Here is a 130,591-nt window from a genome sequence, read left to right on the forward strand (position 1 = left end):
TGCTCCGCACCGCGTCCCCCCCCCCAACGCCTTGGGGGTGCGAGAGCCCCTCCCGAGGGGGGCCAGTGGCCGCATGCGGGACCATCGCGGCGCTCCCCGTGGTCGCCCCTTCGTCCCCCGGCTGCTGCCGGTGTCCCCGGGGCTCTGGGGCCGGGCTTGGGGATTTTTTTCCTTTTCCTTCTTTGCATTAATAAGAAAAACCCACCCAAAACCCCGACCCGAGGTTGGCCCTGACCCCAGGGGTCCAGGTCCCCAAGGAGGGGGTCCCCCCGCAGCCCCGGGGCCTGACCCCCTCCTCGCCTTAAATCTGGGGCTGTCCCACCCAGGGGGGGGTCCTGTGCCCACCCCGCAGAGCCCCCCTACACCCCGGGGGGTCGGTGGTCCCCGGGGGTGACGGCGAAGCCCCTCCTGCGGGCGCCTTTTCCGAGCGCGGCCCAGCCCCCCCCGCGGCGGGGGGGCCCCCCCCTGTACATACAGCGCTGTACTGTGAGCGGTTTTTTTTTTTTTAATGTATTGTTGAGAATGAATTTTATGGAAGGGTTTATTTTATTTTTATTTTATTTTTATTTTTTAGACTAGGAAGCTGAAATCTCGCAATAAGCTCATCTCGACCATCCGAAAAATACGCAAAAAAAAAAAAAAAAAAATCCAAACAATAAAAAAAATCACATTCCCTGCCGTCCCGTCCCCGTGTGTCCAGACCAGGTCGTGGTTCTCGAAGGCGAACGAAAGCACCGTGTTTGTCCGGGGGATGAGGGAGGGCACCCACCCACCGGGGGCACTGAGCACCCACCAGGGGCACTGAGCACCCGCCGGGCTCCGGCGAGAAGCCGGCAGCACCCGCCTGCCGTCGCGGTGCCGGCTCGTGTAGGAGCAGCGACGACAAAACCTGGCCTTCGGTGTTTTATATATATATAGATTATATATATAAATATCTATATTGTGTACAGCGACTGTGGGAGAGTGGAAAGGCGAGGGCGGCAGCGAGGCTGGGGGGGGCCGGCAGCCGGGGCGGGGGGTGCTGGGGCTGGGGGTGCTTCGCTGGGGCCGGGCTCTCCCTCGGGAGCCGCCCGTCGCGGCGCTGGTTCTGCGCGTCGGTCCCGGTGCCGCCTGGCTTCGTCCCTGGACGCGTCGCTTTCGTCCTGGCGTCGTGCGGATGGTAACCGGATCGCCGCCCCCTTTGGAGTCTGTATTTTTTTATAATAAAATACAAATAAATGTCGTGTGAGGCCCTTGCTTTCCAGAAATGACTTTCCCTCCCGCCGCCGCGGCGCTTCGGGCTGAGCCGCGCTGTGTCCCCGGGGGGGGCGTCTGGCCCCCCATGGGCACCGGGAGCCGCCGGCCGGGGCGAGCTGGGGGGGCCAATGCCAGCACCGGGGCGGCCACACTCGGCTCCGTCCCCGCTCCCCGTGCGGCCCTCTCCCCCGGCGCGACGGGGCTGAGACGCCAGACCGCTCTGCTGCGTGGTGTGTTAATTACGGGAAGGATTTAATTACTGCGTTAATGAATAATAATGGATATTAAATTAATTAATATGCAATTGTTGATAGTACTTAATTATTGGAGGCGATGCAGCCTGGCGGGTGGGCGCTCGGGGCTGGGACGCTCCGGTGTCTCCCCGGGCGCTGCCGCAGCCCCGGCTGCTCGCCCACCTCTGCCTCAGTTTCCCCAGTGCTGGGGCGGCATCGGGCCACCAAGAGGTGACGTCCCGGGAGGCCACCAAAGCCGGGACAGGCATCACAAGCCCCCTTCGCTAACGCTATCGCAACTATCGCTAACTAAGCCCCTATCGCAACTCCCACCCCTTGGCACAGCGGGGCGGGGGGGAGGGCACCCCCTCGCCCGCTCTTTTTTCCCTGAAGTACTAAATAACTTTTTTGTGCGGCCCGTGCTCATTCCCGGCGTTTAATGCGTCTTTCAGCATAATTAGCAGAATAGGAACAATCCGCTGTTAATTAATTCGGGCTCGTACAGCTGATCCGAGGCTCTGAAGTTTGCCACGAGAGGGTGAAAGACTAATTTTGTTTTTTAACAAGGGCCATCTGTGTGCCAGGAGCAGGGGAAATACCAGCACCGACGGCCGGGGAGGCGGGTGCCGCGGCGAGCCCTGCGGCCGCTGCCGGCTCTGCCAGCGTTGGGCTCGGCAGAGAAAAGGGCCGGGGAAAGAGCCCGGCAGCGACTTGCCAAAAAAAAAGGCAATTTTTCAGACCCACTCAGTAGGTTTTTTTGAGGCCTGACTCATGATTTTTTTAGAAATACGGAGTTAAAAATAGCAGGCGCAAGGCTGAGACGGATCATCGTTAGTAATTAATTACAGAGCCAGGGATTTTTAAGGCCTGAAAGGGATCGTTCAGATCAGCCCGTCTCTCTCGCAGAGGTTTGATTTAAGGACTCGTGGTGATGCAGAGCTGCTCCAGCTCCGGGTGCTCTTCCCGCTGCATCCCGCCGGGGCCGGCCCCGCTCCGGGCACCACCAGCTACCGCCCGGCGGACATCGCCCGTCGGCGCCGTTCGGTCCTTCGGCGTGTTTAAGCCGGGGCTGGGTGGGGGCACGGGGGTCCCTGCGGCTCCCACATGCACGGGGGTCCCTGCGCCTCGGGGGTCTCGGCAGCCTCGTGCAAAGGGGACGCGGGGACCCGCTGCAGCGCCCGCGTGCTGCCAACGCCGGCGCACGGGTGATTGGAACCGGGTCGTTAACGCGGCTGATAATTGGGGCTGAAGCAGGCACCGTGGAGTCGAGCCCCTCGAGGTCCCGGTGCCGCGTCCCCCTGCAGCGAGCGGGGCCGGGGTCATTCCCTTCCCGAGCATCGTGATCCCATCGGCAGCATCCGCGTCACCGTGCGGGGGATCTGCGGCTCCCGGCCCGGCTGGAGGCTGCGGTGTTGGCGGGGGGGTAACCCGCCGCAGCAGACGGGTCGTCGGGGGACGGGGACGGGTTTCCCATCTCCTTCCGTACCTGAAGGGTCTGGCACTGCTGGAAAACAAAGAATTCCTCTGCACGCTGGCCCGGAGAAATGAAACACGTCTTAAATCTCGTCCTTAAACATGGCGGCGTGTGCGAAGGAAGGAGAAGGAAGGAGCCCCCAGCCCCGGGGGGGTTCCCCGACCCCCGATGGGAGCTTCCCCCCAGCCCCCCGAATACCCTTAGTCCCAGCTGCAGTCGGGGTTTCATTGGCAGCCGGGGGGGGCGAGGGGGGGGACGGGGGGCACAGGGACGAGTGGGGGTCCGGCACCCCCAGGGCAGCGGCTGGAGCAGGGGAGCCAGGGCTGAGGGCTGGGCTGGGGCATCCCCGGGACCCCCTCGCCGTGGGGGGCCGTTGGGCCGGGGGGGGCCGCAACCACGGGCAGAGCAGCTGCCGGGGCGATGCCCCTGAGCGCAGCCGGCACCGCGGGCAGCGGGGGGGGCGTCACGTACGGCTGGCGCGGTCTGAAATGGGTTTTTCCAGGCCGGAGTCTCCGCTAGCACCCATTTAAGTCGTCGCTGCCGGGGCTTTCCAGCCGCGTGGGCACCGGCAGCCCCCGAGGTCGACAGCCCCGTTACGGCGGCGGTCAGGGATTCGGGGCCGACGGAGACGCGGCTTCGCCTCCCTGCGCTGCGCTAAGGGCTGCTTTACTGCGGGCTGTGGCTGCACCGATTCATCGGGACACGAGTCTGCACCTTCCTCCTCCTCTTCCTCCCAGCCCGGGACATGCTCGGCTCCATCTCTCTCCGACCAATTCCGGACCCGCGTCTGGCCGCAGAGGCGGTGGCGGGAGCTGCTCCCTGCGATCCCGGGGGGACAAAGCTCGTGTCTACGCGGGGCGGCTGTGGGGGTGCTGGCCTTGGGTCACCCCGGCTGTGCCTCAAGGGCACCTTTGGGTGGTGACAGCCCCGTGGCTGCGACCCTGCGGCACCCTGCGTTGGTGCTCCCGATCCGCTCCAGTGCAAAGGCACCGGGGCCGGCCCCGGGCCAGCTCGGGGGTCCCGAGCCCCCATGGCGGCAGCTGCCTGCCTCCTCTCCGAGGGGGGCAGCTCCTGCGCGTCCCCGCCGGGCGCCGCTCCTTGCGCCATTTCAGCATTGCGGCGTTAACAGCTTTTTCTTCGAATCCCGCGAAGGCTGCGGGCGCACCGTGCTCCACTGGCCCGGGGAATATCCGCCCCGCTGCGAAGTTACAGCCGCAGGAGCCCGATCCGCAGTTTGCTCAGGAGGGTGTAGCCTCCCCAGCCCCGGTGATATCATCCAGGTTTACACCGCGGTGAGGCTCAGGATCTGGCCAGCAGCTCACCGGTTCCCCTGGCACCTCTCCGGCTTCTCTCCTCTTGTTCTTGCTCCAGATTCCGAAGCCTGCAGGCGAAACGCAGCCAGAGCAGGGATGCTCAGCTGGGCGGGTCTGATCCCTGCCGTGCTTTGCAGCGGGGTTTTCCCAATTTGTGCCGCGGAAGGGCCAGCCTGGTGCCTGCTCGCGCAGGGATGCAGCCGCGTACCGAGGGAAACGTTCACCGTGAGGACGGGCTGAGCCGAGCTCTCCCCGGGGCTCGAGGCTGGGAGCACCCCGTGCTAAAAACGATCCTTTCTGCTGCTGGATTCCCCAACCTTCCCAGTGCTCTGACCCCCGCTCCGGCCAGCCCACCCACCAAAACGCTGCCCCCCCCCCCCGGGCTCCCTCCCTGCGAGCTGCCCCGCGTCCCCTCCCCAGCACCTGCCTTCAATTTGCTCCATTTAAAAGAATTCCCAGCGGCCGGGCTGCCCCTCGCCTCCCTGCGTCCCCCGTGGCCTTGGGCCTTTGCACGTGGCTTGCGGATGCTGCAGAGAGGAGCCTCCCGGATGCGCCAGCTTGCACAGTGGCCACCGAGGTCACACGGTGGCCACTGAGGTCACACGGTGGCCATCCGGCTCCCTCTGCCGCCGCGATCCCCCAGCAGCCGTGCAGAGCAGAGACCCGGCTGCGGCAGGGCTGGGGGGGCTCGTCCCTGCGTCCCCCGCTCCCACGCAGGGGACCACAGCACCCTGCAGCACCCTGTGCTCACCGCGGCCTCGCTGGCACCTCCCAGGCTCCGTCGCTTCTCTCCGGCAGCTCCCGGCGCAGGGCTCCTGCCCCGTTTCGGCACGGCTCTGGTAAGAGCGTGCATCCCGCATGGCGAGAGGCGGCTGGGCTGGCGGGGGGGGGACAGGGCTGATAAAGCGGCGCGGGGGGCACCCGCCGTCCCCGCTGCTTGTTTTCTGCTCCCTGGCTGTCACGTCAGCCTTCCCTCTCCCCAGCCTTATCTCCTGATAGCTACAAGCGATACAACCCGCAACGTTCATGTAAGAAGCTGCCGGCTGCTGAGCACCCAGGAAAATACCCGTTCGGGGGGATGATTTATGAAAATCGGGCGAGAGAGGAGAGCGGGGAGCGCGCTGAGGCGCGGCAGAGACGCGTCGCACGCGGTGAGGGATGCCGGCTCCCATCGCCGCTCCCCGAGCGTCACCAGCGCCGGCTGATCCGGATGCGGGGCCGTGCCTGGTGCCGGCGGCGGCTGGAACGGGCGGTGGGGGGGGGTCGGGTGCGCGGACCCCCCCGCGCTGTCCCTTTGCGGCCATCGATTTCCATGCAAGGAGCCAGCCGGGTGTGTAATTGCGCACAGCGCTGGCAGCCTCCGTTACGTGCCGTTCGGCGGGGCCCTGCTCGCAGGAAATGAAACTTTTCAGGGCCACTAAACATTTCGTTTTCTTCGGCTGTTAATTCCCCTGCCCCGGGGAGAGGAGGGGGCGAGGGCGGCCTCGCGGGGAGGGTGATGGAGGGGTGGCCTGGGGGCTGCTGCCGCCCCCGGGGGTGGGAGCATCCGTCGGAAGCGATGGGTGAGAGCATCTCGGGAGGTCAGCGCATCTCGCCTGCGCCCAGGGCACCCTCCCTGCCCCTTTGCCCCCCGGCCTGAGCCCGGCTCGGCTGGCGGCAGAGGCGAAGCAGGCGCCGAGCATCCCCATCCCTGCCCCCCGCCAGCCCCCCGAGCTTCGCCGGGGAGCGATTTCTCCCCCAGGCACGGAGCGAGCATCCATTCCCCTCGGCGAGCTCCTCTCTCGCAAGGTAACCGGCATTATGTTCGGACCAATTGCTCCAGCATGATCCTCCCGAATGTTGCACAGCATGAACACGGCGTCTTATGTAAAACACGTGCCCCTGGGTGAGCCTTTTAATAGCAACGGCTCCTGCCCGGGGGGCGGGGGGCCGCTCTCTGCCACGGCGGTGCCAAGAAATGATTGAAAAGTTGGGGCTCGCCGTAGGAAACACCCTGCTGGGGGGAACAACGTGTTTTCATTCCCCTGCCAGGTAACAAATGAAAAGAATTGCAATGAATGCTAATGGGGAGGGGAGCGGGATGCGGCGGAGGCGGCGGGGCTGGAGCCGGGGCTGGGCAGGTGCCGGGGTGAGCGGGGATGGGGGGGTCCGGCCCTGGGAGCTGCCGGGGGACCCCAGTTTTGCAGGCTGGAGGACAGCACGCCCTGGCACGGGGCTGGTGGGCGCTACGGGGGGGGGGTGCTGTACCAAAATCGTTTCTTTTTGTAGCAAAGCAGAGCTGGGGGAAGGCGCCAGCCCCCAAAATTCCCCTTGGCGGGAGCTCCCGTCCCCAGGGAGCCCGTCCCGGCTGTCGCCCTCCCTGTGCCACGGCCGAGCTGCCGCGGAACCGGCTCCTGGCAGGCGGCGAAGGGCTGCGCCGGGCCGAGCTGTTTGGAAAGCGGGAGGGTAAACACGGATGAATAGCCTTCATCCACTCCGGTAAATATTTTATATCACGCACCAAGAAAAGACACTCCTATTTAAATGATTTATAAAGGAAGATCATGTAGAGGTTTCTATAAAATATGTAGGGCTCCTAATCCCGACATCATCAAGCAAGGAGGACTGGAATCATATATTACCTTTTCAACAGCCGCGCCGGCTGCAGGGATACAACTGACAAATAAAAGTGTGTTTACAGCTTTTGGGCTCCTCCGGGGAGAGGTAAATCACGGCGGGGGTGGGAAGGGGAAAGGAAGCCGGAAATTAAGTGGCAATTTCTGTCCGTCAGGGCAGCGCGGGGCGGGGGGATGCCGGCCTCGGGGGCCCCGGTGTCCCCGTCCCGGGCAGCCGTGCTCGGGGTGCAGCAATGCGCTGGGTGCAGCCATGCTCGGGGTGCAGCGATGCGCTGGGTGCAGCCGTGCTCTGGGTGCAGCCGTGCTCGGGGTGCAGCCATGCGCTGGGTGCAGCCATGCTCGGGGTGCAGCGATGCTCTGGGTACAGCCATGCGCTGGGTGCAGCCGTGCTCTGGGTGCAGCCATGCTCGTGGTGCAACCATGCTCTGGGTGCAGCAATGCTCTGGGTGCAGCCATGCGCTGGGTGCAGCCATGCTCTGGATGCAGCCATGTGCTGGGTGCAGCCATGCTCTGGGTGCAGCGATGCTCTGGATGCAGCCATGTGCTGGGTGCAGCCATGCTCTGGGTGCAGCCATGCGCTGGGTGCAGCGATGCTCTGGGTGCAGCGATGCTCTGGGTGCAGCCATGCGCTGGGTGCAGCGATGCTCTGGGTGCAGCCGTGCTCTGGGTGCAGCAATGCTCGGGGTGCAGCCATGCGCTGGGTGCAGCGATGCGCTGGGTGCAGCCATGCGCTGGGTGCAGCCATGCCCTGGGTGCAGCCATGCGCTGGGTGCAGCCATGCTCTGGGTGCAGCCGTGCTCGTCCCCCAGAAGGACCCTGGGGGGTGGGCACAGGGCATAAACCCCTCTGGGATGCCCAGAGCCCCACTGGTGAGCAATGGGTTGATGCACATTGAGGCCGTGCCCTGCCCTGCTCCGCAGCGGGGCCAGACCGAGAGCAGCCATCAGGGATGGGGTTTCCATGGGCACCAGCAGAGTCAGGATCAGGCCCGCAGGGGTACGGCCCTTTTAACCTTGGGGCCGGCAGCCGCCCCCTCCACGCTGCCCCGTGACACCCCCATGGCCCCATCTTCTCGCCGCATCCTTTTGGGTCCGTTCATTGCGGTTTTTGCCCCCCGCAGACCCACGGGGGCCGGGGGGACCCACGGCCCCGGCAGACGGCACGCACCGCGCGCCCACGCCGGCGAGGGGCACGGCCGGCCTCTGGCAGCGCCGGCGGTGATTTGGCATGCGGCGGCGGGAGCCACCAGCCGATGGGGCCTGGCCGCCGCGTTATTAAGGGATTAGCAAGTTGTCTTGGCGCTCAATTGCAGAGAAGTGCCGCATTTTGTATTATCTCTTCACGCTGCATCGGGAAGGATGACAAAGAGACAACATGGGTGTCATGGCCTTCAGCATATCATTAAGGGTAATTTGTCTTGCGGGGAGGGGGAGGGCGAAGGGAGAGAGGGAAGGAGAGGAGGCGAGGGAGGAGAGGGAAAAGCAGCCCGGGAGGAGAGAGGGGATTAAAAACGAAGGAGAGGAGATTAGGAGTGAAACGCGAACTGTATTCAGAGTCAGCCAGGCAGGGAGAGGCAAACAGCCGAGGAGGGGTCGGCCGTGCCGCGGGGGCTCAGCCCGGCAGCCGGGGCCAAGCCGGCAGGAGAAAACCCCAGGGCTGGGATGGGGGAGGCAGGACGGTGGGCTTCAGAGACCCCCCCCTCTTCTTTTCCTGCACGGAAGAGCCCCGAATCCATCCCCAGCCTCGATCGTATGCATTAATCTATAATAATCAGCAGCCATCCAGGCCGGTGTCACAGGCAATAAGACGCACACCAGAGGACTCGAGTGAATCCGTTTCCCCCTTTCATGACTGACTACCATTGCCATCGGCCCGGGGGGCTCCGGGGGGCTCCCGGGGGGCAGGGGGCACGGCGCGGGGAGCCGTGCCACGGCGGCACCTCCTCGGTGCAACCTGTTGCCGGTGCAACCCGCACCTCGGTGCAACCTTCTCCCGGTGCAATCTGCTCCCCCGTGCAACCCCATTTCTCACGGGCTTTGCAGCCCCCCCAGCCCCGCTCGGCCCCATCCTCACGCAGAACCTGGCAGCCCACCCCGTTAGGAGCCGGCAGCACGGGGCAGGGTCTGCTCCCCCCTCGCCGGGCAACAAAGGGTAAAAGAAAGAGTAATAGCAAGAGGAAAATGTAGCAGAAATCCAGCAAAGCCCCCCAGGCCTGGGAAAGCAGGGGCTGAGCTGGCGGTGGTTTGTTCTATCAATCAATCAATCAGGGCTAAAGGCGCGGGTATTGATCGGGGAGGATGGCTTTTCAGGGTAGTGGAAATATGCATCTGGAGACAGTCAAATGGAACCGCTAATGCCGCGGTCACTGCCACGAGGAGACGCCGACCTGATCTGCAGGAGGAGAAATCCTGCGACGACAGCTCACCCTCACCCAAACGCCGCTTCGGCCCCTTCCCGCGGAGCCCGGGGTGGCTGAATCCCCGTGGGGCGTCAGGGGGGGATGCAGCCATCTCGGGGTGAGGGGCATCCCGGTACCACTGTGGTCCCCCAGCCCCTTCCTCCGCCGCGAGGACCGGGGCTGCTGGGGCCGGGGCCGGGGCATCCTCCCGCACCCCCTCCCTCCCCTCCCCTTCTGATAATCCTATTTTTGAACCAGGGGATTAGGATCAATACTTCCCTCCTAATGCTGCGGTAATACAGTGTTACACCGCCAGCGCCAGTTCCCTGCTGAAACACTTAAGGTAGTTTAAACCCATTTGTGCCAGGGAGTGCCGTGAATCCACAACGAGCTCGTTGCACGGCTGAGGCAGAGCCGCGGCGGGGCGGCCGACCTGGCGGTTGCCCGCACGGCTGCTGGCCAAATCCAGCCCTGGGTGGCCGCAGCCAGCGAGGCGAGGGTGGCCCTTTGAGCCCAGTGGGCTTCTGGACTCTGAAAGGGCCGTGCCGGGCAGGGGCTTGCGTGCAGCAGGGCCACCGCTGTGTCCCCTGCAGCCGGCCGGGCGGGAGCCACGAGGGACGTGCGGGCAGCTGAGCCCTTGTACAAGCACCCCCTTGTGCAAGCACCCCTCGTGCAAGCACCCCTCGTGCAAGTAGCCCTCGTGCAAGTAGCCCTTGTGCAATCGAGCCCTCGTGCAAACAGTTGCGGCCCCCAGCTCTGCCCCACGCGCGGGCGCCCCAGCAGCCCCTCGCTGGCCAGCGGGACGGCCCCAGCGCTGGCCGGGGGAAACCCGGCCATCTTTCCTTCCAAATTGGCTGAGGGGTTTGGAGGCAAACTCCCAGGGAAGAGAAACACAAATATTTCCATCCAGTGCTATAATTATGAATTAGAGCAAAGCTCTGTCTTTATTAGGTGCTAATAGAGATAAAGGGGGGTTTGAAATGCAAGGCACAGCTACGTAAATGCTAATTCACCCGGACACCTCCCTCTCTCCCCAGACCGCAGAGAACCGGGTTTCAAGGCAACTTCGCTCCAAAAAAAACCCGGCCGAGCAAACTCCAAGAAACCATCTCAGCGACTTCATTAAGTTTGGGTAGTGATGCAGCCGCTCCCCTGCGCCGGCGATGCCCCAGCAAACCCCATCTACGGGGTCCAGGGCAGGGGCTGCCCGCGGGGGCCGGGGGGGCAGCGAGGGGCTGGCAGGGCACCCACGGCGTGTGAACACCGAGGCGTGGAGAGGGCTGTGTCCCCTGCGCACAGGTGTTGCAGTATGCACTGGTGCACGTGCACGCACATTGCAGCATGCACAGACACATGTTGCAGCACGCACACGTGCACACTGACATTGCGGCACACACGGACACATGTTGCAGCACACACACTGACATTGCAGCACGCCCAGACACATGTTGCAGCACGCACACGTGCACACTGACATTGCAGCACGCCCAGACACATGTTGCAGCACGCACGCGTGCACACTGACATTGCAGCACACACGGACACATGTTGCAGCACGCACACATGCACACTGACATTGCGGCACACACGGACACATGTTGCAGCACGCACACGTGCACACAGACATTGCAGCACACACGGACACATGTTGCAGCACACACACTGACATTGCAGCACGCCCAGACACATGTTGCAGCACGCCCACATGTGCACGCACGGTGGCGTTGCGGTGGCCCCCCCGCACATGCGCTGCCCTTACCCGAGGCACCGCAGCGGGAGGAAGGCGAGCGGCCGCCCTGCGCTGCCCGCAGGAGAGGCCGGGCAGGCTCTGCCGACGGCGGCCCAGCCACGGCCCCCGGTTACGGCAGCGCTGGGATCCATAACCGCCTCGGTTCCCCCCCCCGGGGACACCGGCCCCGCGGGGCCAGGCGGGGACCGGGGAAAGCAGCAGAGCCGGCTCCTGCCTTCAGCAGGGCTGGAAGCGCTCAAAGGCTTCCAAGGCGGCTTGTTAAGGGGATGAGCGGCACGGATCCTAATGAAGGGAAGGCGGCTCGCTGGCACCCATCCTGCGCTCCACAACCAGCCGGTCAGTCCCGGCCCCCTCGGCTCCCCTTTCCCAGGGAAAGGAACGATTTATCCACCCGCCGGGCGTGCGAAGCCCGTTACGACGGCGCCGGCTGTACCTGGTGCCCCCCGTCCCTCTCCCTGTCACCCCAAATGTGTATTTTTCAATTTTCTCCCGTATCGATTTTCAATCTGGTGCAGAGAAACAAGACAATCCCGGCTGAGCCAGCCTGGCTCGGCCGAAAAGTCATCCCTGCAATTAATGGCTGTCCTGAGGGGGTGCGGGAGGAGGGGGTGCCCTTGCAGGGGGGTGCTCCCCTCCGCCTGTGGGCAGCCTCGGCCTCTCCTTTCCCCCCACGGGGCTGGGCGGTGCGAGGGGCACGGTGGGTGCCAGGCTGCAAAACCCCCCCCGGGCGGGTGGGGGGACGCTGGGGGTCCCTGGCCAGGCTGGTCCTGCCGCGGTCCCTCACGTCCCCGGTCTTCGGGGATGCCGAGCTCCCCGGCCGGGCCGGAGGATGCTCCTGACAGCAGCCGTCAGGGGCCGGGGTGGGATCCGGCAGGGCGGGCCAGATCCTGCACCGGCGTAAAGTGGTCTCATCGCTCCAAGTGGGTTACACCGGCGAGGATCCGGCCCTCTGTGCTTGGAGTAGTTTTCAATTAAAACAAAAATATCCTGTAATAACCCACAGAGGGGGTTTTATTTCCTTCCCTTTTTTTTTCTTTTTTTTTTTTTTTTTTAAATAAATCTATTATGAGGAGCTTAGAGATGTATGTAAAACCGGCAAGGGACGATTTGAGGATTAGGGATCGGCGCTGTCCTGGTGTGACGAGCAAAGAAAAGAAAATCCTGCCGGGGCCGGGAAGGGGACGCAGGAGGGGTCACCGCGGCGGCGATGAAGCAGCAGAGAGACCCCGGTACCAGCGAAGGGGGGGGTCCCGGAGCGGACCCCCGCGGCCGCCCGTGCTCCTGCCGCGCTCCCGCCCCGCTCCCTGCCTGCCCGCATCCAGTTTAACATAAAAGTCATTTTGGTTCGGGCCCCCCGTCTGCTGCTCCCCCATTTCCAGGCAGCCGATAACTGTCCCGAGCACCAGGGAAACCCAGGGGCGGGGGGCGGAGAGCTGCGCGGGGTGGGGAGCGTTTAACCCCCTCCGCCAAGGATAATTGCCTTGTTTACCATTTTCCTGACCCCCAAAAGACAGTGAAATTGTGGAGGAAACCAATCGGTTTTAGCCACATGCCTGCGGAGAGGCAGGCGATGTACAGAAAATACAGATGGGGGTCGTGCGGCGGGGCTGGGTAATGGATTCAGAGCGGGAGCGGGGACGTGCCGGGGGGTCGGGACGGGACGACCCCCAGCCCCGCTTGCACCTCGCGGCGATGCTGGGGGGGGGCTTTTTGGGGATCAATTCTGGCTTTCCTGACCCCCGCTCCCCGTGGGGCTGGCCAGCCCGGGCTGCGGCGCCGGGCTGATTTGCAGAGCTGCTTTGGGTGAAAAACCCCACGGTCTGAGCAAAACCCGCCGCTGAGGGGGAGCGGCCGTGGCTCCGCAGCAGCCAGCGCCCCGGGGCAGGCTCAGGGTGCGGACATGGGGGTACCCAGAGCACCCCCGGGGCGGCTCGTCCCGCACCCCTGCGGCAGGCGCCGAGCTGGCACCCTCGGAGCCCCTGCTCATCCTCTTGCTTTAACGCACCACCTCTACTTATTCTGCTCCTGTAACTGTAAAATTGATTTTCTTGCAACAAGACGCTTGTCTTTCACTACTGAACGCACCCAAATGCTCCAACATAAGACACTGGCAATTTTTAATTAGTTTCCTTTATCCCTCTTGCCTCCCCGAGCAGGCATGTGGAACCGGAACAGGGGAGCCCGAAAAGGAGCGGGATCCAGAGGTGACAAAAGCACTTTTTATTCTTGATATGATTATTAATAATACACGCCGTTTACCTAACGAGGCAGGAGCGTGGGAGGGCAGGGGTAAGCGGCACCAGGCGCAGGGAGGTGATTAGCGCATCTTTTAGCTGCAGGGCCGGAGGAGCATCTTTAACCACCGTAATCTTTAAATATTATCTCAGAGCAGCTCCTCGCCGCCTGGCCCCCTCCCCACAAACGCCCACCCGTGCCCCAACCAGCCCTGCTCTGCCTATTGCTTCCCCGGCACGGCGTGGCGGTGAGCTGCCGGTCCCTGTCCTGGTCCCCCGGCCCAGGCGGTGACCCCCGGGTGGGGGGGGAAGGTGTGGGGACCCCCTCGAAAGCAAACTGGGAACACATGTGGGTGATCACAGCAAAGGACTGATTGGAAGAGCCAGGCTGCACATCACACCCCCCCCCCGGATAACGAGCCCGGGGTTATTAAAGCCTTAATGGCTGGTTTGCAGCCCTGCTGCCCCTGTCAGCCCCCCGCCCGCACCCCCACGGCCTCGCAGGGGATGCTGTGAGCCCCCCGCTCTGGGGGGGGGTCCTGCAGCTGCCCCCTGCCCCCCGAGGGGCTGTGCTAAAGCCGCAGAAAACCTCAGCCGATGCTCCAGGTGCAGGTGAGGTGTCCTCCTTCGCCATAGCCCTGCATGGAGGTCACTGCCGTGGCTCCCGCGGGCTCCTGGCTGGTGCGTGAGCTGGGCACCCCCGGCGTGGGCACCCTTGGGACCCCCCACCCCACCTGCGCTCGCTGCTCTTCCCCCTGCGCCTTCCCCCCAAAATGCAGAGTCAGCTCGGGCTTGGCAGGACGGGAGAGCTGGCTGGAGCCCCGAGCACCCCCCGGGCTGGGGTACCCCAGCAGTAAGGTCAGAGGGGTCTTTTTGGGTGCAAGGAGAGCGCAAAGCCCCTTGGCCCGCTCCGGGAGCACACATGTGCGAGCACTCGAGCGTGCGGACGCGTGCGCGCCCAAACGAGCTGCGCCCAAAAAAAGCTACCGGGGGTGGAGTGGGGGGATAGGGAGGGAGGGGGAAAAGAAAAAAAAAAAGGCAAAAAAAGCAAAGGAAAGTCCTGCAGTCTTTTGCCTTGTCAGTTCTCCGTCTGCTGTCACTCAGCCGCCGAATTCTCCTTCAAGTTGTCATAGCGAGGCTGGCGGGGATTATGCCGAGGCTCTGTCCAGAATTGATTCATGTGGAACGCGTGCTTGACGAGCGGAACCGCTGGTGTGAGCGGGAGCCGCTGAGACCCCCTATTTTCCCACCTTCCTCAGACAATCTGGTATTGTTTGGCCACAGCCTTAGTGATCCCTGCGCCGGGGCTGTGACTGACACAGCTTTGAGGCTCTAAGGCGTATTTTGAATTTCTAAAACCTCTCAGGAAGTCCCCGGGGTGCCTTCTGCCATTGTCTTGTTTATCCTTTCGCCTTTTTCCCTTTCCACCCCGAACCCCTCCTGCCTCCCCCGCCTCCTCCCCTTTTTTTTTCCCCTTTCCTCCCCCTAATTCCAGGCCCTGCAGTCCCTAACACAACCCAGTTTTTTCTCCCCCCCATATTTACGCTCTGACTCTCTCTGGAGCTGCTCAGCCAGTTTGCAAACATGGTCTCAAAACAACGACAAAAAAAAGATAAAAACTAAATAAAGCTCTAAAAGTTCCCAAATCCTTGATCCGCTGTGGAGAAGAAGGGCTTTACTTGTTTGCTTTTAATCAGCTGACACAAACCCCAGGATGTGTTGAAAAATAATAATAGAGAGAAATCTTTCACCTAACCTATCGCAGGCTTGTGTCCGTCCCGCTGCCCGCTCCGCTCCGGCCGTCCATCCCACGTCCATCCCGCATCCATCCCCCATCCATGGCCCGTCCGTCCCCACCGGGGCCGTGTGGAGGGACCGTCCCGCCGGATCTGGCCAAGGCGTTTCCGTCTCGGTGAAGCGTTCCCACCAGGAGCCCCCAAAGGGGTGCAGACCCCCCCGTCCCCCGGCGAAGGACCGGGCTGTCCCCGGCTCAGGGTCTGGGCTCCGCTACCCCCGCCTTGGGCTTTCGTCTGCCGGGGCCACCGAGCCGGCGCTGCCCCGGCCCCCCGCGGCCCCCGGCCTCTCCGGGGCTCGGCACTATATAACCATTTCCCATTTCCAGTCTTAATCTTATAAGAATGAATTGAGAATGACCAGCGTAAATACACAGGTGCCACTGGGAGCAGAAACCACTCTTTAATCTCAGATATGAAAACAATTCCCTGCTCCGCTCGCTAGCAATCAGCAAGTGCTATCAGTGCCGCGCTCTCCCCGGGAACAGGAGAGCTTATAAATATGAATTAGCGCAGAGAAAATCTACTCTCTTACCTAAAGCTAAATGTTATCTGGGTCCCTTTCCAGCAGTGGCTGACATTTCCAGAGTGCTTTTAGTCACATCTGCGGAAGACAACTCATTTCTTGTTGTTTTTTTTTTTTTTTTTTAAAAAAAAAAAAGAAAAAGGAAGAGAGGGAGAAAGGAGAGAAAGAGGAAGAGGAGGAGGAGCGGGAGGACGAGGCGGCGCAGGGAGACGCTGCCTTTGTTTAAAGAGGGAAACGCTGGATGCCTGAGCCACCTCCGGGAGATGCCGGGCGGGAGGCTCTGCCCTGGCACCCGGCGCTCGCCGGAGCAGCTGAAGCCCCGAGGCCGCGGCACAACGTGCTCCTGCCTGAGCGAGGCCTCGAAACGTGGGTGCTCCTGGCTGGGGCGTTGAGCAGCCCTGGGGTGGCTCCGAGTGCTGCCACCCGCCTGCCCCGGGGTCCCGCTGGGGGGGACGTGGGCAGCGGGGACCTCACCCCGGCACCTCGGCGTGCAGCACCCAGCCAGCCCGGGGCGGTGATGGCAGCAGGGCGGGAGGGACGTGGGGATGGGTGCCCGCAGCCCCGGCATGGAGCCTGCCCAGGCGAAGCCTCGTGGAGGAGCCCGGGAAGGGCCGGGTCCTGCAGGGATCTGCGGGACGGCGGGTGCCCGCACGGCCGGGTCACCTGCCGTCGGTGGGGCACGGCTGGAGCGGCACCTGCGGAGCACCGAAAGCAGCAGGGTCTGGCCCGAGAGCAGGAGTCGGTGCCCGAGACATCCCCAGGGATGCTCCGAAAATGGGGAGGCTCAGCACCCGTGGCCCTGTGCAAAGGTGGGCTGTGCTGCCCTGCCAGAGCTGGGGAAACTGAGGCACAGCGTGGGTGCTCCCGCAACCCCGGCCGAGGGGATCTCTTTGGAGAGAGGGGAGAGCGCGAGGAAGGCGATGGGGCAGGGGGGTCCTGGGCACCACCAGCAGCAGGAGCTCAGCCCCGGCAGCACGTCCCAGGCACGGGGCTTGCTCTGCTCTGGCGGCATCCCAGCTGGCCTCATCTCTCCCTGCCTCTCCTACCCTCCTGCTCTGGGTGCACGAGGGACCCCCACGTGTTGCCGCTGCACCCCAAAGGACCCCGCACCTCCACGGGCCGGCGTTGCTGGTGATGGGGAAGGATGCGGCCCCGCAGCAGGCGTGCAAACCCCGTCCCTCCTCCCTCCCACCGCCCAGCCCTGATCCTCGCTCCCCGGCGCACGCCGGCCTCTCACCACAAACATATCTGCGAGGGAAGGAACCACAGACCGCGAGGGTCTCTAATGGGATGCTTAAGCCGTCTTTTAGGTTTTTAATGAGCGGTTCCTGGCAGGAATGCTAAACATCACTAGGTAGACAGACCTGTCTCGCTGTCAGGCGGCGCGATGTGTTTCTGTGTCCTTGTCTGGCTTAAGTGAGCTCTGACCTCATTTGCTTCGTGCCATTCAATTAAGAAGGCGAGCGGCGCTGGGGAAGGGGGGGGGATGCCAAGGGGGGAGTTTAACCGTATGTATTAATTTCCATTTTATGTTCCAAACAATTGAGCATCGCTCGGCGGCGGGAGGCGGCGGCCGGCCCCTCTCCTGGGTACCGTTCCCAGCCGCCGCTCTGCCCGGGCTGTGCTCTGCCGGCGACCCCCAGCCCAGCGCTGGTGGCTTGTGGGGTTCGGGGGCACCTCGGGGGTCCCTGCCTCGGCCTCGCCTTCCCACCCTCTGCCCGGGATGGCTCCGCGCCCCGCGCAGCCCCTTTGCTGTACTTGGGTTAATGCCCCTCCATCTTGTGCTTCATCCGGAACGTCGATGGCTGCACAATGAGACAGAAATAATATGGAAAAGGGCGAGAGCGGGAGAGAAATGTTTCCCAGGGTGTTAAAAAAAGCAACTTCAGGCACCTAAATTTATGCTGCTCCAAAATGGATTTTATTCCAGTGTAATGAGAGAACAAAATAATTAATTCCTCTCCCGCAGACAAAAGGCTAGAGGCTTTCCTCCAGCCCCATCTTCCCACCCAGCCGTGGGGAGGACGGGCCGGTTCCCGGGAGAGCTCGCCCGGTGCCAGGGCCGGACCCTGGAGGTGCAGCCCAGCCCCTTCCCGCAGGTTTGGGGCCAGGTCTGCGCCCCGGGAAGGTGTCCCGGCTGGGGTCAGGGTGCTGCACCCCCTCCTCCCGGGGCTGATGTGCTTGTGGGGTGTGCAGGGGACCGGGGCTGCCCGGCTGCTGTCGCAGCCCCATCTCGTCTCCCACTTCCCAGGCTGGATCCAGCCCCACGCTCCATCCAGCACCCACCCACGGGTGGCAGAGTGGGTGTCTGCAGGCACGGCGGGTGGGATTGCAGCCCCCTCGCCAAGAGGCCTATTACCGGGTTTCTGAAGGGAAGGGGCTGCCTCCGCTCTTCAAATGCAACCCCCCACTCCTTTTGGGGCTGGGGATGAACAAGGGGATTGTGCTTGTTCTAGATGAAGCGATAAATATTAATTACTCAAACCAGCCTCTTCCAGCCCACCCTCGTCTCCACAACATAGCAGGATGGGGAGTAACGGAGGCAGAGTCAATGTATGCGCTTAGCAGGTCACTCCCTTTAAGAACATCCCTTTCAAAAGAGAGTCGCAACCAGACCAGATCAAGCAAGGCTGAGTTTGCCTCCCTCAGATATGATAAAATATTCTAATAAATACTTGGGAAGCCCATTACAAGGAGGACGTTTCGTGCCGGCGAGACCTTCGTGGCGGGTCCTTTCATGCGGGTCTCCCATCCGAGCCGCGGCGGTGGGGGGCCGTGCAGCGTCCCTGGAGCCCCGCCAGCATCGGCACCCGTCGGTCCCACGTGGAAGGTCGCTGCCCCGCAGGACGCTCGCCCTCTTTCCAAGTTTTAATAGCAAAACATAAAAATCTGCTCCTGTGGAGGAGGGTTTGGCAGGGAGCCCCTCTCGCCCGGGTGGCTCCCGGCCACTGCTGACAAGGAGGGGGAGCGGAGCGTGTTGCTGAACCCCCCCGCACGCCTCCTGCATGTTGGGTACCATCAGAGCTGACACCCTCAGCGTGGTGCGACCCGCGGCCGTGGGCTCGGCCGGGATTCGTTTCCTCCCCGTGTACGTTCAGGAGAAACCTCCTGCTCGGTCCCTTTGCTGCGGGAAACACAAAACCCCACGGGGCTCCCCGACAATGTAGACGGTCCCAGCCATGGGGCCACCTGCACCCCAGCCCTGTCCCCATTCCCAGCCCGTCCCTGGTGCTATCCCAGCCCCATCCCCAGTCCCCCCTGAATCCTATCCCCAATCCCAACCCCATTCCCAATCCCACCCCAATCTTATCCCCATTCCCAACCCATCCCAATCCCATCCCCAGTCCCACCCCAATCCTATCCCCATTCGCATCCCAACCCCATCCCCAATCCCACCCCAGCCCTATCCTCATCCCCAACCTGTCCCTGGCCCCATCCCAGCCCCATCCCCAGTCCCCCCCCAGTCCTATCTCCATTCCCATCCTGCTCCTGGCCCCAGCCCACTTTATCCCCAATCCCAGTCCCGTCCCCATTCCCACCCCAGCCCCACCCCTGGCCCCATCCCACATCCCACCCAACCCTACCCCAATCCCCCCCTTCCCATCCCCACCCTCTCAACCCAATCCCGCCCCAATCCCAATCTCAGCCCCGCCCTGCCCCACCCCCTCCCGCCCCTATTTCACCCACCCCGCCCCAACCCCCCCGCTCCCATCCGGCGGGCGACGGCGTCACCCTGCGGCCGCGCCCGGCAGCGCCCGCGTCCTCCCCGGGGCAGGATCGGGCCCCCGGAACCGGGGGATGCCGGGCTCTGGGTGCTCCCCGGGGCAGGGCAGGATTGGGCCCCCGAGGCGGGTGCAGGGCTATGGGCGCTCCCCGGGATGCGGGGCGGGATCCGTCCCTCGGCACCCGAGGGGGTGCGGGGCATTGGGTGCTCCCCGGGGAGCGGGGCCCAATCCGGCGCGGTACCCCCCCAGCCTGGGGCCGGATCCCGGCGCTGGGCTTCGAGTGATGGGCAGCGGCTGCAGCGCGGAGCGGGGGCCCGGGGCCACCCTGCGCCCCCCGCCCGCCGAGCACAGCCCGGAGCCCCGGGGGCTGGCGGGGTGCGGTGCAGTGGCGGCGTCGGGCCGTGGGGTGGCACGGCCGAGCCAGCCGGGAAGCGGCGCCAGCCGGTGATGCTGCCTGGGAGGGTCCCCGGGCACCGCAGCCCCGTTCCCGCATCCTCTCCTTCCTCTCTCCCCGCATCCTTGCGTTCCCGCTTCCCTGCATCCCCGCATCCCCACGTCCCTGCATCCCTGCTGCATCCCTCCATCCCTGCATCCCTGCTGCATCCCTCCATCCCTGCATCCCTGCTGCATCCCTCCACCCCTGCATCCCTCCATCCCTGTGCCCCAGCGCCGCTCAGCACCCTGCACAGCACCACCAAGGAGCTGAGCCCTAACACCCCCCCGGTGGGGAGCAGCGCGGGGGGCCCGGCCCGCCGGTTGGCAGCACGGGCCCGGGGGGCTGCAGCTGGGCACGGCGCCGGCACCGAGGTGTGCGGGGGCTGAGCGGCCCCCGCACCCAGCGCCCACCCTCCGCACAGCCGCCCCGCGCCGGGGATGAGGCAACGCCGAGGGGGACACGGCTCCGCCGTGCAGCGACGCCGCAGCTAACGGTACGTGCCGGGTCCCCAAATCCGACCCGAATATTAACGGGGTTGCAAAGAGCAAGGGGCGGGAGGCCCCGGCCGGCAGGCGTGCTTGATGTCGGGGTGGTTTTGGGGGTGACTGCGGGAATCGGGGTGCAAATACCCCAATGTGCCAGCCTGTGGGGCACAGCCTGGGCTCTGGGTGCAGGGTCCGGCCTGCCGGGCTCTGAAAAGCCGAGGCAGCCCTGGAAGGATGGGGTGGGAAACGGGGAGGGGTGGGGGGGGGCCTGGTGTGAAAAGCAGGGAGGGACCCGATATAGGCAGGGGGTATTATCTCAAAAAAGGCAGCGTACGTGCCTGCTGGGAAGGAGATTTGTGGCTGCGACTTCATCGCGCTCGATAATCCCGAGCGTTGCTTTTTGCTGGGCCATCTGGGCGCTCGCCCGCGTGGGGGCAGCGAGGCGGGGGGGCCGCGGCGATGGCTGAGTCTCTTCTTCCCAGCAGCTGGCGGGAGCTCGCCGCCCCCGGCCCACCATGCCCTCCTCCAAGACCGGCAGCGAGTACTGGATCGACGGGTCCCACCGCGAGACGGCCCTGGAAGATTTTTACGTCATGGGCCCCGAGCTGGGACGGTACCGGCTGCCGGGGGGGGGTCGGCAGGGGCTGGCGGGGGGTCCTTGCACGGGAGCGTGTCCCCATGGGGGCAGGGACTGGCCTGGGGGAGAGAGGGAGGGATGGAGGGATGCGGGGGGGGATGGAGGGATGCGGGGGGGGATGGAGGGATGCGGGGGGGGATGGAGGGATGCGGGGGGGGTGGATGAAGGGGGATGGAGGGGTGGATAAGGGGGGGGCGGATGGCGGGAGACCCTGTCCTGACACGTAAGCTGGGGCTTGGGATCTGTCGTGACGCCGCAGCAGTGGTTTCGGGAGCGCTCACTGAGGGTTTGCAGGATGGGGCCCGGGCTCCCCCTGCGCGTGGAGCCGTATGTTTCTCACCCCCGTGGTGAGACCCGTCTCCCCTCTGAGCAGCCCGAGGTTTTGGGGAGGTGGGCGATGAGCCCGGCACGGCGTGGGGCCGCGGTGGGTCCCTCCCGCAGCAGCCCCCTGCAAAGGACGGGCGGCACGAGCCCCAGCGAAGGGACGCGGCCCCACGGGGGGATTTATTCCCCGATCTGGATTTGTCCCCCTGGGTTGGAAGGTCCCACCGAGGGCACCGGCTCTGTCCCCGTGGCCGTGGGGCGTGCGGTGGCACTGACGGGAGCTGCCGTGGCAGACACCGGCTGCTTGGTGGAAGGTTTCGTGCCATATTTATTTGAGGTCCTACTGTAAATCCTCATGGGCAGGGAACGTCAGGGCTGGCTTGCCAGGTCCCGCGGGTGCTGTGTGCCATTTCCCGGGGCTGCCAGGGGACACGTGTCTTAAACCTGCCCGAAGGCAGTGCCCGTCTCTGCCTCCCCGGCAGGTTTGCCCTCACCGCTGGCACACACCGCCCTGGCGCTGCCGTCCTCCGCGGCAGCTCGGCCCTTTCCCAGCCCTCAGGATGCGGCGTCCGGGGGAGCCCAGGGCCGGTGCCGAGCGCCCGCGGGCCCGGGAGGCTGCCGGTGCCCCAGGGGCCACGACGCATCCCGGAGATGCCCGGGCGCAGCTCCCATGTCCTGCGGAGGAGAGCGGCAGCGCTGGCACCGAGGAGCTCCCGTGCTGGGAACGCTCCCAGCCAGAGGGGAGGTGACGAGGGGCAGCCGGTGTCCCAGTGCCCCCAGGGCAGGGGGGTCAAGGGGGTGCTGGGAACCTGTGTGCGGAAAGTCTGACAGCCCCGTTTGAGGGGGGCTGTACTGGGCACTGGTGAGGCCGCACCTCGAATCCTGTGTTCAGTTCTGGGCCCCTCACCACAAGGACATGGAGGTGCTGGAGCGTGTCCAGAGGAGGGCAACGAAGCTGGTGAAGGGCCTGGAGCCCAAGTCTGATGGGGAGCGGCTGAGGGAACTGGGGGTGTTCAGCCTGGAGAAGAGGAGGCTGAGGGGAGACCTCATCGCTCTACAACTACCTGAAAGGAGGTTGTAGAGAGGTGGGGGTCGGTCTCTTCTCCCAAGTAACAGCGATAGGACGAGAGGAAATGGCCTCAAGTTGCGCCAGGGGAGGTTTAGATTGGACATGAGGAGAAATTTCTTTACTGAAAGAGTGGTCAGGCCTTGGAACAGGCTGCCCAGGGACGTGGTGGAGTCCCCATCCCTGGAGGTATCCAAAAACCGTGTAGATGAGGCGCTTAGGGACATGGTGCAGTGGGCATGGTGGTGTTGGGTTGACGGTTGGACTCGATGATCTTAGAGGTCTTTTCCAACCTTAATGATTCCATGATTCTATAAACCTGGGCTCAGAAATGGATGTTTTTGGTGGTGGTGGTTCAGGCTGGGCCAGCCCCAGCCGTCCACAGGGTTTCCATCGGGAGAGGAGCTTTGAGCCTGAAAAACAGCAGCTTTGGTAACAGCAGGTATTTAAGGCTTCTTAGCGAGGCGTGGCCGGTGTCAGCCCAGGGCTCGGCAGCATCCTGCACCGATGGATGTAGGACAGAGAGACAGGCGCTGAGCCCCCGGATTCCTTCCAACCATCCAGGTTTAAATCAAACTGGTCTCGGTCTCGGGGCCATCTGCTCGCGGCTGCACGCCCGGCGCGGTGGGCACACGGAGTGATCCGGGGCGGTGGTAGCCCACTTGCCATGCATGGCTTTTGCTTAGTGCACCGAAGCCGCCCGAGCCGCCGTGCCGGACTGCGGGGTCGGATCCTGCTCTTAGCAGCCCCAGGGAGCAGGGGCTGGACGGAGGGAGCGCGGGGTGGCCGTCCCACCGGCCGTGCTGCCATGCCAGCGGGGAGGACCCAGCCTGGCGTGCCCCGGGGGTGACTCGGAGCAGTCTGGGGGCTGCTCTCGGCCGTCGCAGCGTGGCTGTGGGCAGCAGCGTCCAGCCGGGGTGCCGGCTCGGCCGCGGGTTCACCCCATCGTCCCCACGGGCCGGCCCCGGCGCTTGGCAGGCTGCACGTGCCCCCGCCGCCGGTCCAGGCTCTCTCGGCAAATCCCATTGTTCGACATTTTCCAGTTCATCTGTAAAGCAAATGCAATTATCTCCTGTCGCAGTCAAGGTTGATTGCGGATATTTATTTGAAGCCTTAAGCAGCAGCGAGCGGCGGCTGCTGGGGCCGGCGGGGCGAGGGGCCGGGGTGTAGCGAATGCCGGCGCGAATCCAGCCGCTGCCGTAATTGGGAACGCGCGAGGGGCAGCCGGTGCCGCGCCGCGGGCACAGCAGGCTGCGCTGCATCCGAGGAGCAACCCCAGCACCTCCTAAACGCCGAGCCGAGGGCTTCTAAACGATCCTGTTAGCAGCAGGAATCAGGCTGCAAATTGTCCAGGCGGAAAAAATCTTGCCGGAAGGCGGGAGGGCGAGAGGCGCCGGGTCCGGGCTGGGATTCAGCCGCAGCGAGGGGGTGGAAGGAGGAGGCTGGGAAATGGGGGTAATAACCGGGCGTCTGCCGCACACGGAAAGGCAGCGGCAGGGCAGAGTTTACTGCAAACCACCCGGCGCGTTTGGGAACCGTGCCTGCCGTGAGCTGAGCCCCGGCTGCGGGAGGGCTGCTGGAGCCAGGGGAGATGCTCCCGGGTGTTTCTCCCACTGGAACCACGTTATTGTTGCGGTCGCAGCAGCGGTGATGCCATTTTAGGTTCAAATTGAAGCTGTCTGCCCATTTTCCTGAGCTGGAGAAGAGGAGGGTGACGGCCACCTCTCCCCGCCGAGCTTGAGCAATGTGTTTCCAAATTGCTTTTTATTTGCAAAACAAAATTCCATAGAAAATGTTGAGCAAAAGGAAGAAAATGTTTTGAAAATGGCCAAGGTCTAGAATTGCTGGGTTTTGCTCACCCCGCAGCATCCCCAGGCCCCGCAGCATCCCCAGGCTCCGTGGTACCCGACTCTGCCGTTGCCATGGGAACACGATTCCCAAGTTCAGCCGGATGAGTTGCAAAATCCGCTCTCGTTTTTAAAGCAAATCTCTCTCTTTCACGAGAGCACCCCGGGGAGCGCCGGCGGCGCCGGGGCTTTCGGCATGTGGTGCCGCAGCAAAAGGTCGCTGTGGGGATGGTCTTGGTCCCAGGGGAGATTTTGGTGCAAAAAAAGGCCCCTGGGCGCTCGGGGCCGGGCTTTCGGGGATGCCGAAGCCCTCGTGCTTGCCTGGGCCGAGGGCACGGGCAGGCGGGGATGCCGTGCGCCTGGAGGCAGAGCCTGAACTCGGTCCCAGAAGACGGCGAAGCCAAAAAGCAATAAAACGTGGTCGATTACTTGGGGGTGAGAATTAATCCGCTCCGAGGAACCAGGCAGCAAAGATGAAATTGCAAACGAGCTCCGTAATGGCCTGGAGCAATGGGTTGATTTCACTGTCCAGTGGTTAGAAAACGTTATTAACTAGATCTAAAAAATCACTGGCAGCTGAGGGGCACTGCTGGGGGTTTAACGGGAACGAACCCTCTTGTAACTTGGAGGGGTTTATCCTGGCGGGGAGGTTTTGTGGGGGTGCGGGATCGCCCCGTCTGCCGTGGCCTCGCCGGCACCGCGGGGATGCGGCCGGGTTGGGGACCCTCACAACATCCCTGCGGTCCCCGCTGAGGTTGTCCTCGCGGCCGCGGGCGGAGAGAGGGGGGCTCCGTCCTGTCGTGAAAGCCGCTTAAGGATTTAAACCCCCTGTAGGACTCGGTTTTAATTAAAATGGTTTTACCCAGGAAAGCTGGAAATGATGCGGGGATGCACAGGGGGAAGGTGCACGCTGAGCTCCCAGGGTCTGGTGCTGGCAAAGGTCATGGTGGGGGGCGTGGGGTGAGCGGGGACCCCCCTCCGTCCCGGCCGCATCCAGGCCACCTCACGCACCTCCGCCCTCCCGCAGGGGAGCCACCTCGGTGGTGTACAGCTGCGAGGAGAAGGGCACGGGCACCCCGTACGCCGCCAAGATACTGAAGAAGACGGTGAGTGTGGGTGGGCGGGGGGCTGCAGGGTGTGGGGGGGTCTCTGCTCCCCTCCCAAAGCACCTTGGCACCGGTGGGGCACCGGGATGGGCACGGGGCTGTCAGCCGGGCATCGCTGCCGAGGTTTGGGGGGTCCTGGAGGGAGAAAAGTGCCGGGGTTTGGGCTGGGGGTGCAGCAGGCTGGGGGGGGGTACTGGGTGCATGAGAGGGGTCTCTGCATGGTGGGGGGCTGGACCCAGACCCGGCAGCAGAGGTAACACCACCACCTCCATGCGGGTTCTGCTTTCCAGATTGACAAAAAGATCGTGAGGACGGAGATCGGGGTCCTGCTGCGGCTCTCACACCCCAATATCGTGAGTACGACCCCACGGGAAACCCTGCCTGCACCCCATGTCCCCTCCCTGCCTTGCCCGGTCCTCGCCGTGGCACGGTGACTCCCCGCTCGCATGAAACTCCCGGTCTTGTGGCACCTTTGAGCTTCCCAGCTCCAATATCGAGAGCCAGGCCCCCCCCCGTCTTCCCCCTGTCCCCTGGCCTGAGATTTCCATTCGGTAAGCAATTTCCATCGAGGAGATCAAATGAATACCACGGAAAATTGCCCGTCTGTAATGAATCCTGCAAGGGGAGATAAAAGGGGAGGACGGGGCCGCGGGTGCTGGGCGCTGCGTCCCGGCGCGGCCGGCCACCGTTTCTCTTGCTCAGCGCTCGGGGGATAACAGCAGCTCGGCTGGAACGATTTGCAACGCCCAGGAGCGGATCTAATCACCGCTGGTGTCAGCAGAGCCGGGGCCGCCGCGTCGGCCCCTCCGCAACGGCAGGGGCCTCGGGGGGGGTTCCGTGCCCCCCGTCCCTCCACCTGGTAAAAAGGTTTATTCCCGGCTGCTTAGTTCCACCGGCAAATTGCAAAAGCATCTCGGAGATGACCTGAGTTAAAGAAATAACACAAAAAACCACCTGGCTGCTGCTGCCGCCGTGGTGCTGGGGACTGGCTCTGCGGGGGTGCGACAGACCCCGCTCCAACGGATTTCGTGGCCGGGACATCGCCGGGACATCGCCGGGACATCGCCTCGCCGCTGGCTGCTGCTGCCAGTATGAGCCATTTTTTTGCAGTATGGCTCAAAAGCCCGGGCACGGCTGCTTCCAGCCCAGCCCACGTCAACCGTCCTTGGAGCAATACGGCTTTGCTCTCTGGAGGAGCCCCGGCGGGGATGTCCTGCCCGCCCGCTGTCGTCCCAAACCTTGATGCAAGAGATGAAGCCAAAGGAATTCCAAAAAATGAGGGTGATGGGGACGAACGGGCTGGAGCCGGGGCATCCCTAAGCCCCTGGGCCAGCTTGACGTGGGCCTACCTTGGGCATTGGGGAGTTTCAGGGCAATCAGGCGCTTCAGCCTTTTCCATGGAGATGCCTCCCCCTTCCCAGGACATTTGGGCAGACGCAGGGATGGGCCGGGATAGGGATCGCCCGCACGGAGCAGCCCGGGAGGATGCTTGGCTGATATCAGCCATGGGTGGGGAGAGGCTCCTCTCTGATGTGTTACCAGAAACGCAACAGAAAACTCAATTTCTGCCCTCCCTCCTCCTTTACTCTCCAGGCAGCGACACCACGGAGGCGTGGAGGAGGAACCAGCCCGACCGTTTTAATATTTAAATCGCTGAGTTTTTCGTAGGGTTCTGCTCACTCCCAAGTTCAAGTGATTTTTCGAAGAAGAGATGCTCCGTTTCATTATTTACGCTGGTGCTATCCATGCGCTCGCTATCGTTCAGCACCAACCTCAACAGCGGATGATAATAGGATTGTAAACTTTTGAAGTTAATAGGAAAATTATAGTGCTTCCGTGTATTATTATAATGCAATAAGCTGCCACACAGTGTCTCTCACCCTGCGGGGTACCACGGCTTGTCACCCAGCCTATGAAGGTAATGATTAAAGCCCCATGAAATTCGCAGTGTCACAAAAGTCCTAAGAAGCATGAAATTCTCTGTTTTCCATTAAAAAAATAAAAAAAATTGCATTTTTACGTAGTTTTAAGAGAGACCTGTTAATTCCAGGTTTGCTGCAGTGGCACAAAGGTCTCGTGCAGACAAAGCTCACCTCGCGTGGGAACTAACAAACAAAAATCAGGAGAAAAACCTTGTTTCTTTAGTGCCTTTTCTGCTGCAAAATGGTCCAAGGGACATTTCCAAAAGCGCCCGTGGGGTCCCAGGGCCCCGGTCCCAGAGGTGGCTTTGGCCCCTCGGGGCTCCGTGCATCTCCTGCATCCCCGCAAGTGCAGATGTGCAGGATCCGTGCCGGGAGGGACGAGGGCAGGGTTTGCCGGGGGTCGCTCCCACGCCGCGGGGCTGGACGGAGGTGCCCGAGGTGCCAGCGTGACCGACGAAGCTGCGAAATTAAAAAGCTTTGGGTGAGCTCCTCTTCCAGCTAACGAGCCTGGAGACATGAAGAGGATAAAGGCGCCGCGTGCCCGTCTCTTCCCATTCCCAGCATCACCTTTAACGCACGATTAAGTGAGCAGGGCTTGTTCCAAACAATTCAAAAAATTCCCGTTCAAACAAATAAAAAGGCGAGGAGGGAAATGCGCCGGCTGCCCTGGTAAATCCCTTAGGCGGTCGCGTGCTTCTCCTGGCACAGCCAGCCTCCGCATCCCGCATCCGCATCCCGCATCCGCATCCCGCATCCCTCCTGTCGCCCCTTTCAGATCAAGCTGAAGGAGATCTTCGAGACGCCCTCCGAGATCGCGCTCGTGCTGGAGCTGGTGACGGGAGGAGAGCTCTTCGACAGGTACGCCCAGCCCCGCGATCCCCATCTCGGCTCCTAACGAGGGGGGACAAATCTCACCTCGATGGTGGGGGGAGGATGAGGATGGAGAGGGCTGATGCACACCGTGGTTGGGGGGACGGGGAGCGAGGGGGGTCTGTGTGGGGCAGGGCGCTGCCGCGCTGACCCTGTGTGCTCGCAGGATCGTGGAGAGGGGTTTCTACAGCGAGCGGGACGCGGCCCACGTCGTCAAGCAGATCCTGGAAGCCGTTTCGGTAACGTGCCCCCGGCGTGTCCCCCCCCAGACCCTGGGGATGGCCCGGCGAGGAGGTCCCTGCGTGGTTCAGGGGTGTCGCTGCGGGGGCTGCACCCTCCCAGATACCCCTGGGGAGGGGCACCCAGAGCCGCACCATCCCAAATATCCCTGGGGAGAGGCACCCAGAGCCGCCCCATCCCAAATATCCCCAGGGAGAGGCACCCAGAGCCGCCCCATCCCAAATATCCCTGGGGAGAGGCACCCAGAGCCGCCCCATCCCAAATATCCCCAGGGAGAGGCACCCAGAGCCGCCCCATCCCAAATATCCCTGGGGAGAGGCACCCAGAGCCGCCCCATCCCAAATATCCTCGGGGAGAGGCACCCAGAGCCGCCCCATCCCAAATATCCCTGGGGAGGGGCACCCAGAGCCGCCCCATCCCAAATATCCCCGGGGAGAGGCACCCAGAGCCGCCCCATCCCAAATATCCCCAGGGAGAGGCACCCAGAGCCGCCCCATTCCAAATATCCCTGGGGAGAGGCGTTTGCCCGCTCGCCCTTGCCCTCCGAAGGCATTGCTGGCGGAGACGCCTCTTCTGATCCGCATTTGGGGGGATGAAGGAGAGGAGGGAGGAAGGTCAGCGCTGCTCTGCATCACGGGTCGGCTGGAGATGGGGTTTCTATGGCAACGGGAGGGTTTAAAAATGGAAATGTCCTTCCCGTGCCCCTCAGCCCCGGCGCTCCAGGCGTTGGGTGTTTCCAAAGAAATAGTCGGGCGAGTTGGTTCTGTGTTTGTGCCGGGTCCCGGATCGCTGCCGCCTCCTCCCAAATTCTGTCCGAGGCAGACGGGGCTTCCCCTGCCCCTTCCCTTCCTTCCCCAGCCCTGCTTTCTCCCTCTCCGTAGTATTTGCACGAAAATGGAGTCGTCCACCGCGACCTGAAGCCGGAGAACCTGCTCTACGCAGACCTGTCCCCCGACGCTCCCCTTAAAATCGGTGGGTTTGCCGGGGGGGTCGGGGGGGAGGTTGGTGGCACGAGGGGGGTTTCGTGGCACGAGCGCCGCTCCCCTCTGTGTCCCTCCAAGGTGACTTCGGGCTCTCCAAGATCGTGGATGAACAGGACACCATGAAAACCGTCTGCGGGACGCCGGGGTACTGCGGTGAGCGGGAGGGAAGAGCTGGGGGGCGGGAGGGAGACCCGGGGAGGCTGCTCGCTGCCTGAGGCCGTGCACAGCTCAGTGCAGGAATGGCAGACGGCTGTGCTGGGCTCGGGAGACGGTGCCGGTACCCAGGAGGTGTTTCCTCCGCCGTGAGGTTCCCACTGTGGCCGCGCTGCCGGGAGCCCCCCACACCCATGCATTTGAACCCCAAACTCTGCTTCCAGCCCCCGAAATCCTCCACGGGTGCCCGTACGGCCCTGAAGTGGATATGTGGTCCGTGGGCGTCATCACCTACATCCTGTGAGTAACACTGCCGGGGTCCCGCGGGCGCAGAAACCGCGGCGGCGAGACGGTTTGCTCCACCTCAGCCCACCGCGAGCAGCCGGCAAATGCCGGCACGGCTGCGCCGGGAGGCCCGGGCGGCGGCATGTAGCTCCTCTCTCCCGTGCTCGCAGGCTCTGCGGCTTCGAGCCTTTCTTCGACCCGCGAGGGGACCAGTACATGTACAGCCGCATCCTCACCTGCGACTACGAGTTCGTGTCCCCGTGGTGGGATGAGGTTTCCCTCAACGCCAAGGACCTGGTGAGTGAGCCAGCGCCAGGGCTTGGAGCTGCTGAGTATGAAGCCTTCAGATCAATGCTTGTAAAGATAACAAAACTAGAGGCATTTAACAAGTGAAGCCTTTTTGTGTGTCTAAAATTGGTTACAGGTCAGAAAATTGATTGTCCTGGACCCCCAGAAGAGACTGACCGTCTACCAGGCTCTGGAGCATCCCTGGGTCACCGGGAAAGCCGCTAAATTTGCTCACATGGACAGCACGCAGAAGAAACTGCAGGAATTTAATGCCAGGCGGAAACTGAAGGTGAGGTGAAAAAGCCCCGTTAAGCCCCGGGGGTGGCTCGTGTTCACGTCCCCTCATGCAAACGGCTGGGGCCACCGAGAGCTGCTGTCCCTGGGTTTTAAGGCTCCCCTGCCCCGAGCTGATAAATGTTCAGTGACGCGTGGCAGCTGGGGGGGTGGCTCGGGGAGGGGGGTGAAGGACGATGGAGCGGCTCCTTGCGCAGCTGCGTCCCCGGGGAGCGGCAGCGGGGCTGCCCGCTGAGGCAGCTGCTGCCGGGAAAAGCCGTGCCCGAGGCGAAGGGCTGCGCTTCCCGGCTCAGTGCGGCTGAAGGAGCAGGCACGATCCCCCCTTCCGCACGCTCCGGCGGGCTCGAGCGCCTCGGGAACGGCATCAAAGGGGGAAACGCACGCTAATAACTGCTCACGCCACTGTGCCTTTGCAACAGGCTGCCATGAAAGCCGTGGTGGCTTCCAGCCGCTTGGGCAACCACGGGCACCACGACTGCTCCCGCAGCGGGCGCAGCCAGGGAGGTCCTTCCCGGGGTGCCTGCCTGCCCCAGGGGACGGGGACAACCGGCCCCGAAGCCACCGCCACCAAGGACCTCGATGCTTTCCGGAGCGACTGCCCCGCCGTGTCCAAGGTTCCCGTGAACGGCGCCGGCTGCAAGAGCTAACGCGCTCGGCGCCGCTGCCGGCTCGCCACGGCTTCGACAAGCAATATCCCACTGACCCTCGGACGCTGGCACGGGGAGAGGCGGGGGAAGCCGGGGGGGACAGGAGCGCCCCGAGTGTAGGTGTGCGTCGGGAGCCCGTGGTCTGTCGTGTGGAGCACCCTTATTTAGTGTCCTGTTGCCAGTGCAGTCGTACCTGGTCGCTGTGAGTGTCTGTCTGTACGGACCCGACTGAGGAAACAAGGCTGGTGACTCGATCTTCCGACAAATTAACAGTTTTGGCCACTGTGGCTTGAAAAGATCCCAAGTGGCTTAAACCCGAGGAGCAAACAGCAGAAAAAGGATTTCTTTCACCTTCCCTGCAAAGGCAGTAAGTTGGCTTTACGACAGCGTTTTGCCAGTTCCTGTAAATAGTCCTGAAGGGTTTATTTGCTTCGGGGAGAGGGTGCGTCTGGATTATCGCGGACCATCGACGTTACGGCCACAGTCGCTATCACGAGAGCCAGCTGCAGGCTTACTGCGGTATCAGACCAGGTTTGTAGGAGCCTTTGAACCCAGCTGTTTCATCCTATCCGGAGAACCCGTGTTTGCCAGTGGTTCCTTTATTATCTCTAGACGGTAGACGACCTCTGCTTGATTTGTGCTTTTGTTCCACTCCAGTTTCATTTCTTCCCACGTTCAGTCTTGCTGTGGATACGTGATGGTGGTAGGATTGTGGCGAACCGGGAACGCTGGCGCGTCTGGCCTCCGCGTTGGCGTTCCAGGTTACGATTTACACAACGAGTTTTAACGAAGAACAATGCGACTCTTTCTACGGCGCGTTGTAAGACTTTGTAACACGTAATGGTGCTGTTGTTTCCTGAGTGAGGACAATGAGTTTATACACATTTTGTCTGGGTTTTTTAAGATGAATGAAATCAGTTGACAAACTTCTCGACAAGAAATTTTTTAGGCAGTTATTTACCAAGCTACAGGATAAGCATTTGCAGATTTTAATACAGAACAAGTAATCGGACAGGAAAAGCCATATTACGCGTGGGGGGATTACCGAAAGCCGGGCGGCTGCTCCGCAGTCCCAGCTGGTGCGATCCAGCGCGAGGTTTGCTAACCCGAGGCAATGGCCGCGCCCCGCACCCCTCGCCGTTTGGGCCATACACGTATAACAATGTGTGCGGGCAAAAAAAATATCTCAGCTGGAGAAGGGCAAAATCTGTACCTGAAGTTAGTTTTGCCAGGCTGGGGACGTACAACCCAGTAGTTGATAAAGGAAGGGCTGCAAACAAAAATTAGAAATTTTGCTGAGGCTGAAAGCCACCATTACAGGCACCCGGCTCGGCGCAGAGGGTGGGTCAGAGCTGTCATCAGAGCGGCAGGAAGGCAAATGTAACACAGCAGCTTTCATGTTTAGTTACAGCACAAGCAGAAATCATAAAGAACTACGCGTAAGGGCTGATCCATACCGTAAGAGGCTCATTTATGTTTAGGGTGCTTGTAAAGCTGAGTACAGAGGAAAGATCAGACGTTCAAGAGGGTTTTTTAATTGGAAAAATATTAGGTCTTGACCAGAAATGTGCTTTTTTTTGTAACTAACAGTCCACAGGGAAGCAGATGCGCAGCGAGATATCACTTTGGAGAAAGCAAACGCTGCTAACGTGGGAGAATGTTTAGGCAAGGGAAAAATTATTTATTTTGCTTCGCGTTTTTGCAGGCGGGGCAGTTGTTTTCTCTCCTGTTTTTAATATAGAGGGCTGAACCCTGCAGTGTGCTGAACTCCGGTCTTTATCCTACGCTTAGGGTGACACACTCTGTCCTTCAAACTCTGTGACGTGTCCCCATTTACTCCAGCAGGGCCAGAACTCCAACTTTAACCATGTTGTTTACTAACCCAGGTCTTAAAAGACTATTTTATATCCTTTGACATGAAATACATATTTAAACGCCTTGCAGGGCCAGGCCGGAGTGCTCAGCACACCCAGAGCCTGTGAAACAGAGGTCGATGCTGGGAAACACTGAGTAACGTTGCCCTGCCCGCAGACCACTCCTGATCCTGCAGAAGAATGGGAAGTAAGGTACCATTAGAGAACAGCCACTAACAGAGTGTCTTCAGCGATGGAAGGCACCCGAGGGAAAACTGTAAGCAAAAAAAGGAGTTTGCCTCTTATCTCATGTCAACCAAGTATTATTCCACAAATATCAGTATTTAAAAGGTAGAAAAAAATGTACTCCTGGGAGTAAAGCTAATAGATGCCATTTTGGTCTGTATACCATTTTCAGAATGTGTTTTAATAACTTACTACTTCGGTATAGTGGTGACATTTCTGATATTGCAGGTATTTATAAAGAAGTATAGACAGCTAATAAAGTATCAAACATCGTAACATGGGCTGTTTTTACTGTTTGTCTCAGAATACAAGGGCTAAAAATTGACAGAGCCAATAGCAGCTTGCTGAAGGCCATTTTGTTGTGATTTTTTAATCTGTTTTCATACGACGATTTATTTTCAGGCTCCGGACAACTGAACACTCCATCTATTTGCCCATCTCCCCAGGGTTACGGCGATTTGTGTAAGCGCTGTCGGACCGACAGCCATCTTCCGCTCGTTTTGCCTTAGTGCAAATAGGAACCAGCCTTTTTGAGCAGGGCCTGTTACACCAGGCCCGTTGGGTCTTTTGTAGGGTCAACCTACAAAAAAAACCAAAAGACAAATCCCTTGTAACGTTGCGTTAGAAAAGGCACCTTTGATGAGCGTGGGGGCTGCGGGGCCTCTGCCCCCAGGGCCGTGCCCGGTGCACGAAGCGTGCTGAGGGGGAAGCAGGGGGGTGCGGTAAAGAGAACCGCGTCCAGCCTCAGCGGGGCCCAGGGCGGGTCGGGGCCTGCCAGGCCGCGGGGCCTCTCGGGCCTGCCGGGGCCTCTCGGGCCTGCCCGGGCGGTCGGGCCCCGGGGCGGGGCTCAGCTGTCGCACTCTGATGTCACAGTGCAGCCCTCCGACGTGACTACGTCACCACCATGGCCCCGTTGCCGTGGCGCCCGCAGCCCGTGTCGCCATGGTCACGCAAGGGAAACACAGATGCTCCGAGCCCTGACGTCACCGCCCCGGCGCGAGGGGGAACCGACGCCGGTGGCAAGGACGCTCCGCGCCGGGGGCGGGGCGTATCCCGAACCCTCCAATAGAAAGAGAAATAGGGGCGGAGCAATCGGAGGAGCGGGCGCTCTGATTGGCTGGAGCGTGTGTGTTTTGGCAGCGTCCTACGCGCGAGCGGGGTCCGCTGATTGGCTGTCGCGTTGCCGGGGTGAAGGCGACGCACGCGCAGAACTGGGTGGGGCGGGCGATCCGGTAGGGAGGGAGGTGGCGCGGCTCTGCTGTCCGCCTCGCTCCGCGCACGGTGACTCCCCGCCCCGGGCCCTGAGGGGAGGGCGGCCCGGGGCCTCGCACCGGAAGCGGGGAGAGCGTGGCCCGTCCCCTCCCGGGGGGGCTTGGAGCGGCCCGTCCCCTCCCGGGGGGGCTTGGAGCGACCGGTCCCCTCCCGGGGGGGCTTGGAGCGGCCCGTCCCCTCCCGGGGCGGCTTGGAGCGACCGGTCCCCTCCCGGGGGGGCTTGGAGCGGCCCGTCCCCTCCGGGGGGGGCTTGGAGCGGCCCGTCCCCTCCGGGGGGGGCTTGGAGCGGCCCGTCCCCTCCGGGGGGGGCTTGGAGCGACCGGTCCCCTCCGGGGGGGGCTTGGAGCGGCCCGTCCCCTGCGGGGGGGGCTTGGAGGGGGCGAGGAGGGGCGGCCCGTCCCCTCAGCGCGGCGGGAGTCCCCCCGGCGGGGGCCACCGGGCCCCGCTTTCCCCGCGAGCCGGCCTTTACCTCACGGCGGGCGCCGGTGGGGCGGCCCGCGCCGCCCTTAGCTGGCCTCGGCGCTGAGGAAGCGGCGGTGGAAGCCGGGGGGGAGCCGGCGGAGGCGGAGCTGTTGGAGCCTCGTAGTTTCCCGAAACCGCGCAGCAGTACCGGCTTTGTGTCCCTGCCCCGAGCCCCCGGGGTTCGGCGCTTCAGTGCCGTGATAACGTCTGCTTCTTACCGACCTTCGGCGGCAGGACCGCGCTCCGGCGCGCCGAGAAAACTCAACTCTTCGGCTTGGTGAGTACAGGAAGGATTTCGTGTTCCTAACGGGTCTTTCTTAAAGCCTTTCAGGCCTTTAAGAAACACCTGAGAACTCTGTAGCTGGTTCACTCGGACTGTAGTTGTAAACTACGTATAAAAATTGGCACGGCGAGGCGTAATTTGTAGGATGTGGCAAGTGGCCTCCGTTATCAGGACTTGGTAGTAGGGAGCTGCAGAATGTACAATTAATTTTAATTAAATTGTGACAGTATTTTCCATACTTACATGTTCAGTAAGACCTTCTTATGTTGCGCAGCTATAGAAAGATATGCTGTTAGAACTTAATTTTGGAGAATGCGTGCAAAGTAATATTGGTCCAGTGATCTCAAAGGTAAAACGATACATAACTGTAATAATGTGTTCTATTTAAGTCCTATATTTCTGTAAAAAATGGGAGACAAAAATAGACCAAGTGTTGGGTAACTCTTTTTCCCTTTTTCTTCAGACCACACTGGAATTTTCCTTTTCTACATGAAACAGTCATGACAGATCAAGAGTATGTTCTTTGCATGTGGAAGGAGCGTTTATGGCCAGCAAAGGTAAAGCAGATGTACAAATGAGGAAAGGTTTATGCATATAACTTAGAAATGGATGAAACGGAGTAGTAAATAAGTAAGTAAGAGCTCCAAGTAAAGACATATATACTTAAGGAGATCCTAATACTGCAACCAGATGCCATGGAATATCAGTCCGTTCTGTGCTGTTCATATTAAAATGTTTTGATGTCGGATCTGTCCTATAGTCTACCAGACTTTGTCAAGGATTTTAAACGCATGTTTTTCTCTTGAATGTAGGTTTTGTGCAACACTGGAGTGGCTGGGAAAACATCTGTTACTAATGCAAAGAAGACTTCTTTTAAAGTTGAAATACTTGGCTTGGAAGAACAGTTAAGTGTCATTGTTACTGTTGTATGTTTGCACTCTTAGATATTAAAAAAAGAAGTAATTCCTTTATGTGAAGGTGTCTGTGAAATGAGGTCATTGATTTACAGGAGGATTAGATGGCTAACCCAAAACCTGTTGCCTTCTCAGAGCTGGCCATATACATCTATAAACAGCGTACTGTTAGCTCAGGCATTCTTTATGTGGGTTTTTTTTCCTTCAATTCTGCTAACAAGTACGGGTTTTGGGGAAAAAAAATATTGCAGGTTTATTGCCAGATGACAGCAGTGTCGTGCTGTTAGTAATGCTTAATGCTGTGACGTTTTCAGTCAGCTTTGTTGTATTTTCAGGATTTGTGTGAAGCGTGCAGATACCGTACCACTGCAGGAAGAATGTATAGAAAACATTGCCTCTACCTTAGGTGAGGATATGTCAAAATATTTGCTGCCTTGTATATATTCTGAATGTAAAATATACACAAAACCTGAACACAAATATACACAAAAATTGGAAGGAATGGTGAAGAAACTTGTGTGTACTTCCACCAAAATAGGACATTGGAAGCTTGCACTTTTTGTGTCCCTGTATACTTTGCCTTAAGAATCACGGATGATTTAAGTGTTAAGTTGCCTCTTAAACAAAAGATATACTATCAATAAAATTTCTTACAGACAAAGAAAGCTTATTGTATTTATTGCATATTCTTCTTTGTCAGATCAAAGGAATAATTCGAGAGGGGCTGTGGAAGAACTGAAATATCGCCATTCTCTTAAAATTGCCCTGGATATTTTGAAGCAAAGAGTCTCACCCAGACAAGTACCATCTTCAGAAGGACCAAATACTCAGTTATCCCAGGAGAACAATGCGGGATCTCTCCCATCTACCCCCTTACGTAGATGTCCATCGCTCTTTCACGCTAAAGAAAAGTCGGAGCCTTCTTCCAAGAAGAAAAGAGAACAAAAAAATAATCCCAGCCTGAAGACTGACACAAAAAACCAAACCCGGAAAGCTTCCTTCATTGTGGAGGAGAGCGCTAAAGCGTATGAAAGTGGAAGAAACCCTTCCAAATGTAGTGGTGGGGACTTGTATAATACGTCAAACTCGGACAGTCAAAATTGCAAAATACCAGAATCAAAATCACTACCAAGACAAAAAAAAGTCAAGCCCGAATTGCTGACCAAGTCCAAACCAGGAAATGAAGTCTCCCTTAAGCCCAAGGAGGGAAAACGTCGGGAAGGAAGAAAAAGAGCAAGAGGCGCAGGATCGCCTGTCTCGTGTGGGAATGATTTCCCCCAGGATCAAGCACAGCCCCGTGCTGAGGAAGGGTCTCCTCTGTCTGTCCCCTGCAAGTCTGACGCAGTGGTCCCTGTCAGAAGGGCGAACGCCAGAAGCCAACCTAGAGGGACATTACTGGATTCCTCTTGTAAGCGCGCCTCGGATGACTTGGAGAAACGCGTCGGTAGTGAAAGCGAAAGTCTAGCAAAGCAATTAGGTGGAAGAAAAAAACCAGTGAATTCAAGACGGGTTAAGGGAGGACAAGAGATCGATGCGACTGTGTCCTCGTGCAGAAAAAGGAAACGCAGGAATTGCCCTGAATCTTCATCTGGACCTTCTGACCATGGGACGATTTCTGATAGCTTCCCTTCTCAGCGTAAAGAGGAGGAAAATAAGAATACTTCACTCGTGGTTATGAATACAGTAAAGCAGTTTCAGCCGCTTGACTTTGAGGAAGATGAAGGTGGGCATATCGCTTGGGGAAGGGGAAACTGCATCCCGTTTGATTGTCGAGCACTGCTACTCATCTTGGAATGTTGCAGGGCTTTTGTGAATATGGTTCTTGAATTGCTGATTTTAATTCCTTTTGGTTTAAGTTTTGGAGAAGCAAAAAATGCAATCACTTTAATACTGGCTAAAAATTAGTGTGGCGTTTAGGTTGTCTGGAGTTGTTTAGGGTTTTGCATTGAAAAACTGTACTTAGCAGTAATTCTTACCCTTCACTAGAGCACTTGCGGATTTCACGCAGGTTTTTTTCCTTACGGCTATCTAGTCAGTGTTGAGGTGGAATGATGTTTGTAAAGGAACAGGCTGCTACAGAGTCCTGAAACCAGCCTCTTCTTGTTCCTTTCCCTTTTTCATCTTTTATTCAGATTATTAGGCCTTTACCTAGGCAGAGAATTTAGAGCGTGTGTGGCGTGACAGACCCTTGTGTCACGGTGACTCACGCTGCTGTGGGGTCACTTACACAGTTGTGTGTTTCACCGGCTCTGAAGCTGATGCTTTTTTAACCACTATTCCACGTTATGAACACTGGTGCTTGCTGCTGTTGGCAGGACTGGAATCGTTTGACCTGTCTTCAAAGCTAGTTTCCTCGGACAGTTTATCTCGCCTCTCAGCTCTGATAGATGAAGAGGAGGAGGAGGAAGAACTTCCTAGCATTTTATCACATCAAGGTGAGAGATCAGTGTACCTATATGAGACTCTTTCACCCAAGATTGGTGTGCTCGTTTGCTGACAAGCCTTGGTAATCAAAGCTAACCTTTCTAAAAGTGAGTCCAGCTTTGTTCAAGCTTGGAATAAAATGCGTTTCTTGGATGCCTCAGAAAGGCTTTTTGAAGCGGAATGAAATGCAAATCACTGTGAAAATGGGCAAGGGCCTGGGATTGAAATGTCCGAGTTCCTGTACTCAGAACTACCTGTGCTGCGTTTTGGGGGTGGGGGATGCCCTGTCACCTTAGCTGAAACCTGTAAAAGCATTGAAGCGAAACTCCTGAGAGGAGGCTGATAAGAGAGGGCAAGCCTAACTGTCTTGTCTTGTTTTTTTTTAAAGAAAAATTACTTTATTTTTTATCATAGAGCCACAAACAATTGAAGAAGGGATTTTGGTCTGGTGCAAATTGCGAGGGTATCCATATTGGCCAGCAGTGGTAAGAACAGCTCGCTGCCTTCTTAGGGTGATATTGCAAGGGGTCTGATAAGGAGCAGCTTACCAAGTTCTTGAGTGTCTTTTGCCCTTCTTAACGTGTGTAAAGCTGGACATATTAAGGATCTTCCAGCAGAAGCGTTCCAAAGATAATAGAAGTAAATTTACGTATGACAAAAACCACAAAAAAAGAAATGTGGTTGATTGACATAAAAAATAAATGTGGTTTCTATTGGAGCAGAGGATTACTACTGAGGCTTTATATCTTGTATCGTAAATTAGGGTGGTTGTACCCAACTAACAAAAGAAAGAGGATGGGTCTTTGTGCACTAACAAAAATGCTTCATTGGGGTAACTTGCTATTCTTGCCACTTTAAACTTAATTTGTCATATTTGTGTAACTTCCTTGAAGTATGGGGTGTACTATGTAATATCGATAGAAAATGTTCCTGCTTTGTAAGGGTATTAGGATTTTGGGATGCTAATGAGACTTTATCCTTCCAACAGGTAAAAAATGTGAAGCGGAAACGCAGAAAGGCATGTGTGCTGTTAATAGAAAAGAGTACAAATGACAAGAAAAAAGGGTAAATGTGGATTCCGATCACTTTTGAACTTTCGGTTTCTTTTCAGCAGTGTCCTGTACTCTTTTCCTGGCACAGGGCAATTACACTGTCAGTTAAAACTAAGGTTGATCTTGGAGGGAGGGACCAAGTAAGGTGAGAATTTGCGGGTGTGGGCTACGGGCTTTATCCTGCTGCCAGTTGCGACAGGCTGGCATTCATGTGAATAGCTGATGCTTATTTGAGGAATAAACAAAGGGCTGGGGCCCAGCTGGTGTCTTTACATGTCGTGCTCAAACTTTCTGGGAACACAGGCCTGTCTTTTGTTTTGTTTTAAAACCAGGTACTTCTTATTTGTTAAAAGATTTCATAGTTTTAGCTTAATATGAAACCAAAACTAGTAAAACCTGCATTCCTGAATTCCTTATGAAACTTAATTTTCAGGGAGGCGTAGAATTGCAGTAAATAAATAGAGGTGCAACTCAATTGCCTATCTTCCCTAACTGTGTTTCTTTGTTTCATCAAGTTTCTCAGTATCTCTTAAGAAACTGAAGCACTTTGATTGTGAAGAAAAGCAGGACCTCATAGTAAGTACTACCAATAACATGTAACTGCAAGCGTATACATGTGTTGGGGAAAATCGAGTTGTATACACAATGTATAACAGAACCCGCGGGAGGAGTGTGGCGCAGCTGAGCGGTCTGGGTTTGTTCACAGTTCTCTGTTCTCTCTCACTCTATTCAACAAAGTAATTAAACATAATTCGTGCTCCTCAAAATGGAGAATAATATGGGAATGGGATCCCCCGACACCTTTTTCCATCTCAGTGAGGCTGCCGCTAAGAACACACATGTGTGTGGCAGGCAGGCAGTTGCTTAGGACTCTTACAGTGTTTTCACTCGTGGGTTTTCTGCATACAACAAAGCCGCTCTCACGCCGCATGACCAAGCAATAGCAGAAGTTGAATTTCAGGAGAATGCAGAAAACTGCAAGTAAACTTTGATTCATTATCGTTAGCCGTTTCTGTTACCTGGTTAGCGTCCTAGACCTAAAAGCTTCAATAGGCTACTCTCTTTAGGACTGTAAATGGCTCTTGTTTTGTAGGAACGAGCCAAAGAAAATTATCGCCAGGAAATTGAGTGGTGTATTCGATTGATTTTTGACTATCGGATTAGACTAGGTAAGCAGATGAGTTGGGTGATGTCATCCATTCTGATCCATTCATACATCAGAAAAAAGAGAACACCAAAACTGTCAGCTTTGTTGCATAGGCTTAATTGAACTGATAAATAACCCTGTTTTGGGCTTTTCAGGTTGTCATTCTTTTACGGGATCCTTCTTGGAATATTTTGCTGCTGATATCAGTAAGTGAATTCAATAACTTTTGTATTCTTCTCTTAGCAGGTAAGTTTAGCTCTAACGTTTACTGATGTGTGTCGAGTTAGGCGTCAGACCCAGTGAGGGGGTGCCATTAAAATTACTACACCATTATTGCACCTTAAGGTTTTTCAGTCCCCCAACAAAAGTTAAATAAACATGGATTGTTAAAGACAATCAGGTAACTGGTTGCTTCATGTTGTAGGGAGTTCATTTCAGAGCTCCTCTCAGAGTTTCAACTCCCTAATCTTTTAAGGCAAAATTAAGATTTTGTTGGTGGTGGTTTTTTACCCTCTTTGGGTAGGGGAGGAAGAAAAACTTCTCTCTTATCAAGGAAGTCCCTTATTTTATATTTGTAAATATAAGCATGTATGTGAGAAAGCCCCTTGTTTTGTATATTTAAGTAAGAATGTTTGCGGCTCTTCTTTTCAGGCTACCCAGTTAGAAAGGAAGCTTTTAAAAGTTCAGCCCAAAGGACCCTTCCAAATAAGGCAGAGGGAGCTGTTGAAGTGTCTTCATTAGAAATTTCACCTCAGAAGCCCCCCAAGAAACTTCTTCCTGACAGAACAAGAGCCGCTAGAGATAAAGCGAATAAAAAGATAGTGGACTTTATAGTGAAGAATAAGGGGGCCGAAGAGCATCTTTTGGCTATTTTGAAAAGCAGAAAGCAATCCCGGTGGCTGAAGGGATTCCTGAATTCAAGGCGGTACATGACCTGCATTGAAACATATTTAGAGGATGAAGAACAGCTAGACCTTGTAGTAAACTACTTGAAGGAAGTATATTGTGAAACAAACGCTAAAAATCTGCATCAAATAAGTGGAGATGGAATAAAATTTATTTCAGATGTCCTTTTGCCTGAGGTAAGTAAACGCGAAACTGAGAAAAGTAAACGTTAAAGTAAGTAAATGACACCGGTGTTACATGATTCGAGTTTACTGACTTGCGGAGCGTTCCCTGGGAGCCGGGCAGATACGTTCAAGCCTGCCTACCTACCAACTTGGGTCACGGTCCCTTCAGCTCAGAGGGTATAAAACTACTTAGTTTCTATGTATATTTTGAGCAAAGAATATTAAAATCGGGGCAGGAGGCTCTTAAGCCATGTTCATGGGCTGATAATCAGAGGACAAACATATTTACATTACACGTTGGGGAAAATAAAGCCCCAGTATTAATCGCTCCACGCTTCCTGCTGGTGCTGCAGATGTTGGCATTAGTAGGCTGGCAGGGTTATGGGGGAGATGTGGACCAATGTAATTCTAAACGCTGATTTTTTTTTTTTTAAGCCGTTAGCACAGCGTGGAGAAGTTTCAGGTAGTATGATGTTTTTAAAGGCAGAATGATTGCTTTCTGGTGTATTTCGATTACTTCTGAAACTCTTCAAAGCTTTGGGTTTTTTTTTTTAATTTGGCAAGTTATCGCGGGGTTTTCTTGGGTTATTTGTGTGTGTTGGGGGGTGGGTTGTTTGTTTTTAGTGTTATACTTTTAGACACTTGCTGTTCTTCTGAGGAACTTAAGTAGGAGAACATAACTAACTTCTGTAGAAACAAAATTACTATGAAGAGTATCTTAATCTGGTTATAAAAACATTCTCCTGGGAATGTTAAAGGACAAGTTTGTATTATTTATTTAAGAACTTGAGGTAACACAACGAGTAGTTTCCTCCAAGTTTCCAAAGTGATTGATGAGGAACCTTATTCCAAAAATGTGCTCAACTGCTGAGACAGTTTCAAATCTCTGGTTGTAATTTAGTTGTTTTTTTCATGAGTATAAATGAACTATTTTTACAGGCCATCATCTATGCGATTTCTGCTGTCGATGACATAGATTACAAGAAGGCAGAAGAGAAATACATAAAAGGACCATCTCTCAGCAAAAGGTATCTTTTTATTTTTAATATTCTCTGAATTTTTCTTACTAGTTTACTGTTTATACGGAAAACGGTGAGTATAAGGGGAGGAGAGTTCAGCATCCTCCCTTCTGCAAGGCAAGCTTCCTCATTGTCTAATAACAAAATGATTAAACATGGGAAACATTCTTGCTGAGTTACGGTAACACATCGCGAACTGTTTAATATGTTAAGATTATTTTTGCTACAGAACTTCAATGTATTTCTTTTCAGGGAGAGAGAAATATTTGATGAAGAAATCCTAGAAAGAAAAAGGTGGAAACCAAACTAACATCTGCAGGCAGCGTCTGAACAGCGGTACATACTTTCCCAAGTTATCCTGGCACTGAGTGTATATAATCAAGTGGTTATTTGTATAAAACGTGTAATTCTTTTTAAAATCCATGTGTATATCTTCAAAAGATGTAGCCGTTATAATGCTGTAGTACTGTCAGGTACAGTTGTATCTTCAGTCCTTGCTCTCGATGCTGCGCACTGGAGCTGCACGCTGCTTCCCTTGCTCGTGCCGTGTTGAACCGCCTGTAAAAGACGATGCAAACCGCGTAGGAAGGCCGCGGGTGTGCGGCCGCCTCAGTCCTCACCCGCTCTGTGCACTTAACGTGGAACTTGCAAAAACTGCAAGTGTTTTGCAGAGCTTTTTGGTATAACGCTAAGTTTTGTGTGAATGATTTTGGCCAAATATCTGAGAAAGGAAGGGCTATTGTCCTCAGAAAAACATGTGCTGGTGAATGATGTAGCCACATATTGCCTGATGACTTCACTGCCACTGAATGTACGCAGGTTTCCCGTCTGAAAACGTTTCCAGCGGGTTGACTATTCTTGCTTTATGTGTCTCTCAAAGTGTGGGCAATAAAATTGGCACCCAGTGATGTAATCTAAATAACAAAGGCTTTGTTTTTGTTGGTAGGACAACTGTAAAATTCAGTGGAAAAGGAATCCAGTGTTTTCTTACAAACCAAAAAAAGTTCACTTTTTCATTTAAAAGTGAAACCATCTTGAATGCTGTTTTAATGGTTTTTTTGAGGCCGTGATTTTAGGAACACTTTTAATTGTGTTTTTCTATCTGATTTAAATATCAAATTTAATCATGCGTCGTTCCCTCCCCCAGCTTTTGCTGAAGGTGTAGCGTATTGCAAATTGCCTTTGACAGACTTGCAGTGTTACTGATAATTATTTAATGATAAAAGCCCGATCATTAGTATTTTTCTATATTATAATGAAAATGTGATCTACTTGCTTGTCCAGTAGAAACCAAGACGATTTGAAATTAAGGAAGAAGTTTAAATGTAAATTGAGTTACAGATGTGTATTCTGGCTATGGTAATTATCTGAATATATTTTAATTACACTTTTAATTACTCTGTACTCTATGATGAGTTTCAATATGCATTTGGAATCCTTATTCATGTTATCAAAGGGATATTCACAAGTACCTAAATCATAGGAACATAATAGGTATTTAACTGGACTGTTCTTTATTTGTCATTAAAACTCGTGAGAAGGGGTAATGCCGTTTCTGCGACGGTGTAAAAATGCGATGACAAGTTGATGGCGTTGGCTCTGGAGCTGCGAGGGGCGCCTACAAAGGGAGATGTCTTGGGTCGCGCGCAGTCGTTTTGGGACGCAGCGACCCGGGTGCTGCTGCGGGCGCCGTTTGTGGCGATTCAGAGATCAGCGTATCCTCAGGTTCCCCCTCCTTTAAAACGTAATCGTGTGTACGCTTCTCAATTAAAATTCCTGGAGTACTGTTCAGGTCCTCCTTCAAACCATTGCACGGAAGCCCAACTCCCAACTCACCTTGCCTTTATCTCTGTCCTCATTTTGATGCCTTCTGGCTAATACTATCGTAGTGCGATTCACCGTGGACAAGTTCTCACTTTAAAAATCAAACTGTGTTCTGCGGCCTAAGGCTGACTAAGAGTGTACGTTGTGTTGAAGCACTCTGCAATGTTTACATCTTTAAAAACCACTTTCAACTTTTGAACCGGGTCTTAAAGGCTACTTACAGTACTATTCGTACCTCGAGACCAAATTCAGTCTGGCGATGTACAGAATTATGTGGTCTTAAATCAATTAAAGTTGGATGAAGTGAATCATCAAAGGCTTGTCCTTACTTTGCTTTGAATATGCTCATTTATTTCAAACACTGATTTTAAGCTGTGGTGCACACAGGCAGACGCTTCCACCCCAATTTTATATCAGGTGAAGGTTACTTTTGTACATCGGATAAAACCCTAGTATTGTGTTTCAGTCGCACAGTTTCACGTTATTAAACGCAGGAGCGTGTACAAGAAAGCAAACTTACTGTTTTCTGTCCTTGTGCTTTGTTTAAAACAGGTACTGGCACACATCATCCCTGCTGAGAGCAAGCTTGTCCAATTTTAGTCGGTGCACCAACCTCCACCTCGGCTGCCTCCTCCATCGTGCACCTGCCAGTGCTGCTGTTTCTCTATATTAAAAACCTGAAGCCCGATTTGGGGAGGGTGTGATGCATTCACCGTCGCCTGAAAGCTCCGGGGGGTGGTGTTGGGGGTTAACGGAAAGAATCGGGAGGTTTTGTAGCAAAAGGAGCAGCTGCCGAAACCCGGGATCGAACCAGGGACCTTTAGATCTTCAGTCTAACGCTCTCCCAACTGAGCTATTTCGGCTGTGCGGGAGCGCTCCCCCCCGCCCCCTCCCGTGACCCCCCCGGTGCGGCCGGGCCCGGCGGGGGTGGGCGCCGAGCACCGGGCGGGGGGGCGGGGCGCGGGACGCAGCGTGGGGCGGCCGGTGCCGGGGCGGTCCCGCTGCCCACAGCGGCGGGCGCGGCGGCGGCGGCGGCAGCGCGGTCTCTGTGGCGCAATCGGTTAGCGCGTTCGGCTGTTAACCGAAAGGTTGGTGGTTCGAGCCCACCCAGGGACGGCCGCGTCCTTTTCCTCCGGGGTCCCGCGGCACCGGGACGCGCCCGCCGCCTTCCCCCCTCCTTTTGCCGCGGGCCGGGGCGGGGCCCGGCGGGTGCCCGCGGAACCCCCCGGCGCCGCCCCGCGTTCCCCGCCGGCGCGCTGAGGCGGCGCACCGGGTCCGCGCCGGGCCGCTTAGCGGGTGCACCGCGCCCAGAGGTTGCCTGAAGGGCTGCGGGCGAGATGGCGGCGCTGGGCTGTGAGCGGGGCCGGGGGCCGGGTGCAGGCCGCGGCCCTCTGCGGAGGGACTGAGCCGGGAGGGAGGCCTGAGGGGGACCTGGGGCGGGCTGGAGGCTGCGGGGCCCTGAGGGGGGCCTGGGGGCTGCGGGGCTCTGAGAGGGGGACCGGGCCGGATCGGGTTGGGGGCTGCGGGGCTCTGAGGGGGGGACCGGGCCGGGCTGGGGGCTGCGGGGGGCCTGGGGCGGGCTGGGGGCTGCGGGGCCCTGAGGGGGGCCTGGGGCGGGCTGGGGGCTGCGGGGCCCTGAGAGGGGGACCGGGCCGGGCTGGGGGCTGCGGGGCCCTGAGAGGGGGACCGGGCCGGGCTGGGGGCTGCGGGGCTCTGAGGAGGGGACCGGGCCGGGCTGGGGGCTGCGGGGCTCTGAGGGGAGCCTGGGGCGGGCTGGGGGCTGCGGGGCCCTGAGGGGGGCCTGGGGCGGGCTGGGGGCTGCGGGGCTCTGAGGGGGGGACTGGGCCGGGCTGGGGGCTGCGGGGCTCTGAGGGGGGGACCGGGCCGGGCGGGGGGCTGCGGGGCCCTGAGGGGGGCCTGGGGCGGGCTGGGGGCTGCGGGGCTCTGAGGGGGGGACTGGGCCGGGCTGGGGGCTGCGGGGCTCTGAGGGGGGGACCGGGCCGGGCCCGGTTGGGTGCTGCGGAGCCCTGAGGGGGGACCGGGCTGGGCTGGGGGTTGCGGGGCCCTGAGGGGGGCCTGGGGCGGGCTGGAGGCTTCGGGGCCCTGAGGGAGGTCCGGGCCGGGCTGGAGGCTCCGGGGCAAGGCAGAGACCGCAGCTCTCCTCAGGGGTGACTCTCGTCCGTGGGGCTGAGGGCCCCGGGGAGCGGACAGGGGCCGGGGGGTGTCCCTGTCCCCTCCGGGGCAGCCCAGGGCTCGTCTCCGGGGCGGGTGTCCCGCGCTGAGCTCTCTCCCGGGTTCGGGCTGTTCCCTTTCCCCGCGGTGACGGTCTCCAGCCGGAGCTGAGCTCTCCCGTGCTCTCGTTGCAGGTCTTCGCCTCCCTCGGCGCGGCGTGCTGGCCTGGCGGTGAGGGCCGGGGCTGGCGGGCGCTGGGTGGCCGTGTGAGCGTGGGGGGAGCCGGGGCGATGGCACCCCTGAGCCCCGCCGCTGACAGCGGCTTCTCCCGTGGCAGGGAGCCCCGAGTGAGCTGTGTCGGGGGGTTGGGTGTTCAGGGGGGTTCTCTTCTCCGGCTGGGTTTGATCGGAGCGCTTGCTTTCTCTCTTTCCGAGGCCGCTCTGCTCCCCGCGGGGAGAGCAGCGGTGTGCGCTCCCGCGGGGCCGGGGCGGGCAGCGTGGACAGCGGGGGGCTGTGCGACCATGGGGGTGCCATGGCTTTTCTTTTTCCCAGGCCGGGTGCTGTGACATCCGTTCACACCCAGCTGCTCCATCAGACGCCGGCGGCTGACCGCGCTGACAGGTAACGCTGGCGCGTCAGGGCGGGTTCCTCAGCTGTGTCCTTCCTCCCGCGGGTGGGGGATCCCAAGTGGTACAGGGGAAGAAACCTTCTGTTTGCCGTAGCTCTGCCTGCATACCCAGGACGATCTTTTCCTCGTTTCACTTCTTAAAAGCCAGGATTAACTGGCAGGCTGCTGTCAGTCTGTGAGCTCTGGCGATGAGCCCGCCAGGCACCCTCCGGAATTTGGGTGCAGCGAACAGAGGGGCTCTGCCTGAGCAACAAACTCCACAGATCTCCCCACAGAGGAGGGAGAAAACCCTGTTATAAACACAGTCTCCAGCGGTAGCACAGGGTGTGAGATTGTCCATGAGCAATGTACCACGGATTCTTTACGGGATCACAGCTCCTCGAGGCTAATGATTGTATTCTGCAGTTACGCAAAATAATTGGAGACTGATACTACTGCGCCGTTTGTCTTCAGCTCTGTCCAAGTCCAGCAAAAGAGCTCAGCTGTTGTCCAGAAAAAATCCTACGTCCCCACTAGCAAGGGCGAATATATTGTCACCAAACTCGATGACCTGATCAACTGGGCGCGAAGGGTGAGTCGGTGAAGCTGTCGCGCTCACTAGGGAGAAATGGTATCAAATGGTTTGAGGTGCTGGTGGGAAATGGATTTGAGCCATCTCCTCCTCCGGATAAAAATAGGTTCAAAATTCTCCACAGGGAAACAGCCAAATTTCTTGGCCAGAGGTTGACATTTGGGGAACTGTGTCCGAGTGGGAGAGAGACGCTTAACGTGAGGGTGGTGCAAAGCAGCGCAGGCTGCCTGTCTGAACAGAGCTGTCCTTCAGTAACCAGCAAAAGGCGCTTTCCGGTTTTACGTAGTCCTTGTAATGAGCCGCTGCTCTGTGCCCTGGAGAAGGCTGCACAAGTGATGCTGCCCTGAATCCCTGGCTCTGGCTCAGCTGAGTTTTGCCTTCTCCGGTCACCGCTGCCCTCGTGTGGGGCTTCTGAGGTGGCTGCATTAGCAGCGTGAGATGTAAAGAGGAGCACGTACGGCTTTGAGCACGTTCAGCACCTCTGAGGCTGCAAATGCACAAATCTCCACGCATTTATTTCCCTGGAGCCGTGGGTTTTGCTCTCCCGGGTGATGGCAAACCCCGTTTTCGTTTATGATGCTCTGACTAAAAACAGACCTCGAAACTTTTCTTGTTCCGTTTCGTTCTCTGTCTGATCAACTCCTGTTCTTTGAGTCACCCCCCCAGCGCTTGCTTCCAGCGTTCTTGCCCATAACGCGCCTCTCCCCGGCTGCAGAGCTCCTTATGGCCCATGACGTTTGGCCTGGCGTGCTGCGCCGTGGAGATGATGCACATGGCGGCTCCTCGCTACGACATGGACCGCTTCGGGGTGGTGTTTCGAGCTAGTCCCCGGCAAGCCGATGTCATGATTGTGGCCGGCACCCTGACGAACAAAATGGCTCCGGCTCTTCGAAAGGTACGGACTGCGGTGGGTGCCTCGCGCAGGGCTGCGAAGGAAAGCGGTCTGAAACGTCTGTGTTCTGCAGGTCTACGACCAGATGCCGGAGCCTCGCTACGTGGTCTCCATGGGGAGGTAAGTGCCGGGACGTCCTTATCGCCTTCTACTGCATGGGAGACATCTGGTATCTCAGCTTGGGGAGATGAAAGGAGGGGAACCCATTTCTCATTTGTATTTCCAACCCCTTAAATTATATAAAGAGGCCTTGTCACAAGTGAAACGTAAAAACTCTTTGATTAGGGTGAGGAGAATGCTGTCTGTCAAGTCGCTGTCAACTGCAGAGTCTTCTCAGTGAAAGACTCTGGGGTTTTTGCAGCTGTCAGAGTCCGGGGACTTTATACGTCCAAAGTCTCAGAATTTACATTTAGACAAAAGCGTTCAAAACGTTTCTGCTGTGCAGCTTGAAATCTGAGCTCCGTGGAGCTCTGGCGTGGAGGAACTGACACCTTGTTCGTCTCCTGGAGCCGCTGGGGCCAAGGGCGGCCGTTTCACCAGGGCCTGGAGGGGACGGAACAAGTTCTAGAAACGCTCTGTGCAGATGTGGCAAAATGAAAAAGGTTTTGCAGTAGAGAGGAAGGACCCTCTGAATATCTGCTTTGTAAGGGTAACAAAAAGGGTTCGGTTTGGTTTGATTCACCTTGAAATACAACAGCCCGCGAGTGTGGCCTCTGCCTTCCAGCTGGCTCTTGTGAGGAGGCCACACGGCCACGGCGTAAACCTTGGCATCCGCTCCACCCCTTCAAATCTGTCAGGGGGCTCCTTGCCCCACAGCACTCGGGTGCCGGCTTCACCTGCTCCTTTGCCTCCTGCTCATCCTTCCCGGGGGCTGCTGAGCCGCATTTAACAACGCGCTGAAACCCGCCCGTCTCTTGCAGCTGTGCCAACGGCGGGGGTTACTACCACTACTCCTACTCCGTGGTGAGGGGCTGCGACCGCATTGTGCCGGTGGACATCTACGTGCCAGGTAGGAAAGACAACCTCTGCGTGCCACGGCGCTAACTCGGAGCAGGACGGGAGCGAAGTGAATTTTGTAGGTTTGGGCGGCGCTTGGTGTAGTTTTTAAAGATCTTTCGGTTTCGAACTGTGTGGCTAAAGTTGCAGATGCTTCAGTAAGATCTGCCTGGGGTTTCCAGTAAGCGACTGGAGTTCTTCTGGTGCTGTTACTCGCCAGTAACTGTTGTGTGAAGTGTGGGCTGTAGTTTAGTCAATGAATTACTCTCTGTGAGATACCACCTTGCTTAAAAGCAAAGCATTTCTACCTTTTATAAAGACCTTTTCAAAAAACGCTGTCACTTTAGTTTCTTTAAACTAAAGAAGCCCCCTTGCTTTTATGAACTCCGCAGCCTGTGACAGACACAAAGCCAGAGGGAAATCCAGCCTGCTTTGGGGTAAACCCGTGGCGTGTCGCTTCTCCTCCTGGCTACATTTCAGTGCAGCTGGCAGCCCCGGGGGCTTGCTTTTTCTCTCTCTCAGGTTGCCCACCTACTGCTGAAGCTTTGCTGTATGGAATCCTGCAGCTTCAGAAGAAAATCAAACGGGAGAAGAAGATTCAGATCTGGTACAGGAAATAGCCTCGTATTTATGACCTGCCCACTCGGGGCACTTGCTTGCATTCGTACGCACAATAAATCTGTATTCTCACAAGCCTTCCAATAAAACTCTACCCGGTTAAGATGCTCTTCTGTCTTTAATATATCCCTCTTATCTAAAGTGTTTTAACTCATTTAAAAACTGAATTGAAAAGCAGAGTTGAATTTGATAACATTCAGTGTGTCTGGATAGCCTGTGAGGGAAGGAGAATGTTTGAAGTTACCTATCGTGACATAAATGCCTCACCAGAGACCCGGGACTCGCTCTTCGGCTTTGTTAGGAAGTTCTGAGACCAACGCGCATCCAGGTGAACCCCGAGGTCTCCCTGAGCTCGTCTCTTACTCACCACCTGCTTTTTGTTTATAATTCCTACAAAGGATTTAATAAATCCTTTAGACGTGTGTGCACAGCAGTCAGAAGTTAATTATATTTCTGTAATGTAAGTAAAATATTAATGCTTAAAATCAGAATATGACTAATAAAAACGAATGCTGCAGCACTCCGTAGGGATAAAGCTGCCCATGGTGGGCTTCGGCGCTGGATGCGTCCCAGGAGCCGGTGTGGTGTTCTCCCGGCAGCCTGGGACGAGGAACAGTCACTGCGGAATTACACACGCGCTTTTGAAAGACAAATAAATTGCTCTGAAACAGCCGTTGTGTATTTCATTGCGTCATTTATGCGCTATTGAACTGCAAGGAGGTGGTCAGGATCAGAACTTGCTGCAGCGGGCTTTAGCCAAAAGTATCGGGAAACTTCACCGGGGAGTTGCTCCAGGAGCGGCCCAAATGCTCCACCTGCCCCCATCTTCCCCATTTCTCGCCTGGTTTAGATTATTTGGCTCGTGTGTGGAAAGCCACCCCACGATTTCTAAAAATGATCCAGTTTTTAGAGGAAACGTCTCCGTCCTTGAACCCCTTTGGCTAAAGGCTCTGAGCTCTTCAGTTGCAGCTTAACTGAGGTATTTGGAGACAGGGCAAACAGAGGCAGGGTGGGACCTTCCCCCCGGCGCCCAGAAGACCCCTCCAGGGCAGGGGGCTGCCTCGGGCTCGGTGACATCGGCGGTGGGGCAGGGAGTCCCGAGTCCTTTTGTCCAGGAGGCCCCTGGAGACCCAGGACTTCCCCCGCAAGCCTCCAACCATCTCCTGCCTCCAGATAAATCAGCTTCAATCTTCTCATTAGCATCAAAGGAGAGAAGAGCTTTTCTCCTCCTCGCAGTGCACATCATCAGCCTCCCCTCCTTAGCGTTGGCTTCCTGCGGCTCCGGGGGGCCCCGAGGGACGGTGCCAGGCTGCCGGCCCCCTCAGTGCTTAACGATGGCGGGTGTGATCATCTTGTGGAAGGAGTAGTACCTGCAGTCCTTGGGGGGGACCAGGTCCATCACCGTCGTGCTGATGTTCTCCTTCTTGAACCCGGCCTCCACCAGGTGCCCTACCTGGGTCTCCTGCGAGAGAGGAGGCACGGCAAGGAGCAGCGATGGTTTGAGCTGCCCAGATGCCAGCGGAGACGCTGCTGAGCCCCGGCCTGCGGGGACATTGCGAGCAGTCGGGTGCAGGGAGCTGCCGTGGGGAAAAACCCTCTGACCTTCCCTCAAACGTTCCCTGCTGAGCCCCAGCCGTCCCGGATGAGTTAAACGGCCATGGAGCGCTCCGGCTCGTGCTGCTCCACGGCCACGGTGTCAGGAGAGCGCCCAGGGATGCAGGAGGTGCACAGGCTTTGGGGACCTCGGGTTGGGCTGGGGGTGCCAGGCCCTCCCCAGCCCGGGGAACAACGCTCACCTCAAACATCTTCTCGATGTCGGTGTACTTGGTCTTCAGCAGCTCCCCCCAGGAGGTCAGGTTGCAGTAGGTGAGGACCCCGCCGGGCTGCAGCAAGCGGAAGGCATGGTCCTGCAACGGGAATCGAGGGGGGGCTGGCTCAGCACCCAGCACCCAGCATGCTGCCCTCGCCTCGTGCAGCACCCCTTGCTCAGCACCCGGCCCCTGCCTCCCCCCCCTCCAAGCTCTCACGCTTCCCCGCAGAGCCGGACATTGCCCCAGCCCCCTCCGGCCAGCTGCGACCACATGGACCGAAAGTGCTGCGATGCCACCGTCGTGCTGGGGACATCACGGGGACATCGGGCTTTTCCAGAGGGCACTAAGTCCCCGGTGGCAGGGAGGGTGCGGGGACGGCGGGGGCTGCAGACCAACACCCAGCTCTGGCTTTGACTCCTGAGCTCCAAAATTCTCCTCTCTGCCCTGTGTGCCCCCCATCTCCCCCAAACCCACCCGAGCCGGGGGCCCCGGCCCCTCACAAAGGGCAGCGGGAGCTGTGGGTGCTGCACCCTGCCACGTTACCTTGATGAAGGTGAACTGATGCGTGTGCCAGGTCTCCTCCGACAGCGGGTAGGTGTCGTACAGGATCCCTGCCCGGGAACACCGGAGATCAGCCGTTAGCCGCGAGAGACCCCGAGGCACCGGTGGGGCTCATGTGCCGGGGGGAAGATCCCCCTTCACGGCCCATTACTATTTTTTCCTATTTAAATTTGCACCCCATGTCTCTGACGCGCCGCTCCCCAGGACAAGGCGCCGCTCCCCAGGGACGCCGGCTGCAGCCCGTCCCCATCCCCGCCACCGTGGGAGGGAGCCAGGCTGGGTGCTCACCCGCACCCCGAGCTCTGCCATGGGGACCCCCACCCCGCCGCCCCCTCCCCGGTGCCTCACCCCTGAAGTGCCCGTCCGGCAGCGTCGGCACCACGTCCTCCCACAGCCCCTTCAGGGGCACGACCTGCGGGCGGGATGGCGGAGCGGTGAGCCCCGGTGGCAGGCGCCCACCGGCACCGCGCGCCGGCACAGCCCACCCCGGACCTTGTGCGGCTGCGTCCTGGCCCACTCCTCCAGCCGTCGGAAAACCCCCTCGTTGCACTCGACGATCCAGTGCTCCTCGATGTCGAACTCCTCCACCTTGGTGGCGGCGATGGCCATGCCGAAGCCCACCTCCAGCACGCGGCCGCCTGGCGATGAGAGGGCAACTGGGGGGGGGGCTGTGCCTCCCCGGGGACGCCGGGCAGCCGTGCAAGCCCAGCGACCGCAGAGCCCTGGTTTTCCTCTGCCTCAGAGCCCCCCCAGCCCCACATGCTGCCCCGCTCTTCCCCTGAACGGGGCTTTTTTTTGGTGCGGGTTGAGAAAGCGCGGTGCTGCCGGCGCCGGGGTGAGAAGCGGGGAACAGCCCCGTGCCCCCGTCACCCGCTGCCTCCCCGGCTGCACCCTGCAGCGGCCCTTTGCCCCCATCGAACCCCCCCCCGGGCGGTTGCAGTGGGAACAAGCGACCGCTTGCAGCGGTGCTGCCGAAACCCTCCCTCCGCTGCGGGGAACGCAAAAAGCGGCAGCTCCCGGCCGGGCTGTGCTCTGTCCCCCCCGGGGGGCTGCACCCCCCCTGCCCGCGGCCCCAGCCCCTCTTGGGAATGTGTCACCCTGACACGAGAGCACAAGTGCCACCACGGTCCCGCGCCCACCCTCGCTGCGTGGGGAGCACCGGCGGCAAGCGGGGCGCATGCAGTGGGGTCCCCCCCCACTATTGTTTGCTCACGAGAAAGCTGCCCACTCCCCACGCCCGAGCTGCACCCCACGGCACGGTCCCGAGCCCGCGGGGCCCCCGTTACCCCTCGACGCCGCCACGGCCGCCAGCGAGTGCATGTAGGGGGTCTCCCAGCGCTCCATCACCGGCTTCCCCAGGATCTCCAGGTGGGCGTCCGGCGCATCGTAGCCAGCCGCCGCCTCCCGCCAGGCCGCCCGGCAATCCTCGCCCTCCGCAAAGATCGGCCCCGCCGCCGCCCGGGCGCTCATGGCTGTTCTGCCGCTGCGGGGAGGAAAGTCCACCGGCTGGGCTCAGCGGTGCTGGGGGAGGGAAGGGGTCACCCGGCTCCCGGCCAGCTTTAAATAGCCGGGGCTGGAAAAGTGCTGAGCGTGCACGGCGGGCTGGGGGCCTTCGGGGGGAAAGGGAGCCCTTAGCAGGAGCTGGGGGCGGGGGGCATGGCGGGGCAGGCAGGGGCTGCCAGGCCTGAGCGGCCATGCACGGCTGCCTGCACGGGAGCGAGCGGTGCCCCACGTCGAGCGGGGCTGCACTGGGGTGGCTGGGGGGTGCAGGGTGGTCGGCGGCACCGTGCACCGCGCTGTGCATGGCTGGAGCGGGAGTGAGCAGCACCCCTGTGCACTGGAGCTGGGCTGGATGAGTGCAGCTGGGGGGACCATGGAAAAAGGGCTTTTCTCTCGGGGGCTGTGCATGGTGCTGTGCCCCACGCTGTGCCATGCACCGGGGCTGTGCATGGTGCTGTGCCCCACGCTGTGCCATGCACCGGGGCTGTGCATGGTGCTGTGCCCCACGCTGTGCCATGCACCGGGGCTGTGCATGGTGCTGTGCCCCACGCTGTGCCATGCACCGGGGCTGTGCCGTGCTGTGGGGCCATGCACAGGGCTCTGCCCCATGCTGCGCCATGCACCGGGGCTGTGCACGGTGCTGTGCCGCACTCCGGGCTCTGCACGGTGCCACGCTCCACGCTGTGCCACGCACCAGGGCCCTGCATAATGCCCTGCCCCACGCTCCTCCCCGCGTGGCAGGGGTGACCCGCACCCCCCCGCCCGGCAGACCCGGGCTGCGCTGGGTGGGGAGGAAGGGCTGGTCCCGGGGGGGGGCGGGCAGGCGGCCCGGAGCCAGGCACCGGGCCGTGCGGGGCGGGGGGGGCCGCCGGACCCACTCACCCCCCCCCCGCGCAGCGCCGAGCACCGCGGCCGCACGTGGGGCGGGAGGACTGCCCTTCCCGTCGGCCCCCGCGCGCCGCCCCGCCCCGCCCCGCCCCTCCCTGGGCGCGGCCCCGGAGACCCCGTAGCGAGGGCAGGTGCGCGCGCAGCGGCGGTTGGCGGCGCTGAGGGAGCGCGAGCGCGCGGCGGGGGGGGGCCGGGCCGGGCCGGGGGCGGCCGTTGCGCAGCTCGGGAGCGCGGGGGGGGGGGGGAACGGGGGACGGCCGGACGGCGAGGAGCGCCCGCCCGCAGCCCGCGACCTGCCGCTGGTGCCGCCGCCGCCGGAGGGAAGAGCCGGGCGCGGCCCCGGATACCGCCGAGGAGCCGCCGCCATGAACAGCGTGGGAGGCGCCGACGAGATCGGGTGAGGGGGGGGGGGCGGCCGCCTGAGGAGGCGCCGGGGCGGGGGTCCGGCCCCCTTTTCCTGTACCCTGAGGCGAGGGCCGCGCCGGGGCTTCCGCCGCTGAGAGCGGGGGGGGTGCCCCCGGTCCTCCGTCCGCCGCCGGGCCCCCGTCCGCCGCCGGGCCCGTCCGCCATGCTGGGCCCCTGCGGACCGGGAGGGTGCCCCCCCCCCTCACGTGACCGGCCCGCGCCGGGCTGCGGCGGCGGCGGCAGGTGCGCGCGGCCAAGGTCACCCGCGGCGGTTCCCGCGCCCTCCCGGGAACCCCGGCCCCGCCATGGGGGGGCGGGAGGGGGGGCGGTTTGTTTTCCCTCTTTCCGTTGCTAACGAGGGGAGGGGGTGTAAAACCCACCGGTGACTTTGTTCCGGTGACTCATCAGGGCTTCCCCGCGTGTGCCCGGAGGGGCCGAGGGCCGGCCGGGCCGTGGGGCAGAGACCTTCGCTCTTCACCGGAGGAACGGCAGGACAAAGGCGGCGGCCGGGAGCCTCCCCTCGCTCCCCTCCTCTGCTGCAGAGGAGTCCTTGCGCTGCGGGTAGCTGCCCTTCCAAACTTCCCCTCCGCTGACAGATGCCTCCTGCTCGCTGTCCTTATGCGCGAGCTGAATTTCGGTCAGAAAAACGCTGGTTTTACTTCAAAGGCCTCCCAGAGGTTTTGTGGCTTCTTCAAACTGATAGCCTGACATAGGTCTAGTTCTTCCGAGATGTATTTAGTGTTAGTCTACTTCAGTGCTGTATTCTAAAGCCTACTGACATTTAAATTACGAGGCTGTAGACTTGGCACGTTTGAACTGAAGATAACAAAAAGAAAATAAAAAAAAAAAAAGTACAATTGGCTGCTTAGCTTCCGCAAGTTTTGGCACAGAATATGCACATCATAACTGGTCACCTTTTTTGACTAGAGCGGACACGAACCAGTTCTCGTGCTGTCTCCAGTGCATAGTAAGCTGCTTATTTACTGTGCATGTTCTTGATTTGTACAGTCCTAAAAATACGAGAGGCAGGACAACTGTTTAGAATATAACATGTTGCTACGAACCACACGTATTGCATGAGGCATGTTGAAATGTGTAGGTTTTGCTCTGAAATTATTTTTATTTGGTCCTGGGCCTTAATCACTGTCCAGTGCCTTATGAGAGACCGGAGAAGCAGAGTTCTCTGTGCCGCTATTCTAGAACTGTAGGTGAGTGCAGGCTGCAAGTTACTCAGTGAAATATTGTGAGCTTTCATCCTGAACAGGCCCCGTTGTCAGAGAGCTTGTTCCCCGTTGCAGACTGCTTAGATTTTGATCCTTCTGAGTTGTAATCAGCTTTGAAAGGATTGGATTTTAATCGGAGACGTTAATTTTCTTTTTTCTCCTCCCCCAAAAGTGCTCGAAGGGAAAGGTGAAAGCGTAGAATAAACTGCAGTTTTAGTCAGCTGCCTATAGTTGTGTGAAGGAAGTTCTATTTTGAAAGCTGTTGTGAGATGCAAGTCTTAATAGGAAGTTACGAATTCAACCGCTTGTCTAGACAGAGATTTTAAGTTAAGAAAAAATACTTGCGAAGGCTGTAGGCCTTGCAGTCGTGTTGGTAGAGTAGGTAGGGCCTTGTGAGCGTTATTCGTTGTAATTAGTACTCGGGACTATTTTGGATGAAAGAAAAGTGCTGATCTTGAGATCCTGCCTGTCCTACAGGATGTAGCTGATTGGGACTGTGCTAAGAGAAGTGATAGATGTTAATCAAACTGCCAGATTATTTTATGTAGGCAGAGAGTGTGTGCTTTTGCTGAGTTTCAGCACTTTTAAAATACTTGTGCGTGCTTTCTTACTAATTCTGGGATTATCTGCTTCAGTGACAGATACATTTAAGGCAGAAAAGAATAAATTAGCAAGTAAGATTTTGTCAGGAAATAGTTGAAACGGAACACGTGGGTTCGTGAAACATGGTTAAAACTTATTATGAGTACTATAACTTCTGAAGCATCATCATTCCGCTTACTGCTCCCAAACTGAGCGCGCTGCGAGGAATGCTGCGGCTTCAGGTGCGCCGTGTCTGCCGGTGTCTTTCACTTACAGTGTGCGGTGCGCACCCTTGTCCCGTGCACGGCGGAAAGACAGACCTGCCCAAAGACACAGGCTAGTGTTTTCTGTTCTTGTCAGGCTCGTGCTGGGTAATTGCTTTACATTCCGTTGGGGATGGACTATAGCAGCCTTCTAATGCCACAGTCTATAAATATGCAGCTTTATGGAGGTGTACATTTTTGAGGGTGGTATAACTAGGTACAAGGAGAGAGATGTCAGCAGGCTCAAACCGATAGCATAATTTTAATAACTACCAGCCCATAAACTGTTTGAACAAGAAGTTTCGTAGGAGGCCAGGAGGCAGCATGCGTAACACCTCATGAACAGGCTGGTGATGCAAGCTGAGCGCAGGGAAACGAACGCTCACCTAGCGTTATTTCATACAACTGTCTTGCTTCTGACAGCTGTCTTGTACAATATTGCATCTAGATTTTTGTGCTAGGTAGGGATTAGTTAACTCTTGCGTTTGCTCAGTGTGTTCCAACCAGTCCAGGAGGAATCAAAGGCCGGGGTAGTTCTGGCTTTTGGCATTCTATAGCGTGCACATAAATAGAAGCCATGAATTTACATACAGCTGCTGTAGTTGACCTTAGGCAACCCTGCTTTTTTGTTTGTTTAAATGTATGTAGGGTGACTACAAATAATTAATAATGGAATTGGAAGGTTTCAACGACCACTAACTGCAGGGAGTCCTCCTCCCCTGCAGACAGCTTGATGTTCTGTCAGAATGCAGCTGGTATTTTTAGATTGTTCTTCTATAGATTGATCTTATATACCGAGTGATCAAATTTAGTTAAAAAAAAAAAAATCCCAAACTACAGTTGGTTGAGAAAATGTAGCTAACGCACAGTCGTGGGCCATCAAAACTTTAATCTGAATATAGCATTAGATCGTCTTTTTTTTTTATTTGCTATTAGGAAATAAAGTTATTTCCTTATAGAACTCTCTCTAAAAATAATGGCACAAGAAAGACCACGCAGATTTTTGCGTGCGTCCTGTATGTGGAGAGGAAATGTAGTAAAGGGACAGTCGTGGAAGCCACCAGTGGTGACAGTCTGCCTGTGGTGACGACCGTTGGGTGAAGTTTGGCTGTTACCAGAAAATGACCTGTTGCTGAAAACTGGCTGGTGTTGAAGAACTCTTTGAACTGATGCCACAAGCGAGCTCTTTGCCAGTAGAGGGAAGTGGGGGGAGTTTTCCTATCCTTGAGAAAAACTTCGTCATCCTGAAACATGCAAGTAGAAAACAGGCCTGCTTTCAGAGAGGGTTGGTAATGGATGAAACGTCCTGCTTGTGCTATTATCAGATGCATTATGATAATGCAGGAGCAGATGCAGCCGCTGTCTGCTGCAACACTGTGGAGACTGTACTTTCTTTCCATATTACCAGTTCAGTTATTTTCTGGCCTGCTTAAAATGATGCTTTGATCTGTGCTTAACAGTTGGTCTGTTTTTTTGAAAGATAAGGCTTATGTCACCTCTCAACTAGTGACTTAGAAATAAAATTTGCCTGACTGGAACAAGACCTGTATGTACCACGTAATACTGAATTTAGTCACCCCTTATTTTAGTGTGTGGCCTACCTGCACTCTTAAGGCATTGGTGTAGTCACTGTTGGCTGTGGCGTAAGGCTCAGGATATGAGGCCGTATCACAGAGAAATGAATCAAAGTGAAAAGGGACCGCTGTTTTTTTCTGCAAGCTGCCCTGCTACACGGGACCTTCTAGGTGCAAGGCACTGATGCTCCCTGTGCGCCAGCAGCTCTCTGACTGGGGGGTGGCCGATTTCTTACTGTGGTTAGCTGCTCCAGAAAAAAGCAGGTGAGAGGAAGTTTAAATATTTTTTTTTTGCTAGGAGAATCTCAAATTTCTCCCTTTAAGTGAAGGTGCGCTAATTCTCAGCCTCAGCTCAGCTGCAGCTACACTCGGATATATCTGAGGGCGAGTAGAAGACAAAGCAGGCTATGGTTCCTCCCTTTGAGGACTGATAAGAGAAATAGAGGGCATCCTCCAAAGATAAACTGTCCCAGCACTTGTCTGTGCAGACCCATAAAGCTATTAACAGAAGAACTTTTGAGTTGGTGCTTCTTAACTGAAAAGGGCCAAGTGTTGAGGTGGCTTTGAACTAACCTTTAATTATAGAGTAAATTACTTTGCATGGAAGTTTTGTCACACCCTAAAGTCGATAAAGAGTTGCAAAGCAGGCAGTCTGGCATCTTGCTGCTCCTCTTCCTGCACTTGCCCAAGTACTTCGGCGTGCTCTGACATGAAATGGTATGAATTTGGATGCTCTTTTCAGAAGATGGGGTTGCTTCAGGTTTGTCTTAGGTTTTAAGCGTGAAGTTTAGTTTGGGTTTTAGCCATGACTTTCTCATCTATTTGAAGATATCTCTAAACTAGATTGTGAAATGGATTCACAACTAATTGCTGAATTAGTGCTACTCTGTTATTTAGTACTTGCCTCACAAGTTTGCCTTCAATCTTAGAGTTGAACTTGGTAGTTCTACTTTTGCTTTCATTTCACTACAAGATAATGGTAGACAAAAGTGATTCTGACTGGTCTTTCTAGGTGAGCGAGGGAGTAACACATAAAAGGAATGGATGAAGGGGTTTTGTTTGTTTTAATCAGCAGTTTAAGGACTTTTCTTTACCAGGACAGTACTTTAAGAGCACAGGGGCAAGGAAGCCAGAGGGCTGACTTAAGCTTTTTTGATCTGAGGATGGAAAAAACTGATACGCTTCCTGTTTTACCCAATTATGCAGCTAGAGAACAAGTATAGAAACTTCAGGTGATGCCTGAATCCAGCCGCTGCATCTAGTTCAACATTCCTTTGTGTGGAGTCTCTTTCTTTTGGCTGTGATTCCCGTTGGGCTTTGACCTGCTGGCACGTGAAAGTTGGCCACATCATCTCAGGGCAGATGAACTTACATTGCTTATTATTTGTAAGTTGGTATTAAATAACTTCAGCCGCTGGCATTATTTTTCATATGGCGGTACCTCTAAACGTAGGAGATGGTAACATCAAGTGTGTCAGCTTCAGAGTCTGGTGTTATTTTTGCTACAATACCTGTTACGAAGGGCTGCAGCAGCTGTGTCGCTAGTGTATTTTTGTGGAGTAATTTTTTTAACCTATTTCGGTTGTCAGTTAACTTTCTGGTAACATTCAGTGTAAGGTAGCAAATGAACATAGGAGAGCCCAGCTGTTCTTCGAACTTGGTTTCGGAGGCCTAATGCAAGACTGCGCACAACTCTTGATCGTTAACCTGGGATTAAAGCAGTTAATGGAATGGACTTGGGTACTTAAACTAGGATGTCTGGTTTTCTGTCAGTTTGCTTTATCTCAGAAGTTTTGGATTTTGTTTTCGTCCTTAAATTGGAACTGCACGGACCCTGCAGCTGTTTTCTTCTGTTGCTCAGAGAAGTTGTGTAAGTAACTTAGAGCCGATGATCCAGGCCTTGGCAAGAATCCGAACATCCTGTTTTGATTGGGGGGGTGGGGTTAACCAGGTAGAATGACTTTATAACGGTGTTCTTGGATCACTTTTAAAATAATTTCAGTCACGCTTTGTACATATTGTTCTGAACTATGAGGTGTTCTGTGCTGGAACTCCTTTCTGCCCCAAAGAGCAGGTAAATGTACTTCCTCTGATGTTCTATGTTGTTTTTTTCTGTCTGGCTATTGTAATGATTTCTCAAAGCAACACTGCCTTCTCAAATACCTGGAAATAAGTTTGGAGGAACTTAGGCTTTTCTGATATTTTTGTCTTCTCTTTGCATAAAAGAATAAAATGTATTCCTGTAATAATCTTGCAATCTCTGTCCCTGCTTGTGGCAGACAAAACAGATGCTTCAGTTTTATGTCTGTCTTCATGAAGCAGAAGGTAGTTGTCACAAAGAATAGTGAATTCTGGTAAAGAACGGGCTTTGTAGTGTATTTTGGAGGCCTCAGTACCACCAGACCTCTTCAGAATAGCTGACTTCTGCATTAAATAAGATGAAGCATCTGTCGTGTAGCACCCTAAAACTGCTCTATGCTTCAATTGCAGAAAACTGTTTGTGGGTGGCTTGGACTGGAGTACAACACAAGGTAAGCTATGTATTCTACAGTCGTTGAGCCAGGCCTTTGTGAAGCGCAAAACAATGTACAGATACACAGCTTTTTAACAGACAGTACTGTTGTAGGAAGATTTGGATGAGATTGTACTGCTCTCTTCTGTAAACCAACAAAATTTTCTGTAGGGAGTTCAAATATATGTTAATCACTTTTGTTTTTGTATTTCCTATCAGTGTTTGGTATTGAAGTTTTTGTCAACTCAGAAGATGACAATTTTTTATCATTGCATTACTGTGATACTGCTTTTCTTTTGTGTAAGCGGAAATAAAGCAGTATATACCATTGGCTTAGAGGAAGTAAAATTTAACCATTTTCAAAAGATGAGTTTGAACTTGTTTAGCTGTTTGCTTATCTTTTGTCTTATAATTGCGAACACAGCCTGGTAAGGTTAATATCTGGTTCTGTTTAATATATGCTTTTTTTAACAGAAACTCTTCGTAGCTACTTCTCCCAGTATGGAGAAGTTGTAGACTGTGTAATAATGAAAGACAAAACAACGAACCAATCTCGAGGATTTGGATTTGTCAAATTTAAAGATCCCAACTGTGTGGGAACAGTACTGGCCAGTAGACCTCATACGTTAGATGGCCGAAATGTAAGTTGCTTTTCTGTTTGGGGTTTTTTTTCTGCTTCAGAACTTTCTGCTCCAGACTGCTTCAAAGAACTGTTTTAAATTCTGGCTTCTTATTTGCAGACTGGGTGGTGTAAAAGTTACCTGGTTGTTGGTTTTAATTATTTATTGTAAGACAGCGTTAACTCAATGATTTGTGTCATGTTGTAGAAGCGATGTGTTGGCAATAGCTTTGATCTGAGGAGCTGGATTTCAGCAGCGCTGTGTTCAGCTGCCATAAACGTAACTTTTAGAACAATATTCTGCATGCTGAGATCTGACCAAACTGGAACTTCTTCCAGATTGATCCAAAGCCATGTACACCTAGGGGGATGCAACCAGAAAGGACACGACCGAAGGAAGGATGGGTAAGGAAAGATACTTGGTTTATGCTACCTGTTTTCCAAGTTTTGGCTTACCTTCTAGCAGTTTAATTGAATTCACTTGGATTATATCCAGGTTTTAAAATCAGGAGTCAGTATGCAGGCCTTGAGTGTCAATTTTATTTCTGAAAAATGTCTTCTACTTAGATTTCCATGGTAAGGCTCCAAGTACAATACAGTGTTAAGGAACACTTTGTGTTTACGTCAAACTCGGTTTGTGGGTGTGGTATTTTCTTAAGCTCTTAGCAGTGCTTTTAGTTGAGTTCTTCAGATCTTGCAACAAGTGTCTGGAAGTGCACTCGGAGGACTGATGCTCTTTTCCAGCCAACTTCACACCCTGCAGGTTAATACGATCTCATTATAAAATGAGTAAATGGCCTCAGAACACAGTCCCTAGTTTTCTGGTCTTCGGAAGAACAGAGGCTGGGTTATAAATGCAAACACTAAACTTCTGAGCTCTGAACATGCAGTTGCTTCACTTTAATGACTTGGAGACTTCCAGCCTGGAGATGGCTCCCCCTCAACCTGCAGGAGACGATTGTTCATGTTTAAGTGTAAAATGATAGAAGTAGCCAACTTTATTGTCCTTCTGACTGAATTTTTTCCTCCTTGATTTAGCAGAAAGGATCCAGGAGCGATAACAATAAATCAAATAAAATTTTTGTTGGTGGGATTCCTCATAACTGTGGCGAGACAGAGCTCAGGGAATACTTCAAGAAATTCGGAGTGGTGAGTCATTCAGCATCATGGCAGTTATCAGTCGGTTGCAAGATGCTTTCCCTCCCCACTGCCTTTTCTCAGATTTCGTCAAGCTGTCAAATTTTGGGTTAATTTAGACAAACTGCTGTAGGGACATATTGAAGCGTTTTGTGATAAACTGTAGTAAACGTTCATCATCTTGAAATGTATCTTGCTGTTTGTCAAAATCTATTGCTCTTGTGTGTAACTTACTTTGCTGCTTCTGTCTCCTCTTGTTTAAGTCTACCTGATGCATTATTCTGTTCCCTTCTTGCAAAAACTCCTGAGTTGAGTTGGCTTAAGAATAATTTTTTCCCTTTCAATTGATAACTTACAGCTCGGTGATTAAAAAGTTTTTGTTGAATTTTTTTTTTTTGAACAGCGAGTACTTCAGTGAGCTTATGACTAAGATCCTTGTCTTTGACTACGTGTGCAGATAGGTTAAATTTTGCAGTCTCCTGCCATTATTTTGGTAACAGTAGTTGCTTTTAAATCATCATCTGGAATCAGCTGAGTTCTGTTGTCCCTGGAACCTCCATTCTAGAGACAACATGTCCCTTCTAGGCTCATGTTATACACCTGTTTTTAATTCGGTTTGTAACCTTGGACTGAAATGACTAGATCTTCTGATTTGTTTTTTTTTTTGCTATTTAGTTTTAATTCCCATTTATCCCAACTATCGTTGCACCTTTAAGATGGTAAACTTTTGAACCAAATTACTAAATTCAGCTGTGAATAAGTTTGATAAACTTAAAGATTGCCTGAGTTAAAGTCAAGACTGTGCCAGTGGATGTGAACTTGCCATCTTTGAGTGGCGTTTAGTGTGTTCTTCTGATACTTTTTTTTAATCACCTTTCTCTAAGATCTCTTCTTAGTGGCAGCAAAGGATTTGTTGATTCTTTCTCAAGTGGCTAAGTTTATCACCAGTACTGTATTTAAAATTTGATTAAGATAATTTTTAAAAAAAATATAAAAGGCAATGGCTAACAACTGTTTCTTTAGTTTGAAAGGCTGCAGTAGACTTGTAAATAAAAATGGGGGAGCATGTTCCACAGCTGTGGAGCATAATATCTAAAGGCTCTTCCTCACAGACTTTTGGCTTTCCAATTCTGACCTCTGGATGGCTTGGGAGATACAGGGTTATGTTCCACCAAATATAGAAGGCAACAGCCATTAAGTGTAAGTGCCTTTAAAAGTAAGTAGTAGAACTTTAACAATAGTATAGAAGTTGGGGAGTCTATATAGCGTTCTTAATGAGTTATCCTTGGAGAAGTAGAGGCTCTTATATATGTTTTGTGGCCACAGAGTGAAGAGGCAAAAGCAGGCACTGATTCTTAGACATGGTAATTGCTTGGTAAATAAGACCAGTGTGAAGAAGGGGATCCAAATGGACCAGTGGGGAAAAAATCTGGCACTGTCACATGGCATAATTCCCAAATGGGGATGAATCTCAACTGTTAGCATCCAGTAGGATATATTCAAGTGAGTGTATATGGTGTAATAACTTGAAAAGTATGTTTTCTAGCTGTAAGTAAAAGGTGAATTTGTGTCAGATTTTAAGCTGATTCAAGGAATTCTAGTAAAAATATCCTAAGATTGACTTGAAGGCGAAGATGTGATTCCACGTGATCACACACACTTTGTGACCGCTTTTCTGCATCTGAGAAATTTAAAGGCAGTTCCTTTCAGCTGTTTTAATATTGCCTTTGACATAAATGTTACACCTCTAGTTTTGTTTAAACTGTGGCTCACAGTGGTTCTTATTCTGAAAAAAATCAGAACAGTGGCATTTTCCATTTTTTTGCATTTTTTTTAAGGTAAAATCACGCTGATGCTGATCATCCATAACTTAGGGGTTTTTTGTAATGCTATTTAAAGCACCAATTTATATCTGGTACTCTGTGCCACACTGATATTCAAGTAAGTAATTCAGAGAAGCCGTGCAAATTTTTAAATGTGTTTGGAGTTATGTGCTTTTCATGTTGAGAGTGAAAATGTTTAAAAATGGAAGTAGTAATCTTTTCAGAAGCTACACTGATGAATAGTATGTTGAAAACCAGAAACCTTTGGGTTTTTTTTGTAGGCTATAGTGTGGGTATAAACAGTGTAGCGACCTTAATGATAGATTAAAATCTTAAGTGTGATGAGACCTTAAGAAGCCACAATGTAGCAGCTTTTCAGAACAGATGAACTCGGGCTTTTCTTCAGCTCCAATAAAGAGCAATATTCCCAATTTGTTTGCACTGTGGTAGGACAGCCGGGTATTGATGGCTACGTCGAGCGTTTAATTGTGCTTTGTGGATAGAGTGCGGGAAACCAGCCTGTAGTAACTGTTTATAACACTCCCCTGGTAGCACAGTTAGTAGAATTTCCCTTCTCTCTTCCAGGTCACTGAAGTTGTAATGATCTATGACGCAGAGAAACAGAGGCCCCGAGGTAAAGGCTGATCTAGTTTGTCCTTGAAATTTCTTCATACTCTCCTATAGTCAGATGGCAAACTATTTTACACCATCAGAAAAGGTAGACTTTTTTTTCTTTGTTGCCTCAGGAAAAAGAATAATTCACTGGGCAAATATCACTTCAAGTCTAGACTCTTCATCTACAGCTTTAGTTGCTATCTGTGCATTTAAAGTCAGATGTTTCATGTTCATTTATGGTTTTTTTGCTAGTTTTTTAGTTGAATGAAATTTAATTCTCAAGCCGCTCCTGTGGCTTAAGGTTCTATTTGGAGGAAAAAAAAAATCAGCAGACTTTCCTCCTGTTCCACATGAAAGGTATGTTGATGTCTGTAATTGCATGGGGGGGTACTGCAGTTCAGAGTACTTCTGAACATGAGATTAGAACAGAATCCATCCATTATATGCTTTTTGTTTTGGTTAAATGGCTTCACTTAAAATTAAACACTTCTTAAACTACACAAAAGAATTCTGAAATATATATATTTTGATTGGGATGTATAATCCCTGTATGCTAGACTGCTTTTTTTAAGGAAAAAAAAAAAAACCTGGAAGTTTCACTAGACTGTTTAATCAAGTTGGTAACCTTTGGTCAAAATATGAAGCAAGTTTCATGTCATCCACCTTCCATTGCATCTGCCATCTGTTTGACAATTAAGAGGCAATATTTTAAATACGTGAAGCTTAGTTGCACTGACCACCTTGTAGCATGTTCTACATGCTAGAGAATAGTTTGCCATCTGAACTTTCATTTCTCTTCTGACTCATTATTAAGAAATATATTCTTCACTTCATATTTATTAAGCTGTTAAGTCTTAGTTTTATTTTTAATTTAGACATACATCCTTAGTGACATATTTAAGTGTTTCATAGTAAAGTATGGTAATGTTAAGTAAGTTCTTCTTTTTTTTTTTTCTTTTCTCTCTGTGAATTGTTTGACTGTGATTAACGATATCTCTTTAGATTTCTTCTCTCTAGGTGGTAATTTATCACAGAGGTACAGGCCAGTTCCACAGTCAGAGGAGGGACGGGCTTTGTCTTTTATTGGAGTGTAAACGAAGTTTCAATATATTTGTTTTTTTGTTTTCTTGCTTTAGCTACCTTAATCTTCTTTCAACAGTTACCTTTTTTTTTAAGCAGAACATAAATTCATCTATTTAAATGCTCTAGAGCATCTGATTTTAAATAGAGGAGGCAATGGAGACAAAGATACGGGCATCTGAGTATAATTTGTGGCTGAAGTTCTGAAATATTTCAGTAATTATTGTATCATCTATATCTTTGTAATATTTAATCCCAGCCTTGCAGCCTCTGAGCAAAAGGTACTAAAACATCACGCCTTGTCTGGATTAATCCTAGTCTCAATTAATGGCTTCTCTGCTTAAAGCTATACAAAAAAAAAAAGAGGGCTTCAGGTCCACTTCCTAGGTGGTTCTGCGTAAAGCAGAAGTGACAGATGTGCGCTGGTTTGAAAACCTATCTGTCTCCATCCAGCGTGCAGATGCACTGCAGAATACTTTCTCCCTTAATTCATCTGACGTCTTAAACAGTGTTCTTGAATCCTGTTGCTCTGGCTTTCATTTTTGTTCTGTTACATTCTTTTATGTAGTGTGGTAACTGACTGTCATCTCCAAAAATGGCCTTGTTAGTCCCTGGGGGTGTGCTAGGAAAAACTCCTCACAGTTTGTATTCGGTACTCCTGGTCATGTGTCCCAGAACACATTTTCTCTTGCCTTCGCTTTCTGATCTGTATTCTGTTGCATAGAGTGCTACTCAGTCTATACATTTGTCCTTTTAACACGATGCCTAAATGACTATAAATTTATAAAATTTAAAAGGCCAATTCACTGCCATCTTCTATTCGTACCATTCTGAATTTTGCCTTCTTCCATTATCTTTACCATCCTTGCATTTTGAACAGATCCCTCACTGCATGTCATTTTTCTAGTTTGCTAGTAGGAGGAGGGAAAAACTATGCCTGTTACTAATCCCTGTAGCGTTCATCTACCTTCAGTTTCTCACAAGAACACTGGGAACCAGATTCTCGGTTAGTGTCAGAGCTGCAGTGATGCCCTTGAGGAGCCGGCTGTGTTTCTTCAAGTATCCAAGTCGTCTTTGCTTACTCGCAGTCCCTACCTACTTCTGTTAGCTCTCCTGCAAGCAGCGCTTTCATCAAAAGTCTTTTCAGAGTCCCAGCCTCGTTACACCTTAAAAGAAACAGTGGCTTTGTTGCAGTCTCTGCTTCTCATGCTTTCTATTCTTGGCTCAACCAAAAACTGTGAAGTAATTTACAGGGTCTTGCTGTGTTTGTTCTCTTCTTCCCCTTGGCTTCAAACCAGCGTCATTGCTCTGTTCGGCAATCCACTTGGATTCCTGCTAAATGCAATTAGCTTCTCTAGTCTTCAATAAAGTCCTGTCCTTCAAAAAATAAAGTTACTGGATGATAGGCTTCTTCACTTTTACTGTATTTAAAATTTCATGTTGTTGGAATTTTGCCGTGTATTATACTCCGATTCTTCACTGTTCCTTATCTTGTGGTGTTTGACTGTTTTAAATCTTTTTTTTTTCTTTCTTTTCTTTACTGGCTTCCTCAATGACCTCTTATTCTCCTTCCTTCTCCCTCTCCAAGCCCCATCCCATACCACAATCTATTCCCGTCCTTCAGTCTTCTTGGAATCAAGTTAAACAAGCAATCTTCATATGTAGATGGTATCCATCGTTTTTCTTTCCCATGTCTTTTTAGATAAAGGCTGTAATACTAAATGTGTGATTTAAATACAAATTCTTTTCTTTTGGCTCTAATACTTAGATTTCTAGTTAACCTCAGACAAATATATTGTGATGAAATGCTGCTCTCTGTTTTGAGGCTGCTTTCATCACAGGTCAACAAAACTTCGTTTATACTGCCAGTCTCTTGTGTGTGGGAAATGCTAAGTTTTTTCCTTTTTATTTTAAGTTTATTTTAGTGATGTCTTTTGCTCTTGTTGCTGACAGCAGAATTTGACCTGCTGGTATCTATTTTGGCCTGTATCTTTGTGTATTTTTTTTATATATAAACTTTCTCTACAATAGGCCTCTTTGGGCTTACCCAACCCAGTTGGATAAGCTTAGAGAGACACTAACTGTTATAGATACTGTATTTCTGTTTAACGCTTTAGAGCAATATATGGCTGCTGTCAGCACTAGCTGCAAAGCAAAATGCAAACCAAGGGGGAAATCTTGGGTTTCAGAAAAGCAGAAATGCATCCATGTTCCATATGCTTTTGATGCCGCACCTCGTTTTTCTTTCTAATTTTTATTGCTCTACCCTTAGCTAATCTAAAGAATGGCACAATTTATGTACTGCATGTGTTCTTACCTTTCCTGGGATTCGGTTGTTACACCAGCAATGAGTGGTTGATGGCATGAACCAGCCTCCGTGTTCTGTGAAATTAACCACTATTTTGCCACTCTCTCGGCAGTATCAGCAGCTACAACCTAAGTGCAGTGGTTCTCAAAGTGTGACCTCAAAAAGCGACTTAGTCCCGGGGCTTTGCCTCTCTTCCAGCGTCTTCTATAGGCATCAGACACTCCCCCGCAACCTTCTAAAAAGCTGCTGGATTCAGCTGAGCTGCCACCATCGAGGGCTATGGTCAGATGAAAGGGAATGAGCTACCCTTGGGGATCTGGAGCAGTCAGCAATGTCTTGGGCAAAAAGAGGGACTGAAGAAGTGTTGCATAGATTTGCAAGAGAAAAGCAGCAGGAAATATAAGAAATAAAATAGATTAAGGGACGTGATGGCAAGTATCGCATTCTATATAAGCAACACTTCTTTAGCTGGCAGGGGTTGCTGTGTTTGGAAGGAGTAATGTCTGTTATGTGCTTTTTCTAAGGTGTGGAAAACTTGAGAACCTCTGATCTAGGTTGTTAGTTTCTGAAGCTTCTCATTCATCCATGGAGTGGTAAAATTTTTCATGCTTTAACAGCTACATTTCAAAGACAACTTTCTTATTTTCCACAGAAAATATTCCCTAATTGGAAGAGCGGGATAAGGGATGGGAGGAAGTTGCTTTGCAGCTTTGGGGAGCAGGGACATAATAGGTTTTCCTTGGGAACCTAGTCTGAATCAAAGATAGGCGCAGCAAAATTGCTTGACTTTAATCTGCTGTCCCACAAGTATTTTGTTTTTAATCGTGTGGCACAGTGTATTTATGACTATATTAGCACTTTTTTTCCATTTCCTGGTAGGTGGGTTAGGAATAAATCAAATTAAAAGATCGTTAACAAGCTCAGTTTGTAAGTTGCATGTGTGAAACCAAGATGAGGCATTCTTTGCCCAATTTCAGGAAGTATCCATTGCAATTTTCTCAGATTGACTTTTTTTGAAAATTTAACACAAGTCTCGGTTATCTGAAACCCCTGCTTGAACCCTTGGTCCGCCCCTAATACTGTTCATCATCCTGTTTTGTGTCACAACACCCTGCTACCTTGATTCACTCTTCGTCGTTGGCTAGGTTTTGGATTTATTACTTTCGAGGACGAACAATCAGTGGACCAGGCTGTCAACATGCATTTTCACGACATCATGGGCAAAAAAGTGTGTAGTTGTAGTTTTATTTTACCTTAAGAAAGAACCAAGTCTTGGGCAACTAGCAGTTTCACTGGTGAATAGAAATGATTGATTCAGTTAGGCGGGAGAGCATCTATGTCCAAATTCGAGGCTTTATCCATGAAGGTGGGGAAAGTCTTCTGAGTTTGCTTAAACGGGCGAGAAAGGCAGTTAGCTTGTGGCTCAGCTCGTAGGAGAGACAGATCTTGAAAGCCTGAGAACTTAGGCTGTGGGCTGTTTTGTTTTGGGTAAGGCCTTGTGCTGACAGACCTGGGGGGCTGCTCTGCTGAGCGTAGCTTACGTTACACTGAATTGATGATGACGACCTTTGTTTTGAGCACTGCTTAGGCGCGAGGATAGAAGTTAGTTGTTTCCAGCTGTCTGAAAATCGGAATCCCAATGAAATCTGAGTTGTTCAAGGCTTGGTTTAAGATACCACTCCTTCAGATGTGTACTTGATACTCAAATTTTGAGGTGGTGTGAGACAATCTACTTTACATAATCTTAAACTTAAAAAGAAAAAGAAAAAACATCGTGAAGGATTGGTTTTTTAAAAAATTGGGTCACTTACTGTGAAACTTTGATACAAACCCACGTACTCTATATAGTATTTAACCACAATGCAGTTAAGTGACCTCTGGTTGTTTCATCTTCATACTGTGTTGTCAGCAAATGGGTGTTTGATAGGGAGGAATTTTTTTATAGGCTTGCTTTGATGTTACTCGGCAAGGAACATGCTTGTACCTGTGGAAAAAAACCTAAAAGCAAATTGTTGCAGGACACCCAAGTTTTATACAGAGAAAATAATAACTTCTTAAAGCAAAATTAACCACAGGAAATTCTGGTAAATTTAAAGTCCTTGCAGCTTTACAGTATATCCACAATTTTTAAAGTAAGCGTTAAAACTGCTAACCTTAGAGTGAAAAGGTTTCAAGGAAACACGAGAACGCTGTCACTTTCCTTAAATTATTGCATTGTATAATTTTGCATTGTCTTTTAAAGTCTTTCTATGTGCTGATACTTCATAAGCATTTATTTAGCTAGCAGAGGATGTATTCTTGCATATCAGTGGAATTTTGGTTAATTGTGCAGTATATAATGCTTTTTATTCCTATGAACTTATTTTGGGGCTGAGGGGTGGGCTGACTTCCTAATAATGGAAATGAAGCAAATGAAGAAATGTGCTTGTGTAATCAAGAACGTTAGTGTATGTTCTTGATTACTAGTATTTTCCTCTTGTGAGCAGTTGAGCATTCCCATTCGTGAGCAGATGCACTGACAGCAGTAAATTTACCTTGGTATGTGTATGAATTGTCTATACCCTATGTATGTCCTCTGATCTTTCCTTGGAATTGCCTTAAACTTACATGAACCACTTAAATGAGAGGTCATATCACAAAGCAGCGTGCTGGATATAAACAGGAACAACGGATAGCACATCTGCCGAAATGGTTCTGGGGAAGCATGGAGAACCCTGTGTGAGCCTTCGAAATGTCACCTCTTACGCTGCCAGTTTTCAGAATACGTCAGTGCTAATTCAGAGTTCTCCGTTGTTTCCTAAAGCATCTCAGTACCAAAATGAAATAATCTATTTTTGCTTCTTTTTTTTCCTTTCAATGACATAAAAAGCAGAAACATGCAGTGTTTTTTTTTTTTCAGCTAGGAGCAACGGAGATGCCTCATTTCTTGGTGTAAACTGGGCTTTAGGCAGGTGTAGAATTTTAACCTCGGCTCTAAGAATATTGCACGGGGATTTTTCAGTCCTCAGTTTGGCAGTTCACCGCTTCCAACTGTGCACTGAAAAATTAATGGAATTCTTCCACATAGATTAATGAACTCCAGATACTGCGCTCTCTTCATTGACTAATAATGCCTACTTTAAAAATGGTATCTCTTTCTTTTTGGTAATTAAAAAGGTATTGCTGAAATGAATCCATATGTTGTTGAAAGGAAAAAAATTAAAATTGCAAGAAGGACTCTGCTTTTGTAAGCAATAACTGAATTCCCTCAAGGCAAATGTGTTAAGACTCATTAATTTGAGTCCTTTGAAAAATTCCCTTGGTTCCTCTCTGGAAGGGCCTTCAGCTGACAGAGATTTGGTTACTGTCATGTCTCGTGTCCTTGGGGCATCTGCAGTGGGGTGGGGGCGGGGGGCTTTGTCCTTGCCTTGTGCCTGTTTCCTGTTTGTTCTCTGACATGAATGGTTTTTAAGACATGGCAGGAAGAATTCTGAATACTTTATTTTCCATACTACTCAGGCCCATTGATGATTGAGATTTATTTTCTTTGTACTCTGGCACCCATTAAAATTAATCATAAAATAAAAAAGACTTTAATTCAGCATGCATGAGTGCTGAGAGTGTTTCATTAAGTCAGAAACTGGATTTTTTTGAGAGGTTTATATTGAATGTGCAGCTTATTTTAAGTAGGTCAAATGCACTTATTCGATGGCTTGGAACACTAGGACATTCTATCTTTGAATAAAATAAGTTAAGCACTGTGGCTTACTAATTTTAAAAACAGGAGGGCTTTTGTCACTGACTTAACACAGTATGAAGATTTGCTTCTTATTGACTCAACTGTCCATTTTTATTACTTGCATGTTTGTTTACTTTTTTGTTAGATGTAATGTAAGATTCTCTTATCACATCCATTCCCTCTGACATTGTTTGAGTTAATTGAGATTCTTTAAGCGTTAGCCTGGGGAAGGTAAGTCTTTATCTTCCATTAGACATTTAAATAAAATCTAAGTTTAAAAACAAACAAACAAAAAACCAAACAAACAAATGTGTGTTTCTCAGGTATGAGCAGAGCTGAAATTGTAGTTAGATGGGGTGGGTTTAAACTGTAACTTTCAAATGAACCCCAAACGTGTTTGAATGGTTAAAGCATTAGTACCCTTTTTCAGAGCGTACTCTTTACTCAAAGTCCTTTTTTTACTGAAAATGTCATCTTTGTAACCCCTGCCTTAAATGTTAAATTACTACATAAATAATTTAAAAGATTATGCTTTTTTTTAAGTGAAGAGCCGTTGTAAGAGGGTACTGCTGTTTTAAGATTAAAGCCAATGAATACTGTACTATGATGAAACATAAGTGATTTGTAGGATGTGTTTTACTTGAAATACCTCAATAGTAGGACTTGTAATGTCTTACCGTCATATATATTGTACCTGAGAAACATTTTAAATTACTGGCCTTAAGTTTAATAATTAAGTATTTAGACATAAGTCATAAGATGCTAAGTGTAGTCTTAAGTGTAATTAAGGGTGTGTGTGAAGGGAAGGGGGGTATATTAACCTGCACCATCTCTCCTAAATGGTGACTCTGTTTGTTTAGGTGGAGGTGAAACGCGCAGAACCTCGCGATAGCAAAAGCCAAACCCCAGGGCCACCCGGTGCCAGTCAGTGGGGAAGCAGGATCATGCCAAGTGCTGCCAACGGCTGGGCGGGTCAGCCCCCTCCGACCTGGCAACAAGGATATGGCCCTCAAGGTACTGCTCTGGTCTCTCAGAGTCACTGTCACAAGAGAGGCTTGCCTTTACAGCTTACTGGTGATTTGGTCCTCCTGGCAAATGACAGTATTCCCAGGTTTATCAACGCTGTGGCTGCGCTGGATTGTTGATAGCAGAACTGAAATTCCGCACATCAGTCCTTCCCCAGTCTGCTGAGATTGTTCCTTCGCTTCTTTTCCCAAAAAATGTTGTTCCATGGGGCAGAAGTCAGTGAGTTGTGCCGAGTCTAGCATGTGTCCCAGGCGCTGCTGCACCTCTTCTGTTTGGTTCTGCCTCTCCCCAGATAGAATCGGCATGGTTTTCGGTAATGCAGAGGAGGCGTTGAGACAGCTCAACGGCTCAAGTTGTGACTCCAGCTGTGGGATTGTGGCCTGCGTGAGACCCTAATGAAAAATCTTGTTGAAATATGGGTTTTCAAGGATGAGGCAGTTTCAGAGGAAGTTACAAGTAAAATTTGAAAGGGATGAGAGAAAAACAGATGGTCCTGTCTTTGGATTTTATTGCTTAATGTACCCTGGAAAAAATAACAAGCAGCTATGGGGCTAGCAGTGGTGCAGGGGAGCACTTACTGCATATAATTTTCTTGATTTAGCTTGAACCCTTCCGGGCTGAAAGGAGCGGCCATGTGTTTTGGGTTTGATGGCTATAACCCCCACAAGATTTTGAAGACAGGATAAATATGCTGAGTTCATCCAAAGACAGTTTTGATAACTTAGGGAGAAATATGGTGGTATAATTGAGTTGCGTTTGACAGAACAGAACTTGCTTGCTCTGATATATGAGAAATTTTCACCTGGGGGGCTAAAGGGAGTGTCACTGCTTCAGCTATTGCTACAATAGATGATACCTCAGTGGCGGGATTGCTTGTTTCCCCGTGGTGCTTATTAACTTGAAAGCTGCAGCTGAGGCTTTGACATTCTGCACAGATGTGCTAATCTGCAACTGCGCAAATTGAGAAACTAGATTATTTTCAATGTGGTTATTTGTAGAGAAAATGATATCTGATCTACTGGAAAGATCAATGTAAAACATAAATGCATTTATCTTTCAATCTTAATGCTGCAACGAATGCAGAAGATGATGTTTTTATGGTTCAAAAACTTCAAAAATAACTAGGATAAACCTGGTAGTATATTAAAAATGCTTTGGATGTGTAGTCTGCTGTGATTCTCAGTATTTTTGTTCTTTGTACGAGTAGAGTTTCTTGTACTTGGTATGCTCGCAGTTCTTAAACGCTCCATCTGATTTGAGTTTGGGGACTGCTGTCTCTTCTGTGCGTTATTTGCTGAATGATTCAGAGTCTCTTCAGAATTGCATATTCAGAAATAGTCCAAGACAATTTCTTGGACCATAAAAATAGATCTGTAAGGGGCACTGGGAGGATACCCAGTCTATTCCAGAGCCCAGAGCAAGATCAACTTTCTTTTAAATCATTGTTTCATGGTATAGCGCTTCAATGCATGTATAAGTCACTTTTTTTGTTCTGTTTTAGGGATGTGGGTGCCAGCTGGACAGGCAATTGGTAAGTACGTTATATGGGACCAATTTGAAAAGAAAAATTCTACTGAGCGAGGCTGCAGTTTCTTTAAGAATTGACAGTGATTTGTGAATTTCTGTAGTATTTAACCTACATTTAAAAGCTTGATTGAATTTGTCCTGAAAGAACGAAGGAGAAGATAGTGTATTCTTTAACAAATCAGTAATGGGAGCTGACATACATCCTGCTGTTGCCAACCACACTAATTTGTTATCAAGAAATTACGTTCTAAACTGCAATTATTTACAGTAGGGATACTTGGAGGACCAATATTTCCCAAAGTAAGAATTCAGAGAAGGCTGAGGTTGCGTCTGAAATCTATCAAACAGCTTTACCCCACCTAGAGGATGCTGACTTCAGCAGCAACTTTTCATTATTAAGCCACTTTAGCTCTTTGTTTCTCTTAATTTTCTAGGTGGATATGGACCACCTCCTCCAGGAAGAGGAGCTCCTCCACCACCACCACCATTTACCTCATACATAGTCTCTACACCTCCTGGAGGATTCCCACCTCCACAAGGATTTCCACAGGGCTATGGCACCCCTCCACCATTTAGTAAGTGACCTACAAGAGTTTGAGTCCATCACCAAATTCGGTTTTCAGCTTTTGCTCATCTTTCTCTGGACTTGGATTTTTTTTCCCCCCTACGTTTTTCCCCCATCTATCATTAGATGTTTTGCCTAGATTGTATATTCTGAGCTACAATTAACTAAGTAAGTATTTTTGTCGGTGAGTTGGGTTACTTTTTTCTTGGGTGCAGTGATCATTTATGTTCTCTAGTTTAAATCTGTGCTGCTAAACAAATTTAGATTTATTGTGTACCCCTATTAAAGCATCTGAGAGAAAAGGTAGAGATTACTGCATGGTGACCTGGGCTAGACACAGGCTGGGATTTTCGGAGAAGCTTAAGGAATTAAGGTTGCAACTGGCATTGGAAATGTCAGTAGGATTTTAGCACCTACCCTCTCAGGCCACCTCTTGAAAAGTCTAGTCACAAACCTGATTTAAAAAAGAAGATGGAAAATAGCACCCAGTTATCTAGAGTTGCTTGTTCTGCTACCAAGAAAACCATTTGTTCGGGATATCTTTTTTTCCTCCTAAGGTCTTGAATGATACGGCTTCCTCCTCACGCCTCTGGTGCGCATGTGAGTGCACAGAGTTTGGTCCCTAGTTCTACTTTATCACTTTCTCTTTGCTGGTTGCTGATGTGGCTGCAGTCTTCCTTTGGGGTGAGATTTTTCATGTTAGAAAGTACGTTGTTGGGGTCTTCTAGCCACAGTGGTTGCCAGAGTGTAGGAGTGAATTACTGTATGGCCAGCTGTAGGTAACAAACACTTTGTTTTTAAACAATAGACTTAAAAGTATTTTAAAAAGACTTGTATCATACTCTGAAGCCAAGCAAGAAGCCAGGGTGGTGTTTACCTGTGTCTTTTCACATGTATTGTACTTTCCTCGTGTTTCAGGTTTTGGTTATGGTGCTCCACCTCCTCCACCTGACCAGTTTGCCCCACCTGGAGTACCCCCTCCACCTGCCACTCCAGGGGCAACACCACTAGCTTTTCCACCACCACCACCACCATCTCAGGCAACTCAGGACATGAGCAAACCCCCAACTGCTCAGCCAGAATTCCCTTATAGTCAGTTTGGTAAGTAACTGCATATAAAATAAACTCAGCTTGATCTTTCTCCCCTTCCTGCTTTTCTTTTATACTTGGGTAGAAAGTCAGTGTTCAGAAACAGTTTGCTAACACTGAAGGCACTTCTCTCCAGGATGGGAATGCCAGCCACCAGCTCTCAAGCGATCCTTAAATCATGCAGTATTCTAGCCAGAGGGTATTTTCTTCATCAACTCTAAAACATTGCTTATACGCTGTGGAATAGTCTTCAGAGACGTGTGCACTGCTAGGATAAGTTACTGATTTGCACTCGCCCTGAAATCTGTAGTTAAAACTTTCTCCAAGAGCTTCACGGAGCTTGCAGTCAACTTTTTTGTGTAACTGACCTTGATCAGATTGGAGAATAGACTTCAAGAGTAAGGGTAGCATCGAGAGGCAAGCAGTACAGGGTATAAGAATCCAAGCTGCGTGGATTTTTCCTCCCTTCCCCCCATTCCTTTCCTGTCTATCTCAAGTTATAGTTCTGTCAGAAGTGTGTAAAGCTTAATTGTGCTGTATAGATAACTGTTTCAGATAGAAGACATTGATGTAACAAGTTTTAAGCCAGGCAGACAGTACTACAAAAAAAAAAAATTGCTAGACAAGTGCTTGTGCTCCTGAGTAAAATTTCTGCTCCTCCCTGTGGAAGTTGAGAGGGAGCTCTCATCTTGCTCTTCCACTCAGCCCTGTTTTTGGGCAGTGTTGTCCACAGAGCTGTTTGTGGCATACTGTTTTTTTTGTTTGGGTTTTTTTTTGAAGGGATTGTAATTGGTCATTTTTTACTTCTGAAGTGAACTTTTTGCATGCAGTAAGCCCATGGATTAAGACTGTTCCCCACGTGAACAAGTTCTCCATGTGTGTTACTGCCTGCCTGCTTCATTTAAAGTGCCTGCAGAAACTGTTATGAAATGAGCACTTTGTAAAGTTACTTTAAATAGATACTATTCGAAGTTCCAAAAATGTAAAACAGACTCTGAAGGAAGGCTAGCCTTTCAGATGTGTTTATAAAGCAAGCATATGTTCTGATGTTGAAGAATTTGAAATGTTTTTCAATTTGTTTGTTATAAACATAGTTGCTTTCATAGATAGCTTTGCCCTTGTGACTCAAGAGGAAGTTTTTCTTCTCTTGCCAGAACTTGTCTCTTTGCAGACTCTTTCTGAAGGGGGGTGGACCCTACTAAATAAAGTATAAATCCGTGCACGATCATTTATGTGCAGTAGGGAGCCAATATTTGGGATGTGTTGGAAGTTAAGGAAGAACCTGTTTTCCAACATTGTGAAAAACTGGGGAGGGGGGGTTCCAGTATTTGGTGTGTGTGGTACCACTTGCCTCTTGTATATTCTAGGAAGCCTCTTTGCCAGTGAAATATTTCAGGTGTTCTGAGTTAGTCTCTGAAGAGTGCTGGGTAGGGAGGGAGGAGGGAGGAAGAGGTGTGTAGTACTGCATTTTGAGGAAGAAGGCTAAGAAGGTTAGTTGTTTAAACCACTGCAGTTAGTCTCTTGCCTCAAGAGTGCTTTTCTAGCCTGAAAGCTGTTACGAGTACAAGTGCTAACAGGGATAGAGGTGTTTAATATGCTACAGTACCACAGAATCATCCACCTGTTCATAAAGCTATGTGTAAAATCTTATAACCTTTTTTTAAAGAGCTTCAGCACTTCATGTGATTGCAAATTAGTTAGCAGCATTGCTGTACAATAGGCAGTCTAGCTGATCTGCATGTATTTACATAAATGCATAGAGCTTATGGGCTTTAAAGAGGCACTGAGTTATCTAATCATTGTGGCATTTTAAGATTTGTCCTGGCTTGACAGCATCTTAAATGCTGCTATGTTTACAGCTAGGATGAATGTAAACACTAGTAAATTAAACACTAACATGGGTGTGTCTCCCTCACCCTGAAAAATTATCTCTGTACAGGGCTCTCTTGGGGTTCGTCACCCTGGTCTCCTCATTTCTTACTAGGGCTGGGTACCTATTCTCAAGACCCTTCAGGCTACGCGCCAATACTTTGTTTACACTCTTATGGTCAGGCTGAGCAGTGAGAAACCTAGGTAGGTGGTGCCTATTTACAACCAATGCTCTTGATATATCTGCCTTTGGGAAATTAACTTGTGTTTCTTGCAGGGTCTCTTTTAAGAGGGTGGGGGGAACAATGCGGCTCAAATGTTTACTTGTGTGAGTAGGGGCAACGCAGTTCTTTATGTTCATTAGCTGGCTGAAGTGAAAACTCGCGACTGAAGTATGAATGACGCTGCTGTTTGCTTCCCCAGCTGCTGCATTGGCGAGGCTTTATCCTGTGTAATCGAACTGAGCTCAGGTCCTTAAGCGAGACAGTAAAACCGTAATGGTCGGCACAGCTCCCTTAGACGGTAGAGGTGCTGGTGCAAGCCGAGAGCTGCAGCAAGAATTAAGAAAGCAGGGGAAGACAATATGTATTTAAATGTCTGGCTGTTCAGGTTTGTGCTGTAGGTTTCCTTTGTGATAAACAAATCGAGAACTGTGGTTTCCACCACTTAATGCTGTAACACTGCAGTGTACAGTGAGAATAACTTGATTTTTTTTTTTCCCCACTCCGAGCCTCACCCCTTGGCAAACAATTAAATTGTATTTTTGGCCCGCTTATCTCTGTCTGAAAAAAAATGACTGGATTAGCATTTTGAGCTAATAGAAGCCTGTGATAGATGTGTTTTAAGGCTCATTAGTGGTAGCAAGTCCTGAGAGACAGGCAGAGCTTGAAATTGAAATACTGAAGACATGCTAAGAGACTTTGTTTTGGATTAAGAGAGTTAAACCTGCTTTAAGCCTGCATGGAGAGAAGCAGAACTGCAGAAACGTATTTAGTAATTAGGATTCTTAATACCATCTTTCATAGCAGAGCTTGCGCTGATGCCACTGTTATGATTAAGAGTCGTATTTAATTACAGGAACTTTTATTAAATTCCTCGATTTCTCAGTGTTCTTAATTTACATCTAGTTGTCTTTCATATTGGCAGCAAGAATTCCAGCAAGTCTTTTGTCTTCACCCTTTCTCCCTATCCCCAGATTCTGCTTGCTCTAGACCTGTTCTGAATCTGGTCTTTGGCGTGGATCCCGTTGCGGAGCGCTGGTCGCAGCCTCGCTGAGCAGGCGGGAGGGCAGTGCGGCAGGAGAGGAGAAGTGTTTAGTTCCTCAGGTTGAGGAAGAGCAAGTTAAACCTTAACTTGCAGCATGCATTAGCGTAAACTTTAGTTGAGACGCAGTACCCGTTCAGGCTTAAAACTAACTGAACTCGGATGCAGTTGGTGGTGTAGGGGACGTGGGAGAAGGGCTTTATAGTTGCTTGCTGACTGCTGCTTATCTTTAGCCGGCTTAGAAGTATTCGCCACCGTCTGCAGTAGCAATAGGGTGTCGGGTTTTGAAGTGGAGCTTTGTTTTTTGGACTTGCAACAAATACACTTCAGCCTGCCCGTGCAGTGAGTTTTCAGGGAGGGATGTTAGTTCTTTCTAAGGGCAGGTTTGGACCAAGGGTTCCATTATAAAGTAATTAATGGGTGCAGTAGCAGCAACCTTCTGGATTCTGCTTTGCCAACTTTGCCCCCTCGTTTCAATTCACGTTTTTTGAATTGAGTATTCCTTGAAAGAGGGGCTGATTAGTTAATTAAAATATATTTTCAGGTAGCAGTACTCTGTTTTTTGAAAGGGAATTTAAGATTGTCTTCTCCAGCGTGTCTTTCCAGCGAAGGAAGTTTTTGACTGTCCAGGGAAGATGGTGAAGCTGACTCTACAAAGCCAGTGTCACATAACTCTGCGCAGTCAGTCTGAGGTGCTGCAGTTTAATAGCTGTGAGATTTCAGGAAAAACTTCCTTGCTCTGTCTTCATCTCTGCTGATCCTGACAGTACTAGTTTTTAGCCAATAAACAACCCAGCCCAAAACAAAACAAGAAACTATTCGGAATGAGCTGACAGCAAACCTACAAGCCACTTCAAGCTTCTGAACAGCCGTGATAGGATAGTTTAACTTCCAGCCTGGGTAGGGTTACCTCAAAAGTGAAAACTACCGTTTCTGCATACCTATTCAGTTCTGCTGTTTGCCTGTTTCTTCTGTATGAGAAGGTAGATAATTGCAAGAACTGAAAGCAGCTGCTTATCTTAACACGTTAGACCGAGGTGTTTGTTCCGGAGGCCGTGCATGGGGGGAGGGAGCGGCGTCAGGTTTTGAATTTGCGCCTCTGCTGTTGTGCCCGTGGATGATAGTGGAAGCTTACTCTGCTGCCTTTTTCCCCTTCTCCCCAGGGTATGGACAAGACTTGAGTGGTTTCGGACAAGGTTTCTCTGATCCCAGCCAGCAACCCCCTCCCTACGGAGGCCCCTCGGTGCAACCATCAAGTGGCCCACCTGCAGGAGGAAGTGGTTTTGGACGAGGACAGAACCATAACGTGCAAGGATTTCACCCCTACAGGCGCTAGCGTGGGCTGGCAATCAGGGAATTCTGTCCACACAGGGATGTCTGGTACCAGCTGAACCCAGGAATCCCAGACTTCTGAACTTGTGACAATCACATACTTGATGGAAGAAAAACCTAACAACATTTTTTTTTGGGGGGTGGGGGAAGATGGCTTCTGAAGGCAAAGCTGTGGGTGTTTGGACTGCAGTTTTTAAAATATTTTCCTTTCTCTAACCCATCAGCACAAATAAAGAAAATGTCACTGGTTCAAACTACAGGGTTTTAAAAATGTCTTCAGCTTTAATTCAAAACTTCAGGTTTCTTTTTTTTGAAATTATTTTTCCTGAGCCTTTGTTTTACCGTATATTGTAAACTTTTATGTTTAAAAGAAAAAAATATATACATTTACAGATTGTGAAATTTTTAAGAGAAATTTTCTACTATGTATGCTGGCTTATTTTTTAATTTAAAACAGGGTTTCCGTTAGCACTGTTGGAAGTGAGGGTAAGCTGCAACCCCCTTACTCCTGACATTAGTGGTGGGGCGGATGGTTCAGAAACTCTGGGAGTTAAAAGAAATCTACTGAGTGTATTTTGCTTTTGTTACCTGACGGTGTAGAACTGGTAACAAGGCAGGTGCAGACCTGTTGACGCACAGAGTCACTTACAAAGCGCAGTGTTAGATCTGTGCTTCAAACGCTTTCAAATCCTCTGTGGATTTCATTAGGGGTTAACGGAGGCCTTGTTAAGATGTAGATTTCCCTCAGGCAAAAGGTTTAGGTGCATTTTGCACTAACCAGTGATTACCCCTGGTTTGAATAAAGAGAAGTACATTTGGATTAGAAACACAAGCCTGTCTCCATTTTTTTTTTTTTTTTTTTTTTGCTTTTGACAAAAGAGTTTCTTGTGAATTTGTGTTTTCATGAGAAATCAATTGGCAGCCTTGAAAACCATGTCTTTACATCAGAATACAGGCTTACGCTGTGCCGCAGTGGACTCGCACTGCTAGCAGTGGCATTAAGTCAGCAACTCTTCGTGCCCTCTTCGTGAGAGAGGGGGCTGTGCCGGTGAAGGCTCGGGGTGGCACTGTCGGATTTGCTTTGTGGAGGCTGACGAGCCATCGCCGCTGTCGCTGGCTCTGACCTGGATTGGATCGGAGGTGGCGAAGGGCTGTTGCGCCGAGCCTCCTCAACCTGTTGGCGTGCCTGTCGGCAGGGCTGCAGGCGGGTCTGCGCGCCTTCCGTCATTCGCGTGTCAGCAGCGAGGGGCTTGGGTTGAAGGCTGCTCTTCGTCTGGCCTCGAGGCTTCGAGGCGCTGTGAAAAACGCTGTCACAGGCTGCAAGGAGCGCGTGTAGATACCTCGTGGATCTGTGCACCTCCAGGAGAGTGCCCCTCGTCCGTCTCTTTCCCCACTTTCGAAATTCAGAGGGAATTTTCCTGGTGACATCATCTACTAGTGCTTACTCAGCGGTCACGTTCCTAATTTCTGTCCTGATGCAGTAAGCGTGCTCTCGCTACCTCGCATTGATGATCTAGTTACTGCGTACCTCCTTTTTGGGGGGTTTCTCTGTAGCTGCTGAGAGCAGCGTAAAACAGGGATTTACGAACGCTTTACTGTGTAGATCAGTGTCCGCAACTATTTGACCTGGGTCTTCTAGAATATCGCTTCAGTGCTTGTCTCATTTAAACGTGGGGTTAAGCCTAAACGTGGGGTTAAGCCCAGGGGAAGTGAACTGTCCTAACATGATAAACGAGCCCTGTGTAGGGAAATGGGTCGTTGGCTCAAAGGCAACAACGTGCTGCGTGTTGCCCGTCCTTTATACGCGAGTCCGAGGCCAGCCGCTGCGTCAAAACCAAATCTTGCCCGAGGAACCTTCTCGCAGGGGTTGTGCGCTGCTGTGTGCGCATCTGTGCTTGTTAGTCCGCTCTGCTCTCGTTAATGGCTGTTAATAGGGCTTAACTCTTCAGAGGGGATAGCGCACTGCTGCAAGTTTAGAAGACTTTTTGCAGGAGCGGACGTGGCGTTGCTGAGCACGACGTGGAATTTGGGATGTATCCGCTGGAGGTCACTGGGTTGCTCTCGGAAGGACTTTGGTCAGTTCAGAGGGTTTTTGTGGTTGCGTGTTTGGATCGTACCAGTTCCGCTCGCTGTGAATCCTCTTGGCTCTGCTCCTCGCTCGGTTACTTCCACGAGCGCAAAGCGCGCGGTGCTTCCCTGCCGGAGCGGGAGCCGCTCCCGCTGCGTTCTCTTTGCGCAGGTGTAATTCGTGCTCCGCCTGGATTTCCTCGCTGAGGCTTGGTTTGTGATTTATTGCTGTGTGAAATACACCGTGGCAAGTGGTAGGAAGCAAACCCGTGGCACTTCCAACGACATTGCAGCATGGAAGGAGACCTGGAGTCGTTGCTGCTCTGCCGCCTTTCAAGCTCTTCTTGGACAAAAGGTTTTGGAGACCGATTCCTTCTGCGCGGAACCAGCTCTTCCAGGTTAGCGCAGGCCATGGCGTCCACCTGAAACACCTGCCCAGGGACAAACCGAATGGGCCTGTGCCAAGAGCTGAGCTGGCACTTGTCAGCCTGCCCTGGCGCGGGGCGACGTCCTCGGGACGGGACGGAGCAGGCACCTCCTGCGCCAGCCGCGTGCCACCGCGGGGCAGCTCCGCGGTCCCTAACGCCTGTCCTCGCTTCAAACCCGCGGGAAAAGCTGCCCGGCTGGTGTGGGAAGCAGGAAGGCAGCGGAAGATGGAGGTCCATCGCTGAAAGACGACGGCTGGGTGTCCGACAGTGACGCTGGGGTCCCTCTGGTGCGTCCCACCGTGGGGCAGCGGGAAGGAGCAGTTTCACAGTGCCACCCGCCGTAACGCAGGCAGCCCTTCGCCTCCGAAACCCCTCTGGGCGCCTCATCTGCTGGTGCTGGGCCCCCAGCCCCTGCTCTCTGCCCCCCGCTCTGCCCTGGGTGAGCAGGAGCAGGTTTAGGGGGGAAGAGGAGGGTCTGTCCGTCAAAATGACCCTGTCCCCAACCACCGTGTAGCGGTTCTCTGTACCAGCGCCATACCCGCTCCCCCACGTTCCTGCGGGGCGCGGCCCCTTTAAGGGAAGTGAGGGCGGAAGCCCTGCCAGAGGCTGCGGGGGGCGGGGCTTCTCGCCCCTTCCGCCCCGTCGGCGCTCTCGCGAGATCCGCCGCTTCCGGCCCGGGAGCGGCCCTTTCCGAGGAGACCCGGCCAAGATGGTGGGTGCGGGCGGCGGTGCCGGCGGCTCCCATCGGGCTCCATCCTCCGCGGGGGCGGCCGCCCGGGGCCGGGGGCGCCGCTGCCGCCGAGTGCGGCCCGGCCTTTTCCCTGGGGGGCGGAGGGGTGGCCTCCCCTGGGCCCTGCCGGGGCCGTGGCTGCCCCGGCCGGGCTAGGCCTCAGCGCGGCGGGTTCCCCGGGGCTGGTGGGAGGGAGCGGGCGGCGGCGGCAGGACTGTGGGGCGGCTTGGGCGCGCTGGGGACCTCGGTGCCTGCGGCCTTGCCGTGTGCGTGGGGGGGGGTGAACGCGGGCCTGGGGGGCCCTGACGCCCCCTCCCTCCCTGCCTCCCTCCCTGCCTCCCTCCCTGCCTCCCTCCCTGCCTCCCTCCCTGGCGCTGCAGGCGGAGGTGGAGCAGAAGAAGAAACGAACCTTCCGGAAATTCACCTACAGAGGGGTGGACCTGGACCAGCTCCTCGACATGTCCTAGTAAGAGCTGTCAGCGGGGCGGGGGGCCGGGGGCTGCTCCTGGCACCCTTTGCTCGGGCTGCGTTAAAACAACTGCGACAACCGGTTTTTTTGGGTGGTTTCTCGAAGTCCCCGAGTGGGGAAAGCTGCCGGTGCGGGGTCTCCAGGCCGGGTCTCTCCATCCCTTCCAGCGAGCAGCTGATGCAGCTGTACAGCGCCCGGCAGCGCCGGCGCCTCAACCGGGGGCTGCGCCGCAAGCAGCACTCCCTGCTGAAGCGCCTGCGCAAGGCCAAGAAGGAGGCGCCGCCCATGGAGAAGCCGGAGGTGGTGAAAACCCACTTGCGGGACATGATCATCCTCCCCGAGATGGTGGGCAGCATGGTCGGCGTCTACAACGGCAAAACCTTCAACCAGGTGGAGATCAAGGTGAGGAGTCGCGGCAGCAGCCCGAGAGCTCGGTCCTGATCCGCGCTGAGCGTCCCGAATGCGTCTGCGTTGATTTGTTAACGCTTTGGGTAATCCTGCTCCTGCCCCGTGTCCGAGGGGGAGGTCGAGGCTCCTGCTCGGAGCGAAGCTGGCCCTGAGGGACCCCCGAAAGGGTCCGTCCTGAGGACGGGCTGCTCACAGAGGGTCTTGTGGCCTCACGAGGCTTCACTGTGGCTTTGAAATAACGTGGCTGTTGTGAGCGTGCGTGTGCCGGCTGCGCTCGGCCCTGGCTCGCTGCCCGCCGGCGCCGGTTTCCGATGAAACAGATCCGTGAGGTTTCCTGGGAGCGGGATAACCTGCAGCGATGGGGAGCGGGGTGGTGCGACCCGATCCCGCTGGCAGGATTAAATGGCGTTTCCTGCTCGTACCTGGCATTAAATCCAACCTGAAAGCGCACCAAAAAGCCCCCGAGGTTTGCCTGTCCCCTCTCCCGGGAGGCGCAGTGCTGGCCGGGGGCTCTTGGGGGGCAGCGGGAGGGTCGCCACCTCCAACGCGGATCTCTCCTTCCTCTTCCAGCCCGAAATGATCGGTCACTACCTGGGGGAATTCTCCATCACTTACAAGCCGGTGAAGCACGGCCGGCCTGGCATCGGTGCCACCCACTCCTCCAGGTTCATTCCTCTGAAGTAACGAAGCGCTGCGGGGAGCCTTTTCCACGTGTAAATAAAGACGTTTCTCCCAGCTGTCTCCCTCCCTCCTGGCCTTGCGGCGGCCGCGGGCTCCCGTCGGGACGGTGTGGGCTGGGGCACAGGCGAGCGAAACTCTTCAGTCTTAATCGTGATTTGATGTTTTCCTGAAGATTTCCCTTTTTTTTTTTTTTTTTTAGCACTCCTTTTTGGTAAACACACAAACACTTCTCTTCAAGTGGGTTTCTTACGTGAATGAAATTCCCTGTGTTTTGCTGGGAAGTGGTTAATGGCGCTTCCGTCCGTTTAACTTCAGTTGTGGCGTTTCAAGCGCTGCTTGGATCGCCCTGGGAACGCGGGGAAGCGAATTGAGGGCTGGGGGGGTTCCTGCTGCTTCAGAACCAGCCCCTCTCCCGGGGGGAAGCTGCCAAGGACGCTGGGATCCCAAACAATTCCTTTCTCATCTTCAATTCGGGATTCCAAAGGCTTTTGGCAGGACCTGGGCTCAGCGCGGTGGTGGCCAGGGGTGGGGGGTTGGTGGGTGAGCGGGAGGAACGTTTCCCTTCACGGCTCCAGGGGAGAAGCTGCTCTTCAGGATGAGGTGGGTGATCCCAGGTGGGTGATCCCAGGTGGGTGATCCCAGGTGGATGATCCGGTCTGGCCCGGGAGCTGCCCCGGGGGCCTGGGCCAAGCCCAAGGGAACCCGGCAGCGCCTGGCACCGGAGCCGAGAGCCACTGTCAGCGCAGGGAGGGGACGGCGACGGCTGCGCCGGGTGTGGTGGTGTCCCCAGCTCCGAGGAGCCTTTTTGGGCAAAAAGCCGCTGGGCCGAGTCCCCAGCCCCCGCGGCGGTGAGGAGCCCCGGCGTTGCCGCGCTCTGCGAAGCCATCGGCAGAGGAACCGGTTGTCACCGTCCCCGCTGCTCCTGGCACGCTTGTCCTCCGGTTTTCCGCCCTGCCGTCACCCCGGCTGCCGTGTCGGCGCCAACGCCGCCACCCTGCCCCGGCGCGTCTCGAGCGTCGCGGTGACGGGTGTCGGCACAACCTCGCGACCTTCGGGCGGGCGGTGACGCAGGCCACGGCGTCCTGCTACCAGAGACGGTGGCAAACGTGCTGATGGTGTCACCCCAGTTTTACCAGGACCGAAGAGGCTTTGCCCTGCGAGGCCTCGGCGAGCCACTGGCTCAGCACCGGCCCCGGGCTCTGGTCGGATCTGCCCGGGGGCTTTGGGGTGCGCCAGGCTCGTCCCTGCCGCTGGCCCCGCGTGTGTTACGGGGTCTCTCGGGGCCCGGCGCCAGCCCTTCGGGTCTTTTAAACGCACACCAGCCCTTCCCCTCCTCCCTGGGGATGCTGCGGCCTGGCCGGGGCTGTTTGTCCTTTAGGGAGGGTCTCCCGTCACCGGGCTCCGGGTCCCTCCTGTTCAAGCAATGTGACCTTGACGGTCCTCGTGCAGCTCCGGCCGGCGAGGGGGGACAGGGCTGGGGTCTCCCGGCCGTGTGTGCACCCTCAGCCCGGCTCCTCTCCCCCAGCCCCCGGGAGCTGCCGGGAGGGCGATGCCGGGAGAGCCAGGTCACCCCAGCCAGGAGGTGGCTGATGGTGGCCCCGTGGTGCCCGGCACGGGTCACGGCCACGGGCAGAGCCGCAGGATGAGGCCCCCGGATGAGGCTGGGTACGGCCCCCGGTTGTGTCCAGCCGGGCCCCGCTCGACGCTCCCGGCTGAGGGGGGATCCGCCGCGGGGGGCTGATCGGCCGGGGGTCCCGCTAGTCCCGGGGCGATGCCGGGGCGGGGTGCGGCCGCCCCCGGTGCTGATCCCCCCGGGCGCGGTGACAGGGGAGGGGGCAGGTCCTGCAGACCTGGAAAAGAGACGGGGGGGGATGGAGAGCTCCGCGGGCAGCGCGGGGGTCCCGGCTCCCCCCGCCCCGGCTGGGACGCGGGAGGGGCGCGGGGACCCCCCGGCTGCCGCCCTCTAACGGCCGCTGGAAAATCCCGGCCGGGAGCGGCGGGGGGGGCGGGGGCGGGATGCGGCTGCTCGGGGCCGCGCCGGCTCCTCGCCCAGCTCCGCAACGCCGCCGCCGCCGCCGGGGATGAGGTACGGCCGCACCTGCCCCCCCGCACCCCCCGGCACCCCCCGCATCCCCCCGCGCCCCCCGACCCCCCGGGGGTCCCGGCGGCTCCGGCCACTGCAGCCACCGCGGATGGGGGGGGACCGGGAGGGCTGCGCGGCGAGGGCGGGGGCGGGGTGGCCCCCCGGACCCGGGGGGGGGATCGGGGTGCGGTGCCGCGTTGCGGGGGGGCTGGATGCGGCCGGGGGGCCCCGCTCTGCGCCCCCCCTCCCCGCGGCAGAGGGTCCTCCCGGCCCTGGCTGCGCTGAATCCGCCGTCATGCGGCGGGCGCGGCTCCATCCCGGGGGATCGGGGGTCCGGGGGGGATCGGGCAGCATTTAGCCCCCGCGTCCCGCATCCCCCGGCCGCGGGAACAAAGGCCGGACAATGCCGGGGCTCCGCCGGGAGCCCCCGGGCGGGGGGGGCAGCACCGACCGTCCCCATCCCATCCCCATCCCCATCCCATCCCCATCCCCATCCCCATTCCATCCCCATCCTCATCCCCATTCCATCCCCATCCCATCCCCATCCTGCGGGCAGGGTGATGGGGGGCAGCAGGGACCGCAGCTGGGGGGGTCCCCGCTGGGGTGGCAGCATCTCCCCCCCGGCCCGATGCGGGCTCGGCGCCCCACAGAGCCCCCCCGATGCTCCTCGCCCAAACCGCTCCCCAGCGGGGCCGGTCCAGGGGGCTGGGGCTGAGCCCCGGACCTGAAGCCCCAAACCCACAGCCCAAATCCGCATCCTAAAAATCCTGCCCCCCCAAACCTGCCCCTCAGATATCTCGGCCTCTAAACCAGCACCTCAACCCCACCCAGGGGTGGGGTTCCCATGGGTCCCAGTGCCTTGTCCCCGGGCAGGGGTGTCCCCAGCCAACCCTGGATGGGGGGTGCAAGGCGGGTGCTGCCCCGGGCACGGGCTGGCGGCGTTCCTGCCCTCCGGCTCCGGTGCCCGTTCCCACAGCCGCTCTGCCCGCAGGCTGGGGCATGGGGTGGGCGGGGGGGGGCTGACCCTGGGGGTCCCTACTTTGGGGTGTCTCGCCCCACCAGGGCCCTGCCACGGCTCCACATTTGTCCAAAGGCCGTGAGGTGCGTGTACATGCGTGTGCATGCAGCATATGTGCGTGTGTGCACGCGTGTGCATGTGTGTGTGGGAGCAGCCGCTGTGCGGGTGCGTGGGAGGGACGTGGGTGCTGCAGGGGGTCGGATGCTGCACGTGGGGAGGGAGCAAGTCCCATGTGCCAGTGTCCCTGCGTGTGTCCCCATGTATGTCCCTAGTGTGCCCCAGCATGTGCCCGTGCCGCCCAGGAGCCGTGCAGGGGGGCTGTGTGTGCGGGGCCTGGTGCTCCCTGGGGTGGCTTTGCTGGGGTCGGGGGTCTCTGGGGCCGCCGCGCACGGCCGGGTCGATCAGCGGGAGCTGGTGACAACACGCTGTTTGTTTAACGTCCCCGGGGGCTCCGGGAGCCGCAGCCGGTCGGGGGCTCAGATGTGGCTTCTGTCGGAGGCGGCTGCGCTTGGCTGATGCTGCAGTGCTGGGGCCGACCGTGGTCCCTGTCCCCATCCCCGTCCCCATCCCCAGTGCTGCCACCGGGCTGGAGGGAGCCGAGGGGTGCGGAGAGCCCGGGGTGCACGGGGTGCAGGGCTCCCCCCGCCCTGCCCTGCTCTGCCCAGGCCAAGGCGGCCCCGGCGGGGGCGGCACGGCGTGGTGCGGTGCGGCGCGGTGCAAAAGGCTGATGCAGTGGGTTGGCCAGCGCAGGGCAGGACAGGCAGCGCAGCGGGCAGCGCAGCGGGCAGTGGGTGCGGTGGGCAGCGCGGTGCAGCGGGCAGCGCCGAGGACAGTGCGGTGCGGCGGGCAGCGCAGATGCTGCTTCTCCACCCACTGATCCGCTGCAGCATCGGCCCTGCCGGGACCTTGCCGGCCGGGCCCGGGGCACCCTGAGCAGAGAGGGGCGGCTGTTGGGTGTCGGAGGAGCCGGGTCCCCAGGGCCCCGAGCCATCGCATCCCCCCAGGGTGTGCCCACGGCAGCCCACGGCCCTGCCTGGGATCCAGCCCCGCATCGCAGAGCCCCCGGCAGCCCGTGGGGGGACACCGGGTCCCGTGGGACGGTGACCGTCACGGTGCCAAAGCGTGGGCTGCGGAGCTGCAGCCCTGGCCCCCCCCTTCCCGCAGCCCTGGCCCCCCCTTTCCCCGTTGTGTCTAGACGCTTCGCAAATGCAGGTGCCGCCGCACCAGCCCCTCCCCGCAGGCTGCAGATCCCCAGCGCTGCTGCGGGCCGCTGCGCTCGGCCGTCCCTGCCAGGGGACCCGGGGGTCCAGAGCTCAGACTCCCCCCACATCAACCCCCAGCCCCCCCCAGGCTCCCCCGGCCGGGGCAGGAGAGGGGCAGGAGCTGGGGCGAGGCTGGTGGGGGGCTGGTGGTGTGGGGTGCCCCAGCCCTGCGGCTGCACTGACAGCCCCCCCCAGAGCCGGGGGGGTCCCACAGACTGGCCACCGCCCCCCTGAGGGCTGCAGCAGCCCCTAGGCTCTTCCAGCAGCCTCAGCAGCATCCCCCCCCCGCCCCCCGCAAACCAAAGCTGTCACCGCAGAGCTGTGGGGATGGGGGTCCCGGGGAGGGGGGAACAGCTTCGTGCCTCAGTTTTCCCCCCCACCCCGTGCAATGGGGCTGGTGCCATGCACTGCCCAGGGCATCCAGCAGCCGAATGTCCCAGCCCATCCTGACCTGCTGCATCATGACACAGCACCGTGGGGAGGGCGGCCGGAGCACCCCGGCATCGCGCAGGGCGGGGGCACCCCGTGGGCAGCCCTGGGGGAGGGGGCTCAAGCAGCACCCACCCCCTGCTGAGCCGGGGGCGGGGGAGTCCTGGCTCTGAGCAGTTCGGTCGGCGCTGAGAGGTTTGGGGTGCTGGGGGGTGGTGGGGACGTGAGGCTTTCAGCCTCACCCCGCTGCGTCCCGCAGTGCTGACCCCCCCCCCCTCGCCCCGTGTCTGGTGGGTGCTGGGGAAGGACCCGCCTGCGCTGCCCCATCCGCTGTCGCCATAGCAACGGGAGGCCGTGCTCAGGCCGCATCCCGCATCCCTCATCCCGCATCCCTCACCCAGCCTCCCGCATCCCTCATTGTCCATCCTGCGTCCCTCGTCCCTTGTCCCTCATCCCACACCCCCGTCCTTCCGCCGCTCCCACTCCCTGCTCCCCCCGACCCTGCACCCCCTTTTCCAGCCCTCCCGGGGGTTATTTCGCTCCTGGGGGGGTTATTTGCCGCCTGGGCAGCGGTGGGGGGGGAGATTTGCACCGTGGGGTCTTTGTCTCCCTCCGGAAGCGTGGCTGGCCCCGGCGAGGCGTGGGCAGAGCCGGGTGGTGGGGAGGGGGAGGCACCCCCCCCCCCCAGGTGGGGGCAGGATGGGGGGGGTCCCCCAGCCGGTGTGGGGTGCAGGGATAAGGGAGCAATTTGGGGTGGGGGGGCCGGGATGGCTCCTGGGATGGGAAGGACATTGGTGGGGCCTTGAGGAGGGTGCTGGTGACCTCCTCTGTGCTGGAGAGGGGGTGCTGGAGCCCCCCAAAGGGCTTGCAGAGGCAGAGGGATCCCGGGGCATTCGGGAGCCACTGCGGGGCAGCTTTGGGGGGGCAGGGACCCCGGCAGTGCCGGGGATCGATCTCTGCCGCTGCCCCGGGCAGCCGCCGTCCCTGACCCCACTGTGGCGGGGGGACGGGCTCGATCCTGCCCCAGCGCTGCAGGGGACGTGGGGAGGGATGAGCAGGGGGGTGCAGTGAGGTGGGGGGGGGGAGAAGGGAACCCCCTCCCCTTCCACTGTGCACCCCCCATCTGTGCACACCCATTGCACGCACACTCGTGCACACACGTGGCGCTGACGAAGGCGGCGCGGGGCTGTCGCTCTCTCGGCCGCCGGCCTGACCCGCTGGGGTGGTGACGAGGGGGTCCCCGTCCCCGTCCCCTTCCCCGCCCCCCCCCCATGCCCGCTGTGTGTGACCCCCAGCAGGTGCGAGGGGCGGCCGCAGGCGCTGCGGCAAGGAGAAGGTTTGGGGGGCTGGGGCCGGCTGGGGGGGGACAGGGGGTCTGGGGGGGCTGGAGGGGGCAGAGCGGGGCCGGGGGCGCTGCCGGGGGGGCCGGGGCTGGCCCTGCTGCGGGAGGGAGCGAAGCGGGAGATGGTTCAGAGAAGGAGAAGACAAAAGCGAGACAAAGGGGGAAGGGAGCGGAGGGCTGAGCTGCTGCGGAGGATGGAAACCAGGCAGGGGCTGGCAGGGGGCTGGGGGGGCCGCGGCTGCCTGCCGCGGGGGCCGGGGCCCGACACCCACCCCGTGCTGGGGATGTCCCTTCTGGGGGGGGCAGCAGCTCTTGCCGGGGCACTCTGCTCCCTCCCTGGGTGGGTGGGGGGGACGCGGGTGGCGGGGGGACCCCCGGGCTGCGCTGCGGTCCCGGGCAGGTGATGGGGTGCTGGGGGGCAGTGAGGGTGCTGTGCTGCAGGGAGCCCACCCGGGGTGCTGCCCACCTCTCCCCGCTCCGCAGGCGCTGGAGGAGGTGAAGATGTCCGGCTCCATCGCCTCGTACGACCAGCTGGTGCGGCAGGTGGAGGCGCTGAAGAAGGAGAACAGCCACCTCCGGCGGGAGCTGGAGGACAACTCCAACCACCTCTCCAAGCTGGAGAATGAGACCTCGGACATGAAGGTGAGGACAAGCCCGGGGGGGGGACACGGACCCCGCGCTGGGGCTGCGGGGAAGGGCACACGGGGGCTTCCCTCTGCGTTCCCCGCCCCGCCGATGGCTCCATCCCTGTTTTAGGAGGTCCTGAAGCACCTCCAGGGCAAGCTGGAGCAGGAGGCGCGGGTCATGGTGTCCTCGGGGCAGACGGAGGTCCTGGACCAGCTGAAAGGTGGGTGCCCAGGCAGGGTGGGGAGGGGGGGGGGGTCCTCGCCAAGCCCACCCTCACGCCGCTGTCCCCCTCCCCAGCCCTGCAGATGGACATCACCAGCCTCTACAACCTCAAGTTCCCACCGGAGGTGGCCGGAGCCGGGCGCAGCGCCGAGGACAGCCCACCGCCACCCGCGCCACACCGGGACGGCGCCGGGGACCTGGGCAGAGCCACCCTCCAGCTGCTGGAGGAGCTCGACCGGGAGAGGTGATGGCCGGGGGTGATGCAGGGGGCCGGGGGGGGCCAGGGGCCGTGCTGATGGGGCTCCCCCCCCCCGTCCCCAGGTGCTTCCTGCTGGGCGAGATCGAGAAGGAGGAGAAGGAGAAGGTGTGGTACTACGCCCAGCTGCAGAGCCTGGCCACGCGCCTGGACGAGCTGCCCCACGTGGAGACGGTGAGCGGGGGCGTCCCAGCACCCCCCCCGGCCCCAGGGTGCAGACAGGACCCCCTCACGCCATCCCCCCCCCATCTCCCACCCCCCAGTTCTCCATGCAGATGGATCTCATCCGGCAGCAGCTGGAGTTCGAGGCCCAGCACATCCGCTCGCTGATGGAGGAGCGCTTCGGGACGGCGGACGAGATGGTGCAGCGGGCGCAGGTCAGGGCGGGCAGGAGCCGTCCCTTCCCCTCCTCGCTGCCCCTGTCCTGGGCCTGCGGGGCTCCAGCTGCCTTCCCGCTCCATCCTGCCACCTCCAGCCCTGTGCACCCTCGCACCCAGCCCTGTGCATCCTCACACCCAGCTCCATGCACCCTTGCACCCAGCCCTGTGCACCCTCGCACCCAGCCCTGTGCACCCTTGCACCCAGCCCTGTGCATCCTCACACCCAGCTCCATGCACCCTTGCACCCAGCACCGTGCATCCTCACACCCAGCTCCATGCACCCTCGCACGCAGCCCTGCACATCCTCACACCCAGCTCCATGCACCCTCGCACCCAGCCCTGCGCATCCTCACACCCAGCTCCATGCACCCTCGCACCCAGCCCTGTGCATCCTCACACCCAGCTCCATGCACCTTCGCACCCAGCTCTTTGCACCCTCACATGCAGCTTCTTGCACCCTTGCACCCAGCTCCATGCTCCCTTGCACCCAGTGCCATGCATCCTCACACCCAGTCCTCCGTACCCTTGCATCAGCTCCTTGCACCCAGCTCTTTGCACCCTTACACCCAACTTTGCACCCTTGCATCACCTCTGCGCACCCTTGCATCACCTCTGCGCACCCTTGCATCACCTCTGCGCACTCTCACACCCAGCCCTGTGCACCCTGGCACATTGCACCCAGCTGCCCCCAGCCCCGTGCACCCTCACGCCTGGCTCTGGGGGTGCTGGGGGTGCCGGGGGGGGGTCCCAGCCCTCGCTGACCCCTGCTCTGCCCCCCCAGATCCGGGCATCCCGCCTGGAGCAGATCGACAAAGAGCTCATGGAGGCGCAGGACAAGGTGCAGCAGCCGGAGCCGCAGGTAGCGGGGACGGGGCTGAGCCCGGCCGGGGCCAGGGGCCATCGCCGGGGTCCGTCCCTGGTCCCCACGGGGCGGCGGAGCCTGGGGAGGGGGGAGGAGGGGGCCAGGCGCAGCCCCCGCCATTGTCCCCGTCCTGTCCCTTTCGCCCGCCGGCGCGGCACAGCCAGGGCTTTGTGTGGCTCGGGCACCGTGAAATGGGCAGTTGCCATGGAGACGAGAAGTAGGCCATGGCGCGCGGCGGGCGGGCGCGGTGGCTCCCGCAGCATCTGCCGGCCGCCGGAGCCGCCAAGGCGGGCACCCGGCCATCACCCCGTCCTCTGCATCGCCCACGGCCCCGCCGTCACCCACGGCCCCGCCATCACCCCATCCCCGCCATCACCCCGTCCTCGCCATCACCCCGTCCTCGCCATCGCCCACGGCCCCGCCATCACCCCGTCCTCTCCATCACCCCGTCCTCTCCATCGCCCACGGCCCCGCCATCACCCACGGCCCCGCCATCACCCCATCCTCTCCATCACCCCGTCCTCTCCATCACCCACGGCCCCGCCATCACCCCGTCCTCTCCATCGCTCACGGCCCCGCCATCGCCCACGGCCCCGCCATTGCCCACGGCCCCGCCATTGCCCACGGCCCCGCCATCACCCACGGCCCCACCATCACCCCGTCCTCTCCATCACCCATGGCCCCTCCATCGCCCATGGCCCTTCCATCACCCACGGCCCCGCCGTCACCCCATCCTCTCCATCGCCCACAGCCCCTCCATCACCCATGGCCCCGCCATCACCCCATCCTCTCCATCGCCCACAGCCCCTCCATCACCCACGGCCCCTCCATCGCCAGCCCACACAAGCAGTGCCGTGGGCTCAGCCCCACCTAAGTTCACGCCACCCACCCCACACGCTTCGCCCACGCTCTTCCTTTCCCGAGCCTGCTGCTGTGGCAGCCCCCCCCCCCCGCCCGGCTCAGCCCCCATTCCGGCTTAAAAATACAACCCTGGCATTGACGAAAGCAACGATTGCACCGACCGGGAAACGCTGCCGAACGTAACGGCACCAGTGGGTTCCTGAAAAGCGGGGAGGGGCTGAGCACAGGGGGCGAGGGCGGCGCGTTGCAACCTGCCCCCTCCTCTGCAGCTCTGCGGGAAGGTGCCGGGCGTGGAGGGGGACGGCAGCCTGGACCCCCCGACCCACCCCGAGGAGGGGGGCAGCAGCAAGGTGAGGGGCAGCCGCGCCGGAGCCCGGCTGGGGTGGGGAGCACGGGGAAGGGGGGGGTGGCCGTGCGTAACCCCGAGTCCCCCTCCCGCAGGTGGAGGTGGTCTTCTGGCTCCTGTCCATGCTGGCCACGCGGGACAAGGACGACATGTCCCGCACGCTGCTGGCCATGTCCAGCTCGCAGGAGAGCTGCCTGGCCATGCGCAAGTCGGGCTGCCTGCCCCTGCTCATCCAGATCCTGCACGACTCGGACGGCGAACCGGGGCCCCCCGAGAGCCCCGCCGGTGCCAAGGACGCCCGCATGCGTGCCAACGCCGCCCTCCATAACATCGTTTTCTCCCAGCCCGACGAGGGCCAGGCCAAGAAGGAGATGCGGGTGCTGCACGTGCTGGAGCAGATCCGCTCCTACTCGGAGACCTGCTGGGACTGGCTGCAGATGCAGAGCAGGGACGGGGGCAGAGGCACCGAGGGCGGCGCGGGTAGGGGGGCAAGCGGGGTGCCGGCGTGCGCGTACACACGTGCGTGGCGGTGCACGCGGCTGTGAGCATCCGCGTGTGCCGGCGGTGGTGGGGGGGGGACCATGGGTGCCAGACGCCGGGGCTGACCCACCCGCCTCTCTCCCCGCAGCGCCGGTGCCCATCGAGCCCCAGATCTGCCAGGCCACCTGCGCCATCATGAAGCTCTCCTTCGACGAGGAGTACCGGCGGGCCATGAACGAGCTGGGTGAGCGCGGGGTGGGGGCTCCATCCCTGGTGCGCTGCAGGCACCCCTGCCCACCCTCCTCCCCAGTGCAATACCAGCACCAGCGCTGGGGAAGGGGTGCTGGGGGGGGGTCCCTTGCCTGAGTCACCCCCTCTCCCACCCCGCAGGCGGGCTGCAGGCGGTGGCCGAGCTGCTGCAGGTGGACTACGAGATGCACAAGATGACGAGCGACTCCCTCAACCTGGCGCTGCGACGCTACGCGGGGATGGCCCTCACCAACCTCACCTTCGGCGACGTGGTCAACAAGGTCGGGGGGAGCCGGGGGGGGGGCTGCGGGGTGGGGAGCGGGGCCGGGGGGCCGCGGCATCGCTGTCACCACCCTCTTCCTCCCCGCAGGCAACGCTGTGCTCCCGCCGGGGCTGCATGGAGGCCATCGTGGCTCAGCTGGGCTCCGACAGCGAGGAGCTGCACCAGGTGGGTGCTGGTGGCAAGAGGGGGCTCCCTCGGGGAGGAGGACGGGCAGGGGGATGGTCCCCGCACCCACCCACCCCACTCTGCCCTCCCAGGTGGTCTCCAGCATCCTGAGGAACCTCTCCTGGCGGGCTGACATCAACAGCAAGAAGGTGCTGCGGGAGGTGGGCAGCGTGACCGGGCTGACGCGGTGCGCGCTGCACGCCGGCAAGGTGAGCGCCGGGGCAGGCGGGAGCGGGCACCGGGGCGGCTGGATGGGGGCGGTGACGGATGTGTGTGGGTGTCCCCCTCCCCGGGACAGGAGTCCACGCTGAAGAGCGTCTTGAGCGCGCTGTGGAACCTGTCGGCGCACAGCACGGAGAACAAAGCCGCCATCTGCGGGGTGGAGGGAGCCCTGGGCTTCCTGGTGAGCACCCTCACCTACAAGTGCCAGAGCAACTCCCTGGCCATCATCGAGAGCGGCGGCGGCATCCTCAGGAACGTCTCCAGCCTCGTCGCCACGCGGGAAGACTACAGGTGAGGGTCACCGGGGAGCGGGGACGGTGCTGGGGAGGGGGTCAGGGACCATCCTGACGGCCGGGGGTCCCCCCTGTCCCGCAGGCAGGTGCTCCGGGACCACAACTGCCTGCAGACGCTGCTGCAGCACCTGCGCTCGCACAGCCTCACCATCGTCAGCAACGCCTGCGGCACCCTCTGGAACCTGTCCGCCCGCAGCCCCCGCGACCAGGAGCTGCTCTGGGACCTGGGGGCGGTCAGCATGCTGCGCAACCTCATCCACTCCAAGCACAAGATGATCGCCATGGGCAGCGCGGCCGCTCTCCGCAACCTCCTCACCAACCGGCCCCCCAAGTACAAGGACGCCGCCGTCGTCTCGCCGGGCTCCTGCATGCCCTCGCTCTACATGCGCAAGCAGAAGGCGCTGGAGGCCGAGCTGGACGCCAAGCACTTGGCCGAGACCTTCGACACCATGGAGAAGCAGAGCCTGAAGAACCAGAGCGCCAAGAAGCCAACGCGGCACATGGAGAGCCTGGTGAAGGACTACGCCTCCGACTCCGGCTGCTTCGACGATGACGAGGTGCCCAACGTCTCCACCGGCGTGGAGACGGCCAGCGCCTCCGTCCTCTCCATGTTCCTCAACTCTTCCTTCCTCCAGGGGCAGGCGCTGCCCCGGGCGCTGGCACAGAGGCGATGCCCGGAGCCGGAGAAGGACGGCAGTGGCAAGCCAGCTGAGCCCAAAAAGCCACCGCTGCCGGAGGATGACGTCTCGCTGGCCGCCGAGAAGTTGGCCAACAAGATCTCCAGCACGGTGGCCAAGATCGACAAGCTGGTGGAGGACATCTCCACCATGCACACGTCCTCGGATGACAGCTTCAGCCTCAGCTCGGAGGACCACTGCCTGGACTGGCAGTACGGCCCCGAGGAGGGGCACGAGGCGCGTGCCCAGTCCTGCTCGCCGTGCCGCCTCTCGGACGGCTTCGCCAAGCGGGAGAGCCTGAGCCGGGCGCACACGCTGCTGCGGCTGAAGACCGCCTACACCAGCCTGTCCAACGACAGCCTCAACAGCGGCAGCACCAGCGACGGCTACTGCACCAAGGAGCACATGAAGCCCTGCACCAGAGCCGCCTTCCTCGACTACCGGGACGAGCTGCAGCGGTACCAGAAGCGGCCGAGCCGGCTCGACCTCAAGAGCATCCTGGGCGCCAAGCCGGAGCGGGTCGAACCCCCCGCGCTCAAGGGCAGAGACCCGGCCGAGTCGGACAAGCCGGAGCCACGAGAGCTGCCCGAACGGGCCAAGAAGACGGTGACTTTCCCCAGCCCCAAGGCGCTGGACAAGGAGCCCGAGTGGAAGAGGGAGGTGGGGAGCAAGCTCTCCCCCGACCCCCAGGTCCGCACCATCAAACTCTCCCCGTCCTACCAGCACGTCCCCCTGCTCGAGAGCCTGGCCAAGAGCGGCGCGGCCACCGGCGCCGGTCACCACTCCTCCCTCCTGGGCAGAAAGCAAGCCTGGCTCCCCCCTGCGCTGCTGCAGACGGCCGAGACCTTGAGCAAGATCCCGGAGAAGCTGCCTGCCCACCCGCCGACCACGACGGAGCAGGAGTCGGTGCAGAAATACTCGGTGGAGGACACCCCGATCTGCTTCTCCCGGTGCAGCTCCCTCTCCTCCCTCTCCTCGGCTGACAATGTGCTGGATGGGCAGAGCCACAGTGAGAACGACCTGGACAGCGACTCCTCCCTGGAGATCCTGGAGATGGAGGAAGGGGACGGGGAAGGTGAGGATGGGAGGCAGGAGAAGGAGAAGGCGGCGGATCTAGATCCGGCCACGCCGGTGAGGATTTCCCAGCCCATCACCATCCCCTTCCCAAAGCGCGACAAGGCTTTCCTGCGGGAGTCATCACCATCACGCCAGGAGGACCTCACGCCCTCGAGCTCCTCGGAGAACTACATCCAGGAGACGCCGCTGGTGATGAGCCGCTGCAGCTCCGTCAGCTCCCTGGGCAGCTTCGAGAGCCCCTCCATCGCCAGCTCCATCCAGAGCGACCCGTGCAGCGAGATGATCAGCGGCACCATCAGTCCCAGCGAGCTGCCCGACAGCCCTGGGCAGACCATGCCGCCCAGCCGCAGCAAGACGCCCCTCTTCGAGCTGGGCTGCCAACCGGAGAAGGAGACCAGCCAGTTCAACATCCAGTGGGAGAACAACGTCAAGAAGTTCATGGAGATCACCGACTTCAAGGAACGCTTCCAGCTGCCCCAGGACCTGGATTCCATGGTCTACTTCACGGTGGAGAAACCCAACGAGAACTTCTCCTGCGCCTCCAGCCTGAGCGCCCTGCCCCTCCACGAGCACTATGTCCAGAAGGACGTGGAGCTCAAGCTGATGCCCACATTCCCGGAGAAGAACAGCCTGAATTTCGCAGCTCACGAGAAGCGGGAGGAGCGGCGGGAGGAGCGGTACCTGGAGGGCCGGCGGCGGGCCGACCGCCCCGAGCCCCCCGACGACGACGACATCGAGATCCTGAAGGAGTGCATCAGCTCCGCCATGCCCTCCCGCTTCCGCAAGGTGAAGACCTCCCTGCTCTCCGGCCAGGTCCTGCACCCCCAGACGAAGAAGCCGGTTCACGTCCCTGTCTACATGCTGGTGCCAGCCCACGCGCACCCCGGCATCCCCAAGCACCTGCGTGCCACCACCCGCGACCTCTTCAAGGACGACGACTCCTTCACCGACTCGGCCGACGGGACCCCCGTTAACTTCTCCAGCGCCGCCTCACTGAGCGACGAGACCCTGCGCTACCCGGCCACCGAGGAGGCTGAGCACCCCCGCGGCCCGGGGACGGGGCGCCCGGCGGGGGTCCTGCCCGAGGGGCACCGCGAGGCGGGCAGCACCGGCACCATCCCGGCCAGGAGAGCCGCCTCCGGCAGCTCGGCGCCTGCCCGGCTGAGCTCAGCCTGCAAAGGGAAAGCGGGATCGAGCCGTGGCCAAAGCAGGGAGGGGAAGCGGGGCCAGCCCCCCCTGAAGAGCGGACCCAGCCTGGAGCTGGAGGTGGGGAGGACCAGTGGTCCCCCCGGGAGGAAGGATGCTCCCCGGGAGGACGGGGTGGCCTTCCAGTCCCTGTGCCACACCACGCCGACGGAGGAAGCCGTCTACTGCTTCTACGAGCAGGACTCGGACGAGCTGCCCGAGGCGGGCAGGGAGGTGTCCGGCAGCAGAGCCCAGCCCGGCCGGGCGCCCAGGAGGGAGCGCTGGGGCGGCTCCGTCCCCCGGAGGGAGCCCGAGCCCGGCCCCCGGCCGACGAAGGTGAAACCACAGAACAACCTCATCGCCGACGAGACGCCGCCGTGCTACTCCCTCAGCTCCTCCATGAGCTCCCTGAGCGACGCCAACCTCTCCGACGGCGAGGAGCGGGGCCAACCCTGCGGCAAAGCCCCCCGGCCGCGGTCAGCCGTGGTGGCGGGGCAGGCGCAGGGGGGCTCCCCCACCTCCCCCAGCCTCAACTCGGAGGATGACCTGCTGCAGAAGTGCATCGGCTCGGCCATGCCCAAGCGCCGGCGGCCCTCGGCTCGCCGGAGGGTGGCGGAGCGCAAGCAGAAGCCGCTGGGCGCCGGCGGAAGGGAGCGGAAAGCGGAGGCGAGGCATCGCCCCGCCGAGGACGCCGGCTCCGACCGGGGCTCGGACCTGGACAGCGTGGAGTGGCAAGCCATCCAGGAGGGTGCCAACTCCATCGTCACCTGGCTGCACCAGGCTGCTGCCTCCCTCTCGCGGGAGCCTTCCTCCGAGTCCGACTCCATCCTCTCCTTCGTGTCGGGGCTCTCGGTCGGGTCCACCCTGCAGCTCTCCCTGGGCAGGCAGGAGAAGAAACGGGCCGGCAGTGCGGCCGGCCGGGATGCGGCGAGGAGGGAGCACAGCAAGAGCCGCCCAGAGAGGAAGGACGTGCCGGGTGCCCGTCCCGCCGGCCGCGGAAGCGCCAGGGCGGAGCGGAGCCCGGCGCCCACCAAGCCGGTGCCCAACCTGCCTGTGGTCTTCCGTGGCAGGACCGTCATCTACATGCCCAGCCTGGCCAAGGACGCCCCCAGCCCGCGGGCCACCCCGAAGAAAAGCCCCGCGGCGAAGCCTGAGGCGCTGCCGGCCAAGAACCTCTCCCTGAGCCAGCAGCGCTCGCGCAGCCTGCACCGGCTGGGCAAGCCCCCCGAAACTGGGGACCTGGCGCTGCCCAAGAGGAGCACGACACCGCCTGCCCGCATCGGCAAGGGACCCCCCTCCTCGGGCTCCTCCCGCACCTCCACCCCCTCCCAGCACGCACCCAAGAAGCTGCCGTCGCCCTCCCAGCTCACCAAGCAGGGTCCCCCGGCCGCAGGCAAGGCGGGCGGCTCGCCCTCCCCGCCGGGACCACCGGCCAGAGCCCCGGCCCCCAAGTCCCCGGCCCCCAAGCAGTCCAAGACGCAGAAATCGCCCGTCCGCATCCCCTTCATGCAGAAGCCAAGCAGGAAGGTGCTGCCGGGCCGGGGGGCCATGCCGGTGCTGGAGGAGCAGGCGGCCGGTGGCAAGGCGCGGGGCGGCGGGCCGGGGGGCGGCGGGCCGGGGGGCGGCCGGCTCAACCTGGTGCGGATGTCGTCTGCCCGTTCCAGCGGGAGCGACTCGGATCGCTCTGGCTTCCTGCGCCAGCTCACCTTCATCAAGGAATCCTCCAGCCTGCTGCTGCGGCACCGCGCCGAGCTCTCCCCGGCGCAGCCGGCGGCCTCGCTGCCTCGCCGCACCTCCCCGCAGCGCAGCCGCGCCGCCCTCCCGGCCGTTTTCCTCTGCTCCTCCCGCTGCGAGGAGCTCAAGGCGGCCAAACCAGCGGCCCCCAGCCCACGGCCCCTCGCCCCCAGGGCCCAGCCTGGCGGCAAAGCCCCCACCGGTGCCAAGCCGCCGCGGAGGACCAGCTCCGAGAGCCCGTCCCGGCTGCCGGTGAAGACCAGCATCCCCACGCCCGAGCCCTTCAAGAGGTACTCGTCCTCGCCCAACATCAGCGTGGCGCGGAGGACGGGCAGCCCTTCCTCCGTCCTCTCCGCCCGCTCCGAGGCTTCGGCGCGGCGGCGGCAGACCGAGGCGGTGCCCGGCGGGCAGCCGGCGAAGCCACCGGTGGTGGTGATGAAGGGGACGTGGCGGAGGATTCGGGATGAAGACATCCCCCACATCCTCAAGAGCACGCTGCCCTCCTCCGCCCTGCCGCTGGCAGGCGCTGCCGAGGAGGAGCGCCCCGGCACCCCCGGCCCCAGGAAGACCAGCGACGCCGTGGTGCAGACCGAGGACTTCTCCACCACCAAGACCAACTCCAGCACCTCTCCCACGCTGGAGACCCGCGAGGGACCCCCGCACACCCGCGCCGCCTGCGACGGCGAAGCCCCGGCCCCCGCCAAGGCCACCCTGCCCATCTCCTTTGGCCACGAGGCGCCGGCTGGGACCTTCCCTGCCAGCCGGCACGGCTCCCCGAGCAGAGCCGCCCGCGTCACCCCCTTCAACTACGTCCCCAGCCCCATGGCGGTGACGGCGGTGGCCGACAAGGCGGTGGAGAAAATCCAGGCTTGAGCAGCAGGTGAAGCCCCGGCGAGGGTCCCGCGACACCCCCTGCCCCACGGGAGCTGGCCAGGACTGTGCTGGGGGGGGGATGGCGACGCGGGACAGCTGGGGACCGCCGAGGCACCCCAAGCCGCTGCCTGCCCCGGCTGGGGTCTTGCTGTACCGGAGCATCGCGGTTCCCAGTGCCAAGGAGCGGGCAGAGCCGGGGGGACCCGCCTGGGCACTGGGGACGGGGCTGATGCCCCAAACCAAGATGCGTCTCGGTGGCCACCTCCTCCCGCTGATGGACACCCCAGGACAAGGCGAGCAGGGGCCGTGTCCCCATGTCCCCCCCATCCCGCTCGCCCGCCTCAGGCAGAGGCTGAACCAGGGCCTGATCCTGCACGCCGCACCCCGACGCCAGGTCTCCACCGCACGCTTCAGCTCGTCTGGGCACCAACACCCGGCCCTGCCAGCAATCGCAGCTCATTTATTAACGAGGGGAGGGAGCGCACGGCTGGATCAAGGCAGGGAGAGGCTTCGTGAGGGGAGAGTGTGTGGCGAGACGGGGCTGGGACCCCCCCATTTGTGCTGCTGGAGGCTCCTAATTAAGGTGCCCGGCTGATTGCTAACGGGTACCCGCAGCTGTGGTGCTTGCACTGGTTCAAGGCGGCGGCGGGTGGAAAAGGCGCGGGAGGAGCTGGGCTGGTGGGCGGCCGGAGTCCCGAGGGGGTCGTCCCGGGGGGGCTGCTCGCAGGGTCATGTCACTGGGCTGGGGAGCTGCCCTGGGAGGGGACGGGGTGCTGAGCTGGCACTGGGGTGCCCAACCCCTTGGAAAGGGTCTGGGGCCCCTCACCCCCATCCGCAGCCCCCCAGCCTCCCACCCCGGGGTGGAAGAGCCCTGTCCCGGCTCCCAGCCAGGATCCCGGCGCGTCCCCGCCTGATGTGGACACGAATCCATCCAGGACTGGATTACGCCCACGAGCACGGGGGCTCCCACAGCCCCAAAGCACCGGGGACGCCCCCGCTCCTGCTGCCCCGTGTGCCGAGGTGGGGGCGTGCAGGAAGATCCTTGGCCCCGGAGAGCGGGATGGGCTGCGGAGGGACCCCCCGATCCGGGTGCTCCCCGACCCCCTGGGTGCTCCCCGACCCCCTGGGTGCCTCCCGGTCCTCCCACCCCCCCCCTCGCTGCCCGCTTTGGATGGGGTGACCTGTGAGCCCCCCACATACCAGTGCCATGGGGTGCTGCAGGGACAGGGCTATGGGGACACGTGCAGGGGACACAGGGATACACACGGGGGTGTGGGGATATAGCGAGGGGGCTCTGGGGACGTGCAGTGGGCCATAGGGGTAGGCACCGAGGCCGGGGAGACACCAGGGCTGTGGGGACACACATGGGGTCCCCAGGGATGGGCTCCGGGGTCGTGGGGATGTGCCCGCTGGAGACCTCTGCTGCGGGGAGGCTGCAGCCAGCACAGCAGGACCCGGGGCCAAAGAAAAGGGGGCAAGGTCGCATGTGTCCCCACTCCCAAGCGCCGTAACCGAGCGTAGGATGGGCCAGGAGGGCCAGCATCGCCCCACGCGCTCGGCTGCGGCCCCGGGTTCAAGCCCCACCGCCCAGCCCCGCTCTCGCCAGCCTCTGCTCCTCGTGCGCCCGTCGGCTCCAGCCCTCCTCTCCGGACAATCCCGGCGGGTTTCGCGGTGCCCTGCTTCCCCCCCCATCGCTGTATGTATGTACCAAGGATGTTATTTTACCGGGACTCTGGACAGTATTAAGAATTAAAAGCCAACCTGTGTAAATAAGAAGGGGTGGTCTGTCTGTCCCGCGCGCCGGGGGCTGGGGGGAGCCGCAGCCCCTCCGCATCGTTTTCTGGATCCATTTCTTGTGCTTCACGGCCGAGGTGGCGACTGGTGGCTTGAAAGGGTCGGTGGGGTTGGGGCTGGCGAAGGACAGCACGCCGGCCACCGCTGCCCGCTTCCCGCACACCAAGGGGCCCCCGGAGTCACCCTGGGTGGAGGCGACAGTGGGGAGCAGACCCTGACCGGGGGCCAGGGACCCCATCATGGCTGGGGGGGGGAGCACCTCACCTCTCTGCTCGGGGTGAGCATCCCCCCCCGGAGTCCCCACACCCGGGAACGGTGGCTCGGGGGGGGGGACAGAGCTTTGCAGCCGGTGGGTCCCCTTGCAAAGCCCTTCACCCCCCGCCAGCTCCTCACCTTAGAGGGTGCTGAGCCCCTGCGGCGTCCCTGGAAGCAGATCATGGTGGGGGTGATCTCCCCGTCCCAGAAGCGGCTGTTGTTGCACATCCGTGCGTCCAGCACCACGACCTCCAGCTCCTGCAGCGTGGGCGAGAGCCCACCGTGCCTGCCGACCCCCCAGCCCGCCACGCTGCACGCCGCCCCGGCCGCCGGCTCCCCCCCCAGCAGCCCGATGAGCCGCCGCGTCTTGCTCAGCGTCACCGTCCCCTCCAGCTGCGGGCAGGGCGGGGGGCAGCGTCAGACCCCCGCCACGGCCGGGGGGCTGGCAGGGAGCACCCAGCTGCGGTGGGTGGGCGGCCGAGGGGGAGCACCGAGCCGGCGCAGCACCCGCGGGAGCAGGGAGATGTCACCGAGCTGTGACAGCGCTCGGAGGTGAGAAAAGGAAATGTCACCCAGCCCCTCGCCCCCGGCGGCAGCTGCACCGGCACGGCGTGAACCCGCTCGGCCCCCTCCCCGGCAGCGCTTCCTGCCACCGCCAACCGTCGCGCTCCTCCAGCCCCACGGCAAAGCCTTCCCCGCGGCCGGCGCGAGCCCCACCTGGAGCAGGAGGAGGTCGTTTTCCATTGTCCGGTGGTTGTAGCCGGGGTGGATGCAGGCCGCCCGGATGGGGAAGGTCTGCGTGGCCGCCCCGCGCTCCTGCAGGCTGTGCAGCCCCACCACCGCCACCATCCTGGCAGCCCTCGTCCTGCCCCGCAGCGGGAGCCGGTGTCGGCAGGAGCCCAGCGCCGGCCACGCGGAGCCCCACCGAGATCCCCATCCCTGCGCCGGGCAGGATGCGACCACTCCGGACTCACCTCCGAGGGAAGCAGTGGGCGGCCGTCAGCACCCACCGGTTGTGCAGCAGCGCTCCCCCGCAAGCGTGTTCCCCCTTGGACTGGATGGACACCATGTAGGGCCTGGAGTGGGGTTTGGCCTCGTGTCCCCCGATGATCGACGGCCGGAGCCAGCCCCGCGCTGCCGGGGAGAGGAGACCCTGTCCCGGTCCTGCCGCCACCCGTTGGCTGCCCCGCTGAGTGGAAAAGGCTGGGGGTCCCCAGCCAGCACCCCCATCCCCGCGAGCTGGCTGCCACCCGCCCCGGCCAGCGATGCCGGCCGCCCCCAACCCACCGCCCCGGTGCTCACCCGGCCCGGCCGAAGGGAGGGTCAGCAGCAGCAGCAGCCCCAGGCTGCCCCTCGCCCCCATCCCTCGCCCGCTGCGGGGTGGCAGCGCCCGCCTGCTCCGCGTCCCTCTGCGGCTGCCGCGCTCCACGCCGAACCAGCACGGAGGCAGAGGAGGTCCCTAAGGGGGGGGCAGGAAGGGGAAGAGGCGCCCGCGGGGCAGAGCGAACACCTTGAGAGGGTGGAAAATCACCCACAGCGACCCCGGTGCGCCCTGGGGTTTTACTTTGATCTCAGCCCCTGCTCAGCAAGCGACGCGGGGGAGTGCGGACAGAAAGTCGCATCTTCAGTTCTCCGAGAAGGGTTTTTAATGAGATCTGTGACAATCCCCAGCGCTGGGGTGACCCGGTCCCACCACCTTCATTACCAGGACAGGACAACTCTGCTCCCGCCATCGGCCCCGGCCCCCAAACAGGCTGCAAAAACCGGCCCCCAGCCCCCCACGGTCCCTCAGCTCTTCGCTTTGGCGGCTGCCGAGCGGGATTTTCTCAGGGTGTTGACAAGCCTGTCGAAGAAGAACTCGGTCTGGTACTCCAGCCCAGTGAGGTGCTGCAGGAAGCGAGGCACCTTGGCTTTCTCCACGCCCACGCACACGGGGATCATCTTGGTCCCGTGGCAGTGGATGACGTGATACAGGTTCCACTGGGAAACACGCTGGCACCACGGGTCGCCCAGGGACTTGGCGGAGAAGAGGAGGATGGCCACCCGGCTGGCTTGGATGACCTCGATGGCGGTCAGGATGACAGACGTCCCGGCCACTTGGTCTTGGTGCTCTGTGTAGCCCCGAAAACCCTCTTTCTTCAAGCGCTCCGAGATGCGGGAGGCGATATGGTCGTCCTCGGGGCAGTACCAGATGGAAAAGTCATAGGTGAAGCCACGGCGCGAGGGCGCAGACGACATGCCACCCGCCGGGGACAAGGGCATCGAGTTCAGGGACCAAAGACGGGGGCTGAGCCTTTTCCCCCCCGCACCGGGAACCTGCCGCCGCGCCCGGACAGCTCCTCGCCGGCACGGGCAGCAGGTCCCGCCGCTCCCCGGGGAAAGGTCAGGCTGCCAAGGCGGCACAGCCCCGGCCCTCTCCCGCGCCGGTGAGGCACCGGCGAGCCGCGGCAACGCCAGATCCTCCCGTAAATCAAACGCAATCAGTTCTACTCCCGATTTGGGCAAGCGAAACCGCAACCGTGTTCCCGAGGCACCCAGCACAGTCCAGGGTGCCCGTGGAGAGGAGTCCCGAGCACCGACACCGCCCGGACGGAGGCTGCCGCCCTCAGAAAGCTTTCTGCCTCATTTCCGAAATGCCGCGCTCCAGCGCCGCTCCCGCCCGCCGCAGCTCCTCGCGCCGCTCCCGCAGCCGCTCCCGGGACTCCTGCAGCCGCTGGTTCATCTCCACGTAGGAGCGGCTCTGCCGGTAGAGCCGTTCCCTCTCCTCCGCGGCGGCCTCCTGCCTGGCGGGGCCAGGGGAGCCTGGCAGGGGGCACAGCCGGGGGGCTCAGCCGGGGCTGGCGGAGCCCCCCCCTTGCTCTCTCCCCCCCAATCCCGGGGACTCACCTGGGGAGGGGCCGTGGTCCCGGCAGGGCTCCGCGGGGAGGAGGAAGACGGGGTCGGCCGGGTGGGTGCCCCGCACGTCGGCCAGGATCTGCTCCACGCTGGGGGGCTCAGGGCGGGTGGGCAGCACCCGCTTGGCTTTGGAGCTCATCACGGGGCGGCCTCATGCGCGGGGGCTGGCGGGGGGCGGGATGAGGGGGCTGCGCTGCCCCCACCCCGGCTGCCAGACAGACAGACCGACCCCCCCCCGCGCTGCCCTTCGGACAGACACACAGACCTCCCCCTTCCCTGCTCCCCCCAGACAGACAGACCCCTACACTGCTCCCCCCCAGACAGACAGACAGACCCCTACACTGCTCCCCCCCAGACAGACAGACCGACCCCTACACTGCTCCCCCCTCGACGGACAGACGGACCGACCGACCCCTACACTGCTCGCCCCAGACAGACCAACTTCCCCCCAGACAGACAGACAGACAGACCCCCTCGCTGCCCCAGGACAGACAGCAGCCCTCTCGTTGCCTGTTAGACAGACAGACAGACAACTCCGCCCCCCGCTATCACTGACAGACAGACAGGCTTCCCCGGCTCCCTGCCCCAGGACGGACAGACACCCACCCCGTCCCCAGGCCGGACAGACAGACAGACCCCCCCCCCCCCCCCCCACCTCTCCGGGACAGACAGACGCCCCGCTGCGTCCCCCCTACCCCCAGAACAGGCAGACAGAGCCCCCCTTCCCCCCCCCCCCGGGACTGACAGACGCCGCCCGTTAAGCCAGACGGACAGACAGACCGATCCCCCCTCACCTCTCCGGGACAGGCAGACGCCCCGCTCCCTCCCCCCTGCCCCCAGGACAGACAGAGCCCCCCCCCGCCCCGTCCTTAGGACGGACAGACAGAGCCCCCCTGACCCCCCCAGGACCGACAGACCGAGCCCCTCCGCCGCCCGTTGAACCAGCCGGACGGACAGACAGACACCGCCCCGCCACGCTCCTCACCCACGCTCCTCCCGGCCACCGTCGCCTCACTTCCGCCGCGCCCCCGCAGCTACGTCATCTCGAAGCGCCTCCCCCCGCCCCACCGCCCTCTCTCTTAAAGGCACCGCGCGCCCCCGCTCTTAAAGGAGCCGCGCGGTATCACGCCGGAGGGAGGAGACGGGAGAGGCGGAGCACCGGGGACTCCCGGGGGTTTATTGGGGGCAGCAGCGGTGGGGCCTGGGCTTGGGCCTGGGCCCCGCTCGGCCGTACCCGGCCGAGCGGGGCCCAGGCCCAAGCCCAGGCCCAAGGCCAAGGCCAGGCCCAGGCCCAGGCCCAGGCCCAGGCTGGCAGTGCCGGTACCGGTACCGGCCCCTCTCACTCTCTCTTCTCCGCGTCCTGCGCCAGGTTCAGGGCTGCTCTGGAGGCTACGGGGAGACACGAGGAGGGCGTTTAGGTAGCGGCCACCCAACCGGTGGCCATGTGTCACCATCCCCTTCCCTCCCTCTCCCGCTGCAGCAGAGGGGCTGGCAGGCAGCTCCTGCCTTCCCCGGGGCAGCTGCCTGCACCCGGAACGAAGCGGTGGGCTTTGAATGGAAGCACCGGCGCTGAGGAACACGGCGGGGCCGAGGGAAGACGCACGGCTTGGGGGTTCTGGCTACGGAGAAGCAAGAGGGAAAGCGCCTGCTCTACCCACGCCAAGGGAGGAAGGGGACGGTTGCGCGTGAACCACGCCGGCGTCTGCAAGAGCAGGAGCTGGGTTTGGCCGCAGCCGTCCGCAGGATCCGGCCAAGCGGCCGGTGGTTGCGGCGGGGCGATTCAGGCAGAACGGCCCCTTCTCCCTTCAGCGGCAGCGGGGACCGCGGCTGTTACATACAGACAAACTGAGCTGCGGTGCCACCTCGGCCACCAGCCGGGCTCTGCTGCTGATCAGAGTCTGCAGGACTGGACCGCGAGGCGCAAAGAGAAGAGAGAGAATTACAGAGGGGGGAGAGCGAACCCCCCCGCTCGGCTCCTGCCACCGCGGGGGGACGGGGCTGTGGCTGTGAGAGCACGGTCACGGAGAGACGGTCCCTTGCTGGTACTTAAAACGAGAGCTGCCCCAGTCCCAGCGGAGCCGGGCTGTGCTCCAGGGAAAGCCGCCTGCCCTGGACACGGAGCAGGACAGCGGGGACCGGGGGACCCACGTTACCTTCTCGCGTGACGCTGGAGGCCGCGTCCAGGGCTTTGGTGCTGAGGTGGCCCAGCACGTTGTCGACGGTCTGGTGGTGCCTGAGGAAGCAGGGCCGGATGACGTTCTGGTAGAGCACCTGCGACCCGTTCCAGGACACGGGGGCCATGCACCACACCAGGAACAGGCACTGCGGGGAGGAGAGACGCTCCAGAGCTGGAAGATGGCAGGGCAGGCAGGGGCCGAGCGGGGCAGCCCCCAGAAGGAGGGCAGTGACAGGGCAGCAGCTGAGCTGCTCCAGTCCCCCCCAGCCTGGCTCTGCCCCTGCCCAAAGGCAGCTTCCAAGGCTGGAGGTACCAGGACTGTGGGGAGTTCCACGATGGACTGTGGCCCCACCACGGCCACCACCACCACTGGTTCCTCCAAGTTCAGCCATTGGGTGAGAGGACTCTGGCCCTGGCAAAGCCATTACCTTCCCAGCGTAGTAGAACGGGAACCAGTAGAGGAAGATGTCGGAGAAGAACTCAGCTACGCTGAAGGTGCCGTACACCACCCAGTACGTCAGCCACGTGGTGTCGTCCTCCTTGCTGGAGCTCTCGATGGCTTTGATGCTGCGGCAGGAGAGGAGACGGGCGCTGCTGCTGCTGCAGCCCTGCTGCCAGGGTGGGCACCTCCTTCCCAAGTCCTCCAAACCCTGCAGCAAACCTGCCTACCGGGTGCTGCTGCCCCAAGCCGGGACCGTGCCAGGTCCCAGTGTTTTCAGGAAGACCTCAAGAGCTTCCTGACCACAACTGCCTGTTCATTTACCAGGCAGACCCTCAGCTAAGGGCAGGGAACGCTCTCCAGGCGCTGCAGGGAGGCTGGGCTGGGACACTGGTACTTACGAGACGTATGCGGGGTAGGCGAAGCCGATGAGGTTGCAGAGCAGCGAGGCGCCATAGCCGAACACCAGGTACAGCCCCAGGAACGCCACAGAACCTGCCGGGGGGGACAGAGGGGACGGCCATGTACCTGCCGACGCCGAGATGGCGAGGAGAGACCCTCGGTTCGCTGAGCAGGTTTCTCATCCCAGTAGTGAGAAGAGGCACGTGCCGGCACCCTCCAGTTGGGAATAACGACCGCCCCCAATTAATTCCAGTATGATCCTCCACACACCAGACCACTGAGGTGCTCAACACGCCGCTCACACAACCGCGCCGAGCCGCAGCACACGGCAGAGTCTGTCGTGGGGTAGAGGCGCTCCCTCATCCCCAAGGGAGCCACGATCTGGCCCCGTCACCGTTTGTCCCCTCCCTGGCCTGGAAGGGACTTGACGGCAACAAACTCGTAGTGCTTTTGACCCGTCACCAGCCTGGACCCGGGCCAAGGCTGCACAGACGTTGGGAGCGGAGACTTTAACACACACCTACAGTCCAAAGTGAAGGGACTCGGCTTCTCCCCCACCCGCAGGGCTCGGAGCCACTTGGCATTTTGATAACGACTGTTCAAGGACAAGCCGTGCTCCCAGAGCCTGCGTCACCTTTCTGCTCCCTGTACACATCCCCTGCACGCGCTTGTGCTGAGCAGCCACTGTTCATTAAGGATTCGGCCCCCTGAGAACCAGCAATCCAATCCCGCTTCCCTGTTATTAAATTAAATCGTTAAAATTAAATGTAAGCCATGGTTTTGGTCATTTGGAGCCTGCTCGGCCCTCAGACGCTTGCAGGAGGCTGGATCAGCAGACGGGGGAAGCCGGGGCAAGGAGCCCTTGCTGCTGAAACCACGGCCACAGCGAACAGCCCTCGCCCACGCAGGGGCTCAGCACCCAGCAGCTCCCTCCCAGCCTGCCTGAGGCAGCCGAAACACAGACCCCGAAGAGGCAGGGCGCAGGAAAGCAGCCTGGGGACAGGCAGAGCCGGCGTCGAGGGCATTTACTGTCCCAGCCCAGCAGCGTCTCCCCTACCCTGCCTACAAACTCCTCCATCCACGTAAGCGCCTTGCCCTGCAGCGGGCAGGAAAGCCAGGACTGAACCTGTCTGTGCCGGTGAATTAGAGGAAAGCCCTTGCTCGGGCTCGGAGGACGGATTATCCCCGCTCTGCTCACCGCAGCATTTCTGCGCCTTGCTCTGGCCCCCGGTGCGGGGCAGCCGCGGCTCCGGGCACGAACAGGGATTTGGGTCTTTCATAGGAGACAAGCAGGAGTAACGCGGCTTTGGAGGAATCACAAACCTCCCTTCAAGGAAAACTAACAGGCAGGTTCAGGCAGCGCTGGGTTTCATTCCCCCCAGAGTCTTAGAAGGGATTTCACGGGCTAAGTTTAGCCCCCAGAGAAATTTATGTAACAGCAAAAAAACAAGTGAAAGGCTTCGCTTACAAAGAAGAGCTGCTGAGGGGGGCAGCCGGAGCCGCCCCACGGTGCCTGTCCCAGCAAGGGCAAGCGGCCGGTGTGATGGCCAGCCCGCCTGGCCCCAGGCCTTGGGAAGGGGACACCGTCCTCCTCCGGGATGATTTTTACCCAGCCAAAGCCACCGCACGGCTGACCTGGCTGTGCTGCCCAGAGGCCAGGCGAGATGGGCTCCAAACTGCAGCCCGCGGGTCACTACTGGCTCCAGAGATGCGGAACCGACCCTGCTGGGTTCAAAGACAAATTAGGAATTGCTCCAGAGCCAGGGGAGGGAGAAATCGCGTGGTTTTAGTTTAGCAGCAGCTTCTCCTTTCCAGGACAGGGACCGAGAACACGGGACCATCGCTCTTTGGTGGAAGCGGTGCCTCCGCTCTTCACCCACCCCCAAAAGTCCATCACACCCGAGCACGACCAAAGCCCCGGGACCGTTTTGCTCGGAAGATGCCCGACTGCCACGCACATGCCCGTTCACAGACCCCTTTCCCCCTCGGAGCAGGAAAACGAGCCCTGCAGCAGGTAAAGGACCAGGAAATCGCACCGGGAGGCGAAAGGCAGCGGAAGCGCCTGGCGGGACGTGGGCAACCGGCAAACCCCCAGCCCCTCTGGGAGGTTTTATATAAAATACTGAATCGGAGAACGCGGACAGGCAAGTCGTAAATTGGCAGAGAGCGGCACGGGGCCGAGGGTCAGAGCCGCAGCGAGGACAGGAGAGGGGTCACGTCACGCCGGGAGGACCACGCTCCCCGGGGAGATGCCGGCTGGTTTCTCATTAACGAGCAAACAGGATCTGGTTAATGGCGGGACCTCTGCCCTCCCGCCGGGGAGGGAGGCGAGTCCCCGACACCCGGTCTGACCCGCCACATTTTGGGGGCTCACCCATCAGGAAGTGGGGACCCCCCTCCATCAGGGCCAGGCTTCTCGGGGGTCTTGAGGGTCTGGCCGAGACCCCCGACACGCAGACCCCGTGGGTTTCGGGGTGTGCCTCCCCTCGGGTCGGGGTGCGGGATTTCGCACCTACCGAAGGCGAGGACGGGCAGCGCGCCGCCCCCCAGGCATCCCCCCGGCCCCCACCCCAGCGCGGCCCCGCTCCGAGCGCACCCAGCAGCCCCCAAACCGGAGGGGGGGGGGCCCTGCCTGCCCTCCCGCAGAGCCCAGAGTCACGGTGAGGGGCTGCCAGGGCTCCCCAGGAAAGCGGAGAGACCCTCGGAGACATCCCCCCCCAAACGGCAGGGGCAGGAAGGCAGCGGGGCCGGGGGGTCCCGGGGGGGGTCCCGGGGGTGCCGGTCGCACCTGTGGCCAGGTAGAGCCGCCGGACGCCGGTGCGGGCTTCCAGGCGACCCAGCAGGTCACCGAGCGGCCCGGGGCGATCGAGGAGGCGCTGCAGGCGCTGCGGCACCGTGCCCATGGCTGCGGCGGCGGCCCCGGTCCCGGTCCGACCCCCCCCGGTCCCCTCCGCCGCCTCGCGCCGCCGCGGGCCAATGCGGCGGCGGGGCGGGGCCGGGAGGGGCGGGGCGGGGCGACGCTGTCGCCATGGCAACGCCCGCTCAAGCCCTCTCAGGCCTCGATGGCGGCGCGGCCGGGGCCGGCGCTGGGGCTGTTCCTGGGGCTGCTGGTGGTGGTCGCCGCCGCCGCCCCACCGGGCCCCGCCGAGCCCCGCGTCTACCTGAGCAGCTGGGCCGTGCGGGTGGCGGTGGGGCCGCGGGAGGCCGGGGGCCTGGCCCGCCGGCACGGCCTGCTCTGCCTGGGCCAGGTGCGGCCTGGTCGGTGCCCGTGGGCCGCCCCCCTGCCCGGGGAGGGCGACGGGGCAGGCGGGGGCCGGGGGGAGCCCAGCACCTCCTGTCCACACACCCTCGTCCCACCCGGCGTCCCCCTCCGCTCGTCCCCACGGTGTGTCCCACGGCGGGACACTGGTTTAATTTTAAAATTAAAATTAAATTAGATCGTTCCCTCTAGTGCTTCTAAACCGCTGGACGCGGATGACAGCAGAAGGGTTGCAGGTTGCTAACGGCCTCTGTGTGCGCACGGGTGAGCGAGGAAACCCGAAGGCACACACAAACCTCTCCAAATGGTGCTCTCTGCTCGTCCTGCCGCCTACAGCTCGCATGGAATGCATCTTTCTGATCTCTGCGGCCCACGTAGAGCCGGCACACGCGTCCCCAGCCCAGCTGCTTGTCTAGAAACCGTCTCTTACAAGAGCTCTTTGCGCCTGCAGGTGATGGAGGGAGAGCCTTATTATCATTTCAAACACCGCGGCACCAGGCAGAAAGCCTTAAGCAGACACTGGGGCTGGAATATGCGCCTGACAAAAGAGCCAAAGGTAGGGAGAAGGCAGTTGCAGGGAGCGAGGCTACCGCACGCCACGCTGGGCAGGCTCTGCCTGACACCAACCACTCTGCTTCCCACCCAGGTCCTCTGGTTTGAGCAGCAAACCGTAAAGAGGCGCACGAAGAGAAGCGTCAGCGTGGTGCCAACAGATCCCTGGTTCCACAAACAGTGGTACATGGTGAGATTTTGCTGCGCTGTCTTCTAATCCTCGAGCAAATCGCCTCCCCGACCCGTAAACAGGACTAATGCTGACAGTGATGAGGCAGCAGAAGAGTCCTTGAAGGTCACCCGCAGCCTGCTGCCCAGCGGCTGATCAAATTTAATCCGTTTTCCAGAACAATGACATCAATCCCGATCTAAACATCCTGACTGCTTGGAGCAAAGGGTACACCGGCCTGGGGGTCGTGCTGACCGTCCTGGATGATGGGATTGAGAAGGACCACCCGGACCTGTCTGCCAACTACGTAACTACGACGGGCTGAGCAGCGCGGGCTGCAGGAACCGGCTCCTTCGGGGCGTGTTGTCTCCAGGGGAGGGTGGGAGCTGGTGCTTTCATCCCGCCCGTGGGACTTTGCAGTGGGAACTCAGCCTCTCCGTGGCTGGATCAAAAGGTTTGGTGTCTCCTGCAGTGAATTTTCACATCGAGGAAATGTTAGAACTTGTACACGCTCAAGCCCCCAGAATAGATGTAATTACAGCAAGCTGCAAAGCCAGTAAAGCTGGTAAGCCCTCACGTGCTCCGAGAGCCGAGAGGAGAGAATAGGTAAATGTTAGTTGTTGTTTATAACAACATCGTTTCGGTGGTTTATAGTTCCTCTGTCCTCACTGCGCAGCCGGGGAGGCTCACCCGCGGGTGACTTGCCGTGCTGTGCTTTCTCACTGAACGCGAGCCTGGGTACGCTGCAGCAGTACAGCGGCGTGCAAAGTTACGCTCCGTTAGTGAAACCCTGTTTCACTACTCCAGGTTAAGCCCACGCAGTTGCTGGGTGCGAAGGGCCCCCCCTGCCCTCTCCGGGCTGGGCAGGCAGCGAGCTCGCGGGCAGGCAGGGCGATCCACGCTGCCAGACACCGAGCAAAGCGCCAGGAGCCCATGTCGAGGTGTCACAACCCACGCCAAAAAGCAGTTTGTTCATGCCAGTGCCTCTTTTTGCAATAGGACCCCCTGGCAAGTTACGACTTCAACAGCAACGATCCCGATCCCCAGCCCAGGTACGCCGCCGGGGACGAGAACCGGTGAGTTTTGCCAGCTGACTGTCCAACAAATCTCTTCCTTGTGCTGGGTGCTTTATCTCTCGGGGGGCTGACGCTGTCCCAGGCCCCTTCACCCCTCGCAGGGGATGGCTCACGTGCTAACTCTGCCCCTCAGGCACGGGACACGCTGTGCAGGAGAAGCGGCGGCTGCAGCCAACAACCGAATCTGCGGAGCAGGCGTTGCGTACAACGCCAAAGTCGGAGGTGAGCCATTGCTCCCACGTGCTGGTAGGACGGGGATCACGAAACAGATCCGGCACGCTGGGGGGACACATGGCCCCAGACAGGGCTGCTCTGGGGGGAACCGGAGGCTTGCAGGGGGGTAGAGGGTGCTGCGGTGTTACCGCACACCCGGCCGTGGTGCCGGGCTGGGTGCTCACTGGGGTTTTAACGCCCACCCCAACACGGGGCTCCGGCAGGCAGCACCAGCACCGTGCAGGCTCGGGCTCCCCTGCGGGAGGGAATGTGGCAAATGGGGTTAAAAGCTAGGAGAACTCACTGGGCTTAATTGCAAAGGGCTTAACGAGGAGCTTTGGGGACGAGCTCAGGGCAGCGGCCGCACAGACTTGCGGGAGCCTGATCTGCTTAGGGCAGCATCATGTGAAAGGTGCTCAAGGCAACCGTGGGGGTGAAGTGGGGGCTGACGAGACGCTGCTCAGCCCTTATGTTCACGTGGCGTGTGCGAGCCTCACGTCCACCCAGAGCCGGCGTGGCCTCCCGAGTGCTGCCGCCTCTCGGGCTCTGCCGCTCCTCGTCCTGGCCCTGCAGGTGTGCGGATGCTGGACGGTCCCATCACGGACATGGTGGAGGCTCAGTCCCTCAGCCTGCGTTCCCAGCACATCCACATCTACAGCGCCAGCTGGGGCCCCGAGGATGACGGGAAGACCGTGGATGGGCCAGGCGTGCTGGCCACGGAGGCCTTCTACAGAGGGGCCACCAAAGTAAGCTCGGCGCTGGCCCCGGGGACCTCGTTGGCACGAGGACTCCCTGCTCACCCCCCCTCTGCCTCCCCGCTGCCAGGGACGGGGTGGCCTCGGCTCCGTCTTCATCTGGGCCTCCGGCAACGGCGGGATCAACTACGACAACTGCAACTGCGACGGGTACGCCAACAGCATCTACACCCTGTCGGTGGGCAGCGTCCTGGCGGGCGGCCAGAGGCCCTGGTACAGCGAGGGCTGCTCCGCCATCCTCACCACCACCTACAGCAGCAGGACCACGAGCGAGGTGCAGATCGTGAGTGCCGTGCCGGCTCTGCCGGAGCCGTGACCCTCGGGCGGACACCGGTTCCCAGCACAGAGCGGGCTCATCCGAGCCCTCCTTACCTGGGGAGGGAGAGGGAGGCTTTATTAAAGTGTCTGCATTAGACCCCAAAAAGCATGAAGAGACGCGGAGGGAGCATTGACTGAAGTTACCCAACTCCAGCCAGTCCTGCCCTCTGCTCCACAGCAGGCAACGGTGCCGAGACCCCTCCTTTTCCCCCCCAGGTGACCACTGACCTGCACCACCGCTGCACCGACAAGCACACGGGCACCTCCGCCTCGGCCCCGCTGGCCGCGGGAATGATAGCCCTCGCGCTGGAGGCCAAGTAGGTGCCATGTGGCAGCGGGACAGTCCCCAGGGAGCACCTGGTGACTCGCCAGGGCCCTGCAGGGACAAGGAAGAGGGACTTTGCTAGCAGGGAGGTTTGGGGGTGTGGAGCTGAGGTCTCCCCAGGCTCTGGTGGGGCAGCCTCTTCTCTCAGAACACCACGGGAGAGCGGCCAGAGGCAGGAGGAGAGTTGTCCTCTGGAGGTCTCTGTTGCTCCCGTTTCGGCAGTGAAAACGGTTGTGGTGGGACCAGCTTGGACCCAGACAGCTAATTTACCCACGTCAGAAGTTAGAAGAGCCAAATTTCACCCTCAAAAGCTAACCCAAAGCAGAGACCTCTGTCTCCAAGTCCTCCTTGCTTCCAGCCCCGCACTGACCTGGCGTGACCTGCAGCACCTTGTCATCAGGGCCTCCAAGCCTGCTCACCTGCAGGCAGAGGACTGGGCCGTGAACGGCGTCGGACGCAAGGGTGAGTTCAGGGCTCAGCCGCTGCCTGCCCTGCCTGCTCCTGGCTGCGGGGGGACACGCTGCCCCTCAAACTCCTTGCCAGCAGGCCTGGGGCAGGAGCCCCCCGTGCTCTCTCAGTGCAGAGGGGCTCAAGTGTCCTCTCTTGGGTGGCATCTGCTTTGCAGTGAGCCACCACTATGGCTACGGGCTCCTGGACGCTGGTCTGCTGGTGGAGATGGCCAAGGCATGGACAGGAACTCGGCCTCAGCAGAGGTGTTCGGTCAAGGCTCTTCACGCCCCCCGGTAAGGGACAACATCCCCTGGGTCCGACCTCATGCGAGCTCACACAGGGACTTTCTTGTAGCAAATTCATGTGCCCATTGCTTTCCAGAAAGTGGTCTGTGCTGCACGGCTTCTGCTGTAACCACAGGGCTGTGCTTAGAGGTCATGGTGGAGGGCAGGATGCCCTCGGAGGGGGAAGGGATGCCCTCACCTCTGTCTTGTGCTTGGTAGGAACATCGGCTCCAAGCTCACCGTCTCTACAGACATCTCCTTCTGCCTGGGGAGGACCAAGCACATCCACTCGCTGGAGCACGTCCAGGTCCAGCTCTCTCTGAGCTACAGCCGCAGGGGGGACCTGGTGATCGCTCTGACCAGCCCGATGGGGACCACGTCCATGCTGGTGACCATGCGGTAAGGGCGCCCTGCGAGCTCACAGGGAGCACGTTGCAATGAGACTTAGCAGCTGCTGGGGAGCAGAGGGGGCTCCTCCTCTCACAGCCTCTCCCGGGGCCAGGAGGCTCTCCCCCACACTGAAGTGGGTGCTTCGGGTCCCCACAGGGAACGGGCTCACCGTGCCCAAGGCTCCTCCGTGGCCCCCACCCCATTGTACCAAGCATAGGGTGACTCTAGGGGCTGCATCCCTCCCCACCAGCGCCTGGGCTGTCACTCCCGGCTCTCCTCTCCTCTCCTCCAGCCCATACGACACCAGCCAGCAGGGCTACAAGGACTGGACCTTCATGTCCACACACTTCTGGGACGAGAACCCCAACGGGACCTGGACGCTCCGGCTAGAGAACAAGGGCGATGCCTATAACACAGGTGGGTGTCCAGGGCCCCGGGGGCGTGAACCCCATTCACCGAGGTCACCCAGTGCCTGGTTTTTCTTGCCTCTTCTTTCCTCCTCTTTGATTAGCCACTTGTTGCCTTGTCCTCTTCCTGCTCCTCCCGGGCACGGGGTCTGGCTAGAGCCCTCTTTTTCTGCAGGGCCATGTTGGTTCGTTTTGAGGGTCTCTCCGGCCAGCACACAGCCAGGAAGGGGGCATGGTTTGCTCTCCTCCATATGGCCCCGGAGCTTCCAGCCCCGCATCCACCAGCTTGCGGATCCCAAACCCTGGAGGGTGGGAACGCGGCTGCCGTCAGTACCGAGTCCTGTCCCTCCTGCCCCCAGGTCTGCTGACCGGCTTCATCCTGCACCTCCACGGCACAGACGAGGACGTGACGGCCAGGCGCTTTACAGCCTCTCCCGTGGACGAGTGCATCAGGCGGGACGCGCAGGGAGCCTGCGAGGGTGCGTCCTTGGGCAGGAGGGGACAGCGCTCTCGGGCCCCGCAGCCTGGCTCACGCCACCGTCCCCCCGCAGAGTGCGGCAGCTCTTTGTACGCCTACCAGCGCTCCTGCCTGGCCTACTGCCCTCCACGCTACTACGGCCGTACCCGGAGAGCCGCCGCCGCGAACGCGGCCCGTGTCTGTGCCAGCTGCCACCCCTCCTGCTACACGTGCCAGGGCGCTTCGGCCAACAACTGCTCGGCCTGTCCCCCCGCCTGCACCTTCGACGAGCTCGCCCACTCCTGCTCCCCTCTGCAGGGCTTCCCCCCCGAGGGGGGGCTGCAGGGGGACCTTCTCCCTGTCCTCATCTGCGGCGGCCTGATCCTCTCAGCCGTCCTCTATGTCACATACCGTGTGGCCTTTTGCGTCGTGAAAGGTGGCTCCTGCTGTCCCCGGGCTGGAAGGACAGCGTGACACCAGCCTGGACTTCGTGGACACAGGTGGCTGGATCCCAGCCTGAGGCAGAGCTGCCCTCACCCGGCTTCCAAAATAAAGCGGTTGTTGCCTTTCTGGACCGCCCTCTCGGAAGGGCGCCTTCCCGGCAGCGCCTGGCCTGATCCCACCCTTGTTTTGTGCATGGGCAGAGAAACGGGTGGTGGCTCCCCTCCCCGCCTGGCTCGTCCCCCCACATCCCCCAGGGACCTGAGCCGTGCCGGGAGGCCCGGCCTGGCACGCTGCTGCGGAGGAGCTATTTCCAGAAGGGCCGGGATGAGTGGCCGGGAGCCCTGTGCCCTTTCCCAGGCACGGAGGGCCGTGGGGAGGGGGAGACGTGGCTTCTCTCCAAACAGCTGCACCCGAGTGACCGCAGCCAGCTCCTCCAGCACGAGCTTAGCCGCGAGCCCACAGCTTTCGGCAGGGGAGAGGCAGCCGGACTCCGAACTGCTGCTCGGGGAGGACAGCCCGGACCCGCACCGCTGCGGCGGTGCAGTCCCTGGCTCTTGTTTACCAGCAGCCTTTAGTCCTTAAAAAAGGGGTTCCAGGGTTGCTGCACCCCACGGCTTCCCTGCTCCCCCGCCGCCACATTAATGGGGACGAACGCCCTTGCTGTCCCATTAGGGCTGGCAGCAGCACAGCGGCAGCTGCGCCCCGGCACGCAGCGCGGCACCAGGCAGGGCTGGGACGGGCACGGGGATTGCTGCCAGCTGGGGCCCTCCCAGGGGCACCGGGCACCACACGGGGCTCAGCCTCCCAACCGCGGGATCCCGGCTGCCCCGGGACGCGGCTGCGGCACGGTAGGGTGGGGGCGGTTTGTCCCCCCCGCACCGGCTGTGCCGTCCCCGAGCGCGGCGTGTTTGCGCAGCTGAGGAGCTAGAAAAGAGAGCAAGACCTTTGTCGAAGCGTATAATCACCCCTGAAACCAGCCCTTGGCCGGACCGTACAGAGCACAGGCAGGAGGGAGCCGGGACGGAGCTTTTCCTCACGTGGCAGCTGAGAGCAAGGGGCTCTCCGCGCTGGGACCCCCCAGCCCCGGGGACAGGCTGGGATCCGCGCCTCGCCTCGGGGGAGGCGAGCGGAGTGCGGTTGCAGACACCAAGGGAGGGGTCTGGGGGCGAAACACCCTCCAGCCCAGCGCCGCGGGGTGAGTTAGGGCCTGGAGCACGGCTTCCCCCGCAGCGGTGTGAGCCCCACCGGCCCCTCCGAGGGGTTTTCTCCAGCCCGCTCCCCTCTGCCCGGGCTGGCCTAGTCCTCGGCGGGCAGCCTGGGGTGTGGGAACCGCCGCTGGATCTCGGTGCGCACGTCATCCTGCCCGGGGAGAGACGGGGATGGGGAGGGCTGCGCCCGGAGCGGGGTCCGGGGGACCTCGCACCACCCTGCCCCAGGAGCCCAGGGCACCCGTCCCCTCCCTGTCCCCAGCCCCCCGGTTCTCACCACCCGGCTGAGCTGTCCCAGCAGCGGGGTGAGGCGCAGCAGTTCCTCGTCCCGTGGATCCCCCCACCACCTCGGTACTGGGATCCAGTTGGCAGCCTGGGGAGAGAGGGCGAGCGCTGGCCATGGAGGAGCCGTCGCAGCCGTGGTGCTCCCGGTGCACACAACCTGCCCCCCCCCCCCCGAGAGCCAGCACTGCCGGTACCTGGGCGGGGAAGCCCTGGATGACGTGGTCCAGGGCCACCGTCTTGGCCAGGTCCCTGCCCAGGCGGGTCAGGTCCTTCCAGTAGCAGCCCCGGGCGCAGACGCAGTCCCGCTGGGAGAGGCAGTGCCTGGAGGGGGAGGCAGAGCCCGTGGGGACCAGTCCCTGCCACAGGGGAGGTCCCCAGCGGGGTTTCACCAAGGCCATCACCTGATCAGCTTCTTCCTGGGGTCCAGCACATCCAGGACCTTCTCGGCGTAGTCCTGCTTCGCAGTTGTGAAGATGAAGATCTGGGGGAGCAGGTGAAGGTCCCTGCACAGGCTGCCCGAGACCCCCCCACGCTGATGCAGCAGCACCCTACAGACCCTGGGGGAAACACCCTGGGGACTCTGGGTACCTCGTAGGTCTTGGAAAGACGCTCCAGGAACTGCTGCACGTGGGGACGCAGCTTCACATGGACCTGGAAGGGAAGAGCATCTCCAGGCAGCCCCAGAAAACCACCAGCACCCTTGTCCTGACACCGAGGTGACCCCCAAGAGGGGGGCCAGCACCCCAAGCAGGATCCCAGGGGTCTCTTGGCCACCCTCTCCCCTGGGATTTCAGCCCCTGGGGCCCATTGCCCCTCCGGCTACTGGGGAAGGACACGGGCACAGAGGACACGTGGACACCGTGGCTCTTCACAGCCCTGAGTCACAGCCCTCTGTGCCCCCCCTGGGGACCCAGCACCCCGCTGTCCCAACACCGGCTCATGGGCACCCACCTCATAGGGGTCTCCCTGGAAGACCGTGGTGAAGGTGGCCGCGGCGCCTCGCCGCCAGCCGGCGAGCACGGAGGAGCAGACCAGGGTCCCCTCCTGCAGGGCGGGGAGCAGAGTCAGACCCCAGCCCCGCGGCCACAGCCCCCCCGAACCCCCCCAGCTCACCAGCTCCAGGACGAGGGTGCGCTCCGGCATGCTGCGGGTCTTCCGGGGACCATCCCTGCCGGGCGCCGGGACTGCGGGGACCAGCCTGGCCGGAGGAAGGCAGAGGGTCGGTGGTGCAGCGGGACTGGGGGGGCCGTGGGGACCCCCTCCCATGTACTCACAGGCTGGGGGCAGCGGGGTCCTGGCACTCATCCATGGGGAGCCCCGAGAAGTAGGCGCCCTTATAGCAGAGCTGCAACAGGGGGCTCGCGGGCTCTGTGGGACAGAGGGGTCCCCTCAGCACAGCCTGGGGCAACCCCCCCCTTCCCCAGGCAGGGGGTGCCCCGGGGGGGGACACACTCACCCCTTTCCCCAGAGCAGAGGGGAGCAGACGCCGGCCTGCGACGCTCCCCTTCAAGACGCAGCTTCGCCAGCCGGCCCTTCCTGGGGGTCACGGGGGGACACGGGACACGCTCCCAGGGGTCCCAGCCCCGCAGCGGGCAATGCTCCCCCCGGTCCCCTTCTCTCTGCCGGCTCTTGGCCCGCCAGCGAGCCCCAGCCTTGGTGGCCGAGAGCCCCAGCTCCCCGCTGCTCTCCCTGCGGGGTCTTTTTGCACGCGGGGTGACTGTCCCCAAATCTGCCATGGCTGGGACAGCCAGACAGGGACACCCCAAGCACGGGATGCCTGAAGGTGACAGCGCAGAGCCCCAGCCCCGGGGCTGCCGGGCATCGCTCGCTCCAAAAGAGCCGCTGGAGCTGGGGGTGCTGCCCCACCCCAGGGACCCCAAGGGCACAGCAGCCAGCACACCCAGGGACAAACCCCCCTCCAGCCCCAAACCAGCCATGGAGGGTGGGAGGGGGCACTTTTATAGGGTGGAGGCACCTTCCCAGCCCTAATCACCCCAAGGTGCCTCTGCCCGTGCTCCAGAGCACCCAGCAGCACGCAGGTGTTACTGGGACCAGCTGGAGAGCCCAGTACAGAACCCCAGCTGGTCCCAGGGCTCATCTCTGGCTCCTGGTGATTAATTACCCGTTATGCTAAGGACCCTCCTGGGCTGCCAGCTGCCACTCGGGGCACCCCAGGGCACCCACCCCAGGTACCCCCCCAGCTGCAGCCCCAGCCCCAGTTGGGAGCAGTCACCAGTGACACGAGCTGGAAGAGCTCAGCCCTTCCCCAGCACCGGCTCCAAACCCACCCCAGACGGGTGCAAGACCACCCCGGGAGCCCCGAGCGGGTGATGCACCCCAGGGTGCCCAGCGCAGCGCTCCCGCTGTGGCCGTCCCCACAGCACCCCCGGGCACGTCCCGTCCCCGCGCGGGCCCCGCGGTTGCGCCCGCCAGCCCACGGGTTGGGTTACGGGCGAGGGGGCTCCGGCGCAGGGAGGGACCCGCTCGCCTCCGCCGGAAAAGAGATAAGCGGCAGGTCCCCGACCTCGAAAGGCAGAGCCTGGCGGGTGGCCATGAGAGGGACACGCTGCTGGGAGGGTGCGTTGCTCCGGGGGCTCAGCACGGGGACGCAGGAGGGGACCCCCTGCCCGGGCACCCTGGGGTGGGGAGGGCATGGGGCACCCTGGGGTGGGGAGGGCATGGGGCACCCTGAGCCAGCTCCAGCCAGGAAGGGGCACGCGGCAAACGAGGTGATACACAGGTTTATTTTCTGCAAAAAAATAAATTACCACCCTCCTCCACCCCCCCACCCCCCTGCAGCCAAGTTGACCCCAAGGACGGCGAGATGCCCAGCACGGGGCCGAGGGCAGGACGGGGGGCCCTGGGCACCCCGGCCCCTCCACGGCCACGGCTCGGCGCACGGCAGGAGCGTTTCCAGCCCCTGGGTTCGCCCTCGGGGTCCCGTCAGCCGCCCCCTCCCCAGGCAACGGAGCCGAGGGGGGGGCTCAGGGCGGCCGGGGCTGGGGGCAGTGCCGGGCTGCCTCCCGCACCAGCCGGTCCTCGCGGGGCGTCCATGGCCGGGCGTAGCCGTCGTCCTGCAGCAGGATGCGGTTGAGCGTGCGCTCGTAGTTGACGTGCCGCCGCGCCATGAGCAGGTACTCGCCGCCCTCCCGGAGCGGGGGGCAGCCGCAGGTGTTGGGCACCCACACGTACTCCCGGGGCACCAGCGGGAAGCGGTGCCGATACGGCGTTTTCACCTCCACCTCGTAGCGCGTCTCCTGCCCCACCAAGCGCCGTGCCAGGATCCGGCCCTGGAAGACTGCGGGGCGAGAACGGGGCACCCTGAGCCGGGAACGTCCCCCAGCATCGCCCCGAGCCCCTCCCCGTCCCCCGCGCTCACCGAAGTCGCTCTGGCAGAAGTGTCGGATGCGCTGGGAGCGTCCCTTGGCCGGGCGGCACCTCCCGCATCGCCCTGCGAGGGCAAAGCTGCAGCAGTTTAAGGGGGAGATGGCACATGGCACCCCCAAACCCCCCTGCGGCGATGGGAGGGGGCATGGGGGCCCATCCCATAAGGAGAGAGGGGACACGCCAGGCTCCAGGGGTCCCAGGGAGGGTTAAGTCAGGGGGCCCTTTTTTGGGGTTCCCATCTCATGGAGAACCCCTGGGGCTCTCCAGGACCCTCCCCACAGCAGAGAGCCCAGGGGTGCGGGGGCCTGTGGGGACCCCCGTGGGGGAGCAGGCACCTGCGGCAGCCCCGGCCCAGCTCCGGCCAGGGGGGCTTCTCGGTGGCGGCTCCGTGGCAGAGCCCCCGGACTGGGGTGGCGGTGCAGGGGCCGGGGTGACCGGGGGCTCCCGGGGCGGGGGGCTGCCGGCCCCCCGGGGCTGGGGCTGCCGCAGGGGGCTGGCGTCACCACGGCCGGGCTGGGGGTGCCCACGGGGCAGCCAGAACTCGTACTCGATGCCAGGGTTGGGCTCCTGCAGCAGGACCTGCGCGGGCAGGGGCAGAGCTAAGGGGAGCGATGGGGGCCGGGGGCCGGCTGCCCCCATCCCCGCGCCGCCCCCGCCCTCACCATCACATGCAGATCCTCATCGGTGGGCCCGGGCGCCTCCAGGCTCTCGGTGCCGTCGGGAGCCCGGGCGTAGTGCAGCTGGGTGCCAGCCACCTCGTACGGCCCCGGCCAGGCGATGGACCAGTCCCCGTTGAGCACGTAGCGCCCATCGCTCGTCATCAGGGCTGCGGGAGGGAGCGCGTCCGGGGGCCGAGCACCGCACGGTCCCTGGGACCCCCGCGCTGGGCTGGGCTGGGGCTGGGGGGCAGCCTGGGTCCCCACCGGAGGCCTCTCCCCGAGCGGGGAGGGCAGCGTGGGCTGGGAGAGCTGCGGTCGGGGCTCGGCAGAAATCTGCTTTCTTGTAAGAACTTGGCTTCGGTCCCAAGCCGGAGCCAAACCCTGGTGTGCAAAACCCCCCGAGCCCCCAGGCCCTGGTCCCGGCGGGGATGGGGCCTCGGCTGCTTCAGGAGGGGGACTGGGAGGTCTGGGGACGGGGGTCCCGGTCCTGGTCCCGCGGTGGCTGGCCTGGCCCCGCTCCAGCTCAGCCCTTCCCAAAACCCACGGCCACGGCCTCTGGAAAAGTGCCCCAAGCGCCAGCAAGTTCACTGAACCCACAATGCTCCGAACAGCGTCCGAGCGGGGGAACCGGCACGGCACGGCACAGCATGGCACGGCACAGCCACCCCCTGCCCTGCCCTGCCTGCACCCATGGGTGGCACCAACCAGGACCAACTGGGATGGACTGGGACTGACTGGGACAGAGACAGGACGCGTCCTACCGAGGTAGTTGCGACTCTTGTCCGTCACCTTGATGTGGGTGGCCCCAGCCGGGATCTTGGTCACGTTCATGTACCCAAAATAACCTGGCAGGGGGGCAGAGTCAGGGCAGAGCTGGGGCACGGTCCGAGGGGACAGCGTGGGGACGGGGGGGCCAGGGCTGGGACGGGAGGGGACCGGGCACCGAGGAGCTCTGGGTCTGGGGCAGCCCCAGCCCCGTCCCAGGCACCAGCGGCATTAACCCAGCCGGGCCCCACGTGCTGGGGCATCTGGGGCACCCAGTGAAGGCCCTGGGGGGCCCTCGGGTGCCACCCGGGGCTGTCTGTCCTCAGGGGCATCATCGTCCTGCAGCCTGGCCAGGTACCCCATGGACATTGGATATGGACCACATGGACCCTGGGTGCCCCCAGGGACCCCCCAGAGGTCCCCCACCCAGCCCCCGGAGGAGCGACACCCTCTGCAACAAGACAAAATCACCCCAGTGACGGGTCTCCTCTGAGCCCGCTGTCCCTGTCCCCGCGTGTTGGGGACAGGAAGGGACCAGGGACGATGCGCCAGCAGCAATGGGGCAGATGGAGAGGGGAGGGGGTGACGGGGGACCCGGGCGATGCCTTGGGGACACAGACGGGGGTCGGGAGGACAGAGGAGCCAAGAGCCAAAGCATTCACCCATGGAGGGGGCCGGGGCAATGGTTCATTCACCGGAGGAGGGGTCCGCGCCCTGGAAGAGCCGGTGCACGAAGAGGCACGTGTCGTGGCCGCCGCCGCACTGGCCGCAGGCGTCGGGCCGCGTGCCCGAGCCCAGGATCCCATCGCAACCCACACTCTGCGGGGAGCCAAGACGTGGCCTCAGGGTGGGGGGTCAGGGCTGGGGGTCCCGGAGGTCCCGGCCCCACATGCACCCACCAGGCAGCGCCCGCCAACGCAGAGGTCCGGGGAGCCGGGGCCGCAGCGGGTGCCGTCCAGCACCCGGCCGAAGGTGTAGTAGAAGTTGTGCCCCACGGCCAGGCAGTTGAGGTCGCAGACGTTGGGGGCTGCCGGAGCCGGGTGGGAAGGGAAGGGGGTGACGCCGGTGGCAGCCGTGGCCCCCGGTCAGCCCGGTGATGCCGCCGGCCACCCCGGGACTCACCTCCATGGAAGGGCACCCAGCGGTACCGTGCCGGTGTGCCCAGGATGGGTTTGTTGTCGTAGAGGGAGCACTGCATGGCGCGGAAGGGCACCGAGCCGCCGGGGCAGCCCTGCGGGAGCGGCAGGATGGAGCCCCATGGGACCCGGACCGGGACCGGCCATGCCGGTGCCGTGGCCCTCGCAACGCTCACCTGGAGCTGGCAGAGCCGGTACTGCCGCGGGTCGCCCGTGCACGGCTCCTCCTCAGCGGACCTGTGGCCACAGTGTCAGCGCGGTGGGGTCGGGGCACGGTCCCCTCGAGCACGGTCCCCCTCGGGGACCCTCCCCGTCTCCGGGGCCAGGACGCCACCAAGCCACCGAGCCACCGGGCTGGGAGTGATGCATCCCCACGGGGGAGCAGGAGCGGGGACCACGGTGTCCCACATGGGGCCGCATCCTGCCAGAGCTGCACCCCAGGATGGGGGCGGCAGAGTCCGGCTCCCCCCATCCTCCCCAATCCCTTCCCCTCCAAAATCAGGCTGAATTTGGCCACGGCGCAGCGCGGTGCCGAGGGCCTGCGGGGACACGTGCGGAGGCAGTGGCAGAGCCGTGACGGGGTGTGGGTGCTGCGGGGGGTGTGGGGGAGTGGGGACACCCCGGGGGGGGCCATGCTGCCCGGTCCCCCACTCACCGCAGGCACCTCCGAGCACGGAGGGCGACGCCGTCCCCGCAGGAGCTGGAGCAGGAGCTCCAGGGTCCCCAGGGCCCCCAGGTGCCCTGGGCCGGCTGCCGGCGGGGCCGAGCAGGGGCTGGGGGCTCAGGGACCCTCGCCGGCGTCCCCAGGGCTGGGCCCTGCATGGAGGAAGGTGACGCTCAGCGCCGGGGCCGGCCTGGAGCAGCCCGGGGGTGCCGCCGCGCACCCCGAACCCCTCACCTGCGCGGTGCCGATGCCGCAGCCCAGGCTGAGCCAGGCCAGGAGCAGCAGCCGCCACGGCCGCCTGCGGGAGCAGAGAGCCCTGAGCCCCGGACCGGGGGGCCGGCAGCGGGGTGACCTGCATCCCGGCATCGGTGCCACCGCCGCGGCCCCCACGGGGACCCCAGCGAGGGGGGAGGAGGCGAGATGGAGGCAAGACGAGACACAGCGGGAGGGTCCCCGCCGCCGGCGGCACCAGCCGGGGATGTGGGGTCCGGTGCCACGCGGCAGCACCGGGGTCTCCGGCCGCGAGCGGGGCCAGGCGGGTGGGCACAGCCGAGTGGGCGATGCCACGTCCCGCACACGTGCCCACGAGGCTCCGGGCACGGGAGACGGCACCACCGCACCCACGGCCCCGCGGCGGGGAGCCGGGCCGGGCTCGCTGCCTGCCGGGACAGGACCAGACCTGCGCGGCGGGGCCGGGACTCCGTGTCGCTCCCTGATCCGGATCCGGCCCCGCCATGGGGCGAGCAGGATGGGGGGCAGCGGGGGGTCCCCCCCGGGTCCCAAAGCGCCTGACCCTGGAGCACCCCAACCCGCCCAGCCCGGGGGTGCAGGGGCTGCAGGGGCTGCAGGGGGGTGCAAGGGGCTGCAGGGGCTGCAGGGGCTGCAGGGGCTGCAGGGGGGTGCAAGGGGGTGCAGGGGCTGCAGGGGTTGCAGGGGGGTGCAGGGGGGTGCAGGGGTCCCAGCCCCGTGTCGGGGAATCCCCCGGCCGAGCCGATTTCCTCCCGCCGCGCAGCTCCTACGCGGACCGGGGATCGCGAGTGGCCGCCCGCAGCCCCGGACTCCTGGGTCCCCCCGGCAGGGCAGGGGATTGGGGCGGGGGTCGCGGTGCCGTCGCTCCCGGGGGGGGGTCCGGAACTCGGCGAGGGTCGGGTGATGCCGGCGAGGGGGCACCGCGTGCCTCAGTTTCCCCGCAGGAGCGGAGCTGACCCCGGGCGGGACGTGGGGGGCGGGGGGGGTGTCTCGGGGTTCCGCGAGGGGTTAAACAGAAATCGGGACCTTACCCGGCACCGTGGGGTCCCCCGCGGGGGACCGGGCCGCCCCGACACCCCCACCCGCCCATGCCGCCCCTCGTCCGTGGCGTCCCGGCGGCTCAATCGCGGTCCGGCGTCTCGGCGACGGGGAGGGGGGACCCGGGACGATCGGGCATCGCCTGCGCAGCTCCGGGGGGGGGCCGGGCGAGGCTTCCCCCCCCTTCCCTTCCCGCTCGCCTCCCGTCCCTCCCCGCTGCGTTATTAATATCCAGCCCCAAAGGTGCGCCCAGCCCTCCCCGGCCGCTCGTTAACCCTTCGGGGCCCGGAGCTCCGGCGGGCGAGGGGGGCTGATGGGATCCCGGGGGGGGCGCCCCCCCTGGGACCCCACCAGTCCCAGATGCAGAAGGGAAGGGGCAGATGGGACCCCCCACCCCGTCTCATCCTGATCCGGGACCCTCCCGGTCCCCCCGATGCTGGGCATCCCCAAGGGTCCCCGCTTAGTGCTTGGCAGATGCAGCCAGAGCACCCAGCACCCTCGCACCCAGCACCCTTGGGCCCCACGGGGCAGCCCCAGGTACCCCCAGCCCAGAGCCGAAGGGGTTACGGTGCCAGGGTGGGGGTGTCCCTTGGGGTGTCCCCGCTGCAGGGCACAGCGGAGCAGGCAGGATGGTCCGGGGGTGCGCAGGGGATGAGCTCCCCGGGTGGTACATCGAGGACGCGGGCAGCGGGATGCTCTACAAGCGGGGACGGCTCCTGGGGGAGGTAAATCCCCCATCGCCCCCGCGTCGGCCCTGTCCCTGCACCCCCGGGCAGCCCCTCACCCCAGCCAGCACCCTCTTCCCGCTGGCAGTGTCA

At 58.9% G+C, this 130,591-nt stretch overlaps 12 protein-coding genes and 2 non-coding genes across 42 annotated transcripts; 8 read left to right on the plus strand and 6 right to left on the minus strand.

Moving 5' to 3' along the window:
• The first annotated feature begins 20,709 nt into the window (after nucleotides 1–20,709).
• On the plus strand, nucleotides 20,710–33,255 carry LOC142093903 (calcium/calmodulin-dependent protein kinase type IV-like). Its single transcript, XM_075175554.1, has 11 exons — nucleotides 20,710–20,831; nucleotides 25,120–25,198; nucleotides 25,489–25,551; nucleotides 27,896–27,978; nucleotides 28,157–28,229; nucleotides 29,112–29,202; nucleotides 29,292–29,366; nucleotides 29,591–29,666; nucleotides 29,822–29,948; nucleotides 30,076–30,228; nucleotides 30,653–33,255. The coding sequence occupies exons 1-11, from the start codon at nucleotides 20,734–20,736 to the stop codon at nucleotides 30,878–30,880; spliced, it is 1,146 nt and encodes a 381-aa protein (XP_075031655.1). The 5' UTR covers nucleotides 20,710–20,733; the 3' UTR covers nucleotides 30,881–33,255.
• Nucleotides 33,256–34,622: 1,367 nt separating this feature from the next.
• Nucleotides 34,623–45,136, plus strand: PWWP3A (PWWP domain containing 3A, DNA repair factor). The gene is made up of 15 exons (XM_075175535.1): nucleotides 34,623–34,990; nucleotides 35,460–35,553; nucleotides 35,809–35,900; nucleotides 36,246–36,316; nucleotides 36,611–37,633; nucleotides 38,226–38,345; nucleotides 38,749–38,819; nucleotides 39,323–39,399; nucleotides 39,902–39,962; nucleotides 40,480–40,555; nucleotides 40,689–40,739; nucleotides 41,185–41,615; nucleotides 42,543–42,631; nucleotides 42,875–42,958; nucleotides 44,999–45,136. Exons 2-14 carry the CDS (start codon nucleotides 35,497–35,499, stop codon nucleotides 42,930–42,932), a joined length of 2,277 nt encoding a protein of 758 aa, XP_075031636.1. The 5' UTR covers nucleotides 34,623–34,990; nucleotides 35,460–35,496; the 3' UTR covers nucleotides 42,933–42,958; nucleotides 44,999–45,136.
• A 100-nt stretch (nucleotides 45,137–45,236) lies between these two features.
• TRNAF-GAA (transfer RNA phenylalanine (anticodon GAA)) lies at nucleotides 45,237–45,309 on the minus strand. The gene has a single exon. It is a non-coding gene; the product is annotated as a tRNA-Phe (tRNA).
• Nucleotides 45,310–45,488: 179 nt separating this feature from the next.
• TRNAN-GUU (transfer RNA asparagine (anticodon GUU)) lies at nucleotides 45,489–45,562 on the plus strand. Its single transcript has one exon. It is a non-coding gene; the product is annotated as a tRNA-Asn (tRNA).
• A 142-nt stretch (nucleotides 45,563–45,704) lies between these two features.
• Nucleotides 45,705–50,426, plus strand: NDUFS7 (NADH:ubiquinone oxidoreductase core subunit S7). Of its 2 annotated transcripts, none has more exons than XM_075175559.1 (8): nucleotides 45,705–45,799; nucleotides 46,813–46,849; nucleotides 47,171–47,239; nucleotides 47,700–47,817; nucleotides 48,533–48,712; nucleotides 48,783–48,829; nucleotides 49,630–49,718; nucleotides 50,228–50,426. In XM_075175559.1, exons 1-8 carry the CDS (start codon nucleotides 45,784–45,786, stop codon nucleotides 50,323–50,325), a joined length of 654 nt encoding a protein of 217 aa, XP_075031660.1. In that variant the 5' UTR covers nucleotides 45,705–45,783; the 3' UTR covers nucleotides 50,326–50,426. The 2 variants fall into 2 exon arrangements, with proteins under 2 accessions (XP_075031660.1, XP_075031659.1); XM_075175558.1 differs by having other exon boundaries at nucleotides 45,769–45,799; nucleotides 46,780–46,849.
• A 906-nt stretch (nucleotides 50,427–51,332) lies between these two features.
• On the minus strand, nucleotides 51,333–55,925 carry GAMT (guanidinoacetate N-methyltransferase). Of its 2 annotated transcripts, none has more exons than XM_075175556.1 (7): nucleotides 55,869–55,925; nucleotides 53,982–54,178; nucleotides 53,188–53,333; nucleotides 53,044–53,107; nucleotides 52,678–52,745; nucleotides 52,120–52,230; nucleotides 51,333–51,785 (listed from the first exon to the last, which is right to left on the minus strand). In XM_075175556.1, exons 2-7 carry the CDS (start codon nucleotides 54,163–54,165, stop codon nucleotides 51,645–51,647), a joined length of 714 nt encoding a protein of 237 aa, XP_075031657.1. In that variant the 5' UTR covers nucleotides 54,166–54,178; nucleotides 55,869–55,925; the 3' UTR covers nucleotides 51,333–51,644. The 2 variants fall into 2 exon arrangements, with proteins under 2 accessions (XP_075031657.1, XP_075031656.1); XM_075175555.1 differs by lacking the exon at nucleotides 55,869–55,925 and adding an exon at nucleotides 55,547–55,689.
• On the plus strand, nucleotides 55,321–82,015 carry DAZAP1 (DAZ associated protein 1). Of its 15 annotated transcripts, none has more exons than XR_012677570.1 (13): nucleotides 55,956–56,125; nucleotides 61,621–61,661; nucleotides 62,117–62,283; nucleotides 62,601–62,666; nucleotides 63,300–63,410; nucleotides 65,807–65,855; nucleotides 70,370–70,452; nucleotides 73,803–73,956; nucleotides 75,470–75,499; nucleotides 75,930–76,070; nucleotides 76,979–77,161; nucleotides 79,442–79,627; nucleotides 81,445–82,015. XR_012677570.1 is itself a non-coding variant. In XM_075175544.1 (13 exons), exons 1-12 carry the CDS (start codon nucleotides 56,085–56,087, stop codon nucleotides 79,211–79,213), a joined length of 1,191 nt encoding a protein of 396 aa, XP_075031645.1. In that variant the 5' UTR covers nucleotides 55,956–56,084; the 3' UTR covers nucleotides 79,214–79,222; nucleotides 81,445–82,015. The 15 variants fall into 15 exon arrangements, 14 of the variants coding, with proteins under 14 accessions (XP_075031643.1, XP_075031642.1, XP_075031649.1 ...); XM_075175544.1 differs by lacking the exon at nucleotides 79,442–79,627 and adding an exon at nucleotides 79,089–79,222; XM_075175546.1 differs by lacking the exon at nucleotides 79,442–79,627 and adding an exon at nucleotides 79,134–79,222.
• Nucleotides 82,016–84,714: 2,699 nt separating this feature from the next.
• On the plus strand, nucleotides 84,715–86,450 carry RPS15 (ribosomal protein S15). The gene is made up of 4 exons (XM_075175560.1): nucleotides 84,715–84,820; nucleotides 85,219–85,304; nucleotides 85,475–85,709; nucleotides 86,286–86,450. The coding sequence occupies exons 1-4, from the start codon at nucleotides 84,818–84,820 to the stop codon at nucleotides 86,397–86,399; spliced, it is 438 nt and encodes a 145-aa protein (XP_075031661.1). The 5' UTR covers nucleotides 84,715–84,817; the 3' UTR covers nucleotides 86,400–86,450.
• Nucleotides 86,451–93,016: 6,566 nt separating this feature from the next.
• On the plus strand, nucleotides 93,017–103,619 carry APC2 (APC regulator of Wnt signaling pathway 2). The gene is made up of 14 exons (XM_075175166.1): nucleotides 93,017–93,172; nucleotides 93,287–93,377; nucleotides 93,455–93,623; nucleotides 93,701–93,809; nucleotides 93,899–94,012; nucleotides 94,797–94,874; nucleotides 96,008–96,088; nucleotides 96,180–96,564; nucleotides 96,713–96,808; nucleotides 96,955–97,094; nucleotides 97,184–97,261; nucleotides 97,354–97,470; nucleotides 97,560–97,774; nucleotides 97,859–103,619. The coding sequence occupies exons 1-14, from the start codon at nucleotides 93,032–93,034 to the stop codon at nucleotides 103,320–103,322; spliced, it is 7,278 nt and encodes a 2,425-aa protein (XP_075031267.1). The 5' UTR covers nucleotides 93,017–93,031; the 3' UTR covers nucleotides 103,323–103,619.
• A 121-nt stretch (nucleotides 103,620–103,740) lies between these two features.
• LOC142093735 (granzyme M-like) lies at nucleotides 103,741–106,779 on the minus strand. Of its 3 annotated transcripts, none has more exons than XM_075175165.1 (6): nucleotides 106,674–106,779; nucleotides 106,346–106,505; nucleotides 106,089–106,236; nucleotides 105,510–105,539; nucleotides 105,084–105,300; nucleotides 103,741–104,072 (listed from the first exon to the last, which is right to left on the minus strand). In XM_075175165.1, exons 1-6 carry the CDS (start codon nucleotides 106,732–106,734, stop codon nucleotides 103,957–103,959), a joined length of 732 nt encoding a protein of 243 aa, XP_075031266.1. In that variant the 5' UTR covers nucleotides 106,735–106,779; the 3' UTR covers nucleotides 103,741–103,956. The 3 variants fall into 3 exon arrangements, with proteins under 3 accessions (XP_075031266.1, XP_075031264.1, XP_075031265.1); XM_075175163.1 differs by having other exon boundaries at nucleotides 103,742–104,072; nucleotides 105,510–105,764; XM_075175164.1 differs by having other exon boundaries at nucleotides 103,957–104,077; nucleotides 105,510–105,764.
• A 220-nt stretch (nucleotides 106,780–106,999) lies between these two features.
• C28H19orf25 (chromosome 28 C19orf25 homolog) lies at nucleotides 107,000–109,312 on the minus strand. 4 transcript variants are annotated; one of them, XM_075175738.1, is made up of 3 exons: nucleotides 109,252–109,312; nucleotides 108,258–108,430; nucleotides 107,000–108,173 (listed from the first exon to the last, which is right to left on the minus strand). In XM_075175738.1, exons 2-3 carry the CDS (start codon nucleotides 108,403–108,405, stop codon nucleotides 107,977–107,979), a joined length of 345 nt encoding a protein of 114 aa, XP_075031839.1. In that variant the 5' UTR covers nucleotides 108,406–108,430; nucleotides 109,252–109,312; the 3' UTR covers nucleotides 107,000–107,976. The 4 variants fall into 4 exon arrangements, with proteins under 4 accessions (XP_075031839.1, XP_075031840.1, XP_075031841.1 ...); XM_075175739.1 differs by having other exon boundaries at nucleotides 109,184–109,262; XM_075175740.1 differs by lacking the exon at nucleotides 109,252–109,312 and adding an exon at nucleotides 108,922–108,937.
• Nucleotides 109,313–109,578: 266 nt separating this feature from the next.
• REEP6 (receptor accessory protein 6) lies at nucleotides 109,579–114,247 on the minus strand. Of its 3 annotated transcripts, XM_075175735.1 has the most exons (6): nucleotides 114,072–114,210; nucleotides 111,283–111,376; nucleotides 110,871–111,009; nucleotides 110,420–110,588; nucleotides 110,105–110,172; nucleotides 109,580–109,655 (listed from the first exon to the last, which is right to left on the minus strand). In XM_075175735.1, exons 1-6 carry the CDS (start codon nucleotides 114,184–114,186, stop codon nucleotides 109,638–109,640), a joined length of 603 nt encoding a protein of 200 aa, XP_075031836.1. In that variant the 5' UTR covers nucleotides 114,187–114,210; the 3' UTR covers nucleotides 109,580–109,637. The 3 variants fall into 3 exon arrangements, with proteins under 3 accessions (XP_075031837.1, XP_075031836.1, XP_075031835.1); XM_075175736.1 differs by lacking the exon at nucleotides 110,105–110,172 and having other exon boundaries at nucleotides 109,579–109,655; nucleotides 114,072–114,247; XM_075175734.1 differs by lacking the exons at nucleotides 109,580–109,655; nucleotides 110,105–110,172 and having other exon boundaries at nucleotides 110,313–110,588.
• Nucleotides 111,376–120,544, plus strand: PCSK4 (proprotein convertase subtilisin/kexin type 4). Of its 6 annotated transcripts, XM_075175727.1 has the most exons (15): nucleotides 111,376–112,629; nucleotides 113,099–113,297; nucleotides 114,994–115,098; nucleotides 115,189–115,284; nucleotides 115,442–115,570; nucleotides 116,263–116,339; nucleotides 116,473–116,561; nucleotides 117,126–117,298; nucleotides 117,378–117,590; nucleotides 117,842–117,942; nucleotides 118,309–118,412; nucleotides 118,576–118,693; nucleotides 118,904–119,083; nucleotides 119,367–119,491; nucleotides 119,841–120,544. In XM_075175727.1, exons 2-15 carry the CDS (start codon nucleotides 113,223–113,225, stop codon nucleotides 120,410–120,412), a joined length of 2,157 nt encoding a protein of 718 aa, XP_075031828.1. In that variant the 5' UTR covers nucleotides 111,376–112,629; nucleotides 113,099–113,222; the 3' UTR covers nucleotides 120,413–120,544. The 6 variants fall into 6 exon arrangements, with proteins under 6 accessions (XP_075031828.1, XP_075031829.1, XP_075031831.1 ...); XM_075175728.1 differs by having other exon boundaries at nucleotides 111,376–113,297; nucleotides 117,378–117,581; XM_075175730.1 differs by lacking the exons at nucleotides 114,994–115,098; nucleotides 115,189–115,284 and having other exon boundaries at nucleotides 111,376–113,297.
• A 4,171-nt stretch (nucleotides 120,545–124,715) lies between these two features.
• ADAMTSL5 (ADAMTS like 5) lies at nucleotides 124,716–129,825 on the minus strand. The gene is given in 13 exon segments (XM_075175216.1): nucleotides 124,716–125,173; nucleotides 125,255–125,326; nucleotides 125,598–125,841; nucleotides 125,925–126,171; nucleotides 126,173–126,230; nucleotides 126,683–126,766; nucleotides 127,382–127,505; nucleotides 127,586–127,713; nucleotides 127,809–127,917; nucleotides 127,999–128,059; nucleotides 128,478–128,638; nucleotides 128,721–128,784; nucleotides 129,767–129,825. Coding segments are annotated over 13 exon segments (1,725 nt in total). The 3' UTR covers nucleotides 124,716–124,859.
• Between the last annotated feature and the right edge of the window lie 766 nt (nucleotides 129,826–130,591).

Source organism: Calonectris borealis, chromosome 28 (assembly GCF_964195595.1).
Source record: "Calonectris borealis chromosome 28, bCalBor7.hap1.2, whole genome shotgun sequence".
Lineage (NCBI taxonomy): Eukaryota > Metazoa > Chordata > Aves > Procellariiformes > Procellariidae > Calonectris > Calonectris borealis.

Bases quoted from the DNA above. Each gene is read 5' to 3' on its own strand.
- LOC142093903 (XM_075175554.1), top strand. From the start codon at position 20,734: ATGCCCTCCTCCAAGACCGGCAGCGAGTACTGGATCGACGGGTCCCAC. The intron at 29,949-30,075 runs GTGAGTGAGCCA...AATTGGTTACAG, and splicing joins CCCTCAACGCCAAGGACCTG to GTCAGAAAATTGATTGTCCT. The intron at 30,229-30,652 runs GTGAGGTGAAAA...CCTTTGCAACAG, and splicing joins ATGCCAGGCGGAAACTGAAG to GCTGCCATGAAAGCCGTGGT.
- RPS15 (XM_075175560.1), top strand. The intron at 85,305-85,474 runs GTAAGAGCTGTC...CATCCCTTCCAG, and splicing joins CAGCTCCTCGACATGTCCTA to CGAGCAGCTGATGCAGCTGT. The intron at 85,710-86,285 runs GTGAGGAGTCGC...TTCCTCTTCCAG, and splicing joins TCAACCAGGTGGAGATCAAG to CCCGAAATGATCGGTCACTA.
- GAMT (XM_075175555.1), bottom strand. From the start codon at position 55,653: ATGGCGGACGGGCCCGGCGGCGGACGGGGGCCCGGCGGCGGACGGAGG. The intron at 54,179-55,546 runs GTACAGGAAAAG...TCCTCCCCGCAG, and splicing joins GGCGCGGCCCTCGCCTCAGG to CGGCAGAACAGCCATGAGCG. The intron at 52,746-53,043 runs GTGAGGCACCGG...GTTCCCGGGCAG, and splicing joins GCCGGACGGGCACTTCAGGG to GGATCCTGTACGACACCTAC.
- PCSK4 (XM_075175727.1), top strand. From the start codon at position 113,223: ATGCCCGACTGCCACGCACATGCCCGTTCACAGACCCCTTTCCCCCTC. The intron at 115,099-115,188 runs GTAGGGAGAAGG...CTTCCCACCCAG, and splicing joins GCCTGACAAAAGAGCCAAAG to GTCCTCTGGTTTGAGCAGCA. The intron at 119,084-119,366 runs GTAAGGGCGCCC...CCTCTCCTCCAG, and splicing joins TCCATGCTGGTGACCATGCG to CCCATACGACACCAGCCAGC.
- C28H19orf25 (XM_075175738.1), bottom strand. From the start codon at position 108,405: ATGAGCTCCAAAGCCAAGCGGGTGCTGCCCACCCGCCCTGAGCCCCCC. The intron at 108,174-108,257 runs GTGAGTCCCCGG...GCCCCCTGCCAG, and splicing joins GGACCACGGCCCCTCCCCAG to GCTCCCCTGGCCCCGCCAGG.
- LOC142093735 (XM_075175163.1), bottom strand. From the start codon at position 106,734: ATGGGGGCGAGGGGCAGCCTGGGGCTGCTGCTGCTGCTGACCCTCCCT. The intron at 106,506-106,673 runs GTGAGCACCGGG...TCTCCCCGGCAG, and splicing joins CCTCCCTTCGGCCGGGCCGG to CGCGGGGCTGGCTCCGGCCG. The intron at 105,765-106,088 runs GTGGGGCTCGCG...CCCTGCCCGCAG, and splicing joins ACGACCTCCTCCTGCTCCAG to CTGGAGGGGACGGTGACGCT.
- REEP6 (XM_075175734.1), bottom strand. From the start codon at position 114,186: ATGGGCACGGTGCCGCAGCGCCTGCAGCGCCTCCTCGATCGCCCCGGG. The intron at 111,377-114,071 runs GTGCGACCGGCA...CCCCCCCGGCAG, and splicing joins GCGGCTCTACCTGGCCACAG to GTTCTGTGGCGTTCCTGGGG. The intron at 111,010-111,282 runs GTAAGTACCAGT...CTCCTGCCGCAG, and splicing joins GCCTACCCCGCATACGTCTC to CATCAAAGCCATCGAGAGCT.
- DAZAP1 (XM_075175539.1), top strand. From the start codon at position 56,085: ATGCCTCCTGCTCGCTGTCCTTATGCGCGAGCTGAATTTCG. The intron at 75,500-75,929 runs GTAAGTACGTTA...TTAATTTTCTAG, and splicing joins GCCAGCTGGACAGGCAATTG to GTGGATATGGACCACCTCCT. The intron at 77,162-81,444 runs GTAAGTAACTGC...CCTTCTCCCCAG, and splicing joins ATTCCCTTATAGTCAGTTTG to GGTATGGACAAGACTTGAGT.
- NDUFS7 (XM_075175558.1), top strand. The intron at 48,713-48,782 runs GTACGGACTGCG...TGTGTTCTGCAG, and splicing joins TGGCTCCGGCTCTTCGAAAG to GTCTACGACCAGATGCCGGA. The intron at 49,719-50,227 runs GTAGGAAAGACA...TCTCTCTCTCAG, and splicing joins GGTGGACATCTACGTGCCAG to GTTGCCCACCTACTGCTGAA.
- PWWP3A (XM_075175535.1), top strand. From the start codon at position 35,497: ATGACAGATCAAGAGTATGTTCTTTGCATGTGGAAGGAGCGTTTATGG. The intron at 36,317-36,610 runs GTGAGGATATGT...CTTCTTTGTCAG, and splicing joins AAACATTGCCTCTACCTTAG to ATCAAAGGAATAATTCGAGA. The intron at 39,400-39,901 runs GTAAATGTGGAT...TGTTTCATCAAG, and splicing joins ACAAATGACAAGAAAAAAGG to TTTCTCAGTATCTCTTAAGA.
- APC2 (XM_075175166.1), top strand. From the start codon at position 93,032: ATGTCCGGCTCCATCGCCTCGTACGACCAGCTGGTGCGGCAGGTGGAG. The intron at 94,875-96,007 runs GTAGCGGGGACG...CCTCCTCTGCAG, and splicing joins TGCAGCAGCCGGAGCCGCAG to CTCTGCGGGAAGGTGCCGGG. The intron at 97,262-97,353 runs GTGGGTGCTGGT...CTGCCCTCCCAG, and splicing joins ACAGCGAGGAGCTGCACCAG to GTGGTCTCCAGCATCCTGAG.